Source organism: Barbus barbus (assembly GCF_936440315.1).
Source record: "Barbus barbus genome assembly, chromosome: 37".
Lineage (NCBI taxonomy): Eukaryota > Metazoa > Chordata > Actinopteri > Cypriniformes > Cyprinidae > Barbus > Barbus barbus.
The window spans coordinates 8,487,055-8,631,233 of NC_136715.1; the positions used below are offsets into that span (position 1 = coordinate 8,487,055).

Below are 144,179 nucleotides of genomic sequence, written 5' to 3' on the forward strand. Positions count from 1 at the left end.
CACCAAATGCAGCTGGTGATGAGAAAGTCACATGATAAACCAAAGCACAACACAAGCAGCTTTTAAATAATAACATATAGAAGGTGCACAGTGTCATTCACACAAGCACTAAACACCATCATGGTGAGACTCATTAAACTGAAATATGCAATAAACATTAATTTAACAACATTAGATGTAACATACATTACATGTATGGATCCAACCATTACATGATCTGAGATGACCGAACACCTGAGATGTAGGATCAGCGCCGGGAGATGACGTATGTGTCCCTGATCATAGGCAGAGGCCAGACACCTGGATGAACGCCAGAGACAGATCCCCATTGAGGACCCCGCCACTTAGACAGCCATCAGAAAAGACCACTGGAACCAGCTGAGCCCATTCAATCTGACTTGCTGCAGTTTGGAACTGAACTGCTGGTTTGTTTGACCAGAGGAGAATTGGCCCCCCGACTGAGCCTGGTTTCTCCCAAGGTTTTTTCTCCATTCTGTCACCGATGGAGTTTTGGTTCCTTGCCGCTGTCGCCTCTGGCTTGCTTAGTTGGGGACGCTTCATTTCCAGCGATATCGTCGACCTGATTGCAAAGACACTATTTCAAATTATTGACACATTATTTTCCTTTTTTGATATTGTGCAGTGCTTTGTCACAATTTGCATTGTAAAAAGCGCTATATAAATAAAGGTGACTTGACTTGACTTGACATACAACACTAATAAACATAACTGATAAGAAAAAAACTAAGAAACAGTTATTTCAAAGAAAAATCATCAAATTCAAACAAAATTTGAAATGCAACGTCAGTTTACGGTTTTGCCCTGTAAATTTTACAGGAACTTACCGTTAACCATTTAACAGGTTTTTATTTTCACAGTTTTTTACCGTTAAAATCATGGACATTTTTTTTTACAGTGTAGTCCATGTGACTTCAGGGGTTCAACCATAATTTTATGAATTTTTCTCTGTCAATAAAAACAAATATTTTTTAATACCTGAATTTATGATGAACTTCACTGCATATTGCCCATCTGATGTCTTTTGCATACAGAAATGTAACAATTTATCTCAATATGACAATCTCTAATTTGATTGGCTGGCTTTATGCACATATTTGGGGTCGGTAAGATTTTTATTTAATTTTTTCCTCACCCAGACTTTTTATGCTCACCAAAGTTGTATTTGTTTGATCAAAAATACAATAAAAACAGTCATTTAAAAAAAAAAAAAAAAAAAATATATATATATATATATATATATATATATATATATATATATATATATATATATGTTTACAATTTAAAATAACTGTTTTCGGTTGTAAGATATTTTAAAATGTAATTTATTCATGTGATGGCAAAGCTGAATTTTCAGCAGTTTTCAGTGCCACATGATCCTTCAGAATTCTTTTTAATAATCTGATTTGTTGATTAATAAACATTTCTTCTTATTATTATTATTATTGCTATTATCACAGTTGAAAGCAGTTGTGCTGCTTAACATTATTTATTTAAACAGTAATACTTTTTTCAGCATTCTTTGATGAAGGTTAAAAAGCATTTATTTGCAATCTTTTGTAACATTTTAAATGTCTTCCGTGTCATTCATTGGTTGCTTTAAATGTCAGTCTCTTCATGTTTAAGTTGGCAGTTTTGGGCAGAATAAGCTGACAGTAAAAAGTCTGGCTATACCAAACTTAATTGTGTAGAAAGCAATTACAATTAAAAATATTCAATTACTAATCTGCATTTTCTGTTGTTTTTCAGAGTATTTTGTTTGTTTATTGGTATTGTCAGCAATGAAGGTTGAAATTTCAGTCAGACATTAAGCATTTCATTTCTTTTTGTCATCAATATTTGCGTTAAAGTGTGTATGTATTGTGTATGTGTCTCTGTGTCTTTCCGTGTGTGTGTGTGTATCTTTGTTCAGACTGAAATTCCTTTCAGGTCAAGGGCTCGGTCCATTAATCTGGATATTTAATTTCATCCGGGAAAGCCCATTTGCAGAGGGATTCCTATTCTCTCATCGCTCTCACTCTCTTTCTTTTTTTCATTCAGCAGTGTTTAGCTCCTTAGCGTTGTTTTCAGACGGGAGAATAGGCTGATCTTCTCAATGACGATAGAGGGAAAATGAAAAAGAGAAGGAACAAGGGAGAAAATAAGAGTGTGTGAAATGGTTTGAGTCAGTCTCTGGTGGGTAGAGTGGGATCAGTTGGATACCTGTCACTCAAAAACTGTGAGAAAGACTAGCCCTTCTGAAACCTTAAGCACTATTATAGTGTAGATGGCTTAGGAGGCGCTGCCCTATTTGTGTGTGCAATTTTGTTATGTGGTTTTGTCATATTTATTCGTTTTTGTTTTTATTTTTATTTTTGATTTTTACTTCAGCTTCAACTTCAAATTTTTATTTCAGTTAGTTGCCAAAGGCAACATTTCTAGTTTTCATTAAAACTTTTCATACAATATTTATATTTCATTTTAAATTATATATAGTTTTTAATAACGTTATTTAGCAATCATTTTGTGAAAGAATTCAGAATTTGCCTTTGTCCCTGCACTTTCTGTTATGTTTATGCTTATTGAACTCGTCAAGCTCAAAATATATGTTAAATATATAATAACAAAATTATTATTATATTAAATAATAAACTTAATAAACTTCTTTGCAGCAACTTCAACCCTGATGTGCGACAAATCAGTTTGTTTGTGCTTAAATTGAGAAATGTCGTGAGATGACAAGGCTTAATTTATGTATCTTAACAATACTGTAAATTGGTGCCAGACATGGGTGTATGCCGAGTGTTTACATGTTATCCAGCATCAGCACAGTTCGCAAAACAAACTGCTTGTCACAACATTCTCTTCTCTTATTTGTCTCAGCTAATGATAATAAGCTTGGTCTCACCTCTGGTCTAAACAAGGAACTGCAGAAAATACTCAGCTTGGTTTGTTGCCCACTTCGCTGAAATCATGTGAAACCCACACATCGCATTTTGGCGGCTGTTTACTGACTTGTTTGTGAGTTGTAGCCCCAAACAGAAGCCAGTGCTAAAAGCTTTGGCCCTGCGGTGTGACTGGAGAGATTGTGGGGGAGTGTCTGTGAGATTGAGGTGTCTCGTCTCACTTTAATTATGGCCTGGGATGTAATCCAGTGCAGAGGGTCTCCACAATCTGCGCTGCTCTCTGCCACCTTGACTGACACAGGGGTTAAAATGAGTCTCATTCAGAGATAAAGACAGAAAGACTGAAGCTGTGGGAAGGCAGGAAAGAGACAAGTGCAGCTTGTAGATGTTTATAAATCATGCCATTGGAACCCTACACATTTTGTGAATCTGCAAGGTGGTTTGTTGATGTTTAATTATTGGCAAATCAACTTGAAAAGACAAAAATTATTTTAATTTAAAAAGTCAGTGATCCTAACAGCTGAACAGCTAATTTTGAGATCATTTTTTAAATTATACATAGTCGCATTGTGTCATTTTTTACTAAATTTTTCCACAGAAAGACAGTTTACAGTGACATTTATTGTGGATACATTGGTGCACACCTTACAAAACTGGAAGTCTGGTCAACCTACTTGATAACTGTCCAGTGTAATTTGTCCTCCTTTTGTACTAATTTATATGGAAGAAGCCATGATCACAAAAGAAGATCAACAGGCTTTTTTCTGTTTTTTTTTCTTTTCTTCTTCTTCTTTCACTCTGTTTCCATGCTGTTTTACTATAAATGTCACTAATTCTGTTGGGATTCTGTCATTTGTCTTCTCAAGGTGGGGACATGACACACATTCATTCTCTCTCTCTCTCTCTCTCTCTCTCTCTCACTCACACACACACACACACACACACAAAAGCAACCTTCAACAGCCCTCCTCCAATCCCAATACTTTGGAATAGAAAACTGTACTTACAATGTCTGTAGTATAAATGGAATTAGGCTACATATTCTTTCAATTTCTAGTGTGATGAAGGAATCAGACTCAATTAAAATTGCTACTGTATGTTTAATCGTTTTATTTGAAATAACAGTTTTTATTTCCTTGAAGGCATTCACAAGCTAAATGACTTCAAGTGACAATGTACTATTTGATGAATTTATCCTGAAATGCCTAAATGCTGTTGTTTAAAAATAGTAGGCACTATACAATGCATAGCTATACAGTTTGTGCAGTTTTCTTTCTGGTGGTGATGTTTTTCCTCAACAGGAAGTTAGGAAGAGATCGATTGGGGGAAAAAAGTGGTAACACTTTAGTATAAGGACCTATACCCATACTATTCTCACTAGTTGCTTATTAGCATGCCTATTATTAACATATTGGCTGTTTATTAGTACTTATAAAGTACATATTCTGCGTGACCATATCCCACATCCCTAATCCTACCCAATACCTAAATTTAACAACTACCTTACTATGAATAAGCAGCAAATATGGATTATGACAGGCTGTATAAATATGGAGTAATTAATGGTTTGTTGGAACTTACAATAAAGTGTGACCAAAAAACATGCCAATAGCCAACTTTGCTATAGTCTCAAAGGTTACATACATGGACTAAAAGCTATTTTACATTGTCTTTAATGTGCAAAGAAAAATCTCAGTTGACTTCCTGAATAATCAGGAATTAAAAAGAAATTGGAGATGTCTGGGAGAAAAAAAATTCCTAGTAATCTTAGGGTACGTTTACATTATAGCAATGTACTAAAATTTACAAAGTGTTTTCTTTGCATTTTTTCAATTTTTTCATACAATAACGGTATTGTTTTCAAAAACTTGTGCTTTGAAATCGTTTTCAAAAGTCTGCTTTTCAGGCTTTCAAACCATGCTGCTGTGTAAATGAACAGCCAAAATGTATAAAAGTTTTCCGTGTCATATAAACGCTGCCCTTAGTCATAATTTTTGTGATTCTGTTTGTTGGCGCAGAAATTCGAGTCATCATGTTTAGGAACTGTCGATCTGATTGTCTGTAGGTGTCAGACTGTCCTTTCAGCAGACGGATGATATCATTCAGCCACAAAACAGAAGTGTCATGATCACAGCCTACAGCAGGTCCTCTAAAATGACCTTTAGCGACCAAGAGACACCTAAAGATGATGAAGTGCTGCCACAGCCCCAGCTGATGGACTAGGGGTCAAAGGTTAGGCTGTTATGTGCAGTTTTCCCTCCTCTCTTCCTCCCAGCCTCCCTCTTTCTTTCAAATTATTACTCGCTGTACATCTCCACATCAAAGCGGACTGATAATTCTATCAATTTCAACCTGGGGAAATACCAAGATACAACAGAGAGAGCAAAGGAGAAGAGCAAAACAGGGAGATGAGTGTGTTTGGTTGCTAAGGAACTGCTTGGTCGAGCTCAGATTGTACTGTCTGGTGTGTGTCAAAGTGATGGCATGGAAACAAGAGAAACATGAAACCACATTCTCTCCTTATTTTCATCTCCTGACAGAGAGATAACCTCCTATCAGACCGCAAGCATCAGGTCCGAGACATCCCTTTAAAGGGTCAGATTGTAGCTGGGCCGCTTTACCTCATCAAACTTTACGGTTAACCTCTCATCTGTGCCTAAGCACACTACTGTTAACCTCGCGTCAAATTTTACCGTTAACCTCTCGTCTCAACCTCGGCAAGCTTTATTCTTCATCTGTGTAGCACATGTTTCAAAGTGAATAAAAGTCATACACGGAGAACCTTTGAGAAGCAGAAGATATAGAATCTTGCAGGAAAATGAAAAGGAGGAAAGAAAGTCTCATCTTTCAGTAAAAAGTATATGGAACTAAATCAGTTTTATCTGATAAAGCAACAAGCGTTTAAAGCTATAACATCCATGTATTTCGAACATTTTGTACTAACCAGCCCCAATAGGACATTCATGGTTTCTACAGAGTGCTACAGGGTCAACCCAACATTTGGCATCACCAATTTCCTCGACAAAATTTCAACAGGATTTGTCCATTTGGCTTTGAAATTGTTGTAGAAAATAAGCTCTGTGTCCAACAAAAGTTCACAGATAAACAAAACTTTTATGAATTTTAAAGCCTAAAAGAAATTGCCAAAAGTGAAACGCTAACTTTATCTAAAATCTAGAGGCTGGAAAGTAAGAAATAGGAATTACAATAGTTTGCAAGAGTGTAAGCATAAACACAACAAACCTATTAAGGCTATAAAAAAGTTTCTGTTCGGTGTTGATGTTTAATGTCCTGGACAATCTCTCTTGACCCATTTACCCACTTGTAATTACCGCCTTTTTCAAGATGCGTACAATAAAAGCTTTAAAAGTGGGGTATAAGTGATGTATTTTATGTCACAGAATAAAATGAGATAATATCTTGAGCTTGTGGTAACTGCAGACTTTATTTCAAGCATTTAACCAAAAACCCATTTAAAAAAAGTTGCAAAAATGTCAACTCATTTTTGGGGCTTTTAGGACTCAGTCCTGCAGCACACTGTTTTTGTTATATCATGCTGGGTTGCACCACCCACAGTGAAATCTATGAAAAATATGAATCCAAATAAGTGTAATTAAGGGATATTACCGAAATATGAACATTTTGTTGTTTTTTATTACATTATTTTTTGGAGCTTGTCAACATTAGTTCCCATTATTTTTGTGTCTCACAGAAGAAAGTAAGTCATACAGGCTTAGAATGTCATAAGGGTGAGCAAATGATCAGAGAATTTTCATTTTTAGGTGTGCTATCACTTTAAATCATAAAATATGTTCAGACAGGCTGTAATTGCAATGCTTATTTTCATTTTCAGATTGGACAGACAAATGACTTGCTGGAAACCTGTAGAAACACAAGTTAGTGAGAGTGACAGAAATGCATGTAAACGGACTTGGCTAACTATATGCAGTGTAGGCTTGAGGGCAGTGAGCTCTATGGATGTAATTATGGAGTAGGCGTGGTGGAGGGATGCCAGAAGTATTTTCTCAGGAGTTAGTAGAGCAGCCATGTATGCAGAGATATGATTGGCAGAATTAGATGTACATGGTTTTACAAACCTTTTTTTCCATTATTATTATTATTATTATCAATTTTCATTTCACCGATAAGAGTTAATCATTTCTTGGTACTATTGTCCACATTCATTGTAGAAAGTTCATTCATTTGTGCGCTTTGTAATGTACATGAACATGTAGAATACAAATCATGTTATGTAATTCCTGTTTGTTTGTTTTTTTATCTACATGATTTCACACCTCATTCCACGAGAGGCCAAAGCAAATAACAGCAATTACAATAACCACATTCACGCAAAATAACTGCGTTTACACCTTCTCCCTCTGGGCGTCACATACACACACACACACTCGGTTGTGTGTGTGTGTGTGTGTGTGTGTGTGTGTGTGTGTATGAAAAGACAGAAGGTTGGGGACAAACGATAGAGGTCACGGGTTAAAGCGATAAATAAAAAGAATATGAAAGTGCAGAGAGTCAAGGTCGAGGGCAAAAGGAATGACAAAAGGCTCAAAATCATCATTCATTGAAGATGAATAAAATTAAGACCTTGTCATTTGAGTTCAACAAAATAGAAAAAAACTTAAAATTTTCTACCAAATGCATTTTCCTTCATGTTTTGTTTGTTTTCTACAAGCTTGTGAAAGAGAAAATGCAATGCTACATAAACAACAATATTGTGTTTCAGGCTTCATTTGCTAAAATGATTACTAATTAGGACGCTTCATTTTAATCTTGAAAACATACTTAACATTAGTTTAAGATTGATACTCAAATCTTTTTTTTTTTTTTTACAGAAGAAAGTCACAGGTTTGGAATGAACACTGGTAGAAGAGATTATTAAATATGTCTAAATGCAATGATTGTTTTACATGTTGATGGAGCTGTAGCCTTTCACAGATTTGTTATATTCTATTTTTCAACAATGCATTTTGCTTACAAAATTGGATAACAGCCAGATATCTGAAAAGACCAAGTCTTTGTGATATACGGAAACATACGGTTAAAATTGAAAGTTTTGAAACAAACATAATAAGTTAATCACTGTTATTCTTTTTATACACTATAGCCTCTGAGACCCCAAACATAAAGACAAGTCAATCTAAGTGAATATGAGTGTTAAATTATGCACAACAAGTGCGCTGCATCAAAATTATTCTGTTATGTGTTTTTCACCATCTCTCAGACTATGAGTGAGCAAGCTTTGAATATTTCATTAGTTCACACATATGATAAATTAAAATACAGAAACTCTTAAGGTGCGATTAGAGTTTTAGGCACTTTTGGAGGTACCACTAGGTGGGGCAAAAGAGCACATTAGAAGTGTTGAACATAAATCATTACATGCACTGTCCCAGGACTATTAGCCTGAAATTGATTTTAAAAATTAAGTATAATAGAAACAGTTAAGCCTAAATGAGGATAGGATGTAAGGCAAAAGAATAGCTTGCTCAGACATCTGTTCATTTGCATGCAGTGCAACTACTGGGTCCAGTAGTATGCAAAACTGACCTTATTTGCTCTCTAAAACAGGTTTTCCTGGTCCTATTGTGATTTATCAGTGCTTGGTTCTCCAAAGACTCCTTGACCATGTAATATTTCATCAAAATGTGGTGACATAGATGTTCCACTGTCACATATTTGTTATGATCAAGTCATTACTAAACATGTACCTAATTTTCTCTATATTAAATTTAGCTGAACATGCTAGGCCATCTAAGATGTTGATGAGTTTGTTTCTTCATCAGAACAGATTTGGAGAAATTTAGCATTAGATCACTTGCACACCAATGGATCCTCTGCAGTGAATGGGTGCCGTCAGACTGAGAGTCAAAACAGCTTATTAAAACACCACAATAATGCACAAGTACATCTCTCAAGAGTGTGTATGAGCAAAATCCACAGACACCATTTACATGCAAAACAGTTCTAAACAAATATGTTGGTGGACAAAAGGAAATAGACATTTTCATTAAAGGAAACATTATGGCCAGAAGCAACAATTTAAAATTAAAATGACTTAATAATAATGTTTTAATTTGTTTCTTACAAACATGCAGCATTTTACTTCACAAATCATTAATTGATAGACATGAACTGATGGGTAGTCATGTGGATTACTTGTTATATGTTTTTTTTTCAGCTATTTGGACTCTCATTCTGATGGCACCCATTCACTGCAGAGGATCCATTGGTGAGCAGGTACTATTGCTTAATTTGTCCAGATCATTCTGGTGAAGAAACAAACTCATCTACACATCTGGGACGGCCTGAGGGTGAGTCGATTTTTTTAGATTACTTTTTTTTTTTTTTTTTGGTTAACTATAACTATAACTATGAAATATCTCGGAATTATGCATGTACTCAACATAAGCAATCTGACATGTTGCTACCATAGCCAGATACAACCCGGTAATGGGTAAGTTTTAGTCGTCTCTGTATTTCCCGTGGGAATTAAACACAGCTAAACATCCTTAACCGCATAACACAGCTGGCACTCAGCAGTCATAAATAATAGAGACGGTAGTGTTTTGCTCTTTATAGACAGCACATTGGGTACAAGGATTGGTGCGTCACCTGGAAGTCAGTAAGGAATCCTATTATTTTACCCCACCTTGATTCCTCCTGGTATGAAAGAGTGCAGAGCGATGGGGAGAGAGAGATAGCACATGTGAGCAGGCAGAAAGAGTGAATGCAGCTCATGCATGAGGGGACACGACACTTGAAATGGGTTATATGCCTGACTTGGCTTTGTAGCTGAAGATAATAGCAGGAACCAGCTGTGAATTGCTGGTTTGATACCTGCACAAGCACGCTTCCATTTATACACCGCAGAAACACAAGCCGGCGCACAGAACGAGGGAGAGAGAGGCAGAAGGAGAGCGAGGGAGAACAAACACTTAACAGCTATTTAGGGAGAGGAAGAGGAAGGAGGGGCAAAAAAAAGTCAGAGAGAGAGAGTGATTTGTTTTATTTCGGTGGTGAGAAGCATCAATCTCTAATCATTGTCTCTTCGCAGTTGCATCAGTAGGACATAGATCTGTCTGACAGCTATTTAAATAGGTGCTATTTTAAGGGGTGGAAATACATCAAGAAAGATTGATCAATATGTTGCGCTGACAAATCTGCCTTTGAAATCCTCCCAGCAGCTGCATTCAATCAAATGTTATCATCTATATCATGTGTGGTATACTATTTTGACCAGTCACCATCCAGAACTAGAATTAGTTAGTGACTAATGTACAGTAATTCAAGCTGATTATTCAGCCAAACTTCGAGATTCTGGATATCGACTAAATCTTTCTTCCATCGGTTCCGAAATTTGCTGGTAGCACTGAAAAAGGGTAATGAATATATGGTGAGTTTCGAGTAAGTATTGTGTTAAGCGTGTACCTGTTTAATTATAACACACATAAAATCTGGCCTGTGAACACTGGACCCTATTAACTTTCAAAACACAATAAGACTGATGCTGTATTTTGTTTTCCACAGAAGACCGAAAGAGAGAATTTGGGATTGGAACAACATGAGGGAAAGTAGATGAGGAAAGAATTTTCATTTTCAATGTGAGCTATTCCTTTATATGAAATGTAATGTTTTATTTATCAAACATGCACTTCAATGACCTCTGATGAGAAATTCCTGCAGAGAATCTTCCTAGCCATTGAGTATGCAGGACTGCGTGGTATGCAAACCCTGCCACATTAACTAACATTGTCACCCCTGATTTCCACATCAAAGTGCGCGAGAAGGCATTGTGAGATCATAAGAGGCTGCTCTTAACGGAAGCGCACTGGCAAAAATACGAGTCAAGACGAGTTAGATGTGGCTGAGTGTCTCATTCTCAAAGCTCTCTTTCCTCAGAAGTGTTTTGGACAGGTTTATAACGTGATCCAGCAGTGCCTCAATGGAATTACGGCCTGGTTTTGATGGCTTTCTGCCACCTCAGTCAGAAAAGCAGGGTTCACTTAGCTGATGCTCAATTTGTCCCTTCATAACTCTTTTTATTTATTTTTTCTAATATGAATCCAAGTTTGTCAGTGTTATTATTATAACATTATAGTTATAGTTATTTATTTTTTTTTTTTTAAAGGCAAAAAGAAGGTTGCATTTCATCCCAAAACCAAGGCAATAAATGATCAGTTTTCTTATGCTGAATGAAAATTCAGATTGATTGAATGATTGCTTTTTAAAATTCTCATTAGTTTAATGGGTTACACTTAAGGTGTCCTTTTTACAGTGTATTAATACTTTTAAGTACTGAGTAATATTAATTAACTGCATGTACTTACTATATGGCTAGGGTTAGGATTAAGGCTTTTTTAGGGTACTTGCATGTTTTTATTATAATTTATTGTTATTATAATAGTAAGTACATGTATCGTGTAACAAGGACTCCTTAAAATAAAGTGTTATTGTGTAATGAACAAATATAATTGTAATGTGAACAAAATTGAATTTGTAAAATATGTATGCATGAGTCTTATATTTAAATAAAAAAGAATTTGTACTATAAAACAACATGATTTTAATAGGAATTTTAAAAAAAATATCCATGCAACATTATGGTAATGATACTTTCTGTGAAAGTAATGATACTCATGAAAGTAATAAAATAGACTAGAATTTATTATTCTGTCTGTTGTTTTTGGGGTAAAATTCTCCCAAATGTATCATAAAAACACATTTATAAAGCTTTAATATAAAAAGATCTCTAATGGGCTTTAAACAAAAAGCCAGCTGAATAGAGATGATTTGCCGTTATATTATTTGCAATCTTCCAAATTAACCGAAGCTGAATAAGGGGAGAAGCTCAATGAATTATTCTCCTCCTCGCTTCCTGCTCGGTCTCTTTCCTCCAAAAATGACCCCTTGTCCACATCTCTTTCTTTGGGTGAATAATAGCAATTATTGGGGGCTAAATTGCAGCCTGAGAACAGAGTCGCCTGACAGTAGCTTCCTCAGGCACAATTTTAGCCTCATCCTGGTCCTGTGACACTCACACATGGTCTCTGTCAGCTTCTAAATAGCCATCTAAAACATGTACACTTCTACTTTTCTTCATTCTATTTCACGATACTTCTTTGAAAATGCGTGGCTTTATTACCCTCAACCGGCTTTATAGATGTACTACTGTAAGGACTCCAAGCAACAAATTCTATTAAAGAGTATGTGTGGGGACAAAAAAGTGTGTGAATTAGTCAAGGACAAATTAAGAGCTAAGAAAAGAATTTCATCCTTGATAGAGTCTTTGACCTTGTTATAATTACTTTGTTGGTCGGAATGAAGACAGAAATGAATTTGAATATTTGGTTCTGTGCAGCAACCTGACGGAATATGGAACAAAATAATTTTACTCAACCTCATTCAGTTGGATTTTTGACTAATTGCAGTGTTACACTGAGAAAACATGGCATTCTCTGAGAGCGAAATAAATCAACAATTAGATTTTTTTCTGATTAAAGTAACAATGGATTTATTATAGATTTCATGTTAACTGTGATTCACATTATTAATTCATGAGTCAGGCTGTCAGTCATGTCAATTCACTGCTGTGAGCTCTCAGCAGTCTCTGACACACACACACACACACACACACACTTGTCATACAGTAGATGTGAGAGCAGAGGATTTATTTACTGTAGATAGGATGCTTCATCTACAAATATGTAACCTAGAGCATGAAAGGGATGAAAATCTGAATAGAAAAGAGACTTTCTTAAACTCTCTCCCTGGTTTTCTTTTGTAGCTCAACTGGTAGATATGCAACTACTGTAGCAACACCAAGGTTTGACTCCCTGCAGGAAAAACAAACTGATCAGATCTAAACATGCAGGTAAACTGTTTTCTTCATGACTCGTGACTGCGTACATCACTTCATATATCAGTATTCTGCTGATAAAACACATAAAAGTTGCTTAATGTTTCCAGTTATATGTCTTAAGTATTTCAGTCAAGGCATTTTTAATTGATCATTTATAATGAATGTTCTGTGAAGTTTTTTTTTTATAATGTAAATAACACTATTGTTGTTTTAAAGGTACCATAAACTCAATATTAGCATTGAGTGTTAGCTTGCAAAACTTGTCGCAAATACTGACAGAGTTCCCTGGGAGTAGTCGTGGCCTAATGGATAGAGCGTTGGACTTGTAACCCGTAGGTCGTGGGTTTGAGTCTCAGGTCTGGCAGGGATTGTAGTCGGGGGGATTGAATAACAAGCACTCTCTCCACCTTCAATACCACGACTGAGGTGAGACCCTTGAGCACTGCTCCCCGGGCGCCGCAGCATTGGCTGTCTACTGCTCCAGGTGTATGTTCACTACTCTGTGTGTGTACACTTAGATGGGTTAAATGCAGAGCCCAAATTCCGAGCATACTTGGCCACTTCCCTTTCCCTTTTAGCAGGACTTCTCTGATATAATATTGTTTTTAAAGCCACTTGTAACTGGCAATATTTAAAACTCTTCTTTTAGAGTTTTGTCTGTCTGTGCAATAAATGTTAATTCCAGGTGAAAATGGGTCTGGATATCTTTTTCCTCCTGATCTTTCTTTATGCTCTTCTGATAGTTCTGATGTGGACCCTCTCTCTTGCTTTTTTTGGTATACACAGCTGTATTTAAATGTTGTAATAATTGCATAGCCCCACTACTTTTTTCAGTACGCAAGAATATTCACAACATTGGTTAAAATGGAAAATTGTCTAGCCTTTAGTTTTTACATTCAAATAAATATTCTCAGCAGCCAAACACACTGTGGCACAGATCACGATTATGATCCCGGTAAGTGAACATGCATTTACTGTAGTCTGGAATATATTTTCTTTTACTTTGTGTAGATTTGTTTGTATTTTCGAGGATGGCGCTATCGTGGGTTTTTGTTACATCCGATTGAATGTAAGACTTTTCCCAGTGAACTATTAGGGCACCTTCATTACCAACTTGAAACAATTTAAAACAATGTCTTTACTTCTTTAGGGCTCATGTGCCTTGAAATCATGTGCTGACCCAACTCCCCAGAAGAAAGAAAAAAATCCCTCTGACCCATTTTAGTGTGAAGTAGTGCAAGTTTCTATTCCTTCCTTACGGCTGAGATGAACAAATGAGAGCGCGGAGGCCGTCCCCGTCGTCTATAAAGAGCATTGTCTCACACAAACCAATTTATTGCAATTCCCACTAGGACAGAAATAGATTTGAGTATAGTGATTGTGCGCTGTTTTCATATAGACAATGATCATGCCCGTAGGGCTAGAAAACGAGAGAAATACAGAGAGGGAAGCAGAGAAAAGGTATGTAAAATTGCTGAGACGTTGGGCTGTGGAGGCTGGTTAACTATCCCACGTCTACAATGAACGCACTCAATGGGTTTGCGCCTCAACAGACCGTCTACACCATGAGCGCAAGACACAACAAAACCAGGAAGCGTGTTTGGGGTGTTTCTCGTTTTGTCATGTGGCGTGGCTCGCTTTGCAGTGTTGACACTTCAAAGTTGGCTGTGCTTCAGGGCTGATCAATAATCACATGTAGAGCATTAGTGTCTCCTGCCAAGTCCGTGTCCTGTTTAGATATATACACCAACACTGTAGAGGCCTGAAACAACGGGCAGCTCAATATAATGAATGCAGAGCAACAGCAATTAGAGCCAACTGAAAACATGGGTGTTTATGTTCAAGTGGGTGTTGGTTTGAAGGGAACAAAGACAATATTCTGACAGGTGGATGTACAATCTGTGTGTGGGAAATGTAAGTTAGGCTGAAAAGAGCTTTTGAAAGAATGTTCCAGGCAGCATCTACTGAATTTGTATAAATAAGCAAAAAATCATAAACTTTACAGTAAGGAAAGTCTATGGGTCAAGTCATTTCTGAATAAACATTTTGGAGCATGATAACTTTAGATGACATATTTGGTGCCAAATAATTCATATTTGGTATCAAATAATTAATAAGCGCTTTAATAAAAAAATAGAAGCTTCCCTTTTGGCTTTTAAGACCTCTGAAATGTCCCTCTGGCTTCCATTTTAAGTGCGTTACTGCAACAGATGCTGTCGATAGTTGATAACATTAATCAATATTTTATTTGAGTCTGTTTATGGGCAGATCTTTGATGGATACTACCACACTGTGAATGCTTGATTTATGCAAATGTTTAGGGAATATTAGTTTCCTCCTACTGTGCTTATTTATTTATTTCAGATGTTCTGATTTATACTTTTTCATTTATACATAGTCATTAGAAAAGACACATAGTGGAAATTTGCAACTGCCTGTAAAAATAACTTATGCATGTTGTATTCATTATTTGGTGAGCTTGGAATTAGCTGGGTTTAAGGTTAGCTAAATGGTTTTACTAATGATTGATGTGATATATAACTTCCTGTCATCTGCATTATGAGAGTTGTTACTCACATAATACAGTGGCAATTACAGTTAAGTGGGTGGCTGTGTGATGTTTATAAGGCAGAAGAAAAAAAAGAGTCAATTATCTATGGTGGAAGAAAGCAAAGAATTGAATGTTTTTATGTGGCTACAATGGCTGCCTGTACCATTAGCTTGAAAAAACTTTCAGCTGTTTATTTTTTAATTTAATCTTCTAAACATTAATTAAAATGGTATATTTGTCGTCCACTGATCTCAGGGTGTTTTAGACTGCCAAAACATTCATTAGAATTTCACCTTTGTCAGCTTATCTCATACCTGCAGGACAGAAGTAAAAGAGAGAGAGAAAGGGAAGTTTACCTCCATTGGGAGCAGGTGGGAGAAGAAGAGAGAGAGAGAGAGCGAACCCTCGATTCCATCAGTGTGCTTCCAATCTCTACAGGCCGGGCAAGTTTAAGATCAAATCAATGGAAGGAAAAATAGAAATAGAGGAAGATTTTGATTTTGATTTTTCAGCGTAAGGTGCCATTCGAACAGAATGCATTTTTTGCATTTCAAAAGTAAAACGCGAGAACTTGTTTTAACTTTAGCGTTATGTTTTTAGAATGCAGTTTCATGCACAAGACTCGGTACAAGATGCGAGCGCTTTGAGCACAGCTTGTTTTTCTGGACTTCCCTAATAGTTCTAATAGTCTTTCCAACCCTAAAAACCAACTGCTACAAGATAAATAATAGACTGCACTTACATTTGTTTTTCTTGCCAACAAAAGCAGTTCCAAACAAAGCCACAGCAGAATTAAGCACTGCACATTTCTGAGCAACACATACAGCAGCGATATTCCTGAATGGAATTGAAAAAAAAAACACATTGCTGAATGAATCTGTGTTTTTGAGTGAATGATTTAGTGACTCATTCATGAATAGTACTACTCTTTCTATTTCTACAATATAGCCATATATCATAGCTACTACAGAAACAGTAAGTGTTGAATGCTATGCCAAACACGAGTTTCATCCTTGCAAAACAGTTTTTTTTTTTTTTTTTTCCCCGAATGATTCTGTTGACTTGATCATAAAACACTTATAAACCTCTGATGAGGTGTTTATGGTGTCAGTTGAGTGAATGATTCAGCAACTCATTCATATGGACACTTGTTATGTAACTGAATGAATCAGTGTATTGAATGAATCGATTTATTGAATGATGCAGCATCTCATTCATAACAAGATATTTGTTGCCACCTACTGGCGTAACAGTTTAACCTACAGAAAAAGTATTTGAAATAATTCCCACCACCAATGTCCAGACAGATAATGTGTCCTGGTATTACAGTATATGCTAAATTAATATAATTAGTTGCTAGAAATTCTGTTCTTTAAGCATAAACCGTATTGACAGGGGCATGTGATATTCGATTCTGGGCTAAACCATATCTGACCTTGTCATCACAGCAAGAGCGTAGATACACAGACGTGTTTTAACACATTCAAAATATTATGCCTGGTCTGAACGAAAAGTCAATTCAAATCAGTTTTCAGTTCCTTCTTTTTCCTTTCAGTAAATGAGTGAAGTCTCTATGATTCATTCAGCACCTCAGAAACTACAAAAGCTTTGTGATCTAGTACAAAACAACATACGTCCGCTCAAACACTTGCAGCTTTACTTACAAACCAGAATGGCACAAAAACACCTCAGTGTCATGTCTCTGAATCCAGTTGGCAAGGTCTCTCTCTTTCTCACACACACAGACATCACCTCAGGACCATTACCAGTCCTCTGAATGCAGCATGGCAGGGACTCCACACAGACAGAGCGAATGAAGCCAGCAGACCTGTCGCTCTCACCTCCTCCGCTCAGCCAAGACCCCCCTGCTGTAAGGCGGACTGAGGGTGTCTAGCAGGGTAAAGTGAAAAATTTCTTCTCTCAAACTGCCCCAGGTCTGACCCAGACATTCTTGCTTGGCTCGTGGTGAGATGGAGCCACACACTGGGCCTTTTTCTTGAGTTGTTGTGGTGTCTAATCTGAAAGCCTGCTTAACTGTTCTCAACACTGAATGTGCAGCAGGGATGGGTGGGTGATACATGCTGCTATGTACTTATTTCACAGGTTTATTGACCTTTCAGTGTGTGGGTGGCTTGTGGAGAGATAGATAGATAGATAGATAGATAGATAGATAGATAGATAGATAGATAGATAGATAGATAGATAGATAGATAGATAGATAGATAGATAGATAGATAGATAGATAGATAGATAGATAGATAGATAGATAGATAGATAGATAGATAGATAGATAGATTTCATAATTCAAATATCCACAGTGTCACAGAACAGGCTCACTCACCATCCAATCACAGCGCACACCCTCACCTGAATACTGATTGCACACACCTGCACTGCATCTGCACCCTCATCAAGACTGCTTTATAAGCACACACCTCACTCCACTCCAGTGTCTGGTCTCATCCATGTGGGCTGGATCTGGGCTGATGCTGGTTTCTGTCTGGGTGGACTCGCTATGCTACTCAATGATACTTGGATGTATTTACCGCCTTCATTTACTTACCTCCTGTTCTCCTCTCCAATGTGTGTCTCCTTCCAAGTCTCAGTTGTGTCTCCCTGGATTGCTCCACAGAGGTGTGTGCTGTCATCCATTCCTCCTCTGTTGTTGCCACAATCTCCTGTAAGGAAAAATTATTTGATTATACCTTATCAGTACTGAGAACCTCTGCATTGATAACCCACTTACTTGCCATTCATCCATTTACCTCTGGTACTGTTAATAAACCCTATCTGCATTATTCTAATCCTCTGTGTGAGTCTCCTTCCATAAGACAGGGAGTATCACTATAAGTTAATGCAATAGGGGATAATTGAAATATCCCCTACACCAAAGCCAACCCTAGACCTACCCGATAGTGTTAACAAATGCAAAACTGGTATAAAAACGGATTTGTTGATGCAACCGTGCCATTTGAACTTCCTTAAATGCAGTTTTGATTAACCGTAGTTTCACGGGATTCGTACCTGAGCTTTTTAACTCTTAAGTTGAACTCCGTACTGTGTGAGCTATCAAACAAACCTAGTGAAAATAAAAACCCATACATATGAAGCTGGATATGTGACGCTAGTGTACACAGACATGCATAGACAGACAGATCTATAGACAGATAGGACGATACGTGTGAAGTTCTGTCATTTAACGAGTGCAAGGACAGACAATTCTCTGATTCTAACACACCCCTTCATTCCCTTTCCATTGCAAAACAGAACAAGAGGAGAAGAGAGCACACGTAGATGAAAATGTTACTGGAAAGGGCAGCTACACTGAAAAACCGCCTCCTCTGAGAATTGTCCTCGGCAGACATGGAAAAAAAAAATTGCATTTTGTACCACATAAAAGCCTCCTCTCCATAGAAGGAAGAGGAGGAGAGAGAGAGAGAGCGAGAGAGAGACGCTGCCTGTCCAAAAAGACTAGGCCCTCGCACAGTCTCATTACCTGAAGAAAAACTGTGCCATTAAATTGAAATTTAATTTGCAAAATTGTGTTTTAATGTAGCTATTTGCCTCCATCCTTCCAAATGTGGCTTCTGTCCCCGGCATATCTTAAGGCAATTTAATTGGACTAATAGAGACAGCTGTTAATAGCAGGGCTTCTATTGTGTGGCTTTGGTGGTTTTTCATCAAGGCCGAACCCTCAAGAAACACTGATAGAGTTTGGAGTAGATTCACTTGGAATCCAAAAGAGAGCTTTCAGCTTCTCCAAGCAACAAGGAGAGAGATTTGACACAACACACACGCAAGCACATGTACCGTATGGCTTCTCTCAGAAAGTCCCTCAAAATCCGCTGAAGTAATTCACATGCCATTTTCAGCTTGCCAGTAACACCATATGCATCTTCCATGTAGTCAAAAAGAGGCATGAGAGGAAAGATACAAAAAGACAGATATGCACTCCCTCTTAAATCCCCATCCTATATAACACCTCATGACTATGACGTATGTGTAGCACTTCCCAGAGAATAGAAAAACCTCATCATCAACATCAAAAGGAAGGGTCATGTCCAAGGTCAAGGATATGGCAGGCCATATTGAGTCTGAACCGGAAGATTTACAGCTGAAGCACTATCAAACACTCCTCTATCTGCGCATAATCAAAGGGCATTAGAGACAGAGAAGCTTCAAATGACCTGCATTACAGAGGCAGCCCTGTAATGGTATAACAATGGAGAAGCATCTCTAGAATATTAAGGTGCCATGTGCCGGAATTCACAATGAATTCAGACACCGGCTCCAATCCCCATGTTGGCCGATGATGAGTCAGGCCCATGTGAGCAGCCTCCAATATGAGCCAGTGAAGACTTGCGTCAGACAAAGGCAGCAGATCTGGACTTAGATTTATTATTTGCCATATCAAAAAGGATTACAGAGCGTGACTGACACCAGATCAGTGGATAGGGGTGAGTTCTACCTAAACATCTTTATATTTGTTTCATAGAATTTCACTACGTGATATATTAATTACAAATGATTAAATTATAATTATACCCATTTTCATTTTTAAAATGAAATGTTTAATATTGATAATTGAATAAACTATTCATTAATATTATTTATCATTTATTATAAATATATAAAAACATTTTATTTTATTATATTGTATCAAATATTATAAACTTGTAATTGTAAAACATTTTAAATCATTTGTATATTTTTTTACAATTAAACAAACATATTCATAAAAAAAAATATTAAATTAAATAATGCTAATACTAATAAATGTACTATAAATATGCTATATACAGTACATTTAAAGAATATACACAATGTTTGTAATGTGTGCAGTCATAAACTTCACTTAGACTGAAAAACGACGGAAACTCTAGTTGAAGGTTCAAAGGTGTCCACTAGAGGGCCTAATGAGGTGGGAGAAGCATCTTGTGTTTTCTGTTCTTTCATCCTTCAGCTGCTTGGCACATCTCATGAAGCATTTATATAGCATTTAAAAGCTTTTATAGCTATGCTTTTTATATTTTGTGTTCCTTTCCTATATGCACAGAACAGTCTGAAAACCTTGCACATTTTCACTGTTCTGAAGTATGCAAACCTAGGGTATTCTAAATACTTTAAAATTACTCCTTAGAATCTAAAAGTTCTAAGAAATCCTTTACTGGTGTTTTTATGTCTTTCTTTAGAGCCGACAGCCAAATACAAGACCAGCACCAAAATGTTGAGGGAAAAAAAGAGAAACAAGACAGACAGACAACTTCAATGTGTGAAACTGTAAGTGAGTTCTAGAAAGCTCAGTGAATAAAAACAAACGATGAACTTGTATAGCCTGCAGGTTTCTAATTTGAACATTGTTTTTGAACATTTATAGGCGTATGCACCCTCATCACCTTCATCACATTCACCACTCAAGTAGCTCTTCATTAACTCAAAACCGGAAATGTTTCTTTTGAACTCATACCGGATATCGTTTTGCATTATTATTATTATTATTATTATTATTAATGAGCGCATGGTGAACGTCTTAAACGTGTGTGTGTGTGTGTGGACAATCTGGTTACTGAAAACCGATATAAATATATTTATATATAGAGGCAGTTTCTTCAACGTAAAGATTCCAACCCCGCTCGAGCTCTCGAAGTACAAGAGTATTTTATAAACTCCCGTCTGCGCTTAGAAACGCGTCCACATCACTCACATAAAGGACCGCTTTGAAAGCCCCGCCCACAATTTGAATTCCGAGAACCCGATTGGCTGCGTTAACCCCCTCCTCCTTCATCCATTGGTTGGCGGCGGATCAGTAACAATGTTTAATGCACTATGAGACAGAGTCAGACAGTCAGCGAGAGAAACGCGCAGAGGAGGCAGAAGGGACACTGGCACACCACAGTGCTTTTATTCCCCTACCGTTATTGACAGCTGGTCTTAGTGACAGTAGGATTGGGCTGAACACTTTCGGTTGATATGCACATTTAAACTTTGGACACTCTTGCTTTCCCCTTTTCGGTTTTTGTATCAGGGACTGGACGCATTAATCACGGGGATGTTTCACCCCGCATCGATGCAGTACAAGAAGCTGTTCTGGTGATATCAACGGTTGTGGATGTATATTTTCCGCTTGGGTCAAGATATCTGTCCTGAAGTGTCTCCAGTCTGAGTTGATGAGCGGAGGAGAGTCACATTGACATTACAAGCTCACTTTTGGGGAGCACTTTATTTTTTCATACAGTCTAGCTGGAGTTTTTTTCCACGCATTGGGAAGGTGCATGAAGGATGTAACTCGTCTTTGGTGATGGTTGTGTTTAGACGGGATATAAGGCTACAGGTAAGTCTGTGTGATGTTTCTCATCATCATCATTCTGTTCCAAAGTGTCTCCCTCGAGAGAAAAAAAAAAACATGACATGTCATGGAGCTGCTGGATGCACACAGTGCCAGAGAGGATGCAACAGCTTCTTCTCGAATTTATTCAAGAAGCGCAGTATAAATAACCATCCAGGATTGTGTTTCATTTGCTCTGCTTTATGCGACTATGTAAGAATTGTATTTAACAGTCGGATTATGCCGGTTAAGAGGCTTATTTCAACGCATTTACATTCAGGGGGTTGCCTTAAGACAGCAAGGTATAGATATGGCATCAGTTAAGCAGCTGTTTCAGGACGCAGGGAAATAGGAATAGATTTATCCGTTTTTATTTGCTCACCACCTTTATCCATAATTGCGCGTTTGATGCGCGTAACGCTCTTCGTGCCACATGGCGCATCCTCGACGCATTGCTTAGCCTACATGTTGAAAGCAGAATAACACAAACATTCACCTGTGTTCAGCGCTAAAGCGCTCCGACGCATCTTAATGTTGGATTGACATGCCATCCACGTCGTTCGCCAGGGAATGAGGAATTACGCATTAGAATTACGCGGTCACACTACAGAGAAAAAAAGCGCATATGCTGAGACACGAGGTCTTTGTTAAAATCTGTATGTCAGGATTAAAATCATCAAGTGCAATATTGTATGCAATAATCTGATAGAGATGTTTTTCTTTTATTTTTATTACAGGAGAAGAGGCTGGGAAAGGCTATTTCTTTGTGGAAACTGGATTGTGATTATGCCTCCAATGCGCCATCAGAATATAAATTAGCTGTACAGCCCCACCGTTTGTTGTAAAAACTCAAGATAAAGAGAGCCCTGCTACAGAGGAAAGAAAAGAGCATTCAAAGGAAAAGCCCACATAATGACTTTATACATGTTTTATCATGAATCGGCATGTGTGCTCAGTAATTGAAGGTAGATATTGTGATATTGCCAGGAAGATCAACAGGTCGGAGGCGTAAAAGGCATCAGAAACCTAAGACACTCTCACTGAAAGGGATGCATCTTTCTGTTTTCCTTTTCCTACTTTTATGGGCGCAAGCCCTGACGTTGAAAAACTTGAACTACTCAATACCTGAGGAGAAAATTCAGGGCGTCATTGGAAACATTGCCAAGGATGCACAGCTGGAACTGGGAGAGCAGGGGAAAAAATCCAACTTCAGGGTGTTGGAGAACTCTGCCCCACACCTTATCGACGTGGATCCTGAAAGCGGGCTATTATACACTAAACAGCGGATCGACAGGGAAACACTGTGCAGACAAAACCTCAAGTGCCAGCTCTCCATGGAAGTGTTTGCCAACGACAAGGAGATCTGCATGATTAAAGTTGAGATACAAGACATAAATGACAACGCACCAAGCTTTCTTTCTGAACAGATCGATATTGACATATCTGAGAACGCAGCCCCAGGCACACGTTTCCCCTTGGCTGCTGCTTATGACCCTGACACTAAGGAGAATGGCCTGAAAACATATCAGATCACGCGGGATGATTATAGCATATTCTCTCTGGATGTTAAATCCAGAGGGGATGGAACCAAATTCCCTGAATTGATCGTTCAGAGATCCTTAGATCGAGAGGAACGTAGCCATCACACTTTAATTATAACTGCCACAGATGGAGGAGAATATCCTAAATCAGGCACAATGCAAATTAATGTGAAAGTCACTGATTCCAATGACAACAGCCCTGTGTTTGAACAGCCCTCATATGTAGTGGAGATCCCTGAGAATTCACCCCCAGGCATGGTTCTGATAGATTTAAATGCTACCGATCCTGATGAAGGGATTAATGGCCAGGTTACTTATTCCTTTAGCTGTTATGTTCCAGACAGGATCAAAGAGTTGTTCTCAATAGACCCCCGAACGGGTGTCATAAAGATTCAGGGTAAAATCGACTTTGAGGAGAACCCAATTATAGAGATTGATGTTCAAGCAAAGGATCAAGGCCCCAACCCAATTCCTGGCCATTGTAAAGTCACCGTTAAAGTGCTTGACAGGAATGACAACTGGCCATCGATAGGTTTCGTAGCTGTGCGTCAGGGGGCAGTTAGTGAAGCAGCAGCTCCAGGGACAGTGATCGCACTCGTCAGAGTCACAGACAAAGACTCTGGCCGCAATGGGCAGCTCCAGTGTAGGATTTTGGGAAACGTTCCCTTTAAGCTGGAGGAGAACTATGATAACTTCTTCACAGTAGTGACCGACAGACCCCTGGACAGGGAGGTAAAGGATGAGTATAACATCACTATTGTGGCCAAAGACAATGGCAACCCACCCCTGAACTCAACAAAGTCCTTCACTGTTAAGATCTTAGATGAAAACGACAATGCACCCCGCTTCACAAAAATGGTCTACCTTCTCCAGGTGCCTGAAAACAACATCCCAGGGGAATATCTGGGTTCTGTTCTTGCTCATGACCCAGATTTGGGCCAAAATGGTACTGTATCCTATTCCCTCCTTCCTTCGAATGTAAGCGAGGAGTCTATCACTACATATGTTAACATCAAACCCACTGACGGTGCAATTTATGCCCTGAGGAGTTTCAACTATGAACAAACCAAGTATTTTGACTTCAAGGTCCAGGCGAAGGATTCAGGTAACCCTCACCTGGAGAGCAACACAACTGTCCGTGTCAGCGTGCTGGATGTTAATGATAACATTCCTGTCATTGTCCTTCCGTTACTTCAGAATGACACTGCTGAGATCCATGTGCCTCGGAATGTGGGAGTCGGACACATTATCACCACCGTGAGAGCAGTGGACAATGATTTCGGCGAGAGTGGTCGCCTCACCTACGAGATCTCAGATGGCAATGAAGAACACTTGTTCGAGATTGATTCGGTTACCGGTGAGGTACGGACAGCCCAGCCACTGTGGGAGGAGGTGGCACCTGTTGTGGAACTCATCATCAAGGTCACTGACCATGGCAAGCCGTCACTGTCCGCCATGGCCAAACTTATCGTCAAAGCCTACTCTGGGCCCTTACCAGAGGGTGAACCACGCATTAACGCAGAACACCACAACTGGGACATGTCGCTCCCGCTAATAGTAACCCTGAGTATTATCTCAATTATGCTCCTTGCTGCCATGATCACCATAGCAGTCAAGTGTAAACGGGAAAACAAGGAGATCCGCACATACAACTGTCGGATCGCAGAGTACACTCACCCGCAACTTGGCAAGGGCAAGAAGAAGAAGATCAACAAGAATGACATCATGCTGGTACAGAGCGAAGTGGAGGAGCGGGACACCATGAACGTGATGAACGTTGTCAGCAGTCCCTCCCTGGCCACCTCTCCCATGTACTTTGACTACCAAACCCGTCTGCCCCTCAGCTCTCCTAGGTCAGAGGTCATGTACCTCAAACCCACTGCCAACAACCTCAGTGTTCCTCAAGGGCACGTTGGCTGTCACACCAGCTTCACGGGACCTGTTACGAACACCACCGAGCCGCCAGTGAACAGGATGTCAATAATACAGGTAGGAACGACAACTTATATTCTCCTTCCTTATTACCCTCCATCCCCCTCTCATCCTGTTCTGTCTCACTAGGTCAATACATGAATGGATGAGCAGATGTGTGTGCATACAAAGCAGCCAGTGAAACATAGCGTGGGGGGGAGAAGGGGATCACAACCGGTGATAATATGAAACACAAGTTGTTCTCCACCCTTCGCCAGATGCTGAAAAGCACCATGCTATCATTTTTTTGAAATCTAGCTTTGCTCATATTGTTTCAAGTAATGCGTTAAGAGGAATTTGAGTATGGAACACAATTCTGTTCTGGAGATATTGTTTTAATGTTACCTCTGGTGAGGCGAGATTTGATGCACTGACAGGTTCAGCCCTAAAGGCTTGTTATTTCATAACGGCCGTACCATGATGATTTGCTGCTCTTGCCTAGAATATATTTCCAGCTACTATATTGCAAATGAATAGAGCTTCGATCAATATGTAGTTTCCTGTGGCGCTTTGAATGTAAGGTTCCAACGGTTTGCCTCTTACAGTGACAGAACTAATGTTCTTGTTTTCTTGTGTTTTGTTTTTTCATTTTCTGCTATTGCTCACACGCTAGGTCAAATAATTACATGAAAATGTATTTTCATCCAATGTAATGCAATTTGTTTTCAGTCTTGAAATTGTAACACCCATGCCGTATTACTTACTCAGCAGGTTTGTCTCACTGTGGCAATCCTCTCTCTATTAACGACACTCACACTGCATTTCAACGAACGAACGAAAGAAAGAGCTTTCCCAGATTTTCTCGTTCCTTGCTAATTCGTCTTTGTGTGGAGCGATTTGGTTAAGCCAGTGACAACTTATGTGTGTCTGTGCTGCTAAGCCAGTTTAAAGTCATTTGAAATCTGTCATGTCAGATGAGGCTAAAGTCACCTCTTTAAACTCTGTACATCAGGTACGCGTGTATGTGCAGCGACTGAGATTATAGCTGGCAAAAATTCATTTAGCTCTCTTTTGCTTTATGCCTTTAACCAATTTTATATACATATTTATTTGTAATATCATGTTTTAAATGTATACGTGTATGTATTTTCACTTGCTAATTTTGCTATTTCTCACATTTATGGTTAAAGATTTCTTAAACTTTGGTCACTAACTCGTCCCACACTGTTAACAACACTATCAACCATCCAGAGCACATTACCATTGTAGCTAATTAAAAACAAAGTTATATGTGAGTGATTTCAGAGGTGTGAAGCTGGTGTTTTTGTGGATAAACTTGAATTTGTATTTACACGTTTTCATGGGTGTATTGTCATTAATGTTCTCTAGATCTGTGTGTTTGCTGCTGCATGTGTCTGCCCATGATTGTGCGAGCGTGTGCGTTGCTATTCATCGCATCCCAGCTGCAGGTTATAGGTCAGAGTGAGGCCCATTATTCTGGGCCCTTTAATAATGAGCAGAATAAGTGCAGAGGTCTCATCAAACCACAGACGCAGGCACTACAGATACATGCCCTTTTCTCTCACTACCTTCAACACACAAGCGCCAAGACACATACATGCGTTCTGTGTTTACACAGACCCATACATATACTCTCCATTATTTACTGCACAAGTGTGGCGAGAGGCAGATCTGCTATCCTGTTACTGAGCCCGTAAAACAATCTGGCTCTCCTCTCCCCTGGTCTGGAACAGAGAGAGAGCGAGATTAAAAAAGAGCCATAGAAATGCAAATCCCAGTTGAGAGGACATTATAAAAAATGTTAGAAATCCCTCCCTTTCCAGTCTCTGTCGATCGATGTGTTCGGGTGCTGTCATCTACATCTGTCATTGAAGCTAGAGGTAGCCTGAAAGCTGAAAATAAATGGATATATAAACAACCTATATATATATAACACAGAATCCCCAGTGCTTGCTACACAGCTGCACAAGGGCATTTCAAATGCTTCCCATCAGGCCCAGTGGCATCAACAGCAGCGACCAGGAGCTCCTTGATGGTGTTTTATAGTAGCTGATCCAGAGGTTGTGAACAGCTGGCCATTGAAGTAATAGCCTACGTCTGAAATGAAAAGAGGTTCAGGGTCAATTACAGCACCAGAGCGGTCTGCTGTCGGAGAACACAACAGAATGAGGGGTGTAATTCAATTGGCCGAGAAAAGTTTCCTGGATAAAGGGATGTTATAGCACTTAATTGCACCACAGGCGTCCAGATCTATTACTTAATGGTGAATTAAGGTTTAAGAAAATCTTCAGTGGTATCCTTCCAACCTGCTAGCAAGGGATTTTCTTAATTATTTTGTCTAGAGCGCATTTAATATCCACCCTCACGTCTGCAACATACTTAACAGCATATTTGAGGCCTGGAAAAAGCCAATATATAGTTGTGTATTTATTTGCAGGGGGAAAAAATATTCCTAGCTTAATTTGCTGTATAGGTGAAAAAAAATTTTTTCCTCTTACTTACCTAAGTTTTAGAGAGAGGAAATGTGTGTGAGGCCGATACAGCTGCTGTGAGCATCAGGGTTGGTGTTCCCGGCTATAAAAGTGTCCCCTAGGTGGCGACAGTCTGCCTTCAGTGTCTTGCAAGCGCATAGCAAAGTGAATGAGGCTTGATTTGAATGCACATGCATTGTTTGCTATCAAATTTATGTATTTCTGTAAGCATGTTATAAAATGATGTTTATGCAGTGAAAGCTTCATGCAGTTTAACATCTTTTGATGCTTCCATTCTTCTTGTTTGTGTTTATTCTAAATAGAGAAGTCAATTGATCCGCTTAAGGTCAAACAAGTAAGGCAGGAGTAGCAATTGGGGGAGGGCAGAGGGCTTGACACACTCCAGCTGTTGCCGGACAATAGTGATGCCCCTCCAGGGATTGTCCATCTGAGCTATTTCTATCCATTAAATGCACCTAAAAACAGAAAGAGAAGAGTGGAAAGTAGATGACAGCAAATCATGCTGTTGAGTAACTGCTTTGATATGAGGACTGTAGTTGTGCTTGTGGCATAATGCTGTTGTGTGGTGCTGTGAAGTTGCAGTGTTTCATAGAGATTGGGTTTCTGTCACCTTGTTTTTGCAAAATAGAGCGATAAAAGCGTCTGTCAGGTAATCAAATTGCTGCATGAGTTCTAGATGTATTGCTTTGGGAACTGAAGCGAAATACTGTCAAATGGCAAGGCGTGAGAGAGTCAATGTCTGACAATCTGTTTAGTGCCCTCTTTCTCTCTCGCACGCTGTGTGTGTGTTTTGCAGTGAGACAGCAGGAGTGAGAGCACAGTCCTGTCCTTGCATGCTGCATAATACGGTACATTTTGTGTGTGCAGTGTGGGAGGGGTATTAGTATGTGTGTGTATGTGTGTGCTTGCAAATTGAGTCATAACATTTCCCCTTGATGGCTGTAATAGCCCATTGCTTGTCCTCCAAATCTCTTCTCTTCTCTTCTCTTCTCTTCTCTTCTCTTCTCTTCTCTTCTCTTCTCTTCTCTTCTCTTCTCTTCTCTTCTCTTCTCTTCTCTTCTCTTCTCTTCTCTTCTCTTCTCTTCTCTCAGCGTAGTTTTGTGCACTGAGGCTTAGACATTTTGAAATGCTTCCCCCCACCCCTTTAAAGCTCCCTGCCTGAGACATAGAGCGTTTGTTTATGGCTTGGAGTTAAAGACAAAAGACTGAAAGAGAGAAATAGGGATCAAGGAGAGATAATCAGACATGTTCGGAGAGGAGTTCTTCCTCCTCTTTCGGTCCCAGCTCGTCCTTCTTTAGCTTTTGTGTATTAAATTAGTTCTTTCTTCTGCCCTTGGTGTCTTGTTCATATTTTCAGATGGTGTGTTCGTGCTGAATTATTGATAGGCGGTTTTGATATACACACGTGATCGATGTGTTCTGCAGTATACGAGGGAAATCTAAACAGCACTTGTCTGCCAGGCCTAAACGGTGCACATGAGACCCTACAGTAAATCCTGCCTTTGTTTGTTTGATTTCTCCAAGCTTTAGGCCTTCTAGAGTTGCAGGGGTTTTATTTTCTTTACCTCGTGATCACTGTTTGTGTGGCTGTTTATTGTGTGTGTGTGTGTGTGTGTGTATTCTGAGCTCATACGATCCTTTGCTATATTTACTCGCTCATTAATAAATCATCAAATTTAACAGAACAAGACAAGACCAGAATGTCGCGATAAACATCTTTAATTTCTCACACTGCTTCATGTTAACAGCGGAAGAGTGTGACCGCAAAACCTCACCTTCATTAAATGATCTTTCAGAGAATGTGTTTATATTTTGGATATTTTCTTCATCCTTCATCTAGACATAATCATCTATGCTGCACAAACAGACACTTTTTTTTTTTTTATTCATCTGCAAAGAAGCCTTGGGTTTCAAGTGCTTTGAATCCAGATTAGAAGAAGGATTGAGATTAGCCCAGTTCTTCAGGAGATGAAAATCAATCCCGCAAAGCCAGAAACAACAAAAAAGTCCATCCGCCTGTCCTCCGCTCCCTTCCTCCTTCACGCCGTTGCTGATTTTCTTTGGGTGCACTGGAGTGTGTCAAAACCTCGGCATGAAAAATGTAGAAGGGAGGGTGAAAAGATCTCTGTAGTTTTTTGGCACACATTTAGTGAACGCATTTGGCACACATTTATACACATATCTGAAGTGTACAGATATGTGTATAATAGCAGAGACATTTGTTGAACTGCATGTATAATGTATGGCAATTCTGGAAATCCAAGTAATGCCGTTGAATTATTTATTGAGTTGTATAGCTCTATAACCCAGCTCCGTCTGCCCTGCATGGTTTGGAACCCCAGACCCGTTTGGGAACCAGCGGGCCGCGGCCATTAATAACTCATAAACGCATTCGTAATTTTACCCCGCCCTTGTACAGTTCCGCTAGAACGATGGAATTAATCTTGAGAAAGTCATTGTGCTGGAGTCGTTGGGCTAGATTGACGACGTGCCTCTGAATGAGCAGACGAGTGAATGGATGGATGAGTGAATGATACATATAGTCTGGAGAAACGAACGGATATGAGAGGCTGTCAGATTTCTCCCTATCCTTCTTTGTGACCAAATACATCATATCTCAGTGAATTTGGAGCCAGAGAGACTGCTATAGTTTACAATGCAGATGTTTCATATATTCTTTAACTGTTTGCCCCAGTGAAATAAATTAAATTGTCTTAAATATAAGTGTAGTTATATACAGTATGTGTGTTATATATATAGAGAGAGAGAGAGAGCTATTAACAATATACCAACAGTGTCCCATAGTCATTTCTGTCACGTCTCAAATAACATAACAGCTTTTTGTGGTGGAAATGACAATTAAACTATATTATCACACTTTTTTGCATAATTTGAGAAAATTACAGCTTGATTGGAAATGACAGTATATTCGTCTAAGCAAGTACATCATCTTTGGAGAACATTTTTAGGATTTATTTGTTGTGGTGAAAATGATGTCACAGCTGTGGGACAGTTTTTGACACATTTAGAAATGATCTTGTCATAAATATTTAAATGGTTTGTGATTTATTTCAGTCTTTGTTTAGATAATCATAATTTTAAACATTTAATAATTAATATTTGTATGATGGATTTCCATAATTGAAATTGAAAGTGTGCCTGGGACAAGAGCAGTGCTGATCTAGGAGAGTATAGCAAAGATCATTTTAGATGTTTATGTTAGTTAATGTGTCATTTTTGCGAAGCGCAGCAGGCAAGTAATGCTCTTACAGAGCAGGGGTTATTTAATTACTTAAGCAAGCCCTAAAACCTATTCGTTATGAATGTGGAAAGGAGAAATATTCTGGGCAAGAGTTATAAGACCACAAGATTTGACCCTCGAAGCTGAAAACATTGAGGCACTTGAACTAATTTGCTTGGTCAACTCAGTGAAGGACATAGTTTTGAGGAATTGAGCATCAAAACTTAGTGTTTGTTTAAATTATACTTGTAACAAAATGTTCTCTTTTTTTCTATTGATTTCACAGTAAACACCAATGTTCTTCGTTCCTTGTCCACAAGAATGTTGCACGGCGGGGTGTTTGGGAAACAAGTCCCAGTTACTCCCTGTCAATATTTGTTCTGGCTCCTCCACGCGACCAGTAGTGACTAAAGCTCGCCCTGCTAATGCTTGAGGGCATTGGCGTTGGAGTTACTGTCAAAGGTTTGGTTGCTTATGTGCTTGTTTGTTTTGGATAGTGGGATAAGCTAACCCTGATGAACATGGTTTAGACTGTGTCAGTGATGTCGGGCAGAGTGACGCCCACATTTCAGATGGCTTATGGTTGTGTACACTCCACTCTTCTTCTCTGGCGCCAATTGCCAGCTAGCCTTTTTAGCCATGTGGCGCTTAGTTTTTGAGATGAGACACTCAATAAGACAACTGCTCTTTAATTAGAAACAAAAACATCATCTGCATGTTTAAATGATGCAGAGGCTAAGCTAGAAATCTGCTAGGTTACATGTGTCAAATGGCTGACCTCTGCCCTTGTTCCTTCCCTCTGAATGATGTAGCAACTTGTAAATAGTTAATGCTATCTGTGTGAACAGTGTGGCTGCTAAACAAAAAGCCAAAATCAAATTACAAGGCCAGATTGAAAGAATCCAAAACAGGAAAACAAATAATTGAACACAAGAACTGAGTTTGTGCTGGATTTAATGATTGGAACGAAATCCCACACATTAGCAGATAGTGAAAGACTACATTCACACAATAACAGAATGGGTTTGTTAGACCTGTTGTACAGTGGTTTTGCTTTACTCTGTGCTTTTTCTTCCTTTTGTACTACGTAGCACTGCTTTTTTTTTTTTTTTTTTTTTTTTTTTGCATCTTGCCCATGAATCCCATATTTTAAAGATGCCAGGTCAAGCTAAAATAAGTTTAACTTCTAAAAATGTTCTGTATTTTGATTCTTGATTGGACTCATTAATGTGCTAATTGTGAAAACACATTAATGTTTTTAAAGTCGCCATATCTGATATTTACTTCAGTTGCTGTGGTAATGGGTGTTCATGTTTATAGCACAAATAGAAAATAATTTGACTTTAGCGATTTGTTTTTTTAATTTACTCATTGTGTTGATTGTTCGTATATAGTCACTAAAAAGTTCTTGCGTAGACACATTAATTGGTTATGAAACCAGTTATAATGTTAATGAGCAAATAATATTCTAAATGAGCGACTGTGTGCACAATGTTATTAATTTCCATAAAATGCGGCCAAACCATTTCCATTTAAGATCTTTCCTTTAGTCTGAGCAAACATATGACACTCTTTAAAGATGCATGATTTTGCATATGTGTGGTTTCAGTTGTCTTAATACAAAAGTTATTGATAAATTATCTGTTCTTGAAAGCATTTGCATTGAGATTTCACACACAAATGTGTGCATGGTTCATGATTAAGAGCCAATTTTCAAATGACAACTACTGTAAGCTGTTGTATGAACAGGCAAACCACAAGTCACACCTGTTAGTAATTGCGGTTGTCGATTCCAAACTTTGTAGCCAAAGAAAACAGCAGAAACTTTTGCAAATTGTGCTCTTAATCAAGGCGAACCGATCATTTTCTCTGTGTCTTCATGGCAAAAACACACACAGCTGTCCGTTGCGGCGTGTTTGGCCACAGGGAAGCCAGTCCTCACAGCTCTCCGCTGCGTCCTTTCTCTATGTGGCAGAAATCATGGAGCATTGTTCAATCACAAGCTGTGCTTTCAAGCACCATCTCAGATTGCGTCAGTTCCCCTGCAGGGCCACTCTAGACCCCGAAGGGTTCTTGGTATACCTCCCATGGGGCTGCTTCTGTTAAACTGTTTAAATAGCAGTATCCACTTAAGGCCGTGTTTGTTTGCTTTCCTTTAATTTTTTTTATTTTTTCATCAAAAGACAAAAGTTTGTAGGCTACATTTAGCATTAAAATTCACAAAGCACACATCTGGGAATTGGCATGTTGAAGGTAACGATAAAAACGGCATCTTGCTTCAATGTCAAATGATGTGGAAGATGTTTTATTAAGTGTTGGCAGTTGTCCAATCAACATATCTTTTTTTTTTTTTTTTTTTCAACAGATATGTTCTTAGGTACTGTTTCCCACTGGGAATTGTGGTCTTTTTTTTTTTTTTTTTCTCTGGGAAGTAAAGAGAGATCTACTTTCCATTTCTTAACGGTCTCTTTTTTCTCAGCATCTTGTCATTTTACGATTTGTGGAACTCTTTGTAAATATCCAACAGATGCTGTTGGTTGCAACGTCCTGATGCCTTTAATGTTGTCAAAGAAAATAGTAATTAAAGAATTCCTGCTAGCATAAACAGTAAATTTGCACAGTTCTTGTCCGCCTCAGGGTGATGTTCGAACAAGTTCTTCATACTCCTCTCGTCTCTTATTCCTCACGCTTTAGTGAAATACCTAAAGATAGCTCCTGGCTCTAGGCCTGTCTTTCCAGTGAGGTGTTGTGCACAGGAAGATGGCTCTCTTTCGAGATATCAGATTGCCATGTGACAGAGCCGGCTGGTAACATAAACCCCGCATCTGTGGCCCGGTCAAGTTTAATGAGTGAGCTTGTCAGCACTCGTGTTTTGTACACAGTCTTATCTGTCTACAGTTACATCTTTTCACCTGCACTGATGGGCTGAGGGCTGTCAGCACCCAAAGAAAATGCCTGGCGGTTTTTATGGAGCTCATATTTCTGTTTGTTTTTCTTAATCCTAGTAAATAGAGTGGGAAAATGCTTGACTGGCAAAACCTTCTACCTGTTTATGGTTCTTTTCTTCTGTCTATTTGTTTTGTTTTTCTCTCTGTCTGTGAGGGCGATGTCCTTTTCTGTATGCTTGAGTTCAGTAATGCAGCATTCATGCAGAGACATACGGTAAGACATATGTATAAGGTGACAGGTGACACTACTCATAGGAAAATGAATGGGATAAACTGTAATGCTCATTGGTGGCTTTAAATGTAGGAAAGTTCTGCCTTTCCATAAAACAAAATGTCCAATTGTAGGATTGTATTTTATTATTTACTATAGAATGCCAGTGCACTTTTAGCAAGTTCAATATATATATTTTTTAAATTTATTTTATTCAACTGTGATCAGATTTTATTTGCTTATTTGAAATGTTATTGAAAACATAATGTTAAAAGTTTTGGATTTTAGTCTCTTTCCTCATTCAAGTAGGAAGCTGTACTGTACTATTTTATTTTATTTTATTTACTGTTCATACATCAATAAAGTTTGCCAGAAAGTCCTACTACTTTTGTTTATGATTAATGATTTAGGATTACTTTTATGATCATTAGCTACACTCTAAAAAATGCTGGGTTAAATACAACCCAACGCTGGGTAAAATATGGACAAACCCAGCGATTGGGTTGTTTTTGCCCCAGTGGTTGGTTGACTGTTGGTTGAAAACAACCCAATCGCTGGGTTTGTCCATATTTAACCCAGCATTTTTTAGAGTGTAGGTTATGGGGTGACCGGTTTGTGTGGCAAAACTATTTTTCCTATCATTCTTGGTGGCAGCACAAAAATGCTAAATATACAATAAAGCATCAGTTATAATTGCCTACATTTTCTTTTCCCTTACTTTTTTTCTTTGCTTTGTCAAAAAAAAGAAGGTGCCCAACTTGAACTAACACCTTTTGAACAGATACTTGGATCGATTTTTGCATTGTTTAATTTAATCAGCACAGAAAAAGTATAAGATGCTGGCATATTTTTAAAGCTTTTACTTTTACAGAGAAGTCAGAAATCAGGCAGATAATGTTGATTGTTCATCGGTTTAATACAGTAGACAAATGCAAGGTTTCTGAGGGCAGATTGTAAATCAATTCCTCACTCAAGTATCTGTATTGTATCACAGCACTTAAACACCGGACTGAAGATTACCGTGTAGCTATCCACTTATATTTGCAAAAACAGTATATCAAAACATGCTCAAGTTACAATAACAAGATGAATGCGCCTTTAAGGATGCACCATCTCTCCGTCATTCTTGGCGCCCTTTTAAAGGGTCCACAGTCTCTGCACGATTGATTGATCCAAAGAGTTATAGGTTCGTAACAGTTGGAGAGTTGTTTTCTAAAAGACCACTAACACACTCGGAGCTGATAATTGCAGCCTTGCTTTCTTGTACATGCTCTCTCTATGCTCTTGTCATTTCACATCAGAGGTACAATGGCTCATGTCGCTTACAACCAAATCCAAATTTCTGATGATTAGATTATCTTGTCACCATAGCAATCTTCACACCTTTCTGTCAATTGATTTGTTAATAAATGAAGTGGTGCTCTCGAAATCCGTTGCCTCCATTCTGAGCCGGATCTAAGGTCAGTGAATATGCAGGGCTTAGAGATGTGAATGCCTTTGTGGCTGGGAGTTTTTGGTGTATTTCACCTCTTGTGAATTTCAAAAAAACAGTTCACCCAAAATATGTAAATTCTCTCAGAATTTAGTTACGCTTATGATATTCCTTCTTCTGTGAAACACAAAAGAGGATATTTTGAAAAATGTCTGGGTTTTTTGATCAGTCAACCTCATTGACTTGACATGAAAGAAAGGTAAAGCAATTCCAAAATATAATTTTATAGGTTAAAATATTGTTGCTCATATCTTAAAGGAGGTTTGCAAGAACCAGAAATGTTCTGGCTTGTCCTAAAGTTTTCCATCACATTCCTTGAGCGCATATATATATATATATATATATATATATATATATATATATATATATGTATATGTACATATATATAGTTCTGGATGGATAGAAAGTTGGAGCATAAAAGCCGCCAACAGGTTTAATTCCTTTGGTGTTCTCTGCACAACACTGCATGATAATTTATACAAGCTTCAATAATGGTATTGTAATTTATGCCGATAGTCAAAAGTCTGGCTTGTCTTAATTACAGAACATAATTGCAGTCCTAAATGGATTTAATAGTGACAAAAATGATCAGACGTGAAAACGACTAAAGACAAGTTGTGGAAAAAAAAAGATTAATTCAGGACAGAATTCCACCCTTAGTCAGTATTTTCATAACAAACAAAAAGGTATAGTGAAGCCAAAGTGGAGGTCACTTTCAAAAAATTAACTCGTATGGAATTTTATTCAGAACTGTTGGGAAGGCAGGAGGAGCAGTCAATCATTCCTCTTTATAGGAAGAAAAGATTGGAGGGCAGAAAGGAGACAGAAATCTATTGACTCAGACCCTTTAGCTCCCACAATCTCCCGTTTGAAGGTGGAAATTTAAGTGCGTTTGAAGGCAAGGTCGGCCAAGTTTATAGCTTTAGATTATGCAATTGTTTCTTCAGGGGTTTGCTGATTAATTCCATAGTCTCGCTGACAGTTTCTTAATGCACAGTGGACAGGGCTGCTGCGGGACATTCTGACAGCATTGCAATAAGCAAACCTCGCTCTTCTCAATTTATACGCACGCATAAAGAGAGATGCACGTAGCTGACCCTGAGAGAAATGGAAATGGAGAGAGAACGAGTCACCTTCGAGTGAAAGACAATTGTTCTGAGTGCTGCCACAACTGTAATGTGCGCAGGCTTTTATGTGCGAACGTGTGTGTGTGTGTGGCATTCTCTTTCTGGAGTTGTTTGGATAACAGTCTAGCAGCTTAACAATGCTTTCTTTCATTACTATATTGAATCATATTATATATTTAATATTGGGCTTCACTTATGAATTGTTTATCATCTCCCCGTGACCTAAATTCAAGGCTCTGTTTCTCTGTTGAGTCAGTTGGCAACATTTTAATCTTTATCAAAGTATTTTGAATTGCAGAGGAAGGATGCTGCGCTAATTAATGGAGTCTTGTCCCACGGCTTCTGGATTCTACGCCTGGCTCATTGGAACCACTTTACGTGATCTTTGGTCTGGTATAGATTATATAATGTGTTTATAAGAAAAAGTGTTTGTTTTCAAGTGGTATGCTGTAAACAAATTTGGGAAGAGATCTGAAACTCATTTGCTAAGCTTGTTTCCAAAGTGCTCCAGGAGTGGATATGTTTAACCGCCCTCCTTTCATTATGCATCGCAAAACGTTCTAGCTAGTTTGGTGTTTTGTAATTAGTGCTGCTTGCTCTAGGGCTCATGCTATCATTCATGCTTAGGGATCTGAACAGACATCTAACCGTGAGAACTGCATCTCGGTATGAATGTGACCACCTAAAACCCTAACAATCACCCTGACCATCCTAGCAAACCTCTGAAAAACAAACTAGCAACCAATTTGAAATGTCAGCAAGCATGTTTTGCAAGCATAAAAAATAGTCTTTGTGGCAGAATGTAATTTACAAGTTTAAGTGTATAAGTAAAAATAAATAATAATAAAAAAAACAACAACATGAATGTTTTTCAAGTCAACAGCAACACAGTGTCTCGTTCCACATTTTCAAATAAACTGCTAATAATGAATCTTTTGTTGTTCACTGGGAGCCTTCGGGAGATATTCAGAGATGAACCTGTATCTGCTGCACTGCTTTAAGCTCTGTGTTGGACATAACGTACTCTGAATTGAGTGTACTTTGTTTTCAAACCACCTTGTTATTTAATACATTTTAAAAACGATTTCACATGCCAGCCTGACAGTCTGCGCAGATTGTTCCTGCCTGATGGCGGGAAGCGGTTTGGTGTGAAACAGCCTCTATTTTGAGAAAGCGTGTGAACTGCTGTGTTAGGAATTTCAGGGAGAAGGCGAGGAGAAAAACGATATTTCATTCCCTGAGGCTGTACATGTCACAGATATGGTTCGGTGATACCAACACAAACAGTCCATGGACATCCCGTTTTAAACTTCTCATCTTCTTTGAAGAAAAAATAAAGCTTCCATTAACAATATCTGTGCTCATCATAAAAGCATGCTCATATGAGAGATGAGAGACAGCTCATATACTCATCACTGCCCCTTGATGCATTAGTATTTTCAGCATTCAGACCACTGAAAGGGCTGCACATAAATAATCCATCATTTGTTCTGCAGAGATCAGGTTCGTTCATTCATTCACATCGGACTTCCCGATAAGTGCATAAAGTTTCTTAATACACGTTTAAGATCACCGGTTCTAGAGGGATCCTTTTATCCATTCGGATAAATTTTTGATAATCACGCATTTTTAGGAGAGCAAAATAAATGTGCTTATTGACCTTTGTTGACACAAATGTAGTATAAATCACTTACATCTTTTGTTATAATAAAACAGTATATAATAGTATATAAGTTAGTATTGCATATAAAATGTATTGTTATTAATTAATGTGTGTATTTGTATATATGTACAATAAAATGCATTATTATTATTGTTGTTATAATTCATTGTGTATATATATATATACTAAATATATAATACTAACACTATGTATAAATAAAATATATAATGTATAACACATCATATATTTAATATATTATAATAATATAATCATTCATATAATCATTTTTGCCTTGTTTTACATATTGTGCAGATTATGCAGTTCACAGTTTTACAATTTGGATATTGTGTTGCAACTTCAGTGTAAAATCTGGAGCCTGATGCAAAACCAGTTAAGAACTGTTCATTTCGACAGTTTCATCCACACACACACACACACACACACACCCATGACGCAGAGGCCAAACGCAGCATGACTCGCACAACACCTGGGGGCGGCTTAGGCAAAGCTGATCATATCCTCAGCTCCCAAATCACTAACAGGTGGTCCAAGACTGGGCTGCGCTCACCTTCTGCAAAGTGCATGGGGTGTTTTTCAGTGGATGTCTTTTCTAAGGAAAGATTAAGAGGTCTTTGACCTGCTGCACACTGGTTTTAACACCTTCTTTAGCAGAGTTAACCCTATTGGTGAGAGCTCTAAGGCTATTGGCCGAGGGGTTATCATGCTTAAATAGGTTTAGCTTGGCGTGCCCGTTATCTGTTTTGCGTTTGAAAGACGACCAAGTGTCGTTACCTCAGCTCAACTCCGGATCCAACTTCCAGCGCGCTCCCACACACAACCTCTCAGATACTTATCCAGCGATAATTTAATCTCCTGCGTCGAGGCCGGAGAATCCCGACCACAGCTCCATTTAAGTTCCCAGCTCCAGCCTTTTAACAGCGAGCAGATAGGGCCGATATCGAGGGCCGACGTCTAGTTGGATGTGTTTTGCGGTTTGGCTTGACATTTTCAAAAGGCCTCCGTTACGTAAAATGGAAAAACTAATAACGGAGGCTCCAGCATCATGGAGAATTGCTTTGTGCACTTCTCACCAACATAGGCTGTAAAAGTTTGATGTACAAGTTGAGCGCTTGTAGGGCTTAGGTTACAGTTTGTCTCTCAATCTCGTTTTCTTGTCATGCCTCATTGTCTTTAATGAGGAGATATGTTTGGGATGAAGCAGGTAGATATATCTAGCTGCTAAGAAGCTTGGGAAGATTTGAGTGTATTGATTTTCCTGTTCTATCACTGTTGTCTCCACCTTGCGCTTCTTAACGTTCAAATTCTTCTATGCTATATTTATCTTTCTTGCCTCCTTGATATACGTTTCATTTCTTTGCAATTTTTGTACTAGGGTTGTCATATTTGTTGTTCTCTTTCATTTAAATGTCACATCTAGTGCATCTCTTCCCTTAGCAAGCTAGTAGCTCAAACATTATATTAAGAGTTTGATTTCCTGAGAATGTATTAAGTTATACATTACATTCAAGGAATTTATTTTAAAATGGTTTGGATTATCAAAAACATAAATGTAAAACTTAAAAGTGAATAAATATTATGGAAATGTTATGGTTTTATGTGTGAAATGTTAATCTTAATTCATTATTTGATGCATGCCTCAAGATGTCTCATTTTAAAATATTGTTAGTGGTAACATATCCTCATTTATACAAAATTGTATTCTAATCAACAACAATAAAACTTTAGTGCATGATTCAGTTGGATTATTTGGCTTTCCAAAATCTCCTAACTAAAAAGATAGAAAAAAGAAAAAAATGCTGCGATTAATCATTACAAAGAATAGTTGGGTTATGTAATATATCTTAAATTATATTTAAGACATGTATTAATCGCATTGGAAATAAAAGTGTGTGTGTGTGTGTGTGTGTATGTGTGTATGACCCTGGATCACAAAACCAGTCATAAGTAGCACAGGTAAGCCTATATTGGAAACAATAAAAGAAGAATTATTGATTTTTCTTTTTCTGAAGTAAAGATTATGTTCCGTGAAGAAATCTGGTAAATTTCCTACTGTAAATATATTAAAACTTAATTTTTGATTAGTAATATGCATTGCTAAGAACTTCATTTGGACAACTTTAAAGGTGATTTTCTCAGTATTTAGATTTTTTTTCACCCTCACATTCCAGATTTTCAAATAGTTGTATCTCGGCCAAATCGTCCTGTCCTAACAAACCATACATTAATAGAAAACTTATTTATTCAGCTTTCGGACCATCTATAAATCTCAATAAAAAAAAAAGACCCTTATGACTGGTTTTGTGGTCCAGGTCACACATTATATATTGTATTTATATATTGATAATAAATGTATACAATCTTCAAAACAAGTAAGGACAATCATTCATTTGAATAGCCATGGAAAGGCTGCTAAGCACAGCATTTTATTGGTTTTTAAAAGTGTGTCAATGTTTATGAATGTAAGAGGCCACAGTGGACCAGATCTTTGGCATGTGTTTGACATTGTTTGTTTTTAAAGTGCTTTAAAAGCTTTGCGCTCTTCTGCGAGGTGTCCTCGGGGAGGTCTGGGCCACCAGTGGAGTAGAATCAGGAGGATTGCAGGAGTCTTTTGTGTGAGGCTCTGGGCTTTCAGGAGCGACCTCGGATGATTAACAAATCAATTACACGCCACTGCATTTGGTATCAGAGAGACATATGCCGTAGCTCTGTATCCTCAGCATGGAGCCGTGCCGATTCGAAACACCCTGCACCCTGACCGACCCCTGACGGCACTGCTCCAGCCGTGAACCCAACGGGTGACCTTATCCAATGAGAGTGAGCAGATTGCACATGTGTTTGTTTATCTTCACATTCACTGAAGCAGAAGTGTGCTTGACATTTCCAAAGCAGTACCTCAAAGCCGCCAGCGGAAACTTTTAACACCCTTCTGCTCAAGAAACACATTCAAGAGTTGGCGTCATACACCCAGAACCGCTCTTAATTAGTGCGCAGTCCATTTGTGGATGGTTCTATTTCTAATATGGTTAAATTATCTCTTGCAGTATCATGTTTGCATTTTTAGAAACCACTTAGCTTTTTTCCAAACTACAGGCTTCAGATAAGGATTAACTGTCACGCTGTTTGATGCTAACTGTCTCATCCGGTTCTCTTCCATGTAACAACTTTTTGAAATTCTAATTAGTCCCACACACTTCATCCAAACGAAATCAAATTATGTGGGAGATTTCTGCACAAGTAAAACATGCAGTGCAGTCTGGGAAGTGAGGTTGTTAAGCTGTCGGTGAAAACGCAGGGCACATTTTGGCCGAACCGCAGAGCTCACTACTTGAAAGGGAATACTACAGGAACATGATGTGCACATATTTGAACAAATTTGTTTTGAACAGGTTTTTTTTTTGTTTGTTTGTTTTTCTCCTTACATATTTTCCCATGTTTGAAAAGAAGGAATCTGATTCATTATCTCAATCTGTTGCTCTTTCCCTCTGTTTTCTTTGCCCTTCCAAGGGTCAGTCTGCAGTATGTGTAGCATTTATATGTACAGTATATATCTATATATGTTTGTGTGGGTGTGGAAATATATATGTATATGTGTATGTGAAAAAAAAAAACAGAGGGAGGGATGCTTTTGAAAACATTTTATAGGCATAGGCTATAAAACCCTATAGGCAGAGGTTGACCCAACTACACTGTTATTAATACGACAGAAACCGTTTTAACGTGATCACAGTTTAATAAAAAACATTGTAAGTTATTCAAACAATGAATAAATTATATAGCGAAAGCGAGCACAGAACACAGTATCAACGGAGCTTTCTGAAACTTTAAATCAGTTAAATCATTGCGTCGAAAAATTATTCACTGTTTTGAAGCACTCCAATCGGATCGCGTATCGCAAATCATTTGAATCAGATCGGGACTTCTAAGTGTGAATCATTTGATTCAGATCGGGACTTCAAAGCACGTATCGTGAATCATTTGATTTAGATCGGGACGTCGGCGCGGGTGGGCAGGATGTTTTTTATGTTTAAATAATTCTATCTATAATACTATAATAATATCTACAGTGGGGCAAAAAAGTATTTAGTCAGCCACCAATTGTGCAAGTTCTCCCACTTAAAAAGATGAGAGAGGCCTGTAATTTTCATCATAGGTACACTTCAACTATGAGAGACAGAATGGGGGGAAAGAATCCAGGAAATCACATTGTACGATTTTTAATGACTTAATTGATGAATTCCTCGGTAAAATAAGTATTTGGTCACCTACAAACAAGCAAGATTTCTGGCTCTCACAGACCTGTAACTTCTTTAAGAGGCTCCTCTGTCCTCCACTCGTTACCTGTATTAATGGCACCTGTTTGAACTCGTTATCAGTATAAAAGACACCTGTCCACAACCTCAAACAGTCACACTCCAAACTCCACTATTGCCAAGACCAAAGAGCTGTCGAAGGACACCAGAAACAAAATTGTAGACCTGCACCAGGCTGGGAAGACTGAATCTGCAATAGGCAAGCAGTTTGGTGTGAAGAAATCAATTATGTAGTGGCACAAAGCAATTTCTTAACACTTAAGCACATTCTTTTTTGGATAGAATATTATAGTTACATTTTCTTACAATTGGAAAAGCCACTGATTTCCTAAAATGACCCCCCAAGCCTTTTGCTCTGTCTTTCACAAGCCTTACTCCCTAAAGCCTCAGAATGGTTAAACCATCCACCATGTTTCAACTCAACAGGGAGGTTGTCCGTTGTATCACACCTCTAATGTGCTTAAGTGGAAAGTCAAGCCATTTCTCTCCTCTCTCTCAAGCTCCCGTTCTCACTCTGTCCCTCTATCCTTGTCCGTCTGCCTCAGGTCTCACCCTGGTGTCTGAAGTGTCGTAAAGGGTCTGAGCATGAAAAATTACACTGTAAAAGCCTTTTTATATATCATAATGAGCTTAAGAAATTTATTTTGCACTTCACTTGTTTTAAGAACTACGACCAGAGCTGTAAGGACAGGTTGAATGTCAGAAAGCCTTTTGCTTTTCACATTCAACAAACCTGAGAGGCTTTAATAATTCACAAATGTGAATTTTCATTTTTTTCACTGTACTTAAACCAGAAAAGGACAGCTTGGTCTGTATGACAGTTGCCACTGACTGCATCCGTATCAGCCGGACACAGAGAGTTGGGAGATAGAAGCAGGACCGTCCTGAAGCGTTTATAATCCCACCCGGGATTACTGTAATCTCCCTCTCTTCGTTTTTTGAAATCAGGATTTGTGAAAAGAAATGGTGACTAGTTGCGGTTATTGCCACTGAGATACACTATAAGGCTTAAATATGCATAAGGGCTTCTTTTGTGGCTCAGATTGCTTGATCTGTAGTTGCGACGAGCGCTGGAATTGGAAATCACAGTAATTGCTCTCAGAAAGTATTTCATGTTTTCAAGACACAAAAGAGCAGACATGTAAAAAATGTAATGCAGATCTGTGTTTAGATTTGAGCATTAATTATTCTTATTCAAGCATTAAAATAGCATTTAGTCCACATTTTTGGAGAGGCTATGACCACAAAAGTGTCTAAGGGGAGACATAATATTTATTTTATTAGCTTTGCTTATTAATATTAAGTGACATAACATTCATACAATATTTCCAACTGAAATGCAGGCGGTCGTTAAAATGATTTAAAAAGTGACCGAATGAAAAATCTGTCAGCGTTTTCTTTTCTCTCACCCATAAGATGTCTTCTGTGTAAACGTCAGTGTCATCTGAACCCTGTTGACTTTTGATTGTATGGACAAAAATAGCTGAAAAAGTCTCTAAAATATCTTCTTTTTTGTTCCACAGTCATACAGGTTTGAAAAACAACAATATGAAATGAGGGGGAGTAAAAAAAAAATATTGTATTGTGGCCAAATAAAACAAAACATGAAGAGATTTTTAACGGTGACAATGGTTGTGTTCCTGTCTGGGATCATTTTAGGACAATGATATCACTCAGAATTAGCATTTTACATGGACATTTGGGACGTACACAGATTAAACTTCAGCATTAATGGCGATGTATCTAGTGTGTCCTTGCACATCAGCACTGCTTAAAACCTTAAACAACAGAAAGCGGTATGTCGTGGCTATTATATTTAAAAGGTTCCTGTCAAATCCAGGCTTAGATAAAAACGGATGACCTGCGGTGTCTGTTGGGCTCCCTGTAATTAATCTCGTTGAATATAACTCTGACCACAAACGTCTGGAGTCATGTGGCGTTAATTTCAAAGGAAGCAATTAATTTTTCAAAACTTTTAACTGGGGGTCTGGGGCTGGGAGCAGGAAATGAGCGGCGATGGCATTTGGTTCGTTAGGGCTAGACGATTGATAGGCTCAGTAACCACAGGAAAACACATGACCGGCTAATTGAATTTGATCACTTGGTAATGCACTAGAGAAATGACATAATCAATGCTCGTGCCATCGAGTAGGCCATTCTTTGTCTCTCCCCCTGTAATGAATACATTGCTTGAGAGTCCGATTATTCTCTTATTCATTTGATTCGGCTCAACGCGCACAGGGGTAACTTGTCCTGGTCTTGTTTGTTATGTAGTTGTAAACATTGATCGCTCTTTGTTTATGAAGCTTTATTGTGTACATTTCGCAAATGCTATTCTACCCAGGGGCCTGGTGTTCAAACAGCCAAACAAACAGATGCAAAAAAAAACCCTGTTTGCCCTTGATTCTCAATAGCCCGTCATGTCAGATGGCTGTTTTACACTCAATTAGGGAGCTGTTGGACCCGAGTCTATTTGCAGTCAGAGTTTAGTTTGTTTAGTTGCTGTGAAATTTTTCTTCTGAGGTACAGTTAATGTGGACTCCAGTTTGTATGAATAAATCTAAATTATGGAAGTGAGCCATATTTGAGGTTCATTTGCATCTTTGCACACTTTTGGTCACATTTACGAAAGTTTAATGCATTTCTCATTGCTGTTTTTCTCAGAATAAAAGTTTTGGTGGTAAATATAACACAACACAATATAAATAAAACTGTGAAAATAGTGAAATTATATATATAATATTGTGAAAGTAAAATCTTTTTTCTTTTTTTTTTTTATATAATGACTGGAGGATGGAAGTAGATGTGGGAAAGCAACTGAGGTTTCCTCCTCACATCACAGAGACAACTTTGCGGCCTGACATTGTGCTGTGGTCAGACTCACTAAAGAGCATTCTGATGCTTGAGCTCACCGTACCATGGGAAGAGCAGATGGAGGAGGCCTTTGTGCGGAAAAGAACTGGCTGAAAAGTCAAATGTTGCCTCTTGGAGGTTGGGTGTCGGGGCTTTGCAGGCCAGTCGCTGTACAGGGCATACACGGGACTCAGAATAACAGGAGAGAGGCGAAGGAAAGCGATTCACACCACAATAGACGCAGTTGAAAAAGCATCTAGGTGGATTTGGCTAAAGAGGGCAGATCCGTAGGTTGCTATTAGGGCACAGTCTGATCAACCCTGGTCAGGTCGCCTGGGCGAGGGTGTATGATACTTGAAAGACCCGAAACACCCTGAGACCCCAGGTAATATCACTGATGATGTGCCCTAGCATCAAAAGATGTTTCTAGAAGCATATATACAGGTGCATCTCAATAAATTTGAATGTCGTGAAAAAGTAAATTTTTTCTTGTAAGTTATTTCAAAAAGTGAAACTCATTCATTGCATGTAAAGTAAAACATTTCAAACGTTTGTTTTAATTTTGATGATTAGAGCTTACAGCTCATGAAAGTCAAAAATCAGTATTAAAATATTTACATTTGAGTTTCAATTAATGACCATCCCTACAGTATAAATTCAGGGTATCTCTTGTTCTTTGAAACCACAATAATGGAGAAGACTGCTGACTTGGCAATGATCCAGAAGACGATCATTGACGCCCCCTACACAAAGAGGGTAAGTCACAGAGGGTCATTACTGAAAAGTGTGGCTGTTTACAGAGTGCTGTATCAAAGCATATTAAATGCAAAGTTGACTGGAAGGAATAATTTGGGTAGGAAAAGGTGCACAAGCAACAGGGATGACTGCAAGCTTGAGAATACTGTCAAGCAAAGCTGATTCAAACACTTGTGAGAGCTTCAAAAGGAGTGGACTGAAGCTGGAGTCAGTGCATCAAGAGTCTCCACGCTCAGACGTCTTCAGGAAAAGGGCTACCAAGCCACGTCTGAACCAGAAACAACGTCAGAAGCGTCTTACCTAGGCTGTGGAGAAAAAGAACTGGACTGTTGCTCAGTGGTCCAAAGTCCTCTTTTCAGATGAAAGTAAATTTTGCATTTCATTTGGAAATCAAGGTCCCAGAGTCTGGAATAAGAGTGGAGAGACACAGAATCCATGTTGCTTGAAGTCCAGTGTGAAGTTTCCACAGTCTGTGATGATTTGGGCTGCCATGTCATCTGCTGGTGTTGGTCCACTGTGTTTTCTGAAGTCCACAGTCAACACAGCCATCTACCAGGAAGTTTTAGAGCACTTCATGCTTCCTCCTGCTGACAAGCTTTATGGAGATGCTGATTTCATTTTCCAGCAGGACTTGGCACCTGCCTACACTGCCAAAGGTACCAAAAGCTGGTTCAATGACCATGGTATTACTGTGCTTGATTGGCCAGCAAACTCGTCTGACCTGAACCCCATAGAGAATCTACGGGGTATTGTCGTGAGGAAGATGAGACACACTAGACCCAACAATGCAGATGACCCGAAGGCTGCTATAAAAGCAACCTGGGCTTCCATACCACCTCAGCAGTGCCACAAACTGATCTCCTCCATGCCACGCCGAATTAAGGCAGTAATTAAAGCAAAAGGAGCCCCTTCCAAGTATTGAGTACATATACAGTAAATGAACATACTTTCCAGAAGGCCAACAATTCACTAAAAATGTTTTTTTTTTTATTGGTGTTATGAAGTATTCTAATTTGTTGAGAATTGGTGGGTTTTTTGTTAAATGTGAGCCTAAATCATCACAATTAAAAGAACCAAAGACTTAAGCTACTTCAGTCTGTGTGCACTGAATTTATTTAATACACGAGTTTAACAATTTGAGTTGAATTACTGAAATAAATGAACCACGACATTCTAATTTATTGAGATGCACCTGTATGTATGTATATGTGTGTGTGTGTGTGTGTGCGTGGGTGCGTATACCGTAAATATTCATATACATATACATATTCATATATCTATATCCTTATAATGATAGGCCTCATACAACAAATAAAGTCATGAAATTGTGAGATTGCGAGATTGAAGTGGTATATTGTAACAATGAAGCCAAAATAATGAGAATAAAAGTTGTAGAATTCCAAGAATTTATTTTATTTTATTTTGCACAAAAACACTACTGCTACTTACAAACAAACAAAAAAGGTTTCAAAGTTAAAACAGCCTTAGTTTTACTTTGCATGGGTTCAATGTAACCTTTTAACTTGTACATCAAATAGTAATTGATTGTTTGTGTGTATGATAAAACTATAGCCACCATCCCTAAGAGTGAACAAAACTGTGTATATTTGTCCACTTGGCAGACTTACAAGGTGAAACTGGACAATTTTTCTTCGTAATGCACACACATGCTCTTCTCTGAGTCGTGTTTGTGTTGTCAGACAGCAGAGGGCATTTATCTGGCAAGCCGGAATACCCAGATGCATTTCACAAGCCGGAGAGCTCCAATGACGTTCGAAAGGCAGATGGGCATCTATGCTGCATAAGCATCCCTTTCTTTGCCTCATGGCATCTTCCCCCCCACCTCCGTACCTTGAATGTGCCTCTATATTTCTCTCTGTGTTTGTCCTGTAAACTCTCTAATGCAAACACACAGGTTTGCTTGTCTTTTGTTCATTTGTCTCTATTGAAAGGAGGCATCTGGTTGGTCACCGTGAAAACACTCCAGAGGGTACTGCAGATTCACTGAAATAGATGAGCCATTTTCTGCCCATCTCTTGAGAGAGTCTGTTTTTCTCCCACACACTCCCTTGCACATACAGATTCCCTCTCGTTTTGATGCTTCTCTTCGGACTGGGAGCTTAGTGAAACTTTTTCTTAGGAAACGGTTTGTGATGACAACTGTGTGTTTGTGAGCAGGAGTTTGCTTAGCTGCTGTTAGGGGAATTTAAAGTTTATATTCAGAAGTTAGCTACATCTTACAAAATCACAGTTTGAGTCATATACGTTTTATTAGTATTTATAAATTAAGTAAACGTAATATTATTATTATTTAATATAATGATTAAATATATGGCATAGAATAAATTATATTTAATTATATATGTATATTTATTTATATTTATAAGTATATACATTTTCTATGCATATGTATTTTAGGGGGTTATGTCAGGGGTGTTAATCTTTTATTATTTAATTTTTATTATTTTATTATAATGACATATTTTGTAGTGACAAGGCATGAATCCTCGAAAGAAATGAAAGAAGCAAATGAAAACTGGAGCAGTATTATACTTGGTTTACCTGTACAAAAGTGCCACTTTTTTTTCTTCCCAGAATTAATGCACAAGCAGTGATGTTTTCTTTGAAAGGTATATGTAGAAGTAAGAGATGGCAGTTTGTCTCTGTCAATAAAGAAGCATCTGGCATTTTTGAAAAGTCTATGTTGAAGTATGGAGCATCAAAAAGTTAGAAATCAGCCGAATCGCTCATAACAAAGAAAAATCTAGAAATCAGTCATGGAAAGTCTGAAGTGCTAAGCGTTTTTGCTAATGGCACCAGATGAAAACATGCAGATGGAAGCTATGCATGTTGTTAATACTCGATTGATGCAGTAGCACAAAAATGATGGTCCAGTGCCCTCAATTAGGATTTAAACACTCAATTAAAACAAGCACAAGTTTAGAAACAGCGATAAGTAGTGTAGGTCATTAGCTGTCTGCTAGCCTGTAGCATGTAACAGCTGGACTGGATATGAAAACAGCAAAAACGCAACGCAGCATTATTTATTAATGTCACCTTACGGCTAGGCTACCTGATGCCATCCACGTCTCATTAAAACCAGGACCCAGACTTGTAAAAAATGACTGTGTGCTAATTGGCAAGAGAATGTGTGATCCGTACTGCTGTAATGTACTTTTTATTAGCTTTTAGTTGTTGATACAAAGCCTTTATTTATAGTGCCTCACAGCAACACCATTGGAACGAGAAGGCGACTTTGGATGCCAGCCTGCGAGGCTGTGTTGTGTTTATCCTGATTGTGGATATTTGCAGGTTGGATGCTTCTGATAAAGTTTTTGCTAAAGACACATGGTAGACGAAGAAAACATAAATAAGCAGGCCGCATGGACTCATGCATGACCCAGTGCTGCCAGCGGACACAGCTTGTGTAATCTCAGAAAAGCCTCATGAATCTCGATTTAGACCGACACTATCGTCCTCGCTGTCTTGCTCAGACGTTCTCTCCAGGGGCAGTTTGCATACAGGCAGGATGTTGTAAAACACTTCTCCGGAAAGTGCTCTTATCAACCTTTTAAAATGTAGACCTGTGGAGGCCGTATTCCTGTGATTCCTGTCGCTGCCAAGGGCACACAAGCGCTACTATCTAAACGAACCATCTTCCTCCATTCTGGCACCCCTGTGATTATGTTATTAATAGACAGTGCCTTTTTTATCTCATCTTTTTTTAATGCCTGATTTTCACATTCTGGGAAATTGGATGTAGAGCTAGTTGAATGTACTAAGTTTGCTTTTTTTTTTTTCTCGAAATGCTGCAGCTACATGCATCGACGCTGTGAAAAAGGTTGATTCGTCCCCTGACCCTCGTGCTAAAGAAAACGTTCTACAATTTTTTCTCGAAAACTGAAGTTACAGAACCAGAGTTCACCTTAAATTTTCAAAAGACTCATGGCAATTACAACTTTAGCTGTGAAGCGTTCCAATCATTGATTTAGCCTTTGATTCGGCTTCTGCATCTTTGCTTTTTCTCCGCGGCTGGGGTTGAAAGACGTGCTCCGTACTGCGATAGAGAGTCTCAACAAAGCTTCAGAAAGGTCACGAGGGAAAGGGGAGGCCTACGTGACCTTTCACACAATCCCACAATCCCCTCCTGCTGTGACTTGTGACTGTGACCGTCTCGTTTCATCATTTCATCCGTCATGTACCATTCAAATATCTCCTTTTGAAGACCAATGGTGCATTGAAGAAAAATATTATCTCTTTCTAGCAAATCTCCAGATATTGTTTTATGGTGGAAGGTTTTATAAGTGAAAAATAAAATTGAAAAAATAAACATTGCTCTCGTACTTTGATTATATAGGAGTTCTCTTTTTATCTAAAAGACCCAGATTTTCCTGGTTGCATCTTTCAAATGTTTTTGAAACAACTGGTGCGATAACACTTTTATACACCGAGTACATGTGGTAATGTCAGGCATAAAAGCGTATGCTAGTAATAAAGAACGTTTCTGTACTGCATTACTGTACCATCAAGATGTCTGAGAGGTTTTATGGTGGTGTAGAGAGAGAGTGGATGTGGATGGGAGGGAGAAGAGAAATGAACCAATGCATTAGTCTCCCTCAGTCTCGCGTTTAGTCGTGTCAATATTGTCTGGACCACAGCTGAGTCCAGATTCTCTTCTGTTCCACTCCGTATTGACTCTGAGTTGGTGCGCAAACACATTGTGGCAACATTGATGTAACATTGAGTTGAGTAATTGAAACCCATAGGAGAGAGATCGAAGAGGGGCTATCGGTTTTTCGGTCATCGTCAGCCATTGAAGAGAGAGAAACACTGAGAGAGAGACAGGAGTGGATATAAATCTGGAAAGAATGACAAACCGGTGAAGTTTACTCAATAAAGCGTTTCTTATTACTCAGCTCTATCTTTGGTTGGCGGAACTGATTAGTAGATGTTGAGACATACTCTTTTTTCATATAATGATGACAGATATGCAAAGTCCTATGAGCTGAAGTAAATATGCTTACCGTGTAAGAGTAGGCAAAAATCTCAAGATAACTCTATGTGAATATTTAAAAACAAATTCTGATTTAATACGATTTAAATAAAAATACTAAATATTTAAATCAAATTTTATCATAATAAAATAATGTAATAATATAATGTAATACAATAATTTTACAAAACTGGTAACTGGTACTAATTACCGTATTACAGTAATATATTATATTAGTAAGAATTACAAATTTGGGTAATGGGAATTTTGGAGAAAATGTACTTAATTGTCATATAATAATGTAATATAATAAAAATAATATGTTTTAGATTTTTTTGAATAAATATATTACACAAGCATGTTTTTGTGAGAATCGCTCATCATAAATGTACTGGATTCTCACCAAGATAGAAAAAAAAAAAAAAGATTACACACACGGTCAAAACAGACATAAAAAACAGAGAGGGAAATAGATATATACATTTCTCTTTCTTATGTATACATGCAATATAAATAATAGAAATCTGCAAAAAAAAAATGTATTAAATGAAATATATTCCTATAAGCTCTCGTTGAGACATTAATGGGCATTAAGACTACACTGTAATTCAGGCAGTGGATAGTAAATATGAATATCAGAGTGCATCGCTCTAATGCTGTGTTTTTATTTTACAGTTAGTGTCAGTCTAAAGTAAATACAGTTAGCTTCTATTACAAACAAGAGTTGTGAATGGGAACTTCCCTGATGGATAAAAAAGGTTGTGCATGTGTGGGTGAGTGTGCAAAGCTTTTAACAACTCATCCTCTCATTTTCTTATACCAACACACTCCCTCCTCTTCATTCCATTTTCTGCCGTGCTCCTCCACTCTTATTTGTATCTAACAGGTCATTAAGTTCACAAATGTGCAATTGAGTGTTTTGGATGTTTAATTAGCATGTTTCCTTGACTAATTAAAATGCACAAATCTAAGGATTAAAGCCACCCTCCATTTCTCCCTCTCTCCCACCTCATTTTTATGAATAATTAATCAATCTCTTTCACCAGGAGATTCTGTTGCACACCAGGACACATTTCAGTGTTGTGCAAGTTGTAAACTCTTTTCGTTTTTCCTTCACAGACAGACAATTTTCCTGCTGAGCCCAATTACATGGGTAACAGGCAGCAGTTTGTTCAAAGGTAAGGCCTATTTAACAGTTTTCTCAGCTTTATTTGTCTTAAACTCCCCTGCACACAAATGTTCTTCAGATAAGAACAAAAAACCCATGCATCCATTTGGGTTTGATCATTTTCATCATGTTTTTCTGACTCGTAGCAACTCCACGTTCAAAGATCCAGAGCGAGCCAGTCTCCGAGACAGCGGGCACGGGGACAGCGACCAAGCGGATAGTGATCAGGACACTAATAAAGGCTCCTGCTGTGACATGTCTGCTAAGGAAGCGCTCAAGATGAAGGCCACTGGCCTCAAGCCTCAACCACTTGAGCAGGGTGAGTCCTTCAACATCAGGAACTTCATTAAAAACCAAAGACTGAGTTGTTTTGTCTTTTTCTGTACTTTCTCGCAGTCTTTCTTTTTGCTATTCACTCATTGTTGAACGTTCCTTTTGTTCCTTGCATGTTTGTTGCTTTACTCTGGTTTTCAGCCGTTTCCATCTAGTGCATTCCACGAATGCAGTGCATCTTGGTGTCCCATGGCTTTATATTATTAGGTAGAGTGTCCTCAACTAAGGATTTTCATAGTCGAATCAGAATTGTCGAAAAATTATGTATATATTATTTTTAAAATGTATGTATATATATATATATATATATATATGCATTATAATAGAATATTTAAAAGTTCAGAATTAAAAATGTATGACTATAATGACTAAAATTTAATTATTATTCAATATTACATTTAAAATAAATTTCAAATATATAGAGTTTTTCAATAATTAAAAAAATATACATTTAATATTTAACATTCTTTACAAATGTGCCAAAAAATAATATATGTAATATAGTTTTGACCTTAAATTTCCTACCCTATGCCTCCTCTCTCTTTGCAGTTTTTTTCTGCATTTCCTTTTTTCACATGAAGCTTTCAGTCCTTTCCCAGAATCGTCAATCAGTTATTAATTTACTGATCTCACCGCAGTTGAATCTTCTTGCTGTCTCACTCTCATTTTCGAAATAGCTCATCTCTTTCTCCCGCTCTTTTGCTTTTCAAACTATCTTCCATCCTTTAGACTCCTTATTTTCCTCTTTCCTCCGTCTTTCATTTTCTCCCTCTCGCTCCCTCTCTCTGTCGTATTCTAGCCACGTTCTCAGTTTATCAAAGCAGGCAGGCCCATTATGATTTTATAAGCCAAACCACTCTAGCCGTTCCATTTAGTGAGTGCTGGTTAGGCGCTGGGAGGCACTTCCTTAAAATTTTGATAATGGAACATGGAAAATGACTTATCCAGCAGGCCATGTCACATTCTCCACCTGATTAAATATGAATAATTATTCTGCGTCTCTCTTGGTAGGACAAATTACTCGTGACATGGGTAGAACAATAACCTCTGATAAGAAAGCAGTCCCATGATCCCTTTCCTCTGAATTTGTTCAGGAAGGAAACATGTAAAAATGGTTTTATTCATCTAAACCCAGGTCTGTTGGGTCATGTTGAAGACTATTACACCGGTTGCCGTATCCCTCAAATGGCAATCCGAGGAAAAAACAAAACAAAACAAAACATGAGAGAAAGAAAGAGAATAAATGGGGCACAGCAATACAATACATCAAATATAATGGCACAATTAATCAATAGAACAGAGGGGAATCTACCGCTATCTGAGCCGAGGCAGCGGACGAGTACACCAAGCCTGTCTGCCTTGATTTGGTTTGCGTGTGTATGTGTGTGTTTTCATTTGGATTCAGGAATAGACTGAATGCACTGGCGAGAGAAATTGGCCAATTAAAGAGGCCCATATGTTTCATATTTTGAGAATGCAGTCCTTTAATGGTGCATGGGAATGGTTGGAGAATGGCTGAAATTAGCTAGCTTAACAGTGTAAACTCACAAAGACGAGCTACAGTTGGAATAGTTGCATGTCCAACAAGCTTTATAATAACCTTAGCCCTTAGCCATGAACAATGAAAACCTGACAGTGATCTGAATGTGTTTTATCCTTATTTGTAGTTATTAAAGATGTTTTCTGTATGTTATGCCAGTAGGTGCTAATAGGTAGTGACAAGCAATTGTCTGAGTGAGTTAATCATTCACTGAAACTGATTTATTCAAAAACACTGATTCATTCACGCACTAAGCAACTGAGTTTCTTAATTGTTAAATAATTGAATCATTTACTCAACCAAATAGATTTGCTCAAAAACAGTAATTAATTCAGGAACAAAATGGGTGATTATCCAGTGAATCATTTATCCAAACCCAATCGATTCGTTCCAGAACATTAATTAATTCAGGCTTGAAATGGCTGACTGTATATTAAATCCATTACTCATATTGAATTGTTTCGCTCAAAGCACTAAACAGCTGACTTTTATAAGTGAATAATTGAATCATTTACTCAACCAAACTGTTTCGTTCAAAAATTTTGATTCATTCAGGAACAAAACTGTTTCATTTTTGACTTCGATTTATTTATTTATTTATTTTAGCAAAAATACACAAATTAACTAAAAAGTCACTCAGTATTTGTTTATTGAACCATTTTATGATCGCAAAGTCAGTTTTTCTGCATGGAAAGAAATAAGCTATATTTAATAAAATATGGACACTGAGCAGTGCGAGTACGGCATAGTAAACAAACTTATTTAATCTTATAGTCATTTGCGTTAAATAAAATATGCTGACTTCTGGCGAGTTCTATAGTATGTAAATTTATTATCTCAAACCGTTCAATTTTGATGGCCAAACTCACTTTACTCGGTTTCCTCACTATGTTTTCTTCTATTGAGTATAGAAATCAATATTCATTCTACAAGACAGTTAGCTGGGAACGGCTGTCTGTTTTGCCAATATCACTCCAGAGGGCTGGGTGTATCTTCTCTCAGACAGGGACACTTGAAGTTGTCTCTCACACAGAGATGACACATGACAGTCTAGAGAAAGCCCAGGCTAGCTTAAAGATCCCCTGTGTCCTCTTGTAAGCATTATCACCTCCAACATTAGACCGTCTCCACTACAGCCAACTTCTAAATCTGCGTTACAAGCCTTTAAAATGGATATTTTACAGTTGCTGGATGGCTATAACAAAATTGCAGTGGAGTGAACTTTGTGTTTCACTGCATATATTGCTTTAATAGCAGCAGCGATTATTATTTGTCCTTTTGGGAACACTTATAAAGGTCCGATCTTCTTTGTTCTGCCAATAATCCTAATCATCCCCATATCTACTGATTGGCTTCATCACTCTGTCTCCTCTCCACCAGTAAGCTGGTGTGTGATGGGCGTTCTGGCGCACTATGGCTGCCGTCGCATCATCCAGGTGGATGCTGCACACTGGTGGTGGACGAGGAGACACCACCCCTCACAATGTAGAGCGCTTTGAGTGCTTAGAAAAGCAGAAATGCACTATATAAATGTAATGAATTATTATTATTATTATTATTAAGAAGAAGAAAAGGCGCGTTTCTCTGCTGGGGAGAAACGGGAGGTCATGGGAATGTCACTCCGGATGGAGATCTGGTGATTTTCTTAGCTCGGACGTTTGTTGTAAAAGCATCATCTTTGTTGATACCATCATTGAATTACTGCGTTAAACGATCAGGAGATATCAGGGAGGGTCTGTGCTGGAGCCTTTCCAGATGCCACCTGCTTTGTACTGTTGATTATGCGACTTTTATTTATGGTAAACTGGTCAGGAACAACATTGACGGTTCTGTTCTAAATCCATTTCAGATGTTCCCTCAAATTTATCCTGGGTTTTAGAGATCTCTTGAGATAAGGAGATTTACGGAAGGAAATCGGCCAGCCAGTCAAATGCAGATGCTGGGAGTGGAAGTTTTAACTCCTGCTAAGGAATGTGCTGTCTTGAAATTATTTTGTGTGTGTGTCCTGGTCTACTAGGCACTACAAGGTTATGGTCAGTGCATATGAGTCTGTGTGTGTGTGTGTGTGTGTGTGTGTGTGTGTGTGTGTGTTTGTGTGTGTGTAAGGAGCCGCTTGGGTTTGATGCATTATTTAGGATGTGGGTGGAAAAAAAATTGACTTTCCAAGTAGCTTCCTCTCCCTTTAATGAGACACCTGAGCTTGTTTGTCTTTCACAAGTTTTGACAGTTCTCAGGCAATTGTATCTGATATGTTAAAGAATAGACGAGTAGCAAACTATCTGTTGCACAAATGCACATTTTGCCCAGTGTCTATATATATATATATATATATATATATATATATATATATATATATATATGCAATCAGCGCTATGATTGATGATCAATGAAATCTTCAGAATTGCGCTGATTTACAAAAATAAATAAATAAATAAATCACACATTGATCTGCCTCTGAACAACTTTCCGTCTTGGATTATGTCACCAGGAGGGGAGAATATTGTAAATAATGTTAAAGATTGCCTGGATTATTGTATAGAACTTTCCAGCTAATTCCCAATTGATAAAAGTCCCATCCTACATGTTATTTTATTGTTAAATGTCCAGTTTTTCTGCAAAATGTCACATTACAAAACTAAAATGCTTTTTCATATTGACTTTAAGTAGCTCCTCGGGTGTGCATACCCCTAGTTGTAAATCCACTCGCTAGATGTATTTCTAGATATACATGCATACTTGGAATATTAACTATGTGCTGTACCAACAACTATTATTGCTGATGGCAAATTGTGTATTCATGAGGGCAGAATTGAATACAGAGATGAGAATGAAAAGAGAAACAGAACAAGTTATTCTGAAGTTTTGGTCATTTAGTTTCCTGTTTGACAATCCTATATATACACATGCGTGTTTTCACTTCCTTTCGGGCATGCACTTTGGCTAGTTTTCAAGGTTGTGAATTTTTTATGCCCGTGTAAGTGTGTGTTTGTGTGTGTGTGTGTGTGTTTCCTTGGACTGTGTATTAAGTCATAATTCAGTCAGTAGAGAGACTAGATCCTGTTCACACAGACATAAGCAATAGAGGGTAGTAGAAGACAATACTCATCTTCCTCTCTTTCTCTCTCACTATCTACTTTAATCATGCTCACCCTCTAGCGCAAACACATTTAGAGGAATCATAACTGAAAAAACATACGCATTGTGAATAGAACTTACAGTCCCTCGTGGATCTAGTGTCATGTTTTTATCCCGGTAGAGTTAGTTTTATCTGCCATGTTCCTCTCGTTCTTTCGTTCTCTCTGCTCTTAATTGGATCAGAACTAAGTTGTTCTTAAAACAAACATGAGGTCTGTTCCAAAACCTTGCAAGCTGTCTACCTAGACATTGTTTTAAGCCATCATAGGCACTTTCCCAGTGGGAATGCAGTTCCAAAATGAGGGCAGCACTTTAAAATGTTGTTATGGCCAAAATTGAAGTATCCTTTCCAGACACAGCAATCCCAGGATGTCATTTTTTTTTTATTTTATAAACTGTTTTGATCAATATTTGTGTGTGCTATTGATTTATATGATTTAATGCACACTATTTTCTTTTTTCTGTCTATTTTATTTCACTTTTTCCCCCTCCATTATTTTTGTCGCCGGCAAGTGTGCTAGTGTGAAATTGATTAATTAGGCTCTCTAAATTGGGAGCTGTGTATTAAGTATTTTTTGTATTAATTGTTGATTAATTGATGTAAAGTTTTGCCTGCAGCAAGGGCTAATCCTGGAATGTGTTCATCAGCGGCCATCACACGGTCTGATACGCATGTATGCGAGTTACGAACACCGGCCCATTATACGCAAAGTGCCGAGATGCGTACCTGCGATAATGTGTGCATGTGCGTGCGTGAAAAGGTCCCATTAGATTGCTGTGTAAGTGTTCTAGATGACCTCCCTTAATTCTGTTTGATTGGAGCGCGATAATCAAATTGTCTCACCTCTTTTCCACTGTAATGCTTCAGATTATTCATCTGATGGAGCAAAATGGGAGATACTGAAATAGAAAAATAAATTATTGTAATAACTGAACCATTGTCTTGCCAGGTTTATCCAGTTCAGTGCTATTTTAGTATCATTGATATGCTATTTAATATTATATTGTTTTAGATATTATTTAGTATCGTTTATATACTATTATATATTTTTTAAATATTTAATTTAGTTTTTAAATTTCATATATATATATATATATATATATATATATATATATATATATATATATATATATATATATATATATATATTAGCTTAATTTGATCTATGTTTTAGTAAATTTGTTGTTTGTTTTTGTCTCTTTATTTAGTTTTAGTTTTGATTAATATATGTGTAAGTGCAGTAGTTACAGTTTTAGTTCTTGTAGAGTTAAACTAAAAGAAAATGAGAAATGTTGCCTTGGCAATAAAAAAAAGAAATATATTTTATTTTCATTTACGTCTATTTTAAGTTTACATTTAGTTAGTAATATTAATCATTGTTCAGTTAACTGTAACTACACCATTTTGGTGGCTTTATAGTGGCTTTAACTACACCATGGTGGCATAGAAGTATATAGCAATATTTCATTATATTTCAAAATTTCACCTTTTTTAAAAGGACTCTTAAAAGTGTGAAATATATTTATATTAGTGCTGTCAAATGATTAATTGCATCCAACATAAAAGTTTTTGTTTACATAATATAATATATATATATTCTTTTTCTGCATTTGATGTCACAGGACAGTCACTAATGAAGGATTTGAAGCAGTGCCATCAGCCAATCAGCATCATCATGATGTAATTTTCGTGCAGCTCCAGAGTGATTAGTTATAAGACATTTACTCAAATAAAGATGTTAGCAAGCCAAGCAACTGCCATCGAGATGAATGAGAACGTTAACGTATAGCTTTCTCCAGACACGAACCCAGTCATGCATTTCCTGCACTTTTTTTTTTTTTGGCAGAGTAATCAAGATCTCTTTTACCCACTTTATGTATTGGAACAAAGCGATGTGATGCTTGGTCACACACGCATTATAGTTTTGAGACTACCTGAGAGAGGCCGCTGATTGATTCTCTGTGGCCGCTGCAATGCTTTGAATTGAATAGTCAGGTGGAGGCAGAGCTCTGGGAAATAACAGCAAGACTCCAAAACAAGTCAGAACACCACACTCAGACGAAAGGTCTGATCAGACATATCGATTATGATCCTGATTCTACAAGCCTTGTTTAACTTCTCCTCCAGCAACATGATTCATTCATCAATAAATGATTCATTCAGTAGGACCTTCGTAAACTAAATAGGTGCTGGAACACTCAAGTGTTTAAAGACGTCGTGAAAAACAGCATTCATAATGCGTGCAACTTGGAATAGTTTAATTAAATATAATTTAATAAAGACTCTCATATCCGAGCCCAATAATGCCATTACTTTTCATGTCCCCCAGAATATTTGGTTATCAAAAGAAAGAACAAAGACTTTGCTTAAATAAATAAAAAAAAATAAAAAAATACATAAAATAATTTAAAATAATCTTAATTTTTTTTTTCCATCAGTGGTGTGAAAGAGTTAATTTAAGGTTGAAAATATCCAGTGGGCATAATGTTATCCATTGGGATTTGGTTGGATCAGAGTTGTTAAGCTATGATATTATTAATTGACATTATTTTCCCCCACCTACATAGTTTTTGGTTGCATTAGCAGAAATGGCATTTTCAAAAGCACAGTTTTCCTTCAGAATGCACTTAAGATTCGTGCACATTAAGATCGAGGACGTTTATTTTGTTGTCTCTTAGAACTATGCATCACTTTTCTCGCACCTGTTTTGTACATGGCATCAAACGGAAAGCACTAAAAGATGGGTATGCATACACGCACCTTCATTTAATAACTGGCAAGTTTGTCTTGTGTGTGATAAAGGGGCTGAGATTATCTTTTTTTTCTAGTAGGAAAAAAATGAAGAAACATAAAGCACTGAAAACATAGTATATATTTTCGTGGGCATATCCCACTTAGCGATCCTTAAACACATCCACTTCAAAGGAGCACAATCGGTTAATTAATTACATTCTGCTGCCCTTTTCCCACTTGTTGCCTAGGTAACCTCCTCTTTCTGGCACTCAGGCATTAGCAGAATCCATATTGACAAATTTGAATGTTATTTTGGCTCCTTTTACCCCCTCAAAAAAAGTCATTTCCTGTCATTCATAGTTTATGCACATATAATGCAGCCGTGTATAGATGACGATGCAGTGTTTTGAAATGGCTCAACACTTCTACAAGGCTATTCATACACACTCTCAATGGAATATATAAGCACTCTTGGCTTTCTTGTCAATTCTTTCCACAATACTTCATTCATCTCTTTTCCTTAAGTTCCTCATCTGTTTTCTTCTCTCTTTTCTACAAAGAAAAGCGGGTCTGTGTAATACAGATAAAGAAAGATGTGTGTAAATGACTGCCATGTAAGACATCAGCCTGTTTTCTAAGATGGTAGAGCCGCAGTAGACACACACACACACACACACACACATTTTGTTTGACTCAAATGTCTGCTCAGATAAAGCATAGGCTTGTGGAGAAAATGTGCAGTTTTTAAATATAAATATATATATATTGCATATAAATATATATATATATATACACATGCTATTAATATTACACTTGCTAACCTTGACTTATTAGGTTTAATTATATTTGCGATGTCACCTTTTGAATTTTTAACAAAATAATTATGAAACAAATTTGAATAATTATCACAGAAAGGTAAAGGTATTGATACGTTTTAGTCATTTAATTAGTATTTTGTTTTTCTTCAATGTTTCTAATTTAGGTTTTCTTGTGATATTTATCACAAGCTTCAGATTCTTTTCAGTTAACCAAAACAATTGTAATAATTTTAGTTAATAATAACAACACTGACCATAAATAGCCTTAAAATCAGAGGGAACTAATAACTGATAATGCATTTATAATGTTGCTTAAGCTTCAACCCTAAACTTATAATTTGATCCATATCCCATTTGGTTAAATCAAAGTAAACGTGCATTGATCTTTTCATTTCTGAAAAGCAGTTCTGTATGGATTTCACTTTTACACAACTCTATAATCTCCAAGAGTTATCTTTCTGAATTTTATATTGCAGAAACTCTGGAAGCAGGGCTTTTTTGAGTTTCACAGGAATAGACTCCGCTATATCATCAATGCTTTCGTAAGCCGAGTGTCAGTAAGAGTAATCACTGTCATTGTCTCCCTTTAAAGTGACTCAAATATGCATTAATATCACATAAATCTTACAGTTTTAGACGGCAGTGTATTTTTCATGTCTGACAAGTTTCACACCTGTTTTTTTATTGAGGTAGAGCCACGCATCAGATTTAGCCATATAAGCTCTTGAATTTGTTCTCTATCAATTCCGACAATAACAGACATGTCACAATAATGTAATTGATTCGCTGTTGGGAGAAAAACGCAACTAACAACTTAGACAAATTGAAGGGTCAGCTAATCTCTTCTGATTTATGTAGTTCTTTTTTTTTGATACCTCTCGGCAGCGGTGCAGTGATTCATCAGTCAAAATAGTTAATCACATTCTTTTCTGTATTTTTTCTCACTTGTAAATTAACTTTGTGCAAATGAGATTTTGATCAGAACATACATCAAAACCGATCGTCTATTTTCCTGAGTCATGTTCCTAGTAACACGGGGGTGAGAGATACAGCACAGGCTTGGACGTAGCAGATATATAGCCTGAGACTTTGTGAGCATGAAAGCAGCTGACCTGCCGAGTCCCGTAGGGAAGAGCGGCTTTTCCCTCAAAACGATTACAAATCGCCAGAAATGCAATTACCAGGGGCTAAGCAATGACTCTCGCGACTTAAACAATAGTAGCCAGTCTCGGACAGCATTGTTCAATAACAGAATAGAGCTGGAGATTTGTTGCTCTCTCAAACATCAGTTCACTTCTACAGAGCTTCTGGGAGCACTGAAAGTAATATCAAAGTAATATTCATGCTATTAAGATGCCTATCTAAACATTTAGCATACCGAATACTAGCTCAGGCTCCCAGTTACCAATGGAGTTATATGTCTGCTTGGGTTTTTAGGTATTTGGGGATATCTACACTGAACACTCTTAAAAAATAAAGCTTCCTAAAGAGGGGTTTTCGCAGCGATGCCATAGAAGAACCATTTTGGGTTCCCAAAAGAGCCTTTCAGTGAATAGCTAAACAAAAAATAGAATAGAAAAGCAAAACAAAAAAGATTTGATTAATATTTAGAATTATATTTGAGTTGTATATTATAATATTTTAATTTTAGTTGACATTTTAAAAAGGTTATTTTTTGTTTGTTTTGTCTAGTTTTTAAGGTTTTGGTAGGTTTGAAAAGTTATTTAGTACTTCAACAAACTAAACAAAAATGCAAAATAAGTTTGAGGGTTTTTTTTTTTCTCTTTTTTTCCATTTATTTTGTTTCAAGCAATGAAAATTATTTTATGCTGTTAGTTTTAGTTGCTTTGTTTTTTGATTTGTTGTTTTAGTTTTAGTTTTGCAGTAGCCGGGCTACAATATATATATAGGCGATGTCCCTGTTTGTTTGTAAAAATCACATTAATGTTGTATTTCTGTTAAGGACAACAGCTGGTACTGGTCGAGAACTCTAATTAATGTGTGTGTTCGCATAGGACCTAAACACTTACCATATGGGAGATTGCTGGTTCATATTTCAGACATCTGTCTGGTAAATGTGATTAATTGATGTTTAATGGTTTGCATCTCAATTCTACAGATCAAAAAAGATGTCTCAATTCAGTGGCGTCAATCGAATCAAGTAAGGAAGTGAACTGATCTTATAGTGATTCATCTTCCCTTCCCTGCTCTTTTGCATGGGAAGTGTGCAACTTTGGCTGTCAGATGGCAGGCTTTTGTTGATGTTTCAGATAATTATTTCATCACCCCGAAATCGATGTTTTTCACCCTCATTAATAGTGCCTCTCCTGCAACAGCCTTTGTTCTCTAACTGAATAAGCACGACCCAATTGATGCATGCGAATGTCAGAAGAAACATTTGGAGAGGGAAATTAGAAGCCTGAACAATCTGGAGTAGCGTAAGTCTTATCATTCATGTATCGCTGTTGTTGTTGTTGTTGTGTCCTCACCTCACTCGTTCACACTCTCGGGCTCAGGCACGCACACTTAAAGCAATTTAGTCCACTAAGCTAGCGCAATCCCACGGAAAGGCTGCAAATCTTTTTAAAGGCAATATCAGGAGCTTAGGATTTTGTTTCCTTTATTATGGGAGATTTAAGGGATTAGCTTTCACTCTCAATACACAAAGTTTCATTTTATTCCATTGTGCGAGTGTATTTGTGTGGTACGGACGCGTTGTGGACCTTAAGTCCTCCCTGAGGTTAAGAAAAAATGTCCTGTGTCTGCTTGTCCTGTAGTGATTGATGACTACTTTTGTCTCATGACTTACAACTGTGAGAGCATTGAGATCTTTTAACCGTATATGGCCTATATCATATTTGATATGCAAATTTATAAGTGTATCAGCTTTTTGCTATAAAATCTTTGCTGATTTTTAGAAAGTAAACATTAGATGAACTGTTATATTGTTTGTTTGTTTGCTTTTTTTTTTATATAAATCATGGAAAAATGGAGTATAATACAACAGACATTTTTGTTTGTGTCAGCTCAAAAATGTTCCAAGAAATCTTAATTTATTTTAATATTTTAGTAGAAATAGATGTAGGTAAATTCTTATTACTGGTTACATTGAAACATTGAAAAAAAAAAATGAAAATACTATAATAATTATTATTTTCCATGTTGATTCATTTAAAAGAGTGGAAAACATTGGTTACTTTTAACTAGGTTTTGTTTCTTACATTTAAACATTTTTGTTTTCAATAAAAATATTGAATATTGGGATTTTTCTATTTTAGCTCTGTTTCCCAATCCTTCGGCCTTTGTGTGCGCATATACCCACATACCTCTTTTTCATGTAATTAAGCTGGAACCTCGTTAGCCCTGAGTATCGTGGTTATGATATTTGAGAGTCATAACGACACTGTGTCCTCTGCCTTCTGAGGGAGCAAACCATAAATCTGTGACATTAGCCCGCCGCCCCTGTCGCCATAGTGACTAATTATGCTCTGTTTGTATAAGTAATGGCTTATTCTTCACACGGTACACTGTGATCATGATTAAGAAGGGACCCGCTGGAGCCGTAGACTCATTTTCCTTTGCTCTCATTGGCCGCTCACTCATCATCTCCCTCTCTTCTTAAATGAAAACTCATTATTTGACATGTGCTAAATGCTATTCGGGGTGTTTCTCCCACTAGCCCATGCAGGCATGAAGAAATTAGGAGGTATTAATCCATAAGGAGCTCATTTATATCTCACAAACGAAGTGGACAAGGACTTGTTTCAGAGAAAAACTTTAGCGGTGGTAATTGGAGGCTAGTCGCGACTCACACGCTTGCTCTTTATGATCTTTTGCATCTGACCTTATCATTTGTTCAAACGCTTTGACATAAAGGTTGGAAAAAATGTTTTATGGCCAAAAAAAATCAGCTTTTAGAAAAGTATTTGGTTATATTTTTCAGGGCTCAGCCTGGACAACAATGCAGTTTATTTTCTAAGAATAGAGAAATGCTTTATGAAAGCAATCAGATTTGAGTAGAGACAGCATTTAAACTGGGCACAGTGGCTGTAAACCATTACATCCAATATCCCAAGAACATCAGTAGTAGATTAATATACTTTAACAGTGCTTGAGAGATTTTCACATATGAGTTCATAAAACAAACCTGACAGCTCCAGATGCAGGCTGCAGTATTAATGCAAAAACCGCTCGCCTCTTTGTTTTCTGTCATACATGACCCGTGGTACTTTTTGGCAGTTTACACAGTTACGGACAGATGGAAATGCCCAAACCGTGTCTGATGATGAATGTCAGAGCCATTTTTGTGGACTTTTGCACTAAACAGTCAAGTAGAGTCTATAGTTTTCTGTTTATATCACTGCAAATTCAAATGTGTTCTGGGTCACTGACTGGTTTATCTTTATTGCGTTTTCATGCAGCCTCTTTATGTGTAGGTCAAAACAAATTTAGTTTCCTGTTGAAAACAGAATTACAAGGAAGATTAGACATATTATAGGTTGGATTTATAACGTTGTCTCCAACCACAACAAGTGGCAAGAACAGCACTTTCAAATTTAAATGGTTCACTCACTCTCATGTGGTTGGTGAGTAACTGATAAAGGTTTCATTTTCAGAGGAGTGATCCCATCAATACACATTTCTAGTGTTATTGTGCACAGCTTTTCAATACATGTTATTCCTGTTCACAATCCAGTCAATTCCTAATGGATAAAATCAAGTCTCAATGTGCAGTATCCATTTCTCTCTGAAGTATGTCACTTGGAAAAAAAGTAAAATGGGTTGTGAATGTTATATCTAAGCGGTTTTGCCTATTAGCCTGATCTATTTTTGACATTCAGAGTAGCAGTAGATCGTTGTCTTCACTTTTTTATTTCCTTCCTCCCCTCTCTCTTTCTTTCCTTCTCATGGTTGATGTCACTTAAACTGAATATTAACTTTGATAAGCACACATATGTTGGATTAATTAATGCGTTGAGTCTAGTCCCGGGCGATTCGGCTCACATTTTAGTTCTAACCTTTTACTTTAAGGCATTGTTGGGTGTATAATTACGCTTGGCTTAATTAGTGAGTTATTAAGACCTGTGATGAGATATGACAGGATCTAATGGACTTCAGAAAAAAACTGTCTGACTGGAGGATTATAAAGGTTGTTGAAACTTAGTTGAACTGCCATCCATTTTATGCAAACAACTTGATTAAGTTGAAATTGCGTCTTGATTGGTATTAAATAGCAACACAACTAGCTGTTGCTTGGACCCCATCATCTGTTTTCACAGGCAGAGCTTAAAGCGTACTCTCAACGCTTGTGCAAACTCCATTTCTGATGGAGGGAAATTGATTGGATCTATCAAGTAATAATCAGGCCTTATTGTTTGTTTCCTGAGGTCTTTATTCTTAAGCAGGGCTTTTGCGAAAACACAAATTGGCGACCTTGGTTCAAGTGTCCAATCATGTACACAGCCACCCTTCCTTGCCAAATCTATCAAAATCACAATCCCAATTTTTCTGTCCCCTCTCTCTCTCCTTTCTATCAGTCTCTCTGTGATAATGAATTATCCATTATTTCCTGTTTATCCAGACTGGCCTCTTCTGCGACAAACAGCTTGCGCTAAATGTGACCGCATACTAGTAATAGAGTAATATGCAAGGACCTTGTTCTCTGTGACGTCTGGAAACAGTCTCACCCAATATATGTACATTCCATGTCTGTGTCAGATTGGAAGCAGGTTAGAAATAATTCACGGTCATGTCCACTTTCCTCAGGGATGGCTCCGTTTCAGATTGTGATGTCTTACTGGCAACCCAGGGAATGTTTTATGAATCATTAAGAACTGAAAAATGTTTATGCTAATGGCTTTGAACTAATTTTAACTCTTTCCTTAAGGCAACCACTTTAAGGTCTGTTAGGAGTAAAGCTGAGCATCAGATATTAAGTAGTTGAAGGAATAACTCAACTGTACTTAAAAATTACATATTTTACTCAATGGCTTACTTTCTTCTTGGAAACAACTTGGCCACTTTTTGTCAGTTACAATGAATGGGAATTGAACCTTTCAATACAAAAGCAGCATTAAAGTATTATTAAAGTATCTTGTCATACGATAGCTTTGTGTGAGAAAAGATTTAGTCATTGAGTCAATGAGGTAAACTCGAGAACTGGTTCATTAATAAATCATTCAGACAGGTTTTGTGAATCAGATCAACAAATTCATTCACTGTAAACTCTTACTCTTCTATAAGTAATTAATTAGTTTGTGTAGGGAAACTTAAACAAATTAGTTCAAACAAATGAACTTTTATGAGTGTTTAGAACTTTTCTTTTGAGTTCACGAAACGTACGCATTTTAAGTCATCTGAATTGTTAGGAGCAATTAACATGAATGAGTACAAAATAAAAATCTACCAGTTCTGCTAACTGAAAATTTTACTTTCTGAACTGACCACCTCAAATTTTGAGTTTTGACAACTTATTTGGGTTTACAGTGTTGAAAAGATTCAACTCAAAAGAAAGATTTGTTCAATAAGCAGGTGACTCTCATGAACATGCCACGAGAGTTTAAGCTGATGTCAAGATTTTTATTTAATATCATCTTATATTTTCATCTGTTCTTCACATAGAGCAGTAAACTTGGAAAATGAAAGTGGGATCATATTGATTATGATACTTTGTGTCTTTTAAGCTATTTTTGAAGCTTAAAAGATTTCTTTTTTGTGGCATACAGAAGAAAGTAAGTCATAGAGGTTTGAAATGACATAAGAGTGAGTAAATGATAACAGAAAGTTCCATTTTGGCTCCATGTTGGCTCACCATTCCCAAAAACAGCTTAGTTACACATAGTGGCGGTGCATAAAAATAAAGTCTGATTTAAAATGTCCTGCTCTTTGCCAACTTTAAGGGGAACTTGTTGGCATTAAACCATGTGTTGGCCATTGTTTTGCCATTAGTGGAGGTTGACCCTGACCCCTGGTCTCATATAGGACTGTTTAGTTTAATGAATCGTGCTGCGATGGAGTGTGTTGTGTGGGTACAGCCTTGCTGAAGAGCTCTGCAGCCTTCAAGTCTACAGAAGGCCTCCTGACCCATCTTTGGCACACTACTCTACTTTAGCATGCATGCTATGTGTATGTGCTTGAATAAATCTGTACCTCTGTGTAAGTTTAAACTTGCATGTGTCTGCCTCTGCCTCTCAAACTCTGTTGGGGAAACATGTTGTCCAGCATTGCCATGCCGATGATGCCCCAGGAGGAGATTATGATGATGCGTCCACACTTCCTGGCTCTCTGCCACTTCTTCCCATCTGTGCTCTGTCTTCAGCAAGCGTTTCGAGTGTGATTGTGTAGTAATGGCTGTTTTAAAAGGAAGTACAAAAGAAACATGGTAACACTTTATTTTAAGGTGTCATAATACATAGTAATTACCTAGTTAAGTACTTAGTAGTAGCTGTTATACTTACATGAAACAAAATGTACTTACCATGTAACTAAGTTATGGAACAGCCTGTGATTACAGTTTATAATTATGTAGATGTAATAGGCAGCTACTGTTACACATATGTAACAGACAGAGTCTGTTACACAGCTACTTGTACACTTAAGTACAATCTTGATACACTTTATTTTAAGTAGCTTATGCCTGTGTAATATTCTGTCATTTTAATGTAATTAGAAAGACATTACATGTATTTAAGCTGTGTACTGGTGGGTTAAATGAAACTAAGGTGCAGCTGGATAAGGTGTACAGCATAGATACACATGAAGTATGCTTAAGTACAATCTTGATACACTTTATTTTAAGTAGCTTATGTCTGTGTACTTACATTTATAATTACGTTGTATAAAGTCGTCAGTACATCTGTAACAATCTTTTGGTTACATAAGTAGCTGTGTAACAGACTCTGTAACTTAGTTACATGGTAAGTACATTTTGTTTCATGTAAGTACAATGGCTACTACTAAGTACTTAACTAGGTAATTACTCTGTAATATGGACTTAAAATAAAGTGTTACTGTTCAGAAACAGTTTTGGAAAGACATGAGTAAATAATTTTTATTGGGCAATAAACTAGACACACTGTAAACAAGGAGATTTGCATAATTCAACACTGTCATCTCACATATTTATTGTTATATAAAGTGCTGTAAACATCCTTGCTCTTGCTTTTGTCTGCCTATACTGTTCTATACATGATGACTTCCTGTTCTGACAGCTATGGAAGATTCTCAAGGTTCTGCTCTCTAAGTGACATCTTCTGCCCTTCGTGTTTAAGCTGTGTTTAACCGAACCAAGTGCGACCTCTCCGTTGGAGGCCTCCTTACATTCACACTTGCGCAGGGATTTGAGAGAGACGCACATGAAAGCTGTTTGCACCCGTTGGGACTTATGGTTGTTTTCTTGTATATATATATATAGGTTTTTCTCCCCGATGGGAAATATTTCGTCTCAGTTTGGTGGGTTTGAAAAAACAAGTGTTTTCTGCCTCTATTTTATTGTGGCTTTCCGACTACTTTTTTGAAAAAAAAATAATAATAAAAAAAAATAAGTGTGATAAGAAAAGCAGGAGAAGAATAGCATAAATAAAAAAGGAGGTTGGAGCTGTGGATTAGCAGTTAGGATTGTGTCACAATGTGCATTAATTGAAATGAAGTAAAATATAAAAGTATAAAGTAAAAGACAAATCTCAAACATAAAAAAAATAAATAAACGAAAAATCATTTAAATTTAAGTTTAAATTTAAGTACTAAACAGACTAAAATTGAAAAATATAGCTAAATAAAATATTAAAAAGACTAATAAAAATTAACAAAGCACATGAAATGACGAAAATTAAAATGAAGCTAATTCTAAAAAATACTATAATACTACATGAATAATACTATTATTAAAGTAACACTGATATTATTTCAATCCGACTCGGGAGTTTTCTGATCCAGTTCTCCAACTTCTCACTATCATTTCGTAAAATCAGATTATACTAATATTTGTGCATATGCTTAAGTATATTGCATAGATGCACTTTTATGTGTGGGCGGCCATGGGTTCGAGTCTGACTCGGGTCGTGTCCCCAGCCCACTTCATCCTCCTGTCTCTTATTTCCTTTCTACTCTCCGAATATTTTGAGATGGAAGATAGACAGAGATAAACGGACTGAGAGAGGAAGGGGAGGCGTGCTGTCTCCCCTCAGGAGGTGAGCTTAAGTACAGATCTGTTATTTCCTAAGGGCTATAAGCCATCTACAGTTCAAATAATAATCAAAAGACAAGCTGCTGAGTGAATTAATCTGTGTGCTTTATGGTAATTCGATGGATCATTTCAGTATCTCCTACTGTGTTAGTTACTGTGATGTTAATCGTTCTGCTTTATGATACCTACACAGTGATGTTAAAGTCAATATGAAATCACAAATGAAACCCTAGACTTTCTGAATATGTTGTATTTTATTATACATTTTATATTGTAATATTATAATGCCTTTTTAAAATGAAATGTACACTAAAATGTAATAATAATAAATAAAAAACAAATAAATGTATGCATTTTAAATATCTATAATTATTTTATATCATATTATTCATTGTAATCATTTATCATATTTTTATAATGATCTTTATATAATAGTTTTGTCCCCCACTGAATATCCATTTCACTTGAAAATGTGTTGCATTACTGATAAAAAGGGTTGCCATTGCTGATACATTTGACATTAATAAAACATTATTGACTTCCTGTCTCACCCTGATGCTCATAATTACTACATTATTTGACATTTCACCATTATTCTTATAATAATTCTTTAACACAAGCTTTTTCATTAGCAGAGGGTGACAGTTACTGAAACGCTCAAACAGCAACACAGGCCTTTCTGATACTACAAGATATATGGAGTATATACTGTGTGAATGTGTCTGTGATCATTTGTGTAAATGTTGGGAGTGTTTTTCCTCGATAACCTCAGCTTGTTGCATTTTTCTGACTTTTTTTTCTCCTGCTGAATTAAGATAAGAGGGTTTGTTAATTAAACTGTCACATGGCAGCACCTTGAGGAATCGCCGTGGAAGAGCTGCTTTAATTGGGAAGCTATTGTCTTACTACACACACTCATCTTATCCAGTAACTATCATAACACAGAGCAGGGAGGCAGTATCACCCAAGACAAATGGAAGTCAGGGAGTGAAGGGATTTTGTTCTTGCTATATGATGTTCAAATGTGTTACCTTGTCAACATGTTGTCATTTTCCCTCCAATCTCTTACCTCCTTTTTAGTGCGGTTTGGTTAATAAAAAAAAAAAAAAAAAAAACATTTGTTGCTATTGCTCATAGCTAAGTTCATCTCACCCTGTGCACTGTAAAAAGTGTAAAAAAGTAAATTCTGCGTGTGTGTGTGTGCGTGCGCGCAATTTATAAGAATGATAACTTAAATTGTGCAAATTTTTCTAAGTGATTTGATCAAGTTTACTTTTTTATAGCTGCAAGTTTAAAAAAAAAAAGACAAAAACATTTAAAAAATCCTGTAATCTTACATTGGAAAGGAGAAGGTATCAAATTTAGAGACAACAATATCATAGAGACACTCACTTCCAACAGTAAACTTCCACTGATAAACACCTAGAACCCCCTACACTGAAATAAAGGTAACATCTAAGTTAACTGGTCAAAAATATTATTTAAATAATATTTAATACACTAATTTATAGCACCAAAATTACTTTATGTGGGTTACATCTACCAAAATATAAATATTCACTTTTTTCACTCATAAATTGCTAATGAATTGAATTAAACATGAAATTTTGAAGTAGAAAACATTATTGTGAAATGTAATCTAATAGTCTTAGTTTTGTTTAAAACTTTGAAAAAACATTATTATTATTATCATCATCCTCATCATCTTTTATTATTTAGTTATTTATTTATTTATTTCATTGTAGAAATCGAGGGGGGCTCATTTGGTGGTGAATTTTGCACATGCAAGCACCAATTTTTAATTTTTTTCCCCCAGATAATGTACCTCTAGATTTTCTTGTCTCTTATTATCTATATGGAGTGTGTTTAGAGGATCAGTGCTTTTAAGTGATGAACCGCTTTGGCCATGGCATCAACTGTAAATACCATCAGCAATTAACAGTGATCAGAAAGAGAGAGGGAGAGCAATTTAGCATCAGAGTCCTGCATGGAGGATCAGTTATTGAGATTTTCTAGCCTTTACATCCCATGGTGCTCATTACGTCTGTGGCTATATTGGGTTGTGTGTGTGAATGTGTTTCGTAAGGGGGTTATTTTGGAGCTATAGATTCACAGTCACATGCAGGCTTGTGCATGTCGTCTGTAAAAAATCTGTCCGGCCATCTGGGCTGAAGGTGTTCAAAATCCTTCTTGATTAAAAAGTGCAAATCTGGAGATCACAGGCCCACTGATCCTCTCCTTCACCCTTACATGCCGAGCCCAGGCTGGATACAGGAGTGACCCCTTCAGTAATCTCGTCTGGAGATTATGATGATGCTTCTTTAGATGAGGATGTTGTTAAAGAGGAAGGGAGGGCACGAGACACATAGAAAACACTGTTGTTGTAGTTAAGTGGCATTTGAATGAGATCTCAAAAGGTAAAACCAAAATTCCGTGTTATATTTGGACTGCTCCAGATTTAAACTCCGATTGGATGAGCAACATTTGAAACCATTATTATGTCCTGGCTACAATGCAGGGCAAAAGATCATTTTCTTGCTTACAATGTTGACATGTTTACTAGCAAAAATATCTAAACATGCTTTGAGAAGCATGTCTTATATACTCCTAATAAAAAGTGCAGATTTGTCATTATAGATAATATTATATACATATAGAAGCAAAATTGTGTAAAATTAGATTTGTTCAACTTTAGGCGGTTTCCACCAGTTAAAGCAAAATGAAACAAGCATTCAGTTTGTGCTTCGTTATCACTGCAGTCAATTACGGCTCTGCCTCCGAAAATTGGTTTTGCACAGATCGTGAGCTGCCTGTCTGAGTATTTGCCTCCGAGCTTCGGTTTCCCACCAGCCGCTCACAATCGCCTCACCACATCGCCTCTCGTAGGCACGTTGGGCGTGCAGCTGCTACATCAACATGACAAGTGTTTCTAGAACATTCTTCATTGTTCACTGACCAGTAATCGAAGTGCAATGGCTGCCGTCGGGGGATATTTTCTGCTGTTGGGCTCTGAAAATCGAGCACCTGGGCCTGCACTGAGGGGAGAGAGAGATAGTCATGCTCAAAAAAACCACCTCATTGTGATTTCACCTCAGGTTTTGTCGCTCTGAAAGAACTCACGGCCTGCTCCAAATCAGTGATGTTTGCTCGTTCATTTGAAATCACTGTAAACCTCGCACTCCAGTGGTGGAGAGGGACACATTCCTTTAAATTAGCTTCAGCTCAGCAAGTGCAAATATGTTTATGACCTCTCTCAGACTGTGACCAACATTTTATTGCTTAAGGTAGAAAGTGAGACCTCTACGCACAATTACGCACTGCTTTTAGCCTGGTTGTATTCTACCTTGGTCTTAAAATGCTGAGTATTTTCAGTATTACTCCTCAATAACATCTCGTTTCTCGCTATTGATATCTAAGCATTTAATATTTGTCTTTTACCCCTCATAATGTCATTCCAAACCTGTATGACTTTAATCTATGAAACTCAAAAGAAAGATTTTTATTTTTTTTCCATACAGTGAAAGTGTGATTTAGGGCCTCACTATCATTATATGGACAAAAATATGTTTTCTTCTTTTGTATTCCACAGAGGAAACTTTTAAAATGACATGAATGTGAGTAAATGATGACAGAATTTTATTTTTTGTCTGAACAATCTTTTTAAACGTGAATATCATGAGTATTACTGGGCGTGGATTTGGAATAAACCACCAAGCAATGATCTGGCAACCACCCACAGGTGATTTTCCCATTGAAACTATGTTTATGTTTTACACATATTCTTCAAATCAAATGCTGCAATTTTTCACCCAGTTTTTTAGAATGCATGATTTTGATGGTGCTTTTTACAAGGAAACTCAGCTCCACTATTTTCCAATTCCAGAGAAAACAGGAGGACACTCATAAATCTAATCTGTAATTCAGAAGAGAGAAGCCCGTGGAGCATATCTAATCCCAGTGAACTGGCTTTACAATGACCACAGTCTGTCATCAGCTCTGAATATCCTTTCAGGAATGTGTTACTTCCTCTTCTGTTACTACAGTAACTGTGATTTTAAATACAAATAGTTGCGTAATGGCTTTTGTAATGTGTTGTTTGGTTGTCGGTGTGAGATGAATGTGAGTAATGAGGTTGTTTACAAGATGGGTGTTTTGATGAAATCTCAGATCGGTGTTTTAACATTGTTGAGCGTATATAATCCTTTTCGTATCCTTTGTAACCCGACTAATCTTTGACCTTAATCTTAAAGTGCCACATTGAATCAGAGATGGGATTTTTTATCTGTCTCTTCCACCCATTTAAACACTGAAAGAAAAAATAATTTGTTGATATAATTTTACTCTCATTGAGGGAGTCAATAAAACAGGAGTTCATAATGCTTAAAATTGTATTCTTCACAAACAGCATTATAAATTACTAACCTGCAAATGTGGAAAAATAAATCAATTAGCAGCTAAAAACAGCTGAAATCTGATATTAAAGTGAGATCTCCAAATGGGTGTCCCTCAACAACACGGAGGCTAAGCGTCTCTTATTGCATTTCAGTCAAACATCTCTTTGTAATTTGATCAAATTTATGAAGCAGAGAGTAAATATGTATTTATATGAAGGCTACAGAAATGGTGAGGCTCTTGACGGCGCAATGCTGTGCCTGTCGGAGAAGGAAAGGTCAATGCTAATTTAATGAAGTGAAATGGAAATCTGCTAGCATGCTAAGCTAGGTAGCGCGTCAGGATGTGGAAGCAGAAGATACAGGATAAGAGCTGGACAGACTTGCGGTCAGAGTGTGTTCGTTTGCTTTGTAACCAGGTTAGCACCAGGATTCAGACATTTAATACTTTAAACAGAGAGACGGTCTTCTTATCTCTTATTTTAGTCACGTTTTTCTAGTTTGTTCCATTTTAAAGTTGTTGTCGTTCAGTAATGCATGTTTATTATTTTGCTTGTAACTAAAATTGACACTACACTTAGTCATTCCAGCAAAACATTTCTAAGTTTTTGTAACCAGTGCCTTGAGTGAAAATGAGCGAACAGAATTAAGTACAGAATATATAATTTATTTGCAACAATTACAATAACTATGGTATTTTAGCAAAACCTAACTGTTTGAAAATACATTCTTGGAAGCATTTCAAGTGGCCAGGTCCTCTATTGCAGGGGTTTTCAACCTTTTAGGACATGCACCCCCCCAAGTTTGTCTAATTTCACTAGCGGATGGCTGAAGATTTGAAAGCTTGTATTCATAAATATTCAAGGCAATGTCTCTGAATTAATTGATGCTCGCGCCCCCCCTTGACAGGTGCTGGCACCCCCCTGGCGACCCACAGGTTGAAAACCCCTGCTCTATTGAACCCCTGAACTGTTGTGCATTCTGTAGGCTTCCTAGACGCTCGGCTCCTGGAAATGTGCTTTCTTCATATGTTACACTTTGTGACTCTTCCTTGAGCTGTGTGTCTATGCACAGTGTGTGTGTGTGTGTGGGAGATTGTGCAGAGATTGGCCCTTCCGTCAGTGTCAAGCTTGCTTACGATGGGGGGGCTGCAGCTATTGCTTTAATCACAGAAACACCAACAATGACAAAATTACTTTAAAATTGAAATATATGTATCCTTTTCAGTCATTTTTAAATTAGGACTGTCAATTGATTAGCAAAATTTTAATCACATTCCACACCAGTTAATTCACCTCATTATCAACAATTTGCGTTACATATATCAATATTTTCCCATGTTGTGTTACAAAAGCATTTGATTGACATCACAAGTAGTGGCTTTAGAAGTCATTATGTTTTATTTCTGTACTCTCACATTTTAAGACACCATGTTAAGTAATTCAACTCTTCAACTAAGCACTGACTGCGCATTCGCGAAACACGAAGTGTCACTTCAAGCTTGAATTGCTTTGATGGTAGGAAATCCCTTATTACAGCATTTGCAGGGTCAGGAGGCATAATTAATAGCATTACATTTTTATTGCAAATTTCTTTTATTTTTTAACTAATCCCACTAAATTAAATTGAGCCCCAGTTTAATAAATGCATCATCTCAGCCGCTCTCTCGACTGCAATGTCTCAATTTGTGAATTAGAATGAGGATGAAACGAGTGGACGGCACAATAGAAAGCCAGATTAGGAGGGGTGCAAGGAAACCAACGCAAAATTAAAGGACTGGAACAGCTGTGTGTCAAACTGTGTGACTAGAGAGGGATCTGGCTGTGCTCTCTTCCTGTCCCACTGAAAGCCACTCATAAGGCTCAACAGCTTTCTCCACATGACCCTCAATGTTCACACTAAGAGGGGCGGCTTCAATAGATCAATTACCGCAATGATTATGTTCATCAAATACTTGATTGAAACTCCAATCCCGCTATAGAATTAAATGTTTTTCTCACGCACATACTCGTCCAGATAAGAGAGATGGATTAAAGACACTTTCAGTTTGTCGTTGGCCCTTTTTCTGTATTTCTTCTTTTCACTTATTCCCTTTCTTTATCTTCCTCCTCCATCTTCCTGTCTATCGTTCGCCCGTCTGCATTAAAAGGTCACACTTTATCTCTCTGAGTTTATTCTTGTTTTTTTTTCTCCTCTCTCTTTTTTGTCTTCCCCGCATCCTTCCCTCCCATTCCGTCACTTAATAGGGCGAATGCCATCTCCATTACTGTGAAGTTGTACACTCGAGTACAGATAACGCCCGCTGTGTCTAGTAATGAGTGATTGGACATCATTGAGCGTGGTGTGTTTAGTTAGCTCGCTGTGCCGCCGCAATCCTCCTGCATCTTGGAGAAAAGGAGATAATTGACAGACGTATAATCCTCTTCCTCCGCATGGGACTCCAGGGAACCATCGCGGTGACAAAGTGATGACATGTAGAAAAGTATTCAATCCAATTGTGGGAAAACAGCAGGGGAAGGAAGGAGCATAGACCGAGAGTGACATTTACATTACAGGAATTGATTTAGAAAGGGAGTTGCTTACTGCCAGTCACTATTTCAGTCGGATCACATTGATTTAGACCCATGCAGGGCAGCTGTTTGGTTTTGTTAGCTTTTAAATGACGAAAATACTTGTTTATATGCTGTTTTGTCAGGTTTGGCTGATTAGCATTGGACAATTAGCTTCTTTTAGGCACGATGCCATTGATTGTAATTAATTTGTTCATTCAAATAAGGCTGAAATAAAATTTTAGATAAAAACTTCTACTTAAACTTAGTTTATAGCAGTTAGTTGTTGTTAGTACTAAACCTAAAACAGAGAGAGAGAGAGAGAATTTGAAAAATACATTTTATTACAGTCAGTTCTATTACATTTCTTCATAACAACCTCAAAAATGTATATATATATATATATATATATATATACATATACATATAACAGAATAAATAAACACTTCACAAAAAGCTCCTTTACTGCAGAAAAGATGCAAAAAATATCATCCCTTCATATACTGAACATAATACATTTCTACTATACCATTTCATTTCAAATGATGACAAATCATTCATCTCTTTGAAATAATTGAAATACTGGTGGGTTGCTTTAGTAATTAGATGAATCATTGCTTTCCAGGTTTAAAATTAGTTTATTATTGTAAAAAATAAAATACAAAGGTAGACAGAGATGAAAAAAATAGAGAAAAAAACAATACTGTATAAATTCCATTTGGGAAAATGAAAACAAATGAATACAATTAATGACATTTTGTGTGTTTGACATTTTGTGTGTTTGTTAGCGTAATTAGTCATAGTTATTATAGAAGCAAGTGGGACTTGATCTGTCTGTGTGTGTGTGTGTGTGTGTGTGTGGCACCTACTATGCAGTTCTTTCCCACCTGTAGAATCCCGCAATGGATTTTCAAGCTTTTCCAAGAATGAACTTTGGCTGCCGCTGTGGGCGATTACGGCACAAAGACCAAAGGAGGGCATTAATGCGAACTGGTGCATTCACTAGAAAGATGTTACAAAAACTTCACCCAGCATGAGCGCGACTTCCTCCGTTCCTAATTACAAAAGCATAAATGACACAGAGAACTTCCTTTTGTCTTTTCCATCACTTTCTCTTCTTTCACGCAGCCCTGTAATGGGCTGAATTTTTCTGAATGCACAAACAGGTGAGGAACTGCACCTGTGTCTTGCCCCAGTCACTGCAGCTCTTGAATATTTACAGCACACATGAAAGACATACCACAGAGTGTGTATGTCAATGGGTAGAAATCTCTTCCTGTTTTATCCTCTTTCATTTTTTATTCCTGCAGTCTTTTTCAGGGACATGTCATCAGAAATCATTTTCTGCCCTTGTGGTGCAACCGTTGCTTTGTGTGAACCTCCCTTCCTCTCTAGTTTCCATTCAGCCGCTAAACCCCATTAGTCCAATACACAAATACTGAGAGTACACGAGGTTTCGTTAAGACTTTTCAAAGTCTTTTTGACAGGCAGGCTGTATTTTTATTTGGATGAATTCACCATATTGCTAAGCACAGCATAGACTTCACCTGCTGAGTTGCTGTATATATTGTATGACTCCAAATCTGATAACAAAGTGAATGTTTCATTGTAAATACTAACTTATTGTTATATATAAAATCTAAAAAAAAAAAAAAAACATAAATATTACAATTGAAACTAACATAATGATATCATGACCAACCTGCTCATGCTAACCAGCAAAAGGTGACAAAACAGCATATAAACACTCACATATGCGTGTTATTTACTTAAATATTATTTAATTTACTTTTCTTTTTTTAATTTATATTAAGTGTTGTCAAAAGTACTGACTGCGATACCATTCGGTACTGAAATTTTAAAAATGTCCATTTCCCGCCAAGATTTAAGCGCTATTGAGCAGATTCTTAAACAGCGCTGATTGGTCATTGTGTTCACGCGCTCAACAGATACATCTGTGATTGGCTTCAATGGTTATTATAAATAGTATAATATTATAATAAAAATATAAAAAGTAAATGAAACATTATATACAGGTATTATTGACATTTTTATTTTAATATAATTTTTTTATTATTATAATTATGTGTGTGTGTGTGTAAATCTTATCTATCTAATCTATCTAAAAATTAAATATTTTATAAATCATATTAATGGTTATTTCTGTATTTTATACATACACACACACACACAAACGCACAATGGAACATTAATGCAAACATTGCCAGGAGAATATGCTTGAGCAGATTTTGTAATGTGAGTTCAATCTTTTGAAGTGTGTGTAAACTTGTCTAGAGTGTGGAGGACAGATCCGAGCGTGAGTGTGATCACTGAGATCAAAGATGCTGAGATGCTGCAGTCCTCTTTTGCTGCTGAAGAGCCTGATGATGCAGGTGAATTAAATCATCTGGGATGCTTTTTTTATAGAAACTAGTCGCCGGCCAGACAAACATATAAACACACTCGGGGGAGGCATAAAAGCACACCTAACTATACAGCACATAATGGAGCTAATTTCACCCCATTCGAATCCACACAGGAGAGTATGTACTCACCCAAGAGAGCATGATTTGTTGAAATGCCACATCCAGCGATCCATAAAAGTAGCCCCAGCCCTCCACCCCCAAAGTCCCTTTCATGTGTGTTGTGAAGGTTAGCACATTCTCTTTGAAAGGCCAACAGATCTTTCCCCCGCAGGTGAGCACTAAGGCCCGTAAACCCCACGATGAGCCCCTGCTGCGCCAGGAGAAAAACATCTCTCGCTAACCTCACTCCTCCCTTTAGCACCCATTCTCTGCCTTGCACTTTTGTCTCGTTCTGCCAGCTTCCGTCTTCAAGGAGGTCCTGCGTGTGAATGGCCATTGATTCGGCTTTGTGTGTTTGTTTGGAGTCGTCTCCTTCGGCGTCTACTCCGGAGGCAGCCTACCCTGAGGCCTCAGCTTAGAGCATCTTAACCAGGCATTAGCTGCCTGCTGCTCGGCTGAGAATGCATAATAAAAAATAGCGTTTGATCGAAAGACATTTGTCCTTGGCTTAGTTAAAGCATCTTCGCATTCCCTTGCCGTTTTCAGGAGGCTTGTCAATGAGCCTCCCCGTAGTCCATCAGTATTTGCCACCATACCACCCCTCCCAACTTAGGATATCAGAAATTTTGAGCCAATTTTAGAACACAAATTGTTTTCATTTGTCATGCATATCCTAGCTATTAGGCATGTTTCTGTGTGAGTTTGGTAGTGTGGGAACCTCAATCGTTTAGCGATGACTGTTTATGAAGTCAGAAAGTGTATGATGCCTAGTGTTTGATCTGTTCAGATTTTAAAAGTTGTGCAGTGTAGATTTCATGGATATTAAAGATTTTTTTTATCAAACTAATGATGCCAATAAACCAATACAGTGTTTTTGTGGGCAGAGTCTTTCTGGTGGTGGAAAATTACAGTTTTCAAGTAGCAGTCTATGGAAGGCATGGAATAAAAGAACAAAAAAGAAATATTTTTTTATATTTCAAAATTCAGACTTTATTCCTGCAATTCCAAGATAGCATCTCACAATTCTGATAGGAAAAATCAACTCGTAATTCTCTCTTTTCCCCTCACCTCTGAGTCATGAGTTTTTGTCCCACACTTCTGCCTGGCCTAATGGTTAGAGAGTCGTACTTGTAACCTGAAGGTCGCAGATTCGATTCTCAGGTCCGGCAGGAATTGTCAGTGGGGGGAGTGAATAACCAGTGCTCTCTTCACCTTCAAAACCACGACTGAGGTGAGGTGAGACCTTTGAGCAAGGCGCCAAACCCCCAACTGCTCCCTGGGCGCCGCAGCATTGGCTGCCCACTGCACCGGGTGTGTGTTCACTGCTGTGTCTGTGCACTTGGATGGGTTAAATGCAGAGCACAAAATCAGGTCACAAGTACGGGTCACTTCACTCACTCACTTTTTCCTCAGAATTGACAAACTCGCTATTGTTGAGTTAAATCGATTTATAAAGTCGGAACTAGGAGATATAAACTTGCATTTGTGAAAAAAAAGTCAGAATTGTGAAATAAAATGGGTAAATTGTCTGAAGTATTTCATGCTGTAACTGTAGGGCTAATACAGTATGAGCTGCATATGTGAATATTATGCATCTGTAGTCTGTCCATTTAAACGTCTGCTTTTAGCTTCAACTGGCGTTGTTGATGGCAGTATTCTATAAAAATTATTTACATTCCAATTCTGACATTCAAAAGCACAACAATAATTTTTTTTCTCTTATTCCATGGATTTTACTCATTTCCCTACACTTGTTACCAGTGTTTTTCTGCCACCACAATGCCCGTGCAGCTTCAAGTGGCGTAACTTTGTAGTTTACTCCAAATTGGTCTATAAAGAACCTTCATTCACTTAGCTGTGATTTAGACCTGAGAAGAAGTGAGAGATCTTCAGGGATATATTCAACCGCTCAAACATGCGGACAGGTGCGGCAGCAGCCTTGAGGCCTGTTCAAGCTACCCTGTGAGCCTTTAAGGTACGAGGCCGTACACACACTCACACATGCGTTCATCCCCCTACCAACTGCGCCCCAGTCTGCCAGGGCACAGGTGCGAGCGCTCTGAAGCTCCTCTGCTCACGCTGTGCAGCCGTATCACACTTTCTACACAAAGCCTGTGTTCACTATCCCTACCCCACTGCGACTGTGCCCTCTCATGTACCCTCATTCCACATCACCCCCAATGTCACACCTTTTCAGATGTAAGGCCAGTACACACAGTCCACATGAATGCTAAAATGCGGAACTAGCTGCTAACATCATGTTTGATATTTAACGTAACATTCAGCAGAATATTGATCTAGTATTTGCTCTTCTATTTTTTGTATACTATTAACAATATAAATAATATTATTTATATATATGTATACATGTGTGTGTGTGTATATATATACACACAAACACACACACACACACACATATATATATATATATATATATATATATATATATTATTAATTTTTATTTTTATATACATATATTTTACACTAGTGAGTGCAGGACACTGTAGTTCATGTAAGTGAGGTATCAAAATAAACTATGACACACTATACCCCAAAATTCTTCATACAGTGGACATCCAGAAAACTGATAAAAAAATTTAGGACCAATAAATTATTCAGACACTTTGACCTGACCATGTTTCGTGTGTTTTTTTTGTTTGTTTTTTTTGTTTTTTTACACCACAGATTGAACAAAATTAAACAGTTAACATTCATTTTTGGTTAATTGGTCCATTACATACCTTTCTATGAAAGTTATCTGACATTATCAAGATGAATTTGTTCTGACACAGTTTAACTCTGAGTTCTTGTCATATTTTATTACTATTTTCTAAACAATAGCGAATAAACTGTGTTAATGTGAAAAATATTGAAGATGTCGGAATAATATATATATATATATATATATATATATATATGTGTGTGTGTGTGTGTGTGTGTGTGTGTGTATATATATATGTGTGTGTGTGTGTGTATATATGTTAAAGATCATTTAAAATAAATTTATATTCATGTGTATTTTATATACATTCAAATTATATATTTGTTTCTGTTATTTTTATTTACTCCTTTATGGCCTGGTGATGTTTTGTTTCTTAATCGTGACCTAAGGGCGGATTTATAACTGATGTCTTAGACTGTCACCTCCTGTTTGCGCCTGCTGGTGGTGTACAGCAGATTGAGAAAGGGAGAGAAGGAGGGAGGAGAGGAAATTGATGTTGGCTGAGAGACAGTGTGGACCAAGGAAAGCAGGAAGCTGGTAGTGAGGTGCTGAGATCAGGAGGGGTCACTGGCGAGTGAGCACAGAGAAACGAAACGACGGGACTGAAAAACGAGATGCTAATAAAAGATTTGGCAGGACGCCTTAATGCACTGAGTCAGAATATACTATCTGTCTCTCTTTCTGTCTCACTCATTCTGCTTCCCAGCTGGAGAATCAAATAAAGCACCCAGCCACCCGAATTCTTCTGAGAGATGGAGTGAGGAAAAAAAGAAACCCTGGCATTTGAAAGCTTCCTCCTTAACTGAGAGTGTGAGGAGTTTGTTAAAAGGCTTCAAACTCTTAAGTGGCCTGGATTCTCCTTCCTGTCTTTTTCACTCTTTCTCTCACCCACCTCAGAGGGAAGTTTATCTGGGCAAAAATCAAATGAGGGTGAAGATGAGGACTATGTTCATTATGTCTGCTCTCGCTGTTGGCATATTAGACTGCTGAGACAGCGCTCAGTGTTAAATTGTGTGATTCCAGGTCCAATTAATATGGTCCGTTTTTGTTTTTGTGGCGAGATTGTGTACATTTGATCAATTGTAAATGTATGACTTGATCCAAATAAGACGGCAGTCAGCAATTATGCACACACCTGCATGGCATCGTCTTAAAATTTCAGTTTGTAATGTAGTTGAAAAAAAAGTCATCATTCATTATATTACAAAAAGAAATTAAATATGCTTAAAAAAATTATATTCCATAATAAAATGTATTCCATATTTAAAATTAGACCATAAATCCAAATAAGACAGCCTTCACCAATTATGCACACATGTGCATGACATGGTCATAAGAACTGATTTAGTTTAATTGGAAAAAAAAAAAAGAAAAACGTTTTTTTTCTCAAACTCAATTTTTATTAATTAATTTTATATAATTTATTTTAAAAACATTTTTTAATGTATGACATAATTCAGTTTGTTATTAAAATATATTTCAAACTGAATTATTGTGATGGCATGATATATTTTATTATTTTATTCCATAAATTGTTTTTGTTTTTTTTCCACAGTAATTGTATGACAATTCAGTTTGTAATGTCTTCTGAATTATGATGTCATACATATGTGATCATTTGTTGATTGTACAGTAAAATGTAATTTAATTTTATATTGTAATATGACATAAGAATTTTTATCATACCATCTATTATAAAAAATTAAATATGTAGTTTATATAATTTATAAAATTTTTATAATTGTAAATCATCATAATTCAGTTGTATTTGTAATTGAAATACATTAAAAACTGAATTATGGTGATGCATGTGTATATTTGATGCTATACACATAAATTGTAGATTTTTGTATAAAATGTATTTTATTTTTGCAATATTTTGCATGATTATCAGAATTTTTTTATTTATTTTACAAATTAACCTCTACAAGCACTGTTGCTGAAAGCGTCACATTCGTTCTAAGATTATAATTAAAACATAATTAGGATGTCAGAGGTTGTGCTAATATAGTCAGACCTTAAAGCCATTGTTAAGCAAACCATGCAGAACCTGCAACCCTTTCAGATGTGACAATATTCACAATATAATATGCAGCAGAGAACAAATCATGAAGTAGTGAATATATTATGAAGTGACCTTCTGTTAGGACTGTCATATAAATATGGCATCATCTTGAGTTGCTGCTCTGCCTTTGGGTTTTTGTGCGCAAAGTAAAATGAGATTTGTCGTACGCACAGCATTAGCTTGATGAGTGGGACAAGCGCTGTGCTAGCAGAAGCCTAGCACTCTGAAACTGAAGTCTGCAAATCCCAGTAAATGGTACACAGGGCCGAGCCTGTGCTTCTTGTGATAATAATTGGGCAGTTGATTTGACATTCCTGCAGAGCGGCGGATGAGCAGCCCATACAGTAGCTCACGATGAGCCATTCGATATATAGATCTGTGCCTGGATCATCAAGAAAACACAGGGATCTCACACAATTATAATGAAGTGTCCCCAAAACAGCTTGTAACCTTGTGTACTGACTATACGAGAGGAGGGTTGGGGGTGGCAATAACTCAGACCGTGCCTCCTGCTTTGGATCTAGCGACGAATTAGTGGCCTCAGCCAGTGTCACATGTCTTATTGTTAGTCATGGCAACCCTGCCAAGTCTCAAGGTCACCTGTTCCGCCCAGGCATGAATAATCTATTGAGGGATTGGTTCCTCCTCACTGGCTGCATGGAGATGTGTCAGTGTGGATTATTGTGCCTCCATTGAACAAGCAGTCAGTTCTGAACATACTGGAGAAAGCAAGACTGATTTTCTTCATTAGTTTAGCAATGCATTTCTGTTGTTTTATTTTTTCACTTGAAGGTTTGGGGTTAGTAAAAGGTTTTTTTTTTTTTTGTTTTTTTTTATATCTCTTATGCCCACCAAGGCTTCATTTATTCATCAAAATTGTGATGGCAAAGCTTTACCTTTTCTGACTCCCTTCAGGTCTTAAAGTCTCAATAATGAGCTGGCGAGATGAATCGCTGTGCTAGATGAGGGATACAGTGCTGGGCTACACCAGGACAGTTTTGAAAATTATTTCAGAGACGTTAAATTTGACTCATATATTACATGCACGCAGTTTTAAGGCAGCTTTAATCGCCTTTTTGGTAACTTCATGAATTAACTGACCACGACATTGCATGCACGTAGTTTATTCCGCACTTTGATATGAAAACATACAGGCTATAGGCTACGCCTTTGTGTGTGCAATAGAAGATCACGCGCTGCCAGCAGAGGACCGTTTCCGCACTCGTTTGACTCGCACATGCCGCTGAAGTGAAGTTGGAGGGTGCGTTTGAAACGTCTACGGTTTGATGTGGTCATAAAAATGTAGTCATGTCGTTCTGCGACAGAATAAATGCACTTCTTGTCAAGAGAAAAAGTGACAGAAACGGCAGTTTTGAGTGCTGGCCAACCCTAGCCCCGCCCCTGTGTTAATTGTGTTAAATGTTTTTTACGCGTTAAACTGAAAAAATTAATCGCCTGCGTTAACGCGCTAATTTTGACAGCATATATCCCTTGTGCATCAATAAAAAAAAGTTACACTTAGGTCCATAGTGGACAAAAATGTCCATGTCAAAGAAAAAGGTCATAAAAATTGGACGCTTGGGAGCAGAGACTTAAGTGTGGTCTCATTTTAAAGAAGACCCATGGCAGATTATTGTTGAAGTAAAAAAAGTTTAAATAGTGAAACCAAAAAAAGTTATACAGGTTTAAGTTTATGAAAATTATTTATGAACAATATTTTATTTTATGAATTTTATATATTTTATAATTTTATACATTTTATATATGAAACATGTTGAACTCTAAACCTGCTAGAAAAGCAAAGCCATAAATCTAAACAAGTTGTGTTCCAAATTTGAGGTTGATATCTAAAAAAAATGAGCTTTCAGTAAAATTTAGTTTGGGCGCAGTACCAAATTTTCCCCATTAGATTCCACCAAAACTCTGCTGGTGCACACAGTGCTTGGATTTGTGATTTGCAGTAGAGTTTCTCTCTTTCAATTTTTACAAGAACACACACATACACACACACACAATTTTTTAAATGACACACATACAAACCACACTCTGACATCCATACCAACACACCCATACAATTATAGCTGCATTATTTATCCAATTGACTTTATAATATGCAGAAGCAGAAAACCGCAATAAAGCAAGTATTTGCTTTATAGACCCTTTATAGACCAAACCTGAAAAATGGCACCATCTGGTAAAAAAAAATAATTTTGAAGCCTTGCCAACAGAATGAAAGCCTATTAACAAAAATTGCATCATTTTACAGTTAAACGGCACTGCGATTAAAAATAGCTGTTTTAATGGGTTTCAATGGGGACATTTTTGTCCAAAAGGCACTGAGTGTAACGATTTTGTGTACCTAGTGCATAAAATATTTTAGCTTGGGAGCACAGTTAAGTTTGGTCTCATTTTAAAGAAGACCCATGGCAGATTATCATTGAAGTAAAAAAAGTTTAAAAAATGAAACCAAAAATTTATAGAAGTTTAAGTTTATGAAAATTCTTTATGAACAATATTTTATATAAAATATATATGTTATGTTACTCTAAACCTGCTAGAAAATCAAAGTCATAAATCTAAACAAGTTGTGTTCCAAATTTGAAGTTGATATCTCCAAAAATTAGCTCTCAGTAAGATTTTATTTGAACGCAGTACCAAATTTTCCCCATTAGATTCCAGCAAAACTCCGCTGGTGCACACAGTGCTTGGATTTGTGATTTACAGTAGAGTTTTTCTTTCTCAAATATTACAAGCACACACACTCAATTTTTTTATGACACACACAAACCACACTCTGACATCTATACCAACACACCTACACAATTACAGCTGCATTATTTATACAATTGGCTTTATAATACGCAGAAGCAGAAAACAAAAATAAAGTGAGTATTTGCTTTATAGATCCTTTATAGACCAAACCTGAAAAAATGGCACCATCTGTTAAAAAAATAGTAAAAAAAAAATAATTTTGAATACTTGCCAACAGAATGAAAGCCTATTAACAAAAATTTACATTTACATTTAGCTGACGCTTTTATCCAAAGCGACTTACAATTGCTATAGGTGCTATATCTTGCTCAGGGACACATTGGTGTCTCACAGTGGATTCGAACCCGGGTCTCTCACACCAAAGGCATGTGTCTTATCCACTGCGCCAACACCACCCCTTTGAAAAAAAAAAAATCTAAAATGCAAGAAAATGTTTAACTGTAAAATGATGCAAGAAAAATTGCATAATTTTACAGTTAAACGGCACTGCGATTAAAAATAGCAGTTTTAATGGGTTTCAATGGGGGCATTTTTGTCCAAAAGGTGCTGAGTGTAACACTTTTGTGTACCTAGTGTAAAATAGATTTATTAAAGGAAATGAGGGTGGAATATTAAAATTCCAATAAAAATACACACATACATATACATACACACACATATATATATATATACACTACTGTGCAAAAGTCTTAGGCCACTAGTATTTTCACCAACAAAAGTATTTTATTTATATTATATAGTACAGGTAGGTTTCTTGAAGCGTCTTGGAAACATTGCCACAGTTCTTCTCGATTCAGTCTGTCTCTGTTTGTTCTGTTTCTTCATGTCATTCCAGACGAACTGGATGATGATGAGATCAGATCTCTGTGTGGAGCACTGGCTGTTGTCAGACTCCTTGTGCAAACAAAAATCTCACTGGATTATTACAATTAATGGCAAAAATTATGTTTGGAAATGTAAACTGATATTTCCTGTAGACACACTACAGAAAAGATAGAATTAACTGATTTCAAACCATTTTTTGTTGGTGAAAATACTTGTGGCCTAAGACTTTTGCACAATACTGTATATGAAGAGTTTATTTGCAAAAACTCTTTGCAAAAAAAAAAAGATAATATCATGTTTTGTGTTTTATGATGTTAGTTAGCTGTTTTTTTTTAAGTTATTTTTAACCTAGTCAAAATAACCCAACTGCAGTTTGATTGAGATTAATTGGAATGTACAATGAAAAAACATGATTTCTGATAATTGTTAAAAACAGAGTTATCCGTTTTTGCAAATTAACTCTTCATATATTACTGACTCTGAATATTCCTATTCACACAGAGAAACTGTCCCACGCTAGTTTATGTTTAGGGAAGATGAACATCTGCAAAATCTAGCAAAGCAGCTCAGATTCAAAGCCCATGCAGATCTGAAGAGGACACTGTGTGTTAGTGTGAGTGTGTGCGGGTGCGTGTGTGTGTGTGTGTGTGTGTGTGTATATATATATATGTTTTTGTGTGTGCGTGGGAGATCTCATTATTTAAAGTGGACAGCATGTTCTTCCTCACCTTGTCACGCATGCTAGTTTGTGCCACTCAGGACTAGCCCTTGTCTTTTTCTCACAAAACACAAGAGCACCACATGCTAAATGTCAAGTTCTCTCTCTTCCCTCTTCTATGGTACTTACTCCTGTCCTCTCACACTCTTGTAGAAAGTGTCCCTGAGGACATACCAGCCTGCTGACCCTCCAAATTTACAAACAGTCTTCATACATGGCACAAAACCCTAGGTGTCCCCCTAGGTTCTGTCTTAGGCCTGATTCAGAACTGGCTTTCCCTCTGCTCGGTCCACAGATGTCCATATGTGTGTGTGTTGAAAAGACATATTTTGACCTCAGGAGATGCAGGTGCAGTGTACCATTACCATTGAGAATGGGTAGGGAGTTTGAAAACTTTTTCAAGGTTAGCAGAACCCCCACAGACCAGAAACAAACTGAAGGGAACCCCAGGGATAGGCTTTTATTGGCCAGACACACACAGTGAAATCTGGAACAATAGGGATTCGGGAGCCGAGTTGCAGAGGATAATTTTTCATGACATGGCTTGGCCTTTAGCAGAGAAACATCTGAAAGAGCCATTTAAAATATGATTAATGATGATAATAAGGTCAAGTGGTCATCATTTATACACGCCGAGCCGTGCGCATTGCATGAAGAAAGAAAACCAATTGGCTTTACTTCTGCGAAAGTAAACACAGATATCAATTTAGCTATGAACACTAGCACAGAGAATTGATGCTTTCACTGAATGAGGAAAAGAAGTAGTCGCTTCTTCAAGCTGAATATCCTGATTGTTTTTCGATATACATTGTAAATGCCATGCAGGGAAAATGAGTACATCTGTTTCTAAATCAAACTGTTCGCAAACTTTAACAGGCTTTTTGAATTACCGTGTCCCATTGTTCATTTCAAGGAAAGTGAAAACAGAAGCGACATGAAATAGAGCAAGAAACGATCGAGGAGCGTCTCAAAATGACATTTTCATAAGAAAAAAGTTTCTAATCTGATCATGCACTGTTTGAGGTGAAGGATAGATTAATATTGATGAGAATTACAGTTCGGGAAATCAATAACACAAATGAAGATTCTTCCAGCATATGCGCTAAACTCATTTTCTGCTTTCATCTGTTATTCCCAGACACATTCTTGGGGTCTTAAATGGGTGAGTGATGACTGCTAGATTATTGAAAAGTTTCTTCTCATAAATTCATGAGGTTGTTTGTGTTTCCATGTTTTTGTCTCCCAAAAGACAGACATCATCAAACTATTAAATATGGATGGAAGACTTTTGTTTGTTCTGCTCAAATCACTGCACTTCTCTTGTCAAATGCACATTGAACTGATGGCATGGGTTCCGGCGTGTGAGGTTTGCGTGTGTTCATGACCCGGGTCTCAGCTTTTCCTGAGCTATTTGAGCATTTATATTCACAGGACAGCAGCTGCACTTTCCGTTTCACTTTTTTTTAACTTTCATTTTTCATGTTTTCTCTTTTGTTCCCTTATTTTTTTTTTCCCTCATTCTTTCATTTCCCATTTTAAAATACATTATTTTTTATCCTCTTCACAATCCTGGACCCATTTGACACACCATCAGAACAGCCCACAATAATCCAAAATGTGGTTTCTTCTGAGCTGAGATGAAAGGAGGGAAGATGCACACACACATACACATGCAGTCCTGCACTAGACACTTGGCTCTGTGATATGGCAGGGCTTCCTTGGGATAGCTTCAAAGCCCAGTGACATAAATTTATAATAGCAGTGCCATACTTTTTGCCAAAACTGAGCTGTTGTTGTTCTGTTGAGAGGTGGAGTGAGGAGAGAGGGAAGAATGTACTGTAGAATACATGAGCATGATAGGGGGAGAATGGGGTAATTCTTTACCATCTTTTTGATCATGTTCATGGAAAACACTGTTATTAAGCCAGATCCTATTTTCCTCAGTGAAAGTCTTCTTTTATGGAATTTATGACTTTGTATAACTTGGTGGTGGTGTGTGTATTTATTTATCACTAATTACAAGTTTTTGGTTGGTAAGATCTCTTGATGTTTTTAAAAGAGGTCCCTTATGCTCACTAAGGCTGCATTAATTTGATTTATTTGGGAAAAAAGGTCAATGGGCTTTTTATGCCTTTATTGGGATAAGACAGAAGAGAGCTGACAGGAAAATGTTAGGCGAAAAGAGGGGAGTGATGTCAGCAAAGGATCTCAAATCGAACTGGAGTCGTTGCGAGCGCACTTGCACTATGTCGGCGCACTAACCCCTAATTTGTTGTAATGTAAAATAACTGTTTTCTGTTTTAAAAGTATTTTAAGTCACTTATTTTTGTTACGGCAAACCTGAATTTTCACAGTCGTTTCTTCAGTGTCACATGATGTTTCAGAAATCATTCTAATATTTGTTGCTCTAGAAAGATTTCTTCTTGTCACCACAGTCGAAAACCATGATAGCATTTCTAAAGAGAGTCTTTTTGAATGATTCATTAAAAGCACCAGCAGATATGAGTCATTTGTTCATGAAGCAGACTACACCAGTTGTTCTATATGATTGTTCATTTTGCCGGTACACTGTTTTTTATTTCACCAAATTAAATTTAAACTGCAAACTCACATTCACAACTGCAGTAAAATATCTCTGGTGATTCAGCTTTGCTGAAAAGTGGTGCAGGAAACACTGACTCAAATGTTACGTTAAGACAATCTATTTTTGCATTGATGACAGCTTTATTCATTTGTGATTAATAACTTTTGGGTTCATTTGAGATGACTTTTTACTTCGCTTGATTATTTAAATTTAGCCAGAATTTTCACATGGTTATTTCTTAAATTAATTTCCAGCCAAATAAATCTTTTTTTTTCTCTCTCTCTTTCTCTCTCTTTCCAGAGGAGGATTGTGTGAACTGCACGGAGGAGTGTCGAGTGCTGGGTCACTCTGATCGTTGTTGGATGCCCCAGTTTCCCGCAGGGGCTGGAGGAGCAGGAACTCCCCAAGCCGAGGGCTCGGACTACCGCACCAACCTCTTTGTACCGGCCGGCATGGAGGCAGTCGCAGTGGAAACCGAAACTTACGAGACAGTGTGCAACCCTAACGGTAAAAAAACGTTCTGCACATTTGGGAAGGAGCGTCGAGATCACACCATCCTCGTGGCGAATGTTAAACCCTACCTAAAGACCAAACGTGCCCTCAGCCCTCTCTTGCAGGAGGTTCCGTCTGCTTCATGTAGCCCTACCAAAGGCTGCAGTACAGGTACCCCATGCTCTTCGGCCAAAGGGATGGGTGACGGAGCAGAGGGCAAGCCCAGTACCAGCCACTACGGACCCCCAGATGGACAGTACATCTCCCCAAACAAGCAGAACAAAGAGCAGGGCTACTCCACACTGCCTCCCTCCGACCCCGTAGCCAAAGTCCTGGCTGAAGCACGTTCGCGGATCAGCCAGGAGACGGCGGTGGAAATGGACAGCGTTTTGGAGCAGGGTGGAGGAGAGATGGGCCGCAGCACCATGGATGCAGACCAGGTGGTCAGAGACATCGACAAACTGCTGCAGGATTGTCGGGGAAACGACAACACCCCCATCAGAAAGTAAAACGGACTTTGCGAGCATAAGAAACTACAGTGGACGAAACATGGACCAAGTCGAGACGCTCTCCGAGAGAGTGTGATGCAGATGGGGACAAAAAAAACACACGTACTTGAAGATCTTAACAAATAAACATAGGGAGCAAAAGAACAGTTTGCTTACGTTCGTTTGGATGCCGTGTTGTGTTTTTGGGGGCAAGGGAATTTCTTTAGAGTTGCAGAAGTTCCTGCTTCTGCCTTCTTGTGAGCTTTTTCTTCTTCAAGTGCCCACCAGCTTCAATCTCTTTCTTACTGTGACATCTTTCTGTCACTGAACTGCAGACGGAGCATCCCACCCTTCGCCTACAGGGACTTTTGGAGGAGAAGGGGTGGATGAAAATGGTTTGTTCTGACAATCGCAAATTAAAAGGGTTTGGGGTGCATCGGACACCCCTGGAACGGTTGGACCACACCAAGACAGAGACTCTCTCTTTAACTTTTATTGGCTTTGTAATATCAGCATAAGAAGTGCAAATGATATCAACAAACTCGGAGGGGGGGTGTGGGCCCATGAATCTTTAGGGCGGGTGGGGAGGGTTGATTATGAAATGTAACCATTCTTCACCTGTCATTTCTAGTCACTTGTAAACTGTGTCCTCCTCCCCCTATGTATACTTACACATGGAACATTCCAGAACGGTGAACCTGTTACTCTCACTTATTGGTCCTCTGTGATCATCTGTCTTCAGCTTTTCACTACTTTTAAAGTGACTTTCCACGTGTCTGACATTAAGTTATAACAGTCACTCTCTTGTATATTAGGGACATTTTTCCTCAACTGTGAAAAGATATATCTATATATACATATAGATAAATATATATAAATATATGAACTTATGTATAGTGTCCAGATAACAATGAAAATATTTATAAATTTTGTAAAAAAAAACAAAAAAACAAAACATTAATCTCAGAAAAAAAGAGGGTGCGCACAGGATGAAAATGCAGTTGAAAATATTTATTGAACTGCAAAGGACACTGTTTCAATTTCAGAAAAACAATACATTAACAACAACAACAAAAAAATGATTTTAAAAAAGGAAATGTCCCTTCATATTGTCACTTATACACAATATCATTTTAATGTGCAAGATGTATCAAATTTAATGTGTTTACATCAAAACAACATATTTGTATTGATTTTTCTGCCGTTTCTGTGCATTTGAGCCAAATTGTTACGTGTACAAGAGCTATATTGTGTATTTTATTAAATTAATATATGGTTGTGTTGTAATATACATGGGCTTATATTGTACTTGGCAACTGATGCCTTAGTAGTCGTCAAACTCTATGAGTTTAATTTCCATTCAGTTTCATTCTTGGTTCACTCTTCCGCTCTCGCTTTCTGCTTCGCCTCGTTGCTGTGCGTTTGGACCAGTTATGTTGTTTGAAACATGTGTTGGAAAAGACTGCTGACATGACATGTTCACTACTTGCTAAGCAACTTGTTTTTGTCTACAAGAAACAAAACTAAAAAAAACAGCCACATATGACTACAGTTTTCGTAGTTTTTTTACAATGCAAAGACTGTTTTATGGGCAGCTAATTTTACAAAAATGGTCATTGTTTGGCTTCATTGAAGTGTTGTTGTTTTTTCTCCTCAGCCTTCTTGCTCTATTTTAATTTGATGAGCAGTGGCAGAAAATCCTTTGTGAACGTTTAGTGATGCTGTCTAGTCTGTTTAAGGTCATTTGTACTGCAGAGGGTTGGAAGAATTCAGAAAAAGAACATGCTGTGCATTGCATAAAAAGGACCAAAAAGAGGTTCCCTCTGAGGAATTTGTGAAGTCATGGATCTGTTTTGTCATATTCTCTATTCTTTCTCTAAATGCGTAAAACCTGCCACGTTTAAAAACATTCGCTATGACTTTCGCGCTGTTCCAAAAACTAGTGAATTGCCTCACTGTCTCGAGTTGTATACTCAAAGTTTGACGCAAGAGGAACAAACCAATATTTTACATGCATATCAATATGCATATCAATACTTTTGAATATTAAAAGTTAAAGAGTTATAGAATCAACATTTTTCGCATGTCATCTGATATCTTGGATATATTTTTCCACTGAGCTTGTTGCAATTCATTCTTCGGTGTTTTATATTTGCCTTTGAATATGACCAAAATGAAGGGAACTTAAAAGTCAGCATAATAAAACCTAGCTTTTGAAACAAACTTTGTATCAGCAGCACAAAGGTTCCTATCGAGGGAGCTCACCAGTTTTTTGGAACATTTTTGTATTTTCTATGTCAAATGGAGCTCAGTTGGTATCGCAATCTATCCATCCAATTAAGCTTATAATGCTCATAATGACCTTGTTCACTCTGTTAACATCATGAAATATGAGAATATAAACAAATGAATATATGAATATATATATATATATATCTATATGTCTAGATATTTATGTTATTAGAACGGTTCCCTGCCCACAGAGTGTACTTTGGGATTTGAACTATTTCCAGGTACAGCAATGTAATGAAAAAGCTCTCCTCGTAAACGAACTCCAGTGATATGTTATGTTGCCAAAGTTTTGCTGCATTGTGACTAAAATGAGCTGCCACAATCACAAAAGAAACAGAAAAAAACCCAAGGGGAAGAAAAGCATTTTCATGATCAGCTATTTATGTCATCAGAAAGTGTTGCCCGCGGTGTGCGTTAAACGCAGGTCGACATGCACAGCTACCACAGGGAGTGAGAAAAAAACTTCTCTCATCAGCCGTAAAGACACAATCGTGCCTGTTCCATTATTTATTTATTGCTTTATTTATTTATTTATTTATTCATTGTTCTACCCGTGCATCTGTTTTCCTGCTTCAAAGGATACACACTCTTAGACTTTTCTCTCTCTCTCTCTCTCTCTCTCTCTCTCTCTCATCGTTTCATTCTTTATTTTCTGCACAGTGGGTTTATCAGTACCCGGGAAAAAGAAAAAAAAGCAGTTTGTTGTGAGGAAGTGAAAGAGAAGCACTGTGTTCATATCTAAATGAGGGTTTTTGTTTTGTTTTGTTTTGTTTTTTCTCTCCCAAACATAGTGATGAGTTTGACATGCCGACACACTTGACACAACCGCAGCAAATAACAATACACAGCGCGGCAGTTGCATCTCAGATCTTGCTGTGGTGTGTGACACAAGCACTTTTTATTTTCTACTGAGCCGATTCTCCATGATCAGCGCACTGCCATGGTTCAGTCTATTTAATTTACACGAATAACGTCTTCAAGAGACATCAAGGTTCTTAAGAACGCTTTAACCCGAAGCCACACAGATAGAAATAACTTCCCTGCTCGTCTCAGTTTGTTTCTTTTTTATTCCTTATATATAGTATGTATGCCAATTTTAATTATGCCAGGATGTTATGAGCCAATCACTCGAGCTGCAAATGCCATGTGACTAATCACAGGAAAACGGTATCATGAAAAAAAAGAAAAAAAAAATCATTAGCAACTCTCCAGATGATAAATAAATAAATAAATGAATATGGCACTGGTGAAATATTTACTATAATTAAGTAAAACTAAATATTTGTTTATATGTAGTATGTGTGTGTGTGTTTACATATAAAGGGAGCTCGTGCTAAACAGTATAAAAACTGAATACAACAGAACATACTAAATACTATACTGTATCCCACAATGCTTTTTTCCGGGATCACATGAGGCCCCCAATTTCGGGACATTTTCCCAATTCAGGACGTTCTCTAGCAATGCCAATGCTTCAGTCTTCAGCCGAAGTGAAAGGCATGGTTTATTATGTCAGCCTTGTGAGCTATTTGCTGTCTAATGGACTGTAAGTTGCTGAGGTCAACACATAGTTGAGATCCAGCAAAAAGCAGTTTCCTCATTATTGTCTAATTACACTCAGTAGGCATGAAGAGAGACTGATTGCAGTATTAGTGAACAGGGGTATTTTTGGCCATCAAAGTCTAATGCGTAAATCTGTAATTGAATGAGATTTGAGTTACTTAATGAGTCTACATGCATTCACAACACACACACGAGAAACAGAGCAAACACAGTATGGATGAACTGCTATTGCCTAAAGCTATATTCTGTGTGATCTATGACATTAAAAACTAAATTCTCTTATTAATAGATACGTCTCCATGCTTTTTATCACTGCTACACCATGGGAGAAAATATGCATGGTACATGTTCAAACAGCTGCTCCGTTGAGGTTTTGCATTGACAAAGATGGTGTTTTTATTACAATCATCAAACACTGTGGCGAGGAAGTATATTTATATAACATATCACAAATCTGCAGCGTGCTTCCGTAGTATTGGTTATCGCCTCTCATTCCCACCCGCCTCTTGTATACCGCTGCTTTAGGTTGAAGGGATGTGTTTTTTGGGGGGGGTTTTTTGCTGAACATGGAGGATATCTTTAAAGTTTAGCTCCGGGCTAATGATTCTTAATTTATCTCATTAGTTCACATTCCCACCACTCAGAGAGATTAAAGCGCAGAGGTAGCCGTCAGGCACGAGGCAGACAGTGAGCGCGCGGATGCTCTGAATCACAGCGATGGCACTTCTGCACAGTTCAGCTGCTCCAGGCACCAGGCCAGAGGAACTTACAGGCAGGTTTATACAAGAGAGCAGCTTTACTAAAATGACAGACACGTCTTATAACGTAAACATCATCTCTCTTTGCATAATGCAGGGTATTTTGGGGCCATTAACTATAGTAGTTTCTGCTTGTCTGAACAAAGAGTCCTGGTTCCAGGTGGCCTGGAATATAAAGATCAGCAAAAAGAGGTTGATTGTTGAAAAGAACAAACCCGAGTCAATTGGTGTAACTTTTATACACAATTAAAATGTTATGCTTTGCAAAATTCACAATGATTTTCATTTTTGAAAACAATTTACAATATATAAAATAATAAATTATAAAAATATAAATAAATATATACATACAATTTAAATATTTAGCAAAATCACTGTAACAAACACTCTTGATAGCCTACTGCGTTTATAAAATGCCAATATGGTAACACTGGTGTTCAATAAACACTTATTTGTATTAAATAAACAAACAAACAAAAAAAAAAACTATAAAATATACTGCTTTTTAAAAATGTCTTTGTGGATCATTCAGTCAGATTTCAGAATTTGAAAAACTTTTTGTACTCTGCAAAGAATTGTAGCCAGTTTGGTAGTATTTGCCTGGGGTAAAATCATTTGCATCTGAATAAATTCAATTGGACACTGATATCAGTAACCCCTTGAAATTAAACTCAAAAGTAACTCAGTTTCCCGCTTCTAAGCCAATTAAGAATTTCATGAAAATTCATAATGCGTGGTACAATATTTATTTTTTAAATAAGAGATGGAAATTAATTTCCATCCAACATTATGTTGAATTTGCTTCAATTTGAAGCCGCATGTGTGTTCCTTCTTGTTTGTATATATCAGTAGCTTGGGGGCAGGTATTAATTAATGAGAAGGAGGATTCTGGGAGAAATAAAGTCTTGTTAGTTGCCCCAGTGTTTAAGCCTTAGCTAGAGGTCTGTCTACAGAGCTTACGGCGGACAGGCACCCAGAGAAAAAGCTCTGAGCTAAATGAGCTTGGCACAGAAACGCACTGTGCAAAAGACCAGCATCACTATCTGAACTGTGCAAGAACTGCTTAACTTTACAAGTCATTAACAACCAAGCAGATTTCACAAATTTATTTAATTAAGGTAAAGTCTTATTAGTAATCCACTGTGAAGTCCATAACAGTGCGGGTTTCCGTCAGCTTCATAAAAGGCAAACAGAATGACCTTGTTTTGAGCACCAAGGTGACACACCACACCACGAAGATGCTAACACAGGAAGTAATCGTAGCCTTGCACTGACTCGAGTGCTGAAAAACCCATAAGCAAAAGCAGCCGAAAACCAATACGCCTCAGTGTGAAGGAATGAGAATCTGCATTCATGGCCTTTTGGTGCCTGCTCGGATGAGACCTTGATTACACCAGATGAGGAAAATTCCCTCCGTGTGTACTTTGAGAAGCAATATGCCTTGTTTTGCGGTAGGTAATTTTTAATGATATCTCTACAGGCATCAAAATTAACCAACAGAAGAAAAGAGATGGACAACAGCAGCAAAAAAAGTTCCAATTACCAATATCAGATCATCTCACAGCAGCCACGTTGTTGTTTTTTTATTGGATTAAGTGAAATGTCAGGCAGCTAATTAGAGAAGTCGAACTCATCATATTACATTCAAAAGGTTAATCTCTAAACCCTTCAAAAATATTGTGGCCCGAGTGTAAAGTGCATTATCAGTCTGACTGCCTGTCTCGCTGTCTTTATTTAGAAAACGGCTTCCATTAAAAACAAACCTGATGTCTTCGAGCTCATTCTGCTGTGCAAGAACAGCATGTGCTTCAATGCCTATTGGAAATTACATGCATGTACATCAGTGTTGTATTTACCCCACAGACTCATTTGCCATGTACAGTTTTCACATTAGAATTAGCAACTACCTAAATTAATAACCTTAACGTTAGCATGAAGTGAAAAATTAACCCTATCTATTTGCTAAATGCAGGTTAGATCTTATTGTAAGCGATTCCTCTGTGTATCTTTAATTAAAAAAAACTGTTTAGAACACTTAGGGCAAGATTTACTAACAGCTTGCACCAGCGCAAACCGTCTTTTAGTGTTATAATGTCAGAAGTACTGTGCGTAATGTCAAAGACGTGCAGTGAAAAATTAGCGCTGAAAAGGTGTGGACACAGTAATTTTTCCGCCTGACCTTATTAAATATGCAGTTGTAGAAGTTTCTTTTAGACAAAATTTATGGGAGAAGAGTATTAAAATGAATCACACAACGCGATTTACTAATGTTTGCACTCATCAAATTTCAGGTATTTGCACCATTGTTTAACGGCAAAAAAAAAGCATGTCTTAAAGCAGGCGGTAATTTGCGCTGCTCTTGATAGATTGCGCTGGTCATTATGGAAATGATCTGGCTGCATCTATGCTCTTTAATGTGTGCATTGTTAGTAAAACACCTGCAGAATTGTCCCCTCCCATCGGCGCCTTTATGGAATTGTGCTCTAGCGCTAATATGCCCTGTTTAGTAAATCTGGCCCATAATAGTTAATCGGAATTAGTGGATTTTCCACATGGCAAAATCCAATCAATAATGATGCATAGAATCAAGCCCAACCCTACATTTTCTTTTTTCTTTTTTGATAATCCGTATGTACAGCACGTCCCATGTTGTAAGTTTAATTGTGCCTTTAAAGACTTGGGATGTAATGTCTGTATCACTAAAATCATCAAACTGAAAAATAATGACTGTTTTCAAAGAGGTTTCCTCTTGTTCAGTCCATTGGTTGGACAAATGCTATTGGTTGTAGCTGTGTAGAGCCAGTCGGGATCCTCAAACAACTAGACCAATGTTTCAACAACATCAAAGAGTAATTTTTTGTATAACATTTTTTAAAAGGCTGTGCAATTTTAGGTAGACAGTTTCAGTCTTCAAAAATCAATGCACTATGATTCTACTTGAATTTGAACACAATTTGGACCCGAAGCTTATTCTGTCTTAGCAAACAGATGCCTTTCATCCATCTATGAATCCATTTATCAGCTAAATGATTTGCACTTGCTATGATGGGAAGGCAAAACCACTGAACCTGAGGGCTATTATGACAGCATCTCCTCCCAGTCACTCAACACACACAGCAGTGATCCGTGACAAACAGGGTGTGCTCCCGTGCCACCCCAGGCTTCTATTTTTTATGTCTTTGTTTTACTGACTATAAACGACAGCCAGTACACACACATCTGCTCAGTAAAAGATGCTCTCTCTCCTAACAAAGCAGCAGTCAGAAGATAATGAATCCTGACAAGTCCATAGATGTGAAGAATTGCATATGCCAGAGAAAATGAAAAGGTCAGTAAGCAGTGAGGAAACTTAATATGAAGTAGACATATGAATCCTATCCAAAGAATTATTGCCATTAGCAAAGACCAGCAATGCCCTGCACTGCCAAATCAATTTCTAAATATATGCCGAGATTATGCTCTCTCTCTAATGCAGCTCAACCTGTACATTTAAGTGTAGCTCTTTTAGGACACAGTTTATGCATTAGTCAAAGCAAAGCATATTAGAGCCTGTGAGATTCTAGGAATAATTCTGAACAGAAGAACAGTTTGTTACACTCTTGAGTGCAGCATTAAGCACACCTGTTCAATGCTCAAAGAAAATATACAGGTTGTTCTTATAGCTGGTTTAATGTGAGCTTAACACTAATTTAAATAAAAAGAGATTCAGACCTATATTGAGACATTTCAAAATCAACCACAGAATGTTGCTTAAAGTTAAGAAAAAAATATGGTAAGTGAAAATATCCATAAAATATAATTTTTTTAAATGTTTTTCAAAGTCTTTTATTTTCAGTAAAGATGCATTTAAAAAGTGATATTGTGAAACATTTATATTAATAATAACTGTTTTTTTTGTTTGTTTTTTGTTTGTTTTTTATTTGTGATGGCAAGTCTGAATTTTCAGCAGCCATTACTCAAGCCTTAAGTGTCACACGATCCTTCAAAAATAATGTTGTTGTTTTCTTCAGGATACTTTGATGACTATAAGGTTCAAAAGAACAGCATTCATTGGAAATGCATAATTGCTAAAGAATTAATTTCTCTCAATAAATATGACAGACCCCAAACTTTGTCTCAGAAACTTTTCTCCTCAAACAACAAATGTCCAAAAACATTGTACTCTTACAATTTTTTTTTTCTCCTAAATCTAAGTCATCCAAAATAAAGTTGGAAATAAAATGCATGTTTCTATAAAATCTCAGGGGAACCTCCATCTTGCCCTACATACTTACATGGTTCACAACTGTAACAAGCAATGTGTCACAAGGCAAGATACAGAACAGATGTAAACATATGCTCATCAAACAGTTCCTCATCAGATCAACTGATGATTGATTATTAAAAAAGGCTGAGGATCTGTGCTAATGGAAGGAACACGGGTATCTTTTAAAACTACATCTGGTATATGTTGTTCTTGCTGGTTACTCATATGCATTGGCACAGAAACTTACCCATAATTCACAGTTGTGGAAGTGTAGGTAGAACAGGTGGAGTTGTCATTTTTCATGCTCTGTTGAAGTGCTTTGTTCTGAGCACCAGCAAATATGAGGACATTCCTCACTGGAATTAATAGTCTGAGATGCTGAAGACTGAACAAAGAAAAAAAAAGGATGAAAAGAAGAAGGTGGTGATATAAATGAGGAGACAACTTTAAAGGAAGAACCCCCCCCTGCAATATAAGCAGGCCATTCGACCCATGCACTTCTGAAGCAAAACAATAACGTTGTGTGAGGAACAAACCAAAATTTAAGTTATTTAATTTTAATATATCATGTCCATGTTCATATTTGGCACCAGCTTTTACATCATTGATGCTAAATGCTAATGGCTCTCTATACTTTAAAAAAGTCAAACAGGCGTGCACATCCCAACCACCCAGATCGGGCTCAGGTGCAGGACAACTGAGGAACTTGATGAAAGAAAAAGGAGAGAAGTCCGCACACTGAAAATAGCTGCTCCAAATGAATTTAATAACAGCAACGTTTCGTCATTGAGCCTGATGAAGACCTGAGGGTCGAAACGTTGCTGTTATTAAATTCATTTGGAGCAGCTATTTTCAGTGTGCGGAATTCTCTCCTTTTTCTCTATACTTTAAACTAATTGTTTGAAAATATAGACTTGAGAATGAAATTTGAGAGGTGAGGTGACTGACATTGTTGAATATATCAGTCTAGCTGTCATGGTAAAACAGGAACCAATAACATAGTTGTTTCTTCATCAATGATACTAGTAAGGTAACCTGCCGGCAATTCACGCACCTTGCACACACACACATACACACTCTTTCTAATTTCCCTTCAGGCACCAATATCTGGAATGCAAATTGAAGACGCATAATCACATTTAAATTAATACTTACTGCATTCTGCCCCCCTTTTTTCCCATTTAAACTTTGTGTTGACACTTGCGCTGCTCTCCATGAGACCACATCCTGAGACAACTAATTAAGTTTGCTTTGTTATGGAACTCTAAGGCAAACAACAACACAAGGTAATTAAAGTCCCCCATCACCACTCTTTTGTTTTGGCCCAAGTGACCCTCTATGAGGCCTTGACGGGATTTTAATTCTCTTTATCTTGGGATGACGGCGTTCACGTCTCTGCAAACGGGCTGACATGGTAGCTGTCACCCCTCGGAGGAGATTCTAGCCTGGCATGACACTGCTGACAGCGCGATGTCTCTGGTAATTAGGAAGATAGGGCCGCACATTGCACGCATCAGCATGCAGCATCCAGTATGTGTCAGACGTACGGGATGCGCAATGCCCGAAATGATCCACTCAAGGTAAAGTACTTGACATAGACAGCTTTTTGTGCCTGGACCTTCTTTCACACTTTTAACTTAGAGATCGGTCCATAATTACACAAATAAGAAAAACTGTTTTCCATGTGCCAGTGTGAGTTTTATGTGCATGTGGCCTGATATGTATTAGCTAGGTGAGGTCAATTAATTTATCTAGATTTATGATATAAGATGTTTATATATCTTATTGCATCAGCTCTGAGAACTGTGAAATGCATGTAGATTGAAAACTGCTAAATTAATTGTCTTATAAGACTAATGCAAATAGTGCAAATTATTAGTTTGGTATAGTTCTTTAGAGCTACTTTTGCAATAGAAAGTTAATCAACCCTCATAGTGGCATTAAAGTGTCTGAGTCACCATCTTGGTGTATGGGTTATATCTGTGATTTTTCCTCTCTCCTCATAACATATTACTAATAAAGGTTCTGTGTATCTGAGGCCTGTGACCGAAACACAGAAATGCTAACAAAGCTGATTAAGCTTGGCACAATGTCTGTGGTCTGATTGGTGGGCTGGCACTGTTTGAAAGCTCCCGTGATGGCAATGAAAGGCAAAACGAATTGATGAGACAGGCCAGCCTGAACCCCGGTGGACCCACTATCAAAGCAAATCAGCAGGAGAAAAACACAGAGACAACGTGATGCTAAGCTAACGGTCCAGGAACGCAGATAGAACTGCCATTGAAAACAAAACAGTTTGGAGCAGATGTTTTTTAGTGTAAATGAATGCACAGTAACCGTGTAACGTCTCAGGTTAGGTATGTAACCATGGTTCCCTGAAGGGAACGAGACGCTGCATCGAAGCGCATATGGGAACGCCTTCAGCGTGACCAGGCTCTGAATATGATGTGTAATCAGTCAAACAAGGGTGAGGCGTCACGGGCGGGGTGACGTCACGACCAGGAAGCATATAAGCACGTGCGGCGGAGCCGGCTTCAGCTTCAAGTCATGAAGCAAGCGCTGGCAGGGATGCCGGAAGTGTGGCAACGCGCCGCAGCGTCTCGTTCCCTTCAGGGAACCATGGTTACATACGTAACCTGAGACGTTCCCTTCCAGGAACTTCGAGCTGCGTCGAAGCGCATATGGGAACGAGATACCAACGCCGCCAGACTGACAAGTCCCTGCCTGGTGTCAGGACGAAAGGACAGAGGAGCCGGGAGTAGCTCGGATGTCGAGGTCATAGAACCTAACGAAAGTCAGGGGCGTGGACCACCCAGCTGCGTTGCAGATGTCCTGCATGGAACACCTGCCCAGAAGGCCTTGGAGTCCGCCACACCTCGGGTTGAGTGCGCTCTGACTCCCACCGGCGGGGGGAGCTCAGAGGCCTCGTATGCCAAAGCCATGGCACCCACAATCCACCTACTAAGAGGAGGGCTTCGTAGCAGGAAGACCCCTCTTAGGCGGACCATAGCACACGGGCAGCTGGTCCGACTTTCTCCACAGGGAGGACCTGTGGATGTATGCGTCTAGTGCTCGCACTGGACACATACGGTTGTGCTTCTCCTGGTCTGGCTCCCCGAAGGGAGGAGGACAGAAGGCCTGCAGTACGACCGGCTGTGGAACGACCGATGGGACCTTCGGAACATACCCCACGTGGGGGTAGAGGAATACTTTCGCCGAACCGGGCGCAAAGTGAATAGAGGCCGTAGTCAGGGCCTGAAGGTCACTCACCCTCCTCAGAGAGGTGATAGCCAATCAGAAAACGGTCTTGATAGTGAGGAGTCTCTCAGTTATCTCCTGAATGGGCTCGAAAGGTTCATTGCACAGAGCCTCCAGAACCACAGCCAGATCCCACGTAGGGACGAGATCGTACCGGAGGCCTCAGCCTCAGCGCACCGCGGAGGAAACGTGTAACCAGGGGGTGTCTACCCACTGACTGGCCACCGGTAAGGGCGTGGTATGACGAAATAGCTGCCACGTAGACCTTAACAGTGTAATGGGTTACCCCTGCGGAGAAACGGGCCTGCAGGAACTCCAGTACTGCACCAACGGGGCAGTTGACTGGGTCGAGCTGGCGGTCCCCGCACCAAGAAGTGAAGAGCCTCCACTTCAAGGCGTACAGTTTCCTCGTAGAGGGAGCTCTGGATTGGAGGATGGTCTCGACAACCTCGGTTGACAGACCGGAAGCTATGAGCTGTGCCCCCTCAGGGGTCACACCAACAGCTTCCATCACTCCGGGTGAGGGTGCACCTCGGTGCCCCCGGCCTGTGAGAGGAGGTCCCTCCTGACGGGCACTTCCCACGGAGTGCCGTCGAGGAGAGATATCAGGTCCGAGAACCATACTCGGCCCGGCCAGAACGGTGCTACTAACAGTAGACTGACCTCGTCCCGGCGCACTCTCGCCAGAACTCCAGGGAGCAGAGCGATCGGGGGGAAGGCGTACAGACGGAGACTCGGCCACGTCTGTACCATAGCGTCCAGTCCCAGAGGAGCTGGAGGGGTCAGCGAGAACCAGAGAGGACATTGTGCTGACTCTTGAGTCGCAAAGAGGTCCACCTGGGCCTGGCCGAAAATACCCCAAATCTGCTTCACCACCTCGGGGTGAAGCCTCCATTCCCCGGGCCTCAGCCCCTGCCTCGACAGGATGTCTGCTCCCACATTGAGATGCCCAGGTATGCGCATAGCTCTCAGAGATAAGAGCTTGCCCTGGGACCACACAAGGATCAGGTGTGCCAGCTTGTACAAGGGGCGCGACCGCAGACCTCCTTGGTGGTTGATGTAAGAGACCACTGCCGTGCTGTCGGTGCGCACCAGCACGTGGTGATCTCTCAGGTCTGGGAGGAAGTGCTTGAGTGCACGGAACACCGCTAACATCTCTAGCCGATTGATATGCCACGTCAGGTGGCAACCTCTCCACAGACCGCGGGCAGGGTGGCCACTCATGACCGCACCCCAACCGGTGAGGGAAGCGTCCGTCGCTAGCGAGACGCGGCGACAAGGAGCTCCCAACACCGGGCCCTGGGACAAGAACCAAGGATTCCTCCACATGTCGAAGGCACGGACACAACGGCGTGACACTTTGACAGCGCGGAGTGAGTTTCCCCTCAGGGAGACCCCCTTGGTCTTGAGCCACCACTGTAGGGGTCTCATGTACAGCAGGCCAGAAGGTATCACGCTGGACGCAGCTGCCATGAGCCCCAGCAGTCTCTGAAACTGCTTGACAGTGAGTGACTGGCCTTCTCGCACTCTCCTGACTGTAGTAAGGATCGACTCGATCCGAGCAGGGGACAATCGTGCCTGCATCGTGGTCGAATCCCACACCACGCCTAGATAAGTGATTCTCAGAACCGGAGAAAGCACACTTTCCTTGGCGTTCAGTCTCAACCCCAGTTCTTTCACGTGGCTTCCTTCCTCAGCAGAGTACCAACTTCCTGTTCCAAAACCAGAGCCTGCCCGGGGCGGACCGCAGTCATAACAACCCCGCAGAACGGCGGGGGTGGCCCGCCGAACTGAATACGATAGCCTCTCGCTACGGTCTGCAGGACCCAAGGAGACACATTCGGCAGCCGCTGCCAGGCTGTCAAATGCTCTACTAAGGGAATCAGTCTCTCGAGACTGACCTCTGGTGCAGCCAGACCGCTGTCTCGAAGCGGCGCACCGGAAGGAGGCACGTGGCCTGGCTGCTGGGGCGAGTTTCTCGGCTCCGCGCTGCCGGGCGGACAAACCTGAGAAATATACTCGCTGGGACCGGCTGTGCCCTGGAACAGCGGCAGGGTCAGCAGACAAGTCCCTGGAGGGCACTGAGGGGAGACGGTCACCGTGTGCCGCGGTGTAAGCCGCTCCACCCCAGTAGGGGTCATCCTCCGTAGTCCTGGGGCTCACCCGTCAGCACCTCTGAACGAACCAGACCCTGCAAGGCAGGACCCAAAGAGACACATTCGGCAGCTCGCTGCCCAATGATCTTCTAAGGGAATCAGTCTCTCGAGACTGACCTCTGTGTTGAGAGAAGCGGCCAGACCGCTGTCTCGATATTACACATCATATTCAGAGCCTGGTCACGCTGAAGGCGTTCCCATATGCGCTTCGACGCAGCTCGAAGTTCCTGGAAGGGAACCATTAGCTCCCAAAAATCCTCCACAACTGACTTTCCCTGTCCAGTTACAATATGTGAGTAAAAATAGGATGCTAACTGGCTCTGCAAATGCTACATGCATTCCTACAGTACATCAAAATATTAAAGGGACAGGCCATGATGTTGTCAAAATATAACTCATTATTCACTCATAATCCATTTCAACGTTTTCGGCAAAATTATATTGTTACTTTTTGCATGTTTCACAACAAATGCCCAGTGAGTGGCACTGAAATTGGGTTCTTTTCCAAGACAGATGAATGTGAATCTAGCAACATTTTATTAGGTAGGCTGTTGAGCCCTCTGTATCGCAAGAGCAATACTGTACCAGGTGAGCCACTGAGCAAGTTTACTACATCAGAAAAGTCAAATGTGATGTAAACCTCAAAATGTATTTGTTTACAAATCATGCACTATGGTCAAAGTGTTCTGAGGTCTTATTGTGCAAAAAACCATACGAAAACCATGCATCTTTATATATTTGATCATCTGCCCCTGTAATCATAATGTGTGTTAAAATATTAGGTGTTTTACTGCGTCTTGTATTTGTTTCAGCTGGAAACTGAAGTGAACTGTATTTTATGTATAGGTACATTTTTTGAGGTTTGCAAAAATGTAGGTAGAGGCACGTTTTCCCAATGAGCCCGGGTTGGTGCTAACAGACAAGTTCCGACAGTGTATGGGAAGATAAAAAGGGCTTTGAAGGTTGAGAACCTGGATCATGTTCCTGTTGGTGTTAAGCTATGTTTGTGGCCAACACTTATCAGTATTTGACTGACAGCTGAACAGTGGAACCTCTGTGATCGCCCGCAAAACACAATGTGTCTTAGCGGCTAGTGCTGATCAGGTTACACGTGGTACATCTTTCTCTCTTCCTCCCCCCTTCTCCTGTTGATGCTTCATGTCAACAGAAAACTTGTGCCATTTAATCCACAAGCTCTATCGCCTCAGACAGGCAGCATTGTTGTTTGGTGAATAAATCTGATATGAAACTCAATCATCAGGCATCTGATAACTCGGAGAGGCAGTCATGCGATCGCCTCCATGCTGCTGGAACTATTTTAGTGCTTTTTCATTCATTACAGAGAAATGCATAATGCATCTCGCCGAAAGAACGGCATTCAGGAGAGCAAATTAACTTGAGTGATCTTCGAGGAGGTGGCTGTGGTGATTGTATGATCTGGAACCCCCTCATTAGTTCCAGAACTTCGACCCTCCAAGCATAAAAGAGCTCTCTTCTTTATTACCATCCATGTGGTTATCAAATGCACTCCCCTGGAGCGCAGGAGACGGGCCTATGTCTGATCATCGAGATCAGATTTTTGATAATGATTTCATCCATTTTGGAGTCCTGGGGTGTCGTTAATTCAGAGTCGAAATACATAAATACCTCCCAACCCAGATGGTAGACCATGCTGCCTTTGAACCATTCAATTTGCAGGGTTTTTGCCCGTGCCATGGGTAAGTGGGCTGCAGCTGGTGTGGGGTGAGGAAGAGAGGAAGTGCGTATGTGTGTGTAACAGACAGAGAGCGTCAAAAGGAAGAGGAGGAATGTCAGTGTGCGTGTGTGTGGGATTTCTAGACCACATCAGAGCCTGATGGCCCTACGCAGAGATACTGGAGCAGAAAATTATCTCATGTGTTGGGCTGCATTGCTACAACGGAGGACTGTTCTGTTCTGAAAAACAAAAACAATGCCAAAGACAGTCCTAATTAAAGATTTAACATTTGATGATAAAGGACTCCATCTGTCCATCTTATTTTCATTATTTAAAACATATTCACAAAGAATATACAATAAAACCCAAAAACAAAAACACACACAAAAAAGGAATTTGTAATCACATTTGCTTATTTGGTTTATTTTAAATATTTGTGTTGCCTCAGTGTAAAAAAAATAAAACAATTGTGGGATGATGTGTGAACATGAAGTTATTACATAATATAAATACAATAGATGCATGAGAAGAAGACAAATATTGTGATATAATGTTAAATTACCTATTCATTCATCATTCATGAAGTCTTTCTTTTCAAGGGCAGTCGTGGCCTAATGGATAGCGAGTTGGACTTGTAACCCGAAGGTTGTGGGTTTGAGTCTCAGGTCCGGCAGGGATTGTAGGTGGGGGGAGTGAATAACCAGCACTCTCTCCACCCTCAATACCAAGACTGAGGTGAGACCCTTGAGCAAGGCACCGAACCCCCAACTGCTCCCCGGGCGCTGCAGCATTGGCTGTCCACTACTGTGTGTATGCACTTGGATGGGTTAAATGCAGAGTATGGGTCGCCACGCACTACTTCCCTTTTTGCCTCAGAGTAAAAAAATAATAATAAGCATAATTGTGAGATAAAATTGTGAGAAGCTGTCAGATATAAAGTCAAAGCGTGAGATATGATGTTGCAGTTTTGATAAAGTCAAAATTACAAGCAATAATGTCAAATTACCCTTTTATTTATATATGTATATAAATTATTGTTTATTAATTCAGCTGACACCCTGGTTTTCATTTCAGAGTAAATAATAAAACATAATTATGAGATAAAATCCAGAATAAGAAGTTGCAATTGTGAGAAAATCTCAAATAAGAAGTTGCAACTGTGAAAAAAAAGTGAGAAAAAGTCATGTCAGATGAAGTTATAGTTGTGATAAAGTCACAGTTACATTTTTATTCATTATATTTAGGTAGTATTATTACTCTGAGGTGGACATGGGTTTCAAGAAGTCATGTGCATAGTTTTGGTTGAGGGGGTTTATTGGGCAATAATCTCTTGCACAATAATATTTAATAAATATCCTGAATATACTGAATTTATTTAAAATAAATGTTAATGGATTTGCTTACTTAATAACAAATAAATGCTTATACATCTGCAATGTAACTACTCACGTTGTTTTAAAATGATTCATATGAACTTACTTGCAAAGAGATTCAGCAGTCCCTGTCTGCATCCTGGGTTTGATATTGAATTCAGAAGCTCAGCAGAACTCTGTGCACTCTGCGTGCTGGTGGCAGAAGGGCTTGTGTTGGAATTTGTGATGAAGAGGGGAACGCTGGGATGTGCTTGGCCCACTGAGCTCCACATTATGGATGTGTCCACGGCTGTGAGGCTGCATGTCTCTGTGACAGCTCTCTCTCACTTTCTCTCTCCGCCGGTCTGCAGCACGCCGTGTTAGATTAGAAAGCCTGTCTGCTTTCTGCTCCGGGACGGCCAATGCATTATGAACACCACAGATCTAACAGAAGAGGAGAGAAGGATGTTTGTCATATGTAGGGCTGATGATTCCTTGCAAGTATAAAGAAGAGCACTCTGCTGTGAGCTCTGAAACAAGGTGCCGTCGTAAATACTGCAGACGGAGCGTTTGTCATTCCGGAGTGCCGGAGTCACATTGCCTGAGACTTGGCAATATGCCTCTTGGCTCCACGGTGACAGCGCCATATATTGTGATGTATTGTTGTAAATGTTTAAATGCATTCGCGTCTAAGCTGGCAGAATTGCACTGTAATGTAATTCCTTACAAGCTATAGGGTGGAAATAGTTCTGGTGTGAGCGTGCGATGACGTTTTCGCAAATGTGATCGATTGTATTCCGCTTGCAGGTGATTGATGCGCGTGAGCGTGGCCCTGTGTATTACCGTGCATAATTTAGCCTGTTTGCTCTGTTGATAGAGTAAGCTTTAAACCGAGCGCGTCTCACAGGAGATGGACGTTATCTGGGCGCCCAGTTTCCGTGGCCGTTTGAAGTCGCCTGTTTACAGTACAAACAGGTGAGTCACCATTAAGAACCTGAGCTAAAGCTAACAAGCTTTACTGCAATGTGTCACAAAGTGGGAATCTGAATGTAGTTTCGAAGCGATGATATGGGTGCCAAGACTCAGCGTTCGGTGATACTTGTTTACGTGACAAGTTCAAATCCGCCTTACGAGGAGCTACCGTGCTTATTTGAATAAAAAATAACTCGTGCCCCCCTAAAATATTTCATTTGCATAAAAGCTTTCATTTAGCACAGATGAACGGGGGAGGCGACCGAAGAGCTTGCTGGAGATTAGAGCAGTTCATTTGTCACATTAAGAAGAATTACGTGTGTTTGTGTCACTGAGCAGAAGGAAAGAGAGAATACAGAGTGAAATAAAGAAACGACAGACAACGAACAGTGTTTGAATGCAATACAGTAGCAGCATGACCAAACAAATTAAAGAATAAATGAGTAAACCGAAAACAAACAAATTAATACATTTGAGCCTGGAACAACTAAATGACAAAAGTCACAGTATTAGGTGGGATTTCGGGAACTAATAAATGAGGGTGCTTAATGGTGGCTAAAGAGAAAAACTAATCTAAATGGAGCCTGACGTATGTGGAGGGAAAAGTGAATTAACTGAAAAAAAGTGAATAAAAAAAAAATACTGACCACATTCCCTGTTTTGTCGGGTTATGGCAAATATCACATTTAAGTTTTTCTAGTTCACTCAAAAATGGATTACTCACCCTTACCTCATGTCATTCCTTTAAACCTTCTTCCCTTAAGATCTTTGGAACACAAATTAAGATATTTTTGTTGAAAACCAAGAGCTTTCTGACCCTGCATAGACAGCAACACAACTGACACATTCAAGGCCCAGAAAAGTAGTAAGGACATCGTTAAAATAGTCCATGTGACATCAGTGGTTGAACCATAATTTTATGAAGCTATGAGAATACATTTGTGCGCAAAGAAAACAAAAATAACTTTAACAATTCTTTACTACTGTGTCAGTCTTCGACGCACATTCATGAGAGTACTGATTTTACTATTTTAACAATGTCCCTACTACCTTTCTGGGCCTTGAACGTGGTAGTTGTGCTGCTGTCTATGAAGGGACAGAAAGCTCTCAGATTTCATCAAAAATATCTTAACTTGTGTTCCGAAGATGAACGAAGGTCTTGCGGGTTTGGAACGACATGAGAGTGAGTAATTAATGACAGAATTTTGAATGAATGATTTGTTGGGTGAACTATCCATTTAAAATAATAATATTAACATTGAAATGTATTACAATTGTTCATCTATATTATTAACATCAAAGGTTTAAGCAAGTAGTTTTCCTGTAGCTCAAATAGTAGAGTTTGGAGCTAGCAATGCCAAGATCATGGGTTCAATTCCCAGGGAAAGCAAAAACTGTAACTTGAATGCAATGTCAGTTGCTTTTGCGTCTAATAAATGCAAAGGTAATTCAAAGAACAGTATTAACATAACTCTATTATTTTTATTAACATTAATTGCAAATTATGTGAGCAATTTTGTCCCCTAAATGAGCAAACCAGCACATGCATCACTTTCAGATTAGTAAATCCTCCTAATAAATGCAACACAACTTTAAGCAAAAACCGCTAAATGATTTTTCCGTCTGTTGCGTGGTCAGTGTGTGCGTGTTGGTGTGTGTGTTCTGATTAAAATGAATAATGAACAAACATACAACACTGGCGTCCTGCAGAACGGCAGACGTTTGAACAGATGATTGCTCTGACATTGACGGATGGAAGACAAACGTGTTTAATGTACCAGGTTCAGACAAATCTACAATGCCCTTATTACAGACTCCAAAGACAGCGCTCGTCATTTGCAGCGAGAACCTTTGTGTTGTTAAAAAAAAAAAAAAAAACCTTTGCACCAGATAGCTCACTCACCTTCCCCTTTGGCTCTCTGCCCCATAGTGGGTGGAAAAAAAATAACTTTTTGTACACCTGGTTGGCATTTTCCCTCTTTTCTCCACTGTGGATGAAGGTCAAATGAATAAGACTGCTGTGCTGGGGCAGCTTAACATGGCATGGTGGAATGTATTTTATTTCAGCTGGACTTGTTGGACGAGGCTTTTGTAATTTTATGTCTGGAACTCTCCCTGCTAAACACAGGGGAGGGACAGGGCATGACAGGAGCAAGGCCTTTTTGATTCTGTGAACAGAATGACCCACAATGTAACAAGCAATATCTTTTTTTTAGGCCTGAAATCCACAGCACTGTATCAGATGGTCGCTCAAGCAAGCTCTGGCCTCCTGCTAAGATAAGGCTTTCACAGCTAAATGTATCTGCACACTATCACTGATGAATGATTCTGGGACACCTTGGTTATCTTTGGATGTCTGCAGGTGTTTCAATAATGCTTAGAATGTAATCATGTTTCCATAATGTTAAACACAGAAGTAGAAAAAACTGGGATATGTTGTATGGGTGGGGAACTAAATTTACACTAACTTAATACTAGAGTTTTACATTAAAATACAACAAATATAAGCAAGAATAAGAACAGTAACATATTGGAAAACATTTGGTTTAGGATTTACTTTGAAACAATCACTCAAACATTGCTAACTTCAAATAATTACAAAGACACAACTAGAAATACATTGAATTAAACTTTTTCAAAATTTTGAAGTAAAAAGACTGAAACGGTATATTCTTGTAAAACATATTCCAGTAAACTTTGTTTTATTTATAACTTTTAAAAATCATCTTTACAGTGTATCTTCTCTATTTTTCATTGATAGTAATGAATAAAGATATATGTCAAATATAGTGAACACTAATTTGGCTGGATTACTTAGTCCAAACCTGAATTTAAGTGTGATCTGCTCAATCTGTCAATCTGTATTCTGTATAATAATTAATACTTTTATTTTTTATTTCCGTTAGGTTTCTACTACACAAAATTGCAAATACAAGATGCTTCCCAAAGACATTTACATTTGCAGAACATTAATTCTAAAATTTGACATTACAATACAATAAGAATGGTCTAATCAAATAAGAACAATAACATCTGTTTTTCTCTGAGAAAAGCACAATTATAGTGAACACTAACCTGGCTCGATTACTTAGTCCAGTTTCTACTGAGCATATAACACCAGTCCTCAGGTCCTTACACTGGCTTCCAGATTGATTTTAAAGTACTTTTATTAATTTATAAATCACTCAATGGCCTAGGACCTAAATACATTGCAGATATGCTCACTGAATGTAAACCTGTATAAACGGATATAAACAGATAATATAAACAGACCACTCAGCTCATTAGGATCGAGTCAGTGAGAAATACAAAGGGTTCACACAAAACATGGGGAGTCTGCTTTTAGCTATTATACCGCCCGCAGTTGGAATCAGCATCCAGAAGAGATCAGATGTGGTAAAGCATTAGCCACATTTAAATCTAGACTCAAAACTCTGTTTAGCTGTGCATTTATTGAATGAACACTGTGCTACATCCAAACTGACTGCACTGTATTTTATGTATGATAATTTTCGATTTTCTACTGTTTTAAATTCATTTTTAAAAGTTTTAAATTTCGTTATATTGTTGTGATTTTTTTTGTGATTATTTTATTTCATTTTATGTAAAGCACTTTGAATTACCATTGTGTATGAAATGCGCTATATAAATAAACTTGCCTTGCCTTAAATGAAAAGTGCAAATACAATTGACAAGAACCTATGGGAAATGCATGGAAAAATGCATGGAAATTATGAACAAAATGTAAAAAAAAAAAACATACATACGCTGCAACATTCTGCACAGACGCCTGAAGTGAGACAAACACTCAAGCTCTCCAAAATTTTACTCTCTAAATTAGCTGTGCAGACAAATGTAGATATGAAGGTGGTGAGCCACCTTTCGACTGCAAATTGCTTTACCGATGTGCATTCATAAGTGTGTGAATTGCTATGGTTTCTCCATTTTGATGTATGAAAGTAAAATAATGGGATTGTCTCACCAGTTTTAATGCCCAGAATGCTGAAAACACCTTCAGGGCCAGTACGTACCAAGATTGCACCATCCCTAAAAAAAAAAAATAAATAAATAATAATAACGCTCCGGTTACTCACGTAACCTTGGTTCCCTGAGATAAGGGAACAAGCGTTGCGTCGTCATTGACGACTGCTTTGGGGAAACTCCTGTTTACTCTGTTACTGAAGCCTGATTGGTTAACGTTTGTGCAACTGCACAAACCAATGGCACTTGAGCCTGCCAAAGGGGCAGAGCCAACTTGCTATATAAGTCGGCCCAGAGCGCCATTTCATCAGAATCAACGACTGGAGAGGCAGCCATCGATACGCGTGCAGCTACAGCACGGCCAGTTACGCAACGCTCGTTCCGTAACTTCGGTACATAGCCGCTGCGCAGCTGAAGAACAACCTTACTGTTGTTGTGTCCGAACTCAAGACAGGAAGAACTGACAGACAGGGCTTGCAAGTCACCCACTCGCTTGACGGACGCTAGGGCCAAAAGCAGAGCGATTTTGAACGCCATGACCCTTAAGCCAGATGTTTGAAGCGGTTCAAAGGGAGGGCCCTTGAGGGCCCCGAGGACTATAGATAAGTCCCAGGTTGGTACAGTCTTAGGGAGTGGAGAATTCAACCGCCAAGCACCTCTAAGGAAATTAACAACCAACTAATTTCTGCCAATAGTCCAGCCAAACTCAGGAGAGTAATTCGCTGCGATGGCTGCCCTATAGACCTTGAGCATGGAAGGGGTGTGCCCCTTATCCAGCAGCTCTTGCAGAAAAGTTAGCACATGGGACACATCACATAAAATCGGATCCTGATTACGAGCTGAACACCAGTCACTGAAGACTGACCACTTAAGGGCATAGAGGTGCCATGTGGACGGAGCTCTAGCCTCTAAAATGGAATTTGTGACTCTCGTTGGGAGTCAATCAGACTCCTGTCGAGTGGCAAGACATGAAGGCTCCACAGTTCCGGCTGGGGATGCCAAATCTTGCCCTGCGCTTGCGAGAGAAGATCTCTCCTCAGTGGTATTGACCACGGTGCTGCACACAGCAACTGGATCATCTCTGGGAAGCAGACATGGGTGGGGAATAACTGCGAGCTGTCTTTGAGGGGATTTCGGCGCCTGCGAGAATTATCCCTCTCCTCTTCCTCTCCGCACGCAGATCAGGACGGCTTCTGAGGCCCAGGATCCAGCGTTACATGAGGGTGGGGGCGCCTCTTCGCCGGTCTGGGGGCGCTGCTGAAGCCCAGCTCCGGTTTTGCGAGAGCTGAGGCTGCACCGGCTTTGCAGGTTGCTGAGTGGACGCTGGCTTGGGGCGGCTTGATACAGTCGCCGGGCTGGGGCACTTATGCAAGTAATTATGCAGCGCTTGCAACGTCTTCTGTGCCTCAGTGAAGCGCTCCATAAAGCCATCCATTTTCTCGGAGTCCCTGATGTCCATTAGGTTCAGCCACAGGTGGCGCTCCAGCTCCACCAGGTTGGCCATGGCCTTGCCCACCGCCTGCGTCATCACCTTGGTAGCGTGCAGAGCCAAATCTGTCTATGTTCGCAGCTCCGAGAACATGCCATGATCTTGGCCAGACTCGTCCAAGTCACGGAGAAGTTTGGCCTGAAACACTTGGAGCACGGACATATTGTGCAGGGCTGAGCCGGCCTGGCCAGCCGCTGCATAGGCTCTGTTGGCGAGCGCTGACGTCATCCTGCAGGGCTTTGAGGGATGCGTTGCCGTCTTCAGTCCACGGCTCGTCTGCGGAAGCAGGTGTGCAGCCAACGCCTCCTCGCTGTCGTGAGGAAGGCTGACGATGACCCTTGAGGAACCACTCATCAAGGAGGCCGGGGGCGGGCTCTTTTGGGGATGTCCACTCCAGGCCTAGTTCCTCGACAGCATTCATGAGAACGCGGATCAGTTCCGAGTCCACGCTGAGCCGCGCAGACTGAGATGGAGGGGGAGCTTCGGGCTCTTCGCCGGAACATGCCCACTCGTCAGTGTCAGATACCATCAAAGACATGGTCTCGTCGACGGCTATCTCCTCCTCAGATGCGCCAAAGGAAACCCGGCCACTCACATCCAACGAGGGGCGCTGATCCTTGCGTGTGAAGCACACGGGCAGCGTGAGGCGCTATGGAGAGAGCGGAGTGCATGGGCGCTGGGCCGACGCAGCACCGCTCGTGCCCAAGAGAGAACCCCCCGCTGTTCCACGGCTTCTTCCTCCAAGGAGAAAGGGGAACGGAGCAGGGAGGATCACCTTCTTGAAAAAAGGTGATCCGTGAGCGAAGGCGGGCAAGGTTCATGTCCTTGCAGGGAGGACACGAAGCCCCTGCGAGTGCAGCCTCTGCATGGGCGACACCCAGACATGCGACGCACTCGCAGGGGTTCCCTGCACGAGCTACACTCATGACATTTGAATCAACACGCTTTGGAAATTTGCTCAGGAATTTGATCTTTTTTTCTTGCCGGATGGCTGCAGGGGAAATCGTCCACTGCCGGGGTTGGATTCAATGGCGGGAGCGGTGAAGAGCAGCGTAGAGCAGGTAAGCTTCGTTTTCGGCTTCTTGCAGAGTCAGCGAATAGATGGTCTCGTTGCTGAAGGAGAAGATTCTGATTAAATGGCCCTCTGGGCTGACTTATATAGCAAGTCAGCTCCGCCCCTTTGGTGAGCTCAAGCGCCATTGGTTTGTGCAATTACACAAACGTTAACCAATCAGGCTTCAGTAACAGAGTAAACAGGAGTTTCCCCAAAGCAGTCATCAATGACGATGCAACAGGAGTTACCTTTCAAAAGGGAATCTATTTTTAAGATTCCTATTTCACAACACCGTCTCACACTACATAGTATTTATTACTTTCGACCTGATTGGCTGTGGTTAATGACAGACCAATTTCTTGACCCCTTTTTAACCCTGTGTCATCTACCTGTCCAAGGGCATCTCTGCATGTAGCGTAACTGTGCAACAGTGAAAGGCTTTTGCGCGAGTGCCAGCAGTGTTAGCTGGAACAGCTGGAGGTGTTTGAGAGAGAAACGTTTTGGCTCGTCCTTGGTTGAGCAGCATATGGCAGCTGGCCCGCACCTGTAAACATTGACCTCTGCATTCAGACCCGGTGGACAATCACTTACCACAATATACAGCACTGTGGATCCCAGACTGGAAACCAAGAGGATTTAGAGTTCAAACCACAGATGGAGTGATCCAAGAACCAAACAAATTATCTGTTCCCCTCTGACCATTGTGACCTTGAGCAAAAGGAGACCGGCTCTGTTGTAATTGTACTGTATATGTGCTCTTTGGATTAACTGATTCTGATTAGTCAGCTGACGACTTCAGTTCAGTGGTATTGTAATATTGTTGCAGTGTTTGTTTTATTGCTAGGTTGATTGTTTTGTACATCGCAAGTGGCCATTCAGACATACTACCTTTTTTTGTGCCTAAACATGCAAAACGATGGGCAGTGGAATGAAATGAGACGTGTTTTTTTTTAAGTTGAAAAAAAGATGCAAAAGCGATGGTCAAACACATGTGCTTAGTGCATGTTAATATGGGAAAACAATGGAAAAGCAATACATTGGAATGTAAAAACATGTTCTGTGCGAATGGCCCCTAACTACGGTGGCCGAGAGAGCTCAACGCGCTGCAACTTCAGAAAACACATGCAAATAGAAAAAAACACCAGCAAATCAAGAAAACATCATCATTTTGACAGCACATGCGCTGCAAATCCTCACAACACATGCAAATTAAGAAATCAAGAAGAGCGTTTCTTAATTTGCATGTGTTGTGAGATTTGCAGCGTTTCTTAATTTGCATGTGTTGTGAGGATTTGCAGCGTGTTTCTTAATTTGCATGTGTTGTGAGGATTTGCAGCGTTTCTCAATTTGCATGTGTTGTGAGCATTTGCAGCGTTTCTTAATTTGCATGTGTTGTGAGCATTTGCAGCGTTTCTTAATTTACATGTGTTGTGAGCATTTGCAGCGTTTCTTAATTTGCTTGTGTTGTGAGGATTTGCAGCGCATGTGCTGTCAAAATTATGAAGATGTTTTCTTGATTTGCTGGTGTTTTATTCTATTTGCATGTGTTTTCTGAAGTTGCAGCGCGTTGAGCTCTCTCGGCCACCGTACCTAACAGATTATTTATTTCTTTGTGGAAGCTCTATGATAATATAATTAAATTAAACTCAAATCAATTTCTACAAATTAATTTATTTGAGTAGCCATGCATACATAGTGTGAGCAAAATAATCAGTGCCTAAAATATTTCTAGAGGGAAATCAGATCCACTAAGATTAATTTGAGTCTGAAACTCGTATTTGCAAGATAATACTACCAAAAAGTCATATTTTAATATCATATTTTGGGGTGTTCCACAGTGTTATTCTTCTAAATGTTCTGTTCAGGAACTGAATTTGCATGCATATGTCTGATTTGGGATATAAAATGGAATATATTTAATTTAAGTGCCAATAAATGCAAAAATAATTATGACTCTGAAAGAATAATTTTTAAAAGTGCATTGAAAATTCCAGTGGTGTTCAAAGTTGTGCTAGAGTCACCAACAACAGCACTAACGGAAGAGAAAAAGGGCAAGCGTGGGTTTGATATAATGTATGAAGATGTGTGGTTTGTGTTTTGGCAAGCGTTCCTTCATCAAATTTGTATACATTCGTTTCTTGTGGTGTTAGTGCCAACCTGACCCTAGTACCATATTAGCGGATTTCACAAAAGCAAAGCTGTGCTGTGAAGTTCGCAAGCATCTCTGACCCGTGTCAAAGCTGGTTTGTGTTCTTATAGACTCTTGCAATAGCACAACAATAATGAAACATTCTTATTCTGTTTCTTTTTTTCTTGTGCGCTAAAAACTTGAACAATACAGACTTGGGTCTCATCGCTTCCTGGAATGATTTATAAGTTCTGCGTCTCTTAACGATCTCAGCGTCTGTCCTATCTCGCCTACTTCAGCAGGCATCTGCCACCAGTCCTCGACACGCCGTACACAAAGTCAACAGAGGCTTTAAAATATACTCTGTAAAGCATCACACTATAGGAGAAGACGGCTGCGCAAGATCTATTTATGGTGAATTAAACAGCTCGACTCAAAAGTTGTTTGTTCTAATATCATCCTCATGACTCAACGTGCAATTAATGAAAGAGTTTTTCATGGAAAGTGTGAGAAAAGCTGACAGTTTAATCTGAATATGTATGATGAAACTATTTTCTTGTCAATAATGGTAATTACAGTATAGGGTTGCACACTATAATTACCCTTTACTCTTTTGGGGTTAATTCCTGTGTACGCCCTTGATGAGACCTGATGCAGGCAGATGAGGAAATATATTGACCCTGTGAGTGCCCTCTAGCCTGGTCAAAGTGATTACCCACAATGCACCGGCTGGCGCGATCTCTGAGCCATCTGTGTGTGGCAAGGAAGTGGCAGTGGCTCCTGTCCAGATGTGAGACGATGTAGGGATTGGGGGAGAGAATGAAGGGGATGAGGGGAGGCCGGTTAGGGGGATGAAGGTGCAGGGCATCAGGACGAACGGGCTGTGGGGATCCGAGAGAGCGGGTCCGACTAGAGAAGCTGGCCCTTATGTGTGTATGAGTTCAGCTGTTGAGCATTAACATTAACAATGTAGGGATTGGGGGAGAGAATGAAGGGGATGAGGGGAGGCCGGGTAGGGGGTTGAAGGTGCAGGGCGTCAGGACGAACGGGCTGTGGGGATCCGAGAGAGCGGGTCCGACTAGAGAAGCTGGCCCTTATGTGTGTATGAGTTCAGCTGTTGAGCATTAACCCAAGCAGAGACACATCAGTACAAGGTAAATGGGACACTGTTGTGTTCAACACATGGCTACAAATGCAAAAAACACAGCCATGATGGCTTTTAAAATATGTGAAAATCTGGAAAACTACGCCTATAAAAAAAAACAACTACGGTTATTTCAAGTTTTTTAAATTTTCATCCATCCAAATCAGTAAGAAAGTGCACAAATAATGAAGTAGTCGTGAGACTTATCTACACACAAGGAGAACAAAATAATAAGAAATATAAATATAAAAATAGATTATTATTATTTTAATTAGAAATATCAAAATAATATTCATATGAAACACATTACAATAATTTTGCTCAGATAAATACAATCATAAATACAAAAGTGTAATACATATGCAAAGCATTTAATAAACACATTTTAAATAAATTAATATAGATGAATAAGAAAATATAAAGAATCATATTTCATCATATAAAATCTCATTTTAGTTTTCTTAATATACATGCAAAACATTTTGATGCACTTTGCAAACAAACAATAACACCTCACGCATTAATAATTGTCATTATATAATTATTAATATTACTAATTACTTTTATTGTAAAAAACATACTGCTGTTACTGATATTAATGTAATAAATGATAAAATTAACTGATGTTAATTAAAAAATATTAAAATAAAATTGAATTTATTGTAATTCATCATATATAAAACACAATTTTAGTTTTTTTTTACATATATTTATATATTATACATATATTTAATACATATATTGATGCACTTAATTGATGCATCATAATTAAGATAATACATGTCAAAAATATGGTAAGATGCACCAACTTTCAATACCAAGCAGCAAAACTAACTGCTTTATACAGCTAAAAATAGCTGGACGCGGATGAGACCGGAAGCTAGAATTTACAAATGCCGCGCCCATTTATTATGGGAAGAAAAAGGTGGATATATATTTGTACACCTTTTATATATTTGTAAATATGTTAATTATCACTAAAATTTGATTTTATTAACTCCACCCCAACCACATGCACCTCACACCTCGTTTTGAGGTCACCTGGTTCTAGAATTTTCTTCTTTCATCTCGGCCAGTTCCTGAGAACTGAGAACCGCGTTTGGCACTGACACGCTTGGCTAGACTTATAGAATAGGCATCTGTGTCGTTGTGTTAGAGTCTCACAGTGAGACTTAGCTCAGGTGCATCTAATGGCCATATCTAATAGCCAAGCGAACAAAGAGATGAACAGTTTATTACGCTAACAGCATTATCTGTATATCTGGGCAAAGCACAGCTGTAAATCAGCTCCAGCGCTTTTACTCTCTCACAGTGACACTTTAAATTCACTATGACAAACACCTCAGATATGTGCCTTAATATTCTACGCCTCCCACTGGAAGACTTCATGTCATCTCTTCGCTGTCTAAACACACTTAAGACAAATGCCTCCAATAAAAGCAAGTTTTACAACATTTAGCATAGCTCCTCTTAAAGTTTGGAGGTTCTTAAAAAATGATCAGCTAAACTTTAATATATGTCAAGTTTTCGAAGACAAGAAGCGGCGAAACATGGCTCTCAGCGACATCACTTGCATATAAAGCCAAGAAACGGAGGGGAGCAGAGCAGGCGGTGTAAAAGTGATACTATTTGAGCCTATTTTTATGATTCTGCACTTTATTGATTTATAGCAGAGCTCTTCCTCATAAGTATTGAGTGTGAAATGTCAGTGAGATATATTGTTGGCAGAGTGAGAAAGTTTTTCTCAGGTTGTTGGGATTTTATATCTTTCCCGTTTTGATGGACGATTATAGAAAAAGGCAGCAGGTTGCGCCATAAATCAAGCCTTAGTCAATGAACGAAGCAGGTCCACCGTTTATGTTTACTAATTCTCCAGGTGATGTCGTAAAGAAGGAACATTCAGTGTCATCAGGGACCATAAAATAGCAATGGAGGACGCCACTGTTAAGTCTCTCTCTCTCTCTCTCTCTCTCTCTCTCTCTCTCTCTCTCTCTCTCTCTCTCTCTCTCTCTCTTTCTCTCTCTGTCTCTCTCCTCCACCCGCTCCTCCTTATGGTGAGATTGCTGCTGCATATCTAATAGTGGCCATGAGCAGAAGCTTCTTAAAAGGCGCTTTTTATAACCTGTAACTCCCTGCCTAGCTTTTTCATACTGATGAATGCACAAGGTTTATAAGCTTTCTGATTTTCTTTCGGGTTTCATATTCTACTATGAAATCGTTTAAGGAGGTCGCTGGATGTTTTACAAATATTGTTGTACTGTGCTACCAATACTATATAAACAGATTTTTTATCATGAACAAGAACAAGTGAGCACATGTTGTTGTGTTTTTTTTTTTCATAAAGTACCATGGCAATTCCATGTTTGTTTGTTTTTTGTTTGTACTATGTACTATGGCATTCTTTAAATTAGTTAGAAAAATATATTTTTAAATATGACATTTTGCAAATATATAATTAATAATATCATTATTAATCATAATATCATTGTATTAACCTGAACAAATAAGTACAACTTTAAAACACTACAGTATAATTTCTATAACTTCATCAAAAAGATTTGTACTAAATATTTAGCCTTGAAAACATGCGCTAAAATCCAAGCCAACAATTGTTTTCTTTTTGTGTGTGTGTGTGTGTGTGTGTGTACAGCCATTTCAAATAAGACATACATGTTTGAAAAATGATTATTGTTCAAATGTACGATGGTTGCTACTCGACATTTTATAAATGAGGCCCATGATCTATGCCTTAGATCATGTGACATAAAAACAGAATTTTGTTGCTTTATATGTTGGACCAATTATGAAGAATATAGTTGAGATGCTACTACAAAATATAATATGAACATTTATATAAACCCTAGTCCTACCTGCTGTTTGTTGTTCTATATGGATTGTATAATGTGGAACACTGCGTGAATGAGGATTAATTGTCCGTGTTTTACAGATTGCCCTCGTAGATCAGTATTTGTTTAGTGCTTCAGTGATCCTGTACAATAAGGTTGCCTACATTTAGCATCAATTAGCATCTTTGCATGGGCCCCCGCAGCATGGGTTAACCTCTCATCTTCCCATAATTAGCTCTCTCTTGTTATGAGGAGTCTCCTTAGGGCCCATCATAAGCACTCGGCTCATTCTAAACTCTATATGGAAATTGTTCCTATGATTACATGATATACATACATGAGATTAAATGACATATAGAACTTCTCATTTATGAGTCGATAGTGAAGAAATCATATTTGGTGGGAGAAAAATAGTTCCTCTTCAGGAACTCGAGCTGCGTCAGGAGACGCTTTGGGGGACGCCTACAGCGTAACCGGCTCTGAATACCAATGAAATCTGTCCAACGGATGGGAGGGACGTCACAGGCGAGGTGACATAATGACCAGCTGGTATAAAAGCACGTGCGGTGAAACCGGCGTCAGCTTTCTGTCATTCAGCTAAGCGTTGTGTCTTGTAAGTCATATTTACTGTTGTCTGTCCGTTTTGCAATGTCCAAGAGGCTTTGTAAAACAAAGTTTGGGAGGAGTGAGGCGCAATACAGGCTGTGTGTGCCTCCGTGTAAACGTTATTTGTGTGCGGAGGATACACACAGCTTGTGTGTGCTTTGCTTGGGAGCGAGGCACGCGGAGGCAGCCATCGAGGGGGCTGACTGTCCGCACTGCGAGGGTTTTCCTCTGCGTGTGCTTTGCTCCCGAAAGGCCCTCTTTTCAGGAGAGGGTTCTTTCATTGGCGTTCCCCGCGGCGCGGGTCCCGCTGTCGCTGAGGCGGAGCGGAGACGGCGCTCGTGGGGTTCGCAATTGGATCTGGCAGAGGGATCGGAGACGAGTGAGTCTCTATCTCCATCCTCACCTGCTGGATCCCGCGACCGCTCCCCGAGTCCGGAAGCATGCATGGCGGTTACTTCCCCTCGGGCAGCGGCCGCAGCGCTTCTCTTGTCTTCCTCTGAGGAGGTTGACATAGGAAGCGCCGAACAAGTCGCACCCCCTCCTTCACCCCAGTATGAGGAGCTGGTGGAGGTGATCACTCGTGCTGTTGCCAAGTTGAGACTCGACTGGCTGGCCGAGTGTTCGGTGGAACCGCTAGATGACTAGATTAGATGCTAGATGAGCGTTTCCTGCGGTTTCAGACCTCACCTCCACATCGGAGCCTGCCGTTTTTCCACACTGAGGTGTCGAGGTCGTGGGGAGAACCTTTTAGCGTGGTTATTGGGCGATGCCGCGTGTGGAGCAGACACTTGGGGGCTATGTCTCCTGAAGGCTCCGACCTTGCCCACCAAGCCGCTGCGCACATTGTCAGCGCTGGCGGGCAAGGGGTACGCGGCAGCAGGTCAGCAGATTTTTCTTTTCACCTAATTTATTGTGTCAATGGATATTCAGCTGGTATTATACTCAGATAGTATTTACGGTGGCCGAGAGAGATCATCGTGCTGCAAATGAAGAAACACATGCAAATAGAAAAAACACATGCAAATTAAGAAAACATCAGTTTGATGACAAAAACAAATATAGAAACGCACTACAAATATGCACAGACCACATCGGAAATGTTTAAAGGAACATGTCTGGGACATGCTTATCAAAGTCTACTCTGATAGGTGAGATTTTAACATCCTGATCATATGATTCCTTATAGCTTTTTTTGGATATCATTAGCCTAAATAAGCTGATGAAATACACTACTGTAACTGTGAAACGTTATGTAACCTGGCTACCTTCACAACTTCCTTTACAATATATAGTGTGTTTCTGATTTTGCAGCAAGTTTTTATTTTATTTGGTTCTGTTGTGAGTATTTGCAGCATGTTTCTGTATTTTCAGCGCGTTTTTGTATTTGGTTGTGTCGTGGGTATTTTCAGCACATGTGCTGTCAAACTAATGAAGATGTTTTTGTATTTGGTGATGCTTTTTCTATTTGCATGTGTTTTCTTAAGTTGTAACACGTTGAGCTCTCTTGGCCACCATAATTATTATTATTATTATTATTATTATGCAAAATACTGAATTCTACACAGCTTACACTAAACCCTGTCTATTTAAATAAAATAAAATAAATAAATAATAATAAAAAAACTTAAGAAAAATGCTACATTACTGTCCTATGCACCGGCCATTTATCATATTGGAAACAAAATTCATTCATTCATTCATTCGTTCATTCATTAATTTTGCCAGTCCAATTCAAATTATGAGTAAAAAAAAAAGTGATATGTAGATCATGGTTGATATTACTTTAGATCTTACCCTGGAAATGAAAAGTAAAGCCAAGTGCATTGCATTATGGGATACAGTATTGCATGCAGTGTCTCTGCCACCACATTTTGTGTAGTAGTACTGTATATCATCCAGATACTCCATGCATACATTCTGTGCACAGTATACATATAATACACTTAAAGCAATATACATACAGTACATTTATAAAGTAAGAGTACCATGTATGCTAAGTTTTAACAGATAAAATATAATTCTGAAATATAATTCTGTTTCAACTGTGATTCAGGTACTAAGTCAGCCAACTATTTACAGTACATCTGAGGCTTTTGTATTTTTCTTAAATTCTAGTGTCTTAATTGAATCTCTAGGCTTCACATCTGTTCAAGTGTCTATGTACAGTATATGGTGGTGTATTGCCATATCCAAGAGCCGGCTTTACAGATTACACCATAAGGACCACAGTCAATTGCTGGAAAAAATGTAAAAAAAAGATGTTTTAAACAATCCTACATTTTCTCATCTTTTATCTCTACCCAGCATGAAGTGTGTGCGCGTGTTCTTAAAAATAATCGGCCTTAGCAAGCCTATACTTGCTCTGTACTTCCTTTTTTTTCCTGTCGGTGAACAAAGAGCTGTTTAAGAGTCAATGTATTTAATTGCATGTCTTGTTGAAACGGAGACAGTGTTAAGAAATGTTTGTGCGTGTGTGTAGGAGTTTGTGTGACTATGTTTGTTTTCAGTCACTTTGAATTAAATGTTATCAAGGGAGAGCACTTGAAAACAAGGCCATCAGCTCAGATTTCTAAACGAAAAGAGAATAATTTATCACGGTGCCATGTGATCGACATCCAGTGTGTTTTTACACTGTCAATTTGCTTATTAGCTTAAGGAAAAAGTGTCATTTGTTTTATGGTTGTCTTCATGCTTTCAATAGAAGGGTGTTTGAATGAGAGTTCATTCATAAGAGGACAATGCGTTTCTCTATAGTGGACATTTATCACGGCCGAGCTGCAACTGACGGATTCGATTTAAACAGCTCCTTGCCTCTTAAGTCCCAACGATTAGCCACCGTTCACTTTCATAATGCCTAACTGGACTCTCTTGTATGTTAGGAATTAAATAATTATACCAAAATAATATATCATTATATGACAAAGATTTAGCATTATTCACTGATAAAATTGCATTGTCACATAAAACAAATATATAAAAGATTTTTATAGAAGTTTTTACACTTTGCCATCCAAAATATTAATATAAAAAAGATCAATTTTTAGCATCAGAGTGAACTGGGGAGACTAGAGAGTGTTGTAGCACCATTGGAAAGAGGTGACAGTAGATTAAAAAATATAAAATGTAAAATATTTACAGGATAAAAAACATTTAAGTAAACTTTCATAGTAATATCTTAAAGGAACACTATTTTTGAAAATGGACTCATTTTCCAATTCCCCAAGAGTTAAACAGTTTTACCGTTTTTCGAATCCATTCAGCCGATCTCCGGGTCTGGCGGTAGCAATTTTAGCGCAGCTTAGCATAGATCATTGAATCTGATTAGACCGTTAGCATCTCGCTCAAAAATGACCAAAGAGTTTTGATATTTTTAATATTTAAAACTTAACTCTTCTGTAGTTACATTGTGTTCTAAGACTGACGGAAAATGAAAAGTTGTGATTTTCTTACTTGTATCAATGTTATATATATTGTGACGAGTCGGCTGCCTCCCCCCTGTCCATCATCACCACCCCGTCCCGTATTCGCCGCCCTTCACCAGGCTCCCGACAGGAGTGGGTGTGTGAGAGAGGAGGGGCGCTGAAACAGCCAGGGCTGGCGGCGTGTGATGAGGCGCACCTGACGTGAATAGAGCCTCATCACCGCCGCCGTTAAATGCCGAACGCGCCTCTCCTCGGGAGACCGGTCTCTCCCCCGTGCATGCACGCTGGTGTCCTCGTGGGTCCAGGAAGGGAGCGTCGAGGAGGACTGCCGCACCCGTTAGGCGGCTGACGGGCCAGGATGCCGGGCCGCCGAATCCCCCAGAAGCGCCGGGATTTCCGAAGATGGACGAAGCCGCGCAAGAGACGCCGCCGCCGCCACTCGCTCCCGGCCCCGAGAGGGGAGCGCGTGCGGCCACCGGACTCCGCCCCTTCCCTGGACCCTTCCCTCCTGAACACTGCCCTCCTGCACAGCCCCGCAGCACGACGAGGACACCAGATCCCTGTTTATTTTGGACACTTTTCCCCCTCTGGACACTTTATTTTGATATATTGTTTAATAAAAACCTCTCCGAGGCTTGACGCCACGCCCACTGTGTCTGTCGTTGGCTCCTCCCGCCACAGTGGTGGAGAATGCGGGCAGGCGGAGCCTAGACAGCGCAGTTGGGCAACATCTGATGACGTCATCCCCTCTCGCTCGCAAAAAGCCGTGGAACCCGCATGGGGACAGAGGAACGACGGGGACAGCCTCCCAGCCCCCGAAGGGGTAAGTGACGTTCTTTCTATTGGTCATTTACCCTGTGGCTGGTTGAGGCTGACAACTAATACCCGGTTTCTCTGTCCCGGTTCCGGCGCGGTGCGAGAGGGAGAGTTGCCCGGAGAGGAATTCCTGCCCCGCCCACTCCGACCGCTGGAGCCTGGTTGAGGAAGGTAGCACTCCCGCGTGGGCGGCGACCCTCGGACGGGGATGTCGCTTGGGGGGGGGGAATGTGACGAGTCGGCTGCCTCCCCCCTGTCCATCATCACCACCCAGTCCCGTATTCGCCGCCCTTCACCAGGCTCCCGACAGGAGTGGGTGTGTGAGAGAGGAGGGGCGCTGAAACAGCCAGGGCTGGCGGCGTGTGATGAGGCGCACCTGACGTGAATAGAGCCTCATCACCGCCGCCGTTAAATGCCGAACGCGCCTCTCCTCGGGAGACCGGTCTCTCCCCCGTGCATGCACGCTGGTGTCCTCGTGGGTCCAGGAAGGGAGCGTCGAGGAGGACTGCCGCACCCGTTAGGCGGCTGACGGGCCAGGATGCCGGGCCGCCGAATCCCCCAGAAGTGCCGGGATTTCCGAAGATGGACGAAGCCGCGCAAGAGACGCCGCCGCCGCCACTCGCTCCCGGCCCCGAGAGGGGAGCGTGTGCAGCCACCGGACTCCGCCCCTTCCCTGGACCCTTCCCTCCTGAACACTGCCCTCCTGCACAGCCCCGCAGCACGACGAGGACACCAGATCCCTGTTTATTTTGGACACTTTTCCCCCTCTGGACACTTTATTTTGATATATTGTTTAATAAAAACCTCTCCGAGGCTTGACGCCACGCCCACTGTGTCTGTCGTTGGCTCCTCCCGCCACAATATATATATATATATATATATATCGTCCAGCCCTAAAATGTGTATAGTTTTTGTCAGTGTTTATTTAAAAACATCAAGTTTCAAAATAAAAGATGGCAAATATTTAATTGATGGGCTGTCAATACAATATATAATAATACAATTTATGATTTTACTGCAAATTCAACATTTGACGTAAAATGATAACTGCAAATCTGTTTCACTGCCTGGAGTCCATGTATTTCTTTGACTTGCAGGGATCCGTTTGGGTTTTTTTTCTGTAGCTTTTGGCAGTCAGTAAAAATATCCCCCAGATTTCTTGTCAAATCTTTTTGTACAGTCATTCGTGTACAAAACTCTCTCTCATTTTACATGTTTTGTGTGTTCTGTCGCAGCACACATGCTGAAATCCAGAGTTGCCATTCAGTCTTTGTGCCACCCAGTGAGAGGAACTGCGACAGTGGCGTCATGTGTAAACCCTCTATACTTAAATGTACCATAAAATGGATTGATACAGTATTTTAAATTGTTCTCTGATATCAACATAGAAGGTATGTGGCTTAGGAAAGGGCAAAAAAATTCCAGAAACGGTTTTACATGGCCATTTACAACCCTAGGTTTTCTGCCTAAAATGAAATGGTCTGTTATTGGCTTATTTGGAAGCGTCATGAATAATAATGAGCTCTGCTGTGATTGGCTGTTTCACAGTGCAGCTCATTTCAGTAGCTCACACAGCAGGAAGGAAACACAGGGAGGAAAATATATATTTCAATACTTTCACTCGCAGTGATATCGTCGGATAATTATACTGTATATAAAATGCGGGCATCAGGGAGCTGCTATTAATACATTGAAACTGCTTTTGAACGATCGGTCGATCGCGTTATAGTTTCACTTTCGCGTTCGAGATTCTCGATCGCAGTGCTCTGTTTATGCTATGAAGCGGCAGTACTTACCACACATTTTACAAAATCAGATGCTTGTCAGTGGTGTTCAAGATCTGTAAATCATTCGCCATCATCCTCAGTCATTTTTCCTTATTCTGTTTATGTGGTAAGGGAAATCTTATGTACTGTAATGTAACAGCCTACAGCTAGCAAGAAGCTAACCATGTCACTTTAGAGGCTCGCGTTATTTTATTAGAATGCGTTATGTGCTTTCCGTGCCTTTCTGAATACAGACACAAACCCATCCCTGCACTTCACACCCCCTGAACAGCCTGCAACATAACATTTATTTCCATGATCTGCCATTTGCGCTGTTGTCCGCGCTTATTTCTTTATAATACCTGTAAAACTTCTGATGATTCGGCTGTGTAGGTTCAGCTGGCGGCTGGCCTAGAACATGGGCGGGTAGACGTTATGCAAATGTTGGGGGCATAGTGATACTGACTGTTACATCACAGTCGGTGTTATGCTCTGATTTGCCTGTTTTTCAGTAGTCTTTTTTATTCATGAGATTTACATAAGAAGGAGGAAACTATGGTGTTTGAGGCTAATGGTATGTCATTTTCATGTACAGAACTGTTATTATTTAACTATGCCAAGGTAAATACAGTTTTCCATTCTATGGCATTTTTAAAACATCCAGGCAGGTGTGCTGAGGCAAGCTGAAGCTAAACTCTGCTGGACACCGGTCCTATGGTGACCCCTGATCTAAACTATCAATATTTTAGCATCCTAGTGAATTGGGGAGACCAGAGATTGTAGTAGCATCTAAACTAATTTTGAGGTATAAAAGTACCATTTCACAAAACTATAGCACGATAACTATCAATATTTTAGCATGCTTGTAAATTGGGGAGACCAGAGTGTTGCAACACCATTAGAAAGAAAAAACAGTAGAGGACAAAATATCAAATATTTACAGGAGAACAAATTTTGAAATATAAAAGTACAACTTCATGTCTGGTTTATAAACTGATCTATAATATAATGGTCTATAATTTGATGTTGAATCATAATTTTGACCAAGTACATTTGATTTCAACAATAAATGTCTAAACAAAGCATAAAACACCCATGTGTTACAGCCTATCCAGTAATGAGGTAAACTTTTTTTAACTCTAAACTTATTTCCACTATGAGTAAACTGTACATTTCAGATACATTTGGGAGTAATCTATGAAAATCTGAGACATGGCACACAGGAAAATACTCTCTGTTCTCTCCTTAGTCTAATAACCAAGCAGCTCTAGCATCCACATAAGCCGGGTTTTCATCCTAAAATTGCAAATTTAACTTGTGTGCCAAATTGTAATATCGCATAAAACATTTGCGAATAAGCACCGTTTCCATCCAACGAGTCAGAGAGAACAAACTCGTTACTTCCTGATAAACTGGCACTAAATATCACTAAGAAAAGTAGGAGAGGCTATTGATTATAATAATTCTCAAATATAATAAATTACTTGCACTTCGAGAGAGCAGATGAAACAATAAATGTGGTCTTGCTTTGGGAGGTGAATGTCAGCTGTTTGGGAACGCAGTCATAGCAGACTGTTCTGGGAGGCAATAATACAGAAATACTTTGACGACAGACTTTGCTCGGGCACTTCAGAATGACCATAACAATATTTCAGATGCTGTGCAACAAAATCAGTCCGCTGGTTAGTCAGGTTATGCCATCCCATAGCACAAAGTCACATGACATTGTTGAACGCTCATGCGGGATTTATTCGCTAAATGCATTTCCATCTCCCATTATTCACATTAAGCCTTTTTCACACAAGTCAAAAACCACCTCAAGCGAGAGTAAAAACCTTTTTGCAAATTAAGGGATTTCTTTTCGAAATTTGGCGTTTTCATCACTCATTTCTGATGCGATACTTCAAAATGCACGTAAAAAGAGGGTGATGGAAACATAGCTATAGTTTCATGAATATCCCAGGATCATTGCAATCTCTGTTCTAAGGTCAGCACAGTCAGATCAATGACTCAGCCTCGCTGCAGCACCGGTGACCACAGCTCTCAGACCAATCCTCTGTCATAAAGTAATAAATCAGTTGTGCTGAAATGCTTCCACACTTTCATTTCATTCTGTCACACGGCCGAAAAGGCTGTGAAAGGGGTGCAGAGTTTCGCATTGATCTCCTGCCAGAGCTCTCGGCCACCATGACAAGGCGGCTTTTAGGAAAGATGTTGTGAAGAGCTCAGTCTCAAATCCGAAATGTCTGGGAGAGCTTGAGCACAGAAAACTTTGTCTGTAAGGCAGGTCTCATTATTTGTGAACTAGTGTTTAGATTTGCTCTGGGGATTTGTTCACTCACTGCAACTGAAATACACTGTTTTCCAGAATGCTGGTGTGCATCAGTTAATTTTTTTAGAGGGCTTTCAAAGCTATTGATCCTTGCTTCATCTCTCATATGACTTGAAGAAAGCACATGATGTCAAACGTGATCTCATTAGTATTCATAAAAAAGTAGATCTAGCATATAAACATTTAAGTAAGGACAACATATGAATATGATGATCATTCAGTACCACAGTATATATCAAAATACCCAGGTAGTAACATCTGATAGGAACAGAATATTTGGTAATCGTAGTCATGGTGTCATGACTATCATATTCATACACTAGCATTATTTTGAACTTTCTATTCATCAAAGAGTCCTTGTGGGAAAAAAATGCATCACAGTTTCCACAAAAATTCAAGCAGCACAACTGGAGAAGAATGCAGAATGGAGAAGAAAGGTAATTTAAATGACTTTGAACATGGTTGCTGGAGCCAGATCGGCTGGTCTGAGTATTTCAGAAACTGCTGATCTACTGGGATTTTTATACACAACCATCTCAAGAGTTTACAGTGAATGGTCAGAAAAAGAAAAAATATCCAGTGAGTGGCATTTCTGTGAGTGAAAATGCCTTGTTGATGCCAGAGGTCAGAAGAGAATGGTCAGACTGGTTCAAGCTCATAGAAGGCAACAGTAACTCCAATAACGTACTCGGTTACTAACGTAACCTCGGTTCCCTTAGATACGGGAACGAGTACTGCATCGCCAGACGCTATGGGGACAACTCCTTTTTCTCCGAGGACTGAAGACTTTTTCAATCACGCAGTGTGACTGCATGGCCATTGGTTCGAACCAACCATAAAAACGAACCAATGACTCGTCAGTGGTAATGCATGAGCCTATGGCGGCAAGGCCCGCCAGAGCCCGCCAAAAGGGGCGGGGTCATCTGGCTATATAAGAGGGCGTTTCGCCATAGGAAAACAGGCCATTTCGACTGAAGCGACGACCTGAGTCGTGCAGCTGCATGGCATAGTACGCAATACTCGTTCCCATATCTAAGGGAACCGAGGTTACTTTAGTAACTCGGTCATTTCGAGGCAGTTGATGTGCATCTGTCCTTCTGCGTTCGTCCAGGAGCCGAAGGTCGGTTTGCCATTGCACAGAGCCCCCAACCTGTGTTGGAGGCGTCTGTTGTAACAACCTTCCTTCTGTAAACCAAACCCATTGTCACGCCTTGTTCGAACCATCGCAGGTTCTTCCAGGGGGCCAGGGCTGACACGCAGGCCCGGTTCACCCTGACGCCATGAGGCCCAGCATCCTTTGAAACGATTTGAGTGGGTAGGAGTCTCCAATCTTGAAGGAAGCCGCGAGCTGCCGTATGGCCAGAATGCGATCTGGCGCGACTTTTGCCATCATGCGGGCGTAGTCGAAAACCATCCCCAGGGACGAAGTTCGTTGGCCGGGGGACAGGGAGCTCTTGGCTAAATTGATCCTGAGTCCCAAGTTCTCCAAGTGACTGAGGAGGAGGGACCTGTGGGCTACCAGCTCTGCCTCCGACTGCGCCAGAACGAGCTAGTCGTCGAGGTAATTCAGGACACGGATTCCCATCGGTCTCAGAGGGGAGAGAGCCGTGTCTATGCACTTCGTAAAAGTGCGGGGAGCTAGAGCCAGCCCAAAGGGCAGGACCATGTATTGATAAGCCACTCCCTCAAAGGCGAATCTCAAGAATCATCTGTTATGGGGGGCTATCTGGATGTGAAAGTAAGCGTCTTTCAGATCCAGCGAAAAGAACCAGTCCTCAGGGCGAATTTGCGAGAGGATCTGTTTCAATGTAGTCATTCTGAACGGCCGTCCCATGAGGGTGCGGTTCAGACGTCTGAGATCGAGACGCCATGAGTCACGAGACTCATGGCGTTTCAACGGCGAGCGTCTGGAGTCCTGGATCAGCGAAGAAGTCGTCGCTGAAGAATTTATCTGTTTTCCTATGGCGAAGCGCCGGCTTATATAGCCAGATGACCCCGCCCCTTTTGGCGGGCTCTGGCGGGCTTTGTGCAGTAGGCTCGTGCAGTACCACTGACAAGCCATTGGTTCGTTTTTTATTACTGCACGAACCAATGGCCGTGCAGTCACACTGCGTGATTGAAAAAGTCTTCAGTCCTCGGAGAAAAAGGAGTTTTCCCCATAGCGTCTAGCGACGCAGTATGAGTGAAGTATCGACAGGGAACCACTTGTTATAACCGAGGTATACAGAAGAGCAGACACCAGGTGCTACTCCTGTCAGTCAAGAATAGGAATCTTAGGCTACAGTTCGCCCAGACTCACCAACATCGGACAATAGAAGATTGGGAAAAGGTTGCCTGATCTCAGTCTTGAATTCTATTGCAACATTTGGATAGTAGGGTCCGAATTTAGGACAAAATGAAACCATAGCCCAAGCATTAGGTGGTGCAAGTTCAAGCAGCTGGTGGTGTTGTAATGGTGTGTGGGATATTTTCCTAGCACATTTTGCATAGCATGAGGCTATTGTGTCAGATAGACCAAAATCTCCAGCACTGTGTTGAATCAAAGCAATGGCAGTTCTGAAGGCAAAAGGGGAGTCCAAGCTGGTACTGGTAAGGTGCACTTAATGAAGTAGCCGGTGAGTATATTTTATGGTATTTATGATGGTAAAGCAGGTAGAAGTACCCTGTTTTTTTCCATATGCTAGATAGCTTAATGTCTTCCATCTTCATTCAGTCAAATTATCGCTGCTTTTGCTATGCTACATTGTACACTTATGATTCACCTCTGCCAGTGGTTTCCAAGGTGATCTATCATGCATTCCATAAATTGTCTTGTTTGTGTGTAATATTTTGCTCCTGTCTGTACTCACTATATTCAGTGTTTTGAAAACAATCATTTAACAAGGATTTTTACACAACTCAGAAATCTGCATGTTTTACTTATATAGATTAATTATAGAAAGATAATTGTCAGCATTGTTCACAGAAAATACGTTGTGTTACCATTCTTCTAAAGTGACATCAAATCACTAGAAAAGCACAGGAACCAGTCAGAATAATAAGAGTTGCTTTATCACATGTCAGACAGTTTATGTAAATATCTGCTTGTGACCTACATGTCTTTAAAGCTTATATTTTAAGCGTGGTTCAGGCTATGCTAGCAGTAGGGTTTTTTTCCCCCGCAATTGCAGAGGAAACTTCAAACAAACATCTCCACTGTTTCTCTCTCTCTCTTCCCATCAGCCACTGCATTCATTTCCTCTGAGCAAAACACAGCTAAATATTTTGTCTCCAAAAGAGCGAATTTACATACTGTTTTGGAGGTAATGGAGCAAAAAGCTTGACGCGCTCACATGCAGACAGTGACTGAAATGAACTATTAGCTGTTTTCTGTCGACGCGGCCATACCTCATTTGCGTCGCATTGCATAATTGTGTTTTGCGAGAGGGTGGGGGCTTTATTTTACACTAACAGCAACGCTTTGATGAAGAAACGCTCTCTTTCTCTTTGCAGAAAGGGAGTTTGAGAACTCAAAGGTGGGAGGATGGAGACAGAGAAGGCTGAAAGAGAGGAAAATAAACTCAGGCTTATGCTAGTGCATTTATGTGGGTTTGGCAAACTAATTGAATGTACTTTCGTTTTGTGATTGAGGGTTTTATGATCTAGAGGCAAAGCGGAGTCTGCCAGTGCAGTTCTGGCTCCAGAGACTCAGTCTAATCAAAATGGGTTTGGTGGCATAGCCCTTCAGCGCCGTGATATCTCAACAGACACTCGTGGGTTTAAGCCATCTGCCCTCAATAATACACCCACCACACGCGAGCTAAAGCTCAGCGACTATACCGCATTACTGCTCACCAACACCCGCTTTATAGTTTAAAGGCACAGAAAAGTCCAAACCCCAACAGACCGCCAGAGCTTTTGATATAAAAGGGAAGCCTTGAAATTGAAATGCGAGGGGATAGAGGATTATATTGCAAAAAAAGCTTTGTCAACATGAGCAAAGTTGCACACCGATTCTTTGATGAGCCTAGGTAAGTATGGAAGAAACTAGGGAAATTGTCCTAATCGTGTTTAAGACAACAAGATCATATGATGTACTGTTAAGGTCGTCTGAGGAGCTTTGCTCTCTGTGTTGGTATTATGCTTTGGAAGTTTAAGAGTAGATGGCATGAAACACATTCAGGAAGCTAACACCCTGTGGTGTGACATGCTGTGCTTTTTTATCATTCTTTCATGATATTATACATGTAGCTTTAATAACCTCATATGAATTGAAAGATTGCATGGAATATTTGTGCTTTAGTTAAGCTCTTTTAAAGGCAAAAAAGTGATTAAAATGATGGAAAGAGAAATGGTGACCAGTTACAGGTCCCATAATATTGGTCAAATGAAAAGTTATCAAATAAAACTGTAAAATAAATATACAGAAAACTTAAAGGAAACAGAGATGTTATATACAACCCAAATGCTGGAAATGTGGGGACGTTTTATTTGTTTTGTTTTTTTAATAAAATGAAAACTAAAATATTTTCAAATCACGTGGCAATATTTTATTCACAATAGAACATAGAGAACATAACAAATGTTTAGACGGATAAATTTTACACTTTTATCCACTAAATGAGCTCATTTCAAATTTGATGCTACAGGTCTCAAAAAAGTTGGCACGGGGGCAACAAAGGACTGATAAAGCAAGACATTTTGAAAAGATTCAGCTGGGAGAACATCTAGCAACTAATTAAGTTAACTGACATCAGGTCTGTAACATGATTAGCTATAAAAGGGATGTCTTAGAGAGGCAGAGTCTCTCAGAAATAAAAATGGGCAGAGGCTCTTCAATCTTTTTTTTTGTTTGTTTTTTGATTTTAGTTTGACAGGGACATTGTACATCAATAAAAACATTTACATTTACATTTATTCATTTAGCTGACGCTTTTATCCCAAGCGACTTACAATTGCTATATATGTCAGAGGTTGCACGCCTCTGGAGCAACTAGGGGTTAAGTGTCTTGCTCAGGGACACATTGGTGTCTCACAGTGGATTCGAACCCGGGTCTCTCACACCAAAGGCATGTGTCTTATCCACTGTGCCATCACCAGGAAAAACATTCCTGTAAATGTACCAGAATTAGCCAAAGGCTATTTTTCTTCCATAGTCCCTGGACAGGTGTTACAAGTCACCCTAAAGAAAATTTGATTAAAAATACAATACAATCATACAGACACAATACAATCATACAAACATACTTGCGGAACACCAGTTGATGTACCTAAATCATTGGATAGGTGATTGTGTACTCTAACACACTGAAACCTATTGGATAGATTTGACTCTATCCAGTTAAGTATATGTGATGAGAAATTAAAACAAGATAACTTAGACATAAGGATTCTATGATTAACGGTGTCAAAGGCTTTCTTTAAATCAAGGAACACTGCTCCAACTACACCACCTTTATCTAAGAAAGTTTTAATATTTTCTATAAAAAAAAAACAATTTGCGGTTTCCGTTGAGTATTTTGCTCTAAAACCAAACTGCATTGGATGCATTCAAAATGAACTACTACTCAAGTAACTGCTAATCTGTTCTGCAACTAGTTTCTCCATAATCTTAGAAACAGTGGGTAAAATACTAATTGGCCTATAATTATCAATAGAAAGGGGATCTCCACTTTTGAATATTGGAACAAAAATCGCGGAAATTCCAAACACTTGGGAATTTTCCCTGGGAAATTGAAAGATTAATAACTTTAGTAATAGGTTTAATTAGGGTAAAATTGGACTCTTTGAGCATAACAACATCCATGCCATATGTGTCCTTTGCTCTAGATGATTTAAGAGATCTAAATGTTCTCATAACATCAGAATCACTAACAGGCCTTATTCTAAAAACAGGCTGCACTGTTGTAACTGGACAGACATTAGCACACTCAGGCGGAAAACAACGAGTAGTAGTTTCTACGGAATCAAAAAAATGATGATTAAAATTCTCTACCACCTCAGGATTGTTTATTGATTTCCCCTTTACTTTAAGTTCTAGAATTTTCGTATCTTCATTTTGTTGTCCTGTTAATTTTTTTACTGATTCCAAATGATTCTAGGATTGCCTCTTGCTGAGGAAAAAATCTGCTTTAGCTTTTTGTAATTTTTTTTTTTACCACAGAGTTCCTTAACATAGTAAATCGATATCTATCACTACTCAATTTAGTTTTAATGAGGTTTTCAAAGCATGATCCCTTTCTTTCATCAAATTCAGAATCTCTACATTTATCCATGGGACCATATTCTTTTTCTTTCTATGATTAAATTTACAGGTATAATCAGTAATAATATTTTCTAATCTTTTTGTAAAAATGTCACTATCTTCTTCATAGTCAATACCCAATAATAGATTATCCCATTCTATCTGCTGAATAGCACCTTTTAAAGTTCTCTTGTTTATTTTTTGGTATCCCAAAGAATTCACATTTCTTAACAAATGAGCTAAACCTCTTCTTAGTTAGTTTCCTAGTTACCAGAATCATTATGGTCAGACAGACCAGTTAACATATTACAGGATTTCAAAATTCCCTCAGGTCTATTTGGAAATATTAGATCAATTTGACTTTTAGTAGAATTAGTTATTCGAGTAGGTCCACTAATTCATTGTTTAAGATCAAAACTATCAGTTATCTGCTTAAGATTTTTCCTAGTAGATTTATCTTCCCAATTAATGTTGAAATCACCCATGATAATTGCCTCCTTGTTAAAATTAAATTTTTTCAGTAAAGTCTCAAGATTTTCATAGAAACTGCAATTAGAAGAAGGGGGACGATAAATGACAATGAGAGTAAACGACATTTGTGGAGATAAGATAATGTTTAAACCAATGCATTCTAATTCCTGGCAATTCACCCACTGGATTTCGTTACACTGAATAGTATCCTTTATATATATCATTACTCCACCACCCTTGGAACCTTCTCCATCCTTTCTAAAAAAACATTAAAACCAGGCACTTGAATTACTGCAGTAGAAACATTTTCATAAAGCCAAGTCTCTGATAAACAAGGGAAATCTAAATTTGAGTTTAGTAAGAGAGGATGAACTTGATCACTTTTCGATTTAATACTTCTTATGTTTAGATGACCACCTAAGAGACCCTTCATTTTAGCTTTAGGATCCCAAACTATTCTAGATTGATTAAAGGTTCTGAATATTGTACATTTTCTATTTTTTAAGATCGCTGGATATTTACACCTTTCATCTTTGTCCCGACTCTACATATATTATCTAACGTTAAGTTCAAGTCAATAAAATCAGAAGTACTCCGTGGATCGGCATCTGTGAAAGCAGATGCCCAGGGTCTTTGGGCCCTCAGACGACACTGCATCACTCATCTGCATGATTCAGTCATTGACATTTCTAAATGGGCCCCGTAATAATTCCAGAATCCACTGTCGATAAACACAATCTGCCGTGCCATCTGCAGATGCCAACTAAAGTTGCAAAAAGGAAGCCATATGTGAACATGGTCCAGAAATGCTACACCATAGTAGACAAGCCCCTGTCCCAACTATTTTAAGGCTTGTAGCAGCCATCAAATTTGACATGAGCTCATTTTGTGCACAGTTTAAACATTTGTTATGTTATCTATGTTCTATTGTGAATAAAATATTGGCTCATGTGATTTGAAATTCTTTTAGTTTTCATTTTATTCAAATTTAAAAAATGTCCCAACATTAAGAATTTATTGAGGGAAAAGTAGCAGTTAATGGTTAACAATTGTTACCTATTCTAAAGTGTTACCATATATATTATTGCTGTCAAACGATTCATTGTGATTAATCGCATCCCAAGTAAAAGTTTTTGTTTACATAATACATGTGTGTACTGTGTACATTTATTATTTATATATAAATACACACACATGCATGTATATATTTAAGAAAAATGTTACATTTGTATATTAAATATATTTATATATAATATAAATTATGTAAATATATACATGTAAATACACATAATTATTTTCAAAATATATACTGTATGTGTATATTTATATATAAATAAATATACACAGTATATATATATATATATATATATATATATATATATATATATATATATATATATATATATATATATATATATATTTATATATATATATATATATATATATTTATATATATATATATATATATATATATATATATATATATATATATATATTTATATATATATATATATATATATTATAATTTTTTCTTGTGCACCAAATCAGCATATTAGAATGAGTTCTGTGACTGGAGTAATGATGCTGAAAATTCAGTCTTGCCATCACAGGAGCAAATACATTCTAAAATATATTACAATACAAAAACACATTTTCATTCAGTCAAATATTGATATTATGTTTTTAATGAACTACAAATATTCCGATTTTGATTGACTTGATATGGATCTGTGGATCTCATTTATTTATATTTAATTTTATTATTTTTTTATTTATTATTTATTGATTGATTGATTGATTGATTGATTGATTGATTGATTGATTGACTGATATAATATACCTGTATTTTGGGATGAGATTCAGATGAATTCAGCTGAGCAGCTTTGCAGCTTTCCGATCTGCCTCAAATGCACCCAGAGATATTTTTGTATAAGTATAGCACTATAAGTGCAGCAAATTACTGTGTACCCAAAGTATATTCCCCAAGAACACATATATTTATGAACATTCATGGAGTGGAGTGCATGCCAGATTCTGAAAGAATGTGAAACAGGCCATTGTGTATGTGATTTCAAAATTACAGCACTACATCTCTGATTATTTCCTTGTTTAGCAGAGATCACAGCTTGTGTATCCTTAAGATCCTCGAGTCTGTTTTGAGTTTTACTCCTCCTTCTCTCTCAGCGGTGTAGTGAGTCTGTGGCGTTGGCATTGTTCCTGAGTCATGCCCATCACCTTCTGTAGCTGCTCTCTCAAGTGCCAGATGTGCTGTCCTGGAGACCTGCCAACCCCACTGTGTTGGCACAGCAGGATCTGATGGGAAACTGTGCGTGTGACCATACTCACTCTCAAAGGTAAATTGGACAGAGCACATTTTCCTTATGTACAGCAGTTTGTCCACCTGCAACAACAAAAAAGCTAAATTTACTAAACAGTTGCACCACCTTAACACACAGTAATTCAAAAACCTGCATTTAAATCACAAACCACCCACAATACAGGTTAAGTTATAGGCTTACATTCTAATAATATAATTTATATTTTTGTTTTGAGAAAATGTCCTCTAAAGATTTTAAACAATTTTCACATATTTCTGACAGAATTGCATTCATTCAAACAGACATTAAATAATTGGGGGAGGGGGCAAATTTTAACTAATTAGATAATGCTGAGTTCAAAAATATTCATAAAAAACTTTATCATGCCCAGTTATTTTCACGAAAAAAGGTATGATTTTTTTTTTTTCACATATACAGCCAAAATTATTTGAACACTAGTATTTTCACCAGCTAAAAAATGGTTTTAAGTCTGCTATTTCTATCTTTTGCTGTAGCGCGTCAGTAGGATATATCAGTTTACATTTCCAAGACAGACTGGATGATGATGAGATCTGGTCTGTTGTCAATTGTGCAAACAAAAATCTCACTGGATCTGTACAATTAATGGCAAAATGAACTGATATATTTCCTACTGACTAGAGGAAAAGATAGAAATAACTGACTTTTACCATTTTTAGCTGGTGAAAATACTAGTGTTCTAATAATGTTGGCCACCACTGTATGTATCAGCTTTAATTAATGTATCAAAAAACTAAAGTAATCAAATGTCAACAGTTTTAATGACAAAAGGTATTCAAAATGTATAATTTAACTTACACTCTGCAAATGAGTGGGACAATAAGTTCAAATACTCCATTTAATGTCAAAGAACTTAACATAAACACAAATTTATAAATGAGTCTGGAATTTTCTGTCACTGTTTGCATGTAATAAAACACCCACAGATATAGAAGAAAACATCTGGGTCATGTCGGCTGAGAATTGAACAAATAACCTATCCCAGGAAGATAGGAATCATGTCTTTGTGGCAGTTTTTCTGGTGATTAAGGGATAATACAAGACTTCTTCACCTTACAAATGGCTGTCGAAAGCAAAAATGCTGTGTGGGAAATGATTATTTGCTATAGAGCATTGTTTTTAGAATCAGCACTTCAAAATTGGTAAGCAACTGGCAAGCCATTTCATTCTGGATTTCATTTCACGCACGTGCCGGGCAAAATGAACCAAGGAGCGGTCATGTTGTCGAGGAACAACATCTCCTCAGAAGAATGGATGCTCCACCCACTCGCGGTTCAGAAAATCTGGGAGGTCTTTGGCAGAGCTGGAGTAGACCTCTTCGCCTCCGAAGACAACTCTCATTGCCCAATCTATTTCACGAAGAGCACAGATGCCGCTACCACAGGTACTCAGACGAGTCAGGGAACAACGGCACAAGCTTCTTCTAAGAGCCCCCCTCTGGAGGAACCAGCCGTGGGTGTCGGAGTTATTCCAACTGCTCGAAGCAGCCCCGTGGCCCATTCCCTTGAGACGGGACCTCCTCTCTCAAGCGAACGGCACACTGTGGCATCCACGGCCCGAGTTATGGGCCCTGCATGTGTGGCCGCTCAACGGGAATCTTTTGCCCTCCCAAAGCGTGTCTTAAACACTATGGCGGAAGCTAGAGCCCCATCTACCAGATGCCTCTATGCTCTGAAATGGTCTATTTTCTCGGCTTTGTGTCAAGACCGTGACTTAGATCCGGTTACCTCTGAGGTATCAGTGGTTCTTTCGTTTCTGCAGGAGATGCTGGATAAACAGCATTCCCTATCCACCATCAAGGTTTACGCTTCAGCCATAGTGGCTTTTCATGCCCCTATTGCTGGTCGATCGGTGGGCAGAAATAGTGCGGTGGTCCAGTTGATACGAGGCGCCAGGAGAAGGAACCCCCCACGCCCTCGTACAGGTCCACCTTGGGACTTACCAACCGTGCTAAGGGCCCCCCGTTTGAAACATTGCAATCCGCAAGCCTGAGTTCGCTCTTGTTTAAAACCACACTGCTGTTAGCACTGGCGTCGGTTAACCCCTTGGTGTCGAAGCCCGCACCAGTTTTGATCGTACAGATAAGAGTAAGGTATCATTTGAAACTGCAAAGGGTCTACTTTTATTTGTGTATAGTCATAATAACAACAAAACAATATGCTTTTAAAAAATAGAGAAAATAAACAGGGTGCGTTCACTGCCTGCTCTGTCTCTGTCACCTCTCTTCACAGACACATAAATAAAACAACCTGAATCTCCACGAATACCCACTTCAAATACATGAGAAATATATGTATAGAAAGCTTGAAATGTTTAGTGTATGACAGTCTTGAAATGACAGTATATATAGGAATTCAAACTTTTATTTAGCACACAAGTGATGATAAAGACATTTATCATGTTACAAACTATGCTGTTCTTCTGAACTTTCTATTCATCAAAAAAATGAAAAAAAATATATATATTCTTCTCAGCTCTTTTCAACATAATAATAATAAATGTTTTTTTGAGCAGCAAATCAGAATATTAGAATGTGTGACTGGAGTAATGATGCTAAAAAGTCAGCTTTGATTGTTCCTAATAAAATGTTTAACTGCAACAATATAACAATAGGCCCCTGAGAAGGGCCTTTGTCTTCTCAGGTGTGAATGTTGACGCCCTCTCGCATAGACCCTTTTTACTCAAAAAATGACTTAGAAAATTTGAATCAATATATTGTTTTCTGTGAACCAGTAAACAATGATTTTCACATTCTTTTGGAGCAAAAACTCTAGACTACAAGATACAGTTCTCAAAAGTCTTATAAACTAATTTTCTGTATGTTTTTTATGGCCTTATTTCATTGACTTCTAAATGGTAGTTTTTCACTAACCACGCATGTGATTAGTGAAAAACACAATCATGTACATAAATGGTGCAAGCATATTATTGTAGCCCAGCTTGTGCTGTTTACAGTGTTATTAGACTTTAGC

At 38.8% G+C, this 144,179-nt stretch overlaps 1 protein-coding gene across 1 annotated transcript; it reads left to right on the plus strand.

The window, feature by feature from the left end:
• Positions 1-22,705: 22,705 nt before the first annotated feature.
• LOC306856577 (protocadherin-17-like) lies at positions 22,706-92,300 on the plus strand (the record flags this gene model as incomplete). Its single annotated transcript, XM_079395939.1, has 4 exons — positions 22,706-25,186; positions 52,356-52,414; positions 52,551-52,723; positions 91,600-92,300. 4 exons carry the CDS (start codon positions 22,706-22,708, stop codon positions 92,298-92,300), a joined length of 3,414 nt encoding a protein of 1,137 aa, XP_079252065.1.
• Between the last annotated feature and the right edge of the window lie 51,879 nt (positions 92,301-144,179).